General features: G+C 33.8%; 1 long non-coding RNA gene across 1 annotated transcript; it reads right to left on the bottom strand.

The window, feature by feature from the left end:
• Window positions 1–68165: 68165 nt before the first annotated feature.
• On the bottom strand, window positions 68166–139742 carry LOC104910151 (uncharacterized). The gene is made up of 10 exons (XR_014882415.1): window positions 138049–139742; window positions 137042–137128; window positions 136137–136250; window positions 133020–133104; window positions 131055–131259; window positions 126189–126257; window positions 125003–125184; window positions 91681–91736; window positions 71730–71915; window positions 68166–68484 (listed from the first exon to the last, which is right to left on the bottom strand). It is a non-coding gene; the product is annotated as an uncharacterized LOC104910151 (long non-coding RNA).
• Window positions 139743–144179: the final 4437 nt, after the last annotated feature.

Here is a 144179-nt window from a genome sequence, read left to right as displayed (position 1 = left end):
GAACTTTGCCCTCTATACTGCTTAGTCACATTTCCTTCAAAGGAAAAAAACATTAACCGGGATACACAAAGCTGTAACAATGTGGACTCACTATTTCGGTTTTGGAGTACATTACAATAGCCATCAGTGGTAAAAGAATTGCTACTAGTATTTCTTAAAAAAAAAAAAAAAAGTAATTTAAAACTTTTGTTTTCCTCTGACATCTCTGGTATTAGGAAATCACAATACAGAAGTGTTAATAGTCAAAAATATCCAATATGCTTTCTTAAAATAAGAAATGAATTAGATCATTCCTTCACTTGCTGCCATAAATGATTGGAGGGTATTGATAAAAAGTCTCTTTAATATCAGTCCTGACTGGATCATTTTATTAGCACCTCAATAAAATGCATTGTTTTTCTGTGTAGGCAAGTAAAAAACTGCAGGACATTATGACTTTCACTCATTATTGAGTTGGGTTGTCTTTGAACATCATATCCCATTTATCCCTCCTAAAGCTCTCCAGCTGTAATGTCAGCAGTTTTCCCTTCAACTTGCATTCAACTGAATGAACAATGATTTGTTAAATATGTCCTATAAGCAGACATTACAATGCCATCATTGTGTGCGCACTCCACATAACTCACGCACAATGTTTATAAATTACATTGTCATCATCAACTTCTTCTATGCACTTTGTTTGTCCTTGCTGTCTTAAAGTACATACTGGTTATTACTCAAAGCTATATGAAATATCCTACAATGTCATTCAGTGCAAAACAGATGTTCATATAATTTATGGCTATAGCACAGGCTTGTGCTTTATTAGACTAAATTTTAGGCAATAAATTAAAGGGAATATTATCTTACAGGAAGTTAATCAATCTGATTGTATGCTGTGCCATTTATTTTACTGTTCAAGGTTTTAAAAGTTTTTGTTTGGAGAAGTTATTCTTTTAACACACACATACAATATAAGTGTTGCTACAACAGCACTTTATAGTTACATTTATGTACAGGTATATCTGTAATAAATGAAAAAGCTTACAGTAACAGTAATTGTCCATCAGGACATTAACATGAACAAATTACTGATAATCATTTTGTGTTGCATTAGAAAAAAAATTGTTTTAATTGACAATTTCTACCCTACAATTCACGGAAAAAAATCTTTCTGAATAAATAGCAAAAACATAATAATATTGAGAATAGACTTTACCTCTTAATGCATTGAGGAATTCCTTATGAAGAACTATATTATTTAATAATTTCTAATAATGCTACAGAAACATTCTCTTAGAGTACACAAAATCCCAATAGCTAATAAAAAACAATGTGTAGTGTTAAACCCCGGATGTTACTAAGTTAATATAAACATCATGGTAATACTTAGTAGAGCTTTACCATAAGCATAGTTTTTGCTTCTGCTTTTGCTGTCATCAGATCCTGTTGCATACTCCTTCTACATATGCAGTCTCATGGAATATGTAGACCTGTGCTGACCTGGAGCTGTTTCCCTCACTTTACTCACTCCTCTCTCTGTGTTGCTGTTCTGTAGTAGATTTTTATGTTTTTAAAGGTGCTCTCCCAGAGGCACACATCCAGCATTGCTCATGGCTCCCTTTTGAAGGAGATGGAACTCCAATCTGATATGGGGCAGTGCTGGGGTCTGTTCACAGAGGGCACAATGGCAGCTCTTTGCTAACAAAAACTTCCCACATCAACACAATATGTACTTGCAGGTTGAAAGAGTTGATCAGGTAACAAAAGACAGAATAAGATTTTCAGTATCTGGCTTAAATCCCATCAATTGATCTTAAAGAACAGTACAAAATTTCATATTAATTGGATTACTGGAATTAGTGGAATAATAATTAAAAAAAAAAGTAGTCATTTCTACTTATTTTTTTTCCTTCTAATAAAAAGAGGTGAAAGTTTATCTATGAAAAAAAAAAAAAAACCACAGCAATTTTTTTAAAGCAACAAAAACAGCTTAAATTTCCTACTATAGATGAATAGTATTTGGAACTGGGACGATAATAGTAGCTACATCCTGTCAACCCTGTATTGGTATTTTCTGAAAAATGATGGAAAAATATAGACCCCAGGCTATGACAAGATTTTTTCTTTTAGTAGATTTAAGTACATTTTGAGTTCTGTTGTGGCTGAGCAATATAAAATTTAGCATTCTAACGTATAGTGCTTCTGGTTTGGTCTAGTTCTCAATGAGTAAAAAATTCATAATTTCACATGAATTAGAGAGTTAAATCATCAACCCACCAGCTTCAAAAGCAACAAAGCTGAATATACTAATTTCTGAATACTACTAAACTTTGAAAAAATGGAGTCATTAATGTAAATTTCCTTTGATGTCAATGTTAGAAATGTTAGAGTTGAAAAATGCTAATATAACTGATTATACCTTAGTTGAACCTACTCAGGTCAAGGATTAAAACCCAAAGGAAAATACTGTATTCTTCTCTGTCTCTTCCACACTAGAGCAGTGAAAAAAACTATATGAACTGACTGAAATGTCTGTATTACTTAATATCCTTATAAAAGAAGCTGAATACACCGTTTCTAAAGAACTGTTTCAATTTTTAATTGTAATCTAATGCTCCTTCTGGGCAAAGAACATAAAATACTCTGAGTAAACACAGTATACTACTATGTAATGTCCCATGAATGGCAACTGTTGCTGGGAAAGTTTCTTTTATTCTATGTCAAATGAGATAAAATATTTGTTAATGCAATCCAGACTTCTATTTTTAATACTTTTTGTCATAAGTGGAGAGTGTCAATATGGTTGATTCACAAGAATATCGGAGGCATGTGATTTTCCATTACAGCATAATAGAACAATTATTGTTATAGTTGTTCTATTAGTCCACCTAGTAATATGGGTTTTCAAAATTTTCTTTTGTAGAACATTAAAACGTAGGTCAGTCATCACTATCCTCATGTCCCTGTTTTTGCTAAAATTTTTAGCTGTGTTGAGTGAACCTATTATATTCACAAAGAGTTTTATGGAAAATAAGAATATTAGAAATATTATCTATAGTTCTCATAATTGAGTAGATATATCCTTTCCAAACCTCTATATCTCTTATCTTATCAGTGGACAGTACAATCTGTGAAAGACAAGCCACCTTTTGGATGAAGATGCAGATTTTTATGAGGGTGGTATGCAGGCTTTTATTCACTGTCAGTAAAATTCATAGCTAATGGTGGTGACTATGCTGAAAAAACATGTTTTGTAGCTGAAAATCTGTTCTATCAAATAGTGTTATTGTGCTCTTTGCATCTGTTGTATTTTCTATGGAAAGAAATAGGAGGCATTACTTTTGGAGGAACATATACATATATATGTTGAAATATTCAACTGCATTTTACCATGAGTCTAACAGAAAATATTTATTTTAATATTAATATGTTGCATGCAACATATAACATATTTTGTTTATGCACAAAATATGAATACATAAATATGTATTCTTATCAGCAAGTAAATATAACTGCCAAATAACAGGAAGCCTGAAAAGGTCATTATTTATGCAAATCTGCAATGAGAATATAAAGAAAGAAAATATAGCCTTTGTTATGGTTTCACTATTTTAAGAATATTTTAAAGTACATTACTTACAAATAAATTCAAATACAATTAAATTACAATAAAATTCTTACATAGTCAATTCAGAATAATGCATTTTAAGCTACTACTGTGCATACTAGTTTTTGGTGTACATTTTAACATGCAATCTTGTAAGCTAATCATCAGCAATGCAGACAGAACTGGTTTTCCCCTGGGAGTGTTAAGATTCCAAACAATATCTTCAGCCTTGTTTAGACCCCCTTTTGATGAGATGTATATTTTTCCAAATCTGTTTGCCATAACCTCTTATGACAGCCTAGATACTGGCACTGTTTCTGTAGAATGATCTCTATTGCTGCTGTGGGAATTTATTGGCAGAGTATCATATGAGAAAAGCCTGGCACTAAAGTCCTGCTCAGCACTAAGCCCAACACAGCTGGCCCAAGCTTGGTAGATGAGAAGTGCTGAAAAGTTGAGTTGCTGGACTATGGAAAAATAACAATCATAGACACAATTACTACGCAATCTGTGAAGTAATTCTTTTCATCTGTATATTAATATTATACTGAGTATCATTCTGAACTCTTACCAAGGACCCTTACACTTCAAAGAAACTTCTAACATACAGTGACATCTAATTCTTAATAGTTTTGACAAAATAAACTCATTAAATTAATAATGAGTTAATAAGTTCATAATAACAGTTTTCAATGTTTTTTTTCTTCAAGATTTCTGACACTAAATATTTCTAGCTAGCAATAACATCAAGACAATGCTTTTAAGTACCCTTTATGAAGGAGAAAATTGCTTGCAACATTTCACTGATGATATTAAATCTAATTTGTTTATCAAATATGCAGAAGACCTTCAGGATTTGGCAGTCATATGTAAGGATTAACATTCTAGAATGGCTGCTGGATTGGCTGAGGAAATAAGAAGAAAAAACCCTCTAATAATTAGACGTCTAAGTGAAAAAGATTCCTTGGCAGAAATCCAGTTCCCATATATTAATTCAAATAGTCATTACAGCAACTTTCTTTATTGCTGTTCTCATGAGATCCAGCAATACAAACAACAAAATGTGCCAACAGTTCTGTATTGAGATAGTATGTTACACTGAGAAAAATAGGACATGAAATGCTATTGTTTCTACTTAAGCTCTTCTACATATATAAAAACAAAAGGTTTTTACTTTTAAATTCATAACAGTTTTCTGTGCCACTATTAACTTTTTCATTCTATGATTGACTGAACAGTTCCTTGCTTTTAGCAAATTGTACCGAACAGAACAGCAACAGAAACATCACTTGGAGTATGTCCTAGTGGAGAAAGACCAAGAAGAGGAAATAGAGTTTAGTTTTGATCCCTTCTGAGGCACAAACATACATTAAGTGACTTACACAATTACATTTCAAGATATTTCCAAAATGATTACTAAAATGTATTTTTAGTAAACCAGAAAAAATACTGAGTTCTGAAGACTACTTCAGAAGAAGTTCTGAAATAAATGCTTGAAGATGATCTTCCATCTTTTGAATCCTTATGGTACTGGAAAAAGAAAGGAACGTGATTACATATCCATATTTCTGTCTTCACATTTCCTCTCTTTGTGTACCCTTCTGAGACTCTGGATTCTGGAAAGCATATCCATAGGTTTTAAGAAAAATATGTGCCCTCAGATAAGAACCGTAAAATGCTTGCTTTTTCTTTCTTTTTGCTAAAAGTTTATTAATAGTTAATGACTTGGAGCTATTAAGCCTATGACATAAATGTACTTACTACACTTCATAAGTAAGTCCATTAAGAAGTAACATAATGCATTTCTTATAAAGGTTTTTATAAAATCAAAAAATGAGCAGACCTATTCCACTTTATTTGACTGAGTTTCCCTTGGGAAAATGCTTGTATTATTCTTAACAAAACACACAGTATAAAAGACAATAGTTTACATTTTATTTATAAATAATGTGTTAGATTTCTGAAGCTAATCAACCACAATTAGCCAGAAAATATTTAGTTTATATTGGCTCCTGTTTTATGAATGAATTCTACTTTGGTTTGGGAGTATTATACAATATCATTCCTGTAGTATTCTGGTTAAAATTACTGAATGTGTATTTTACTTGCTAGTGCACATTTCTGTAAATATTTCACTGTAAAAACAAACAAATATCTTGCAAAATGTTATTTGAAAGTAGGGCAGTATGATTCTGGATTTAGGGAGATGGCCAAACAGCATATCATCATTCATGTGATGCTCTAAAGCAAAAATACTAATAATTTTTTAAAAAAATGTAATAATAAATGTAATAATAAATAATCTTCCAGGATTTATTTTTATTTCTTAAGCTTTAATGTAGCTAGATAACTATAAACCTATAGCTTGGAGATTTGTATCACCAGGCTTTTGGGTCAGAGCACACAGAAAGAAACTGAAGTCAGGCAGCAATAAGAAATGGGAATCTTAGGAAATGCTTACAAGGTCCACTATTTTGCTTCTCACTTCTCCAGGTATCTTAGCCATCATTTCCTCCATAGAAATGGACTACTGAGATAAGGAACAATTTATCTTAGCCTTTCTCCATTTATCTTGATACAGAAAGGGAACAGGTTACTGAATTCTACATAGCAGGTATTTGTTGTAAAGCTGACTTTTTAGTTTATCTTTGGAGACAACTCATACAACAAGAAGCAGGACAAGTCTAGGCATGTGGTGAGTGCAGAGGAGCAGATGGGCAAAGATTAGCGTTAGAAAATTTTAAAAAGATTTTTAATTTTCTATGCATTTATTTCAAATGCAGAAGCCAGAACTGTATAATAGTGAGATCTGGGAAGGGAAAGATGGGGTAGGAGGAAAAGTATGGTTGCCAAAACAACCATACAGCAGAGTAACTTTTAGAGAAACTGCTTAATGTAGAAAGTTATATGAGTATATAAATACGAAGTTTAAGTTTTGCATTGCTTAAATGTGCACTGTGCTCCTCCTGCCATTTAGACTGTGAAACACTCAGATTAAAAACTGTATGAGATTAAATCTCTTTTTTAAATCTCTCTTTTTAAATCAATGGGAGCTCTTGAATGGGCAGAAGTGTGTCTTATTCACTAGGAAAAAAATTCCTTGTACAAGCAGCGTTTAAGCAAACTTTCCAAAATCAAGAAATGTCAGCAAAGCTGAACAAGAGAATTTCATAAACTTTATGTTGTTCTATGTATTATTAAATAGTAGTTAGAGAAGTCTTCTAAAAATGAGGTATTTCCATTCAGGTAAACTTGGCTTCCACGTACTTCAATAATGTCTTAAATAAAGAGCTTCTAATTGAAATGTGATACACTCATTCTGCAAACTGGTAAATATAAGCAAAAAAAGTAATAATTTTCTGAACATGATCTGTCAGAGAACCCTCAGAGAAAGCATAGCAGTATAACAGTTGCAACATTTATTTCCAATTTTATTAAAAAAAACTAAGTTGGCTGAGCTTGGACAACTGAGCTCAAGGTAACCAAAATGCAATATCTTCCATAATTAATTAACACTGGAAATCCCACTGGAAGAGAACACAGTTTTTTTTCCAGGACAGGGCACCTCAAGAAGCACAGTACATAAAAAATTGACATAAATAAGCAGAGAGTTTGCATGTTAATATTTCTATGATACATAAACTTACAGTAGAGGATTGATTGGGATCACTGGTATATAGATGCCGTGATTTTTCTGTGTTATATGCATAACTCCATTTTGCGTAAACTAATCAGCACTCTACAAGGACAAGCCATTAGAGTAATGCACTAAGATTACCAGGGTTTCAGTTACTACAGCCACGGGAATCCTTGGGATTGTACTACTGAGTTTGTGCTAAGGTAAAAACTACACAATTCATGCACATCATCATCTGTCTCTGGTTTCCATTCCCAAAATTTATATATAATACAAATACTATTGTAATAACAGGAATTATGTTAGTCATCCACAAGTATTTTTAATGGTATGCTTCAAGAAGCCTTTTTCTTGTTAAATACTTACAGCAGAAGTATTTTTGCAGGCATCAGAGAAAACACGAAGATTACATTGCTGCAACAAAAGACTAAGCCATTCTATGGAGCAGCACATCTGCAGACTGACATTGAAAAGCTATTTAGAAACTGCACTCATTTACAAGTGCACTCACTTACAACTGCACTCACAGCAATTATTTTGCATATTAAGATATTTTAATAGCTGAATAAAATTAAACTGAAAACAGTTCACAAAAACATAAGGTGTCAGAATAGACCGGGTCTCTTGCATTAAAAACATATTTCAGTGTGTTTGCTTTCAGATGATTTGGAAACTAAAAGTAAGTACTTAAGAAAATTTAATTTTGAATGACTGATGTTAGAAACTGCATAGACATGCATATCTCAACACTTGTGTTCAGTTGCATTTGATATTTATGAAGGAATTTATTTTTGTATTGCACTATAACTTCTGAAGCTAAGCCAATTAATTAATATATTTATATATTTTAATACTGTTCACCAGCTTGTTAATAAGTTAACAGCTTATATTTTCTTTTAGGCTTCTTTTCCTATAATCTTTACCTAGGTGATTTAAAGGTCAATATTTAGTTAGATAAAACAAATACTTAAAATTTCAGTTTATCAGAAAACCTCTTTTCTTCTATCGGAAGTCCATCCCAGATGAGACAAATACAAATTACATTTTTAATGACTATTTTACATAAATATTTTATGAAGATAAGAAACATCATAAAATTAACAGAGTTAAAATATGAATACACTTCTCCTGAATCTAAGCATTTTGAAATTTTGTAAGTTGAACATGTTAGTTTTTGCTCGTGTTTTATTTTTCTGAGATGAAAACATCTGTTAATGACATCAAAATTATCATGTCACTTGACATTTCGTGCAGTCTGAGAAGTGTTCAGTTAGGAAGAATTTGAATCATCAGTTTAACTGTTAGAATATACATGCATTCTGCATAGCTTTACGGAGCTTCACATTGACATGTACTGGAAATAAGCATTCTAAGGCATTTCAGTTGATCATTTTGCTTACATGAATTAATTGGTTGAATGAACTGGAAATTAGTACTTCATTTTAATTTTCTCAGTTGAAGTTCTTCATGAAAATAAATGACTTTCAAGTGAAAATATTAAAGGATAAACACTACATTTTTTTAGAAGAGTTTTCAATGGAAAATTATTCAACTTTTAAAAGATTCAACCTTAAATGATTTTCATTTTTTGGAGAATGATTTTACAGAATTTTGCACTACTGCTATTTGGGTTTGGAGTATTCTTGTCAGAGATCCAAGTTGAGAAAGACACTGACCTTCTACGATGTTGATCAGATTGGTTGTGCATAGACAACCAACACCTTTGAAACAGTTAGTGAAGTCTTAAAAAACACCTTGCAAAACATTTAGTAGAAAGAGACTGAAACGTAGATGCAGTTTTTAGTGTAGAGGGACAAAAATTTAAGATCATGCAGTCTAGTTATCTGGTTTCATCTTACTATCATAGCCTACGGATAAAAACAATCAGTAGATGTCTAAAGTATACTACAGGATACAGTCAGTGGTACAGACAAATTAAACGAGTTCCTGAATTATGGAAACACCAGTGTTGCGGAGCATCTATCATATTTAATCTCTTCTGCAACTGATTTTTATATCTTATGAAGTCCAACATTGATCAAATCCATTAAGACAGGGAGAAAGTGCAAAAGGGGAATGACAGCAAATATGTCAAAGTTCACTTCTCTACTATACATTTGGACTACATTTCAGATATTTTTCAAGTTGTTTAACAGAATGAAAAATGTCTCGAGAAATCTTTCCCTCTTCCCTCTTTATTCGCTAAGATCTCCAGTGTAAACTGGTATCATTCTTTCTATGATTTTTTTCTACTGGGAAGAGTCTTCATTTAATAAATATTCACATTATGAAATAATTTACAAATTCTATAACTATTGAGGATGGTGAGGATGCTCAATGACAGCCTAAAAGAAATCAAATGTCATGTGCAGCAGAACCTCTTCAACTGTCTCATAACATTATGCCTCTCATCTTTATATTACTTATGTTTATGTTATAGTCTATGAGAAATGTCTTTTCTTAGGCTTCGCTGCTGGATCAAAAATGGTTTTATCTGCAGCTGTAAGTTTTGTGGAGCTCCATACTTGTTCTGGGAATCACAGATGGGCAGAAATTTTAGAATCTTTGCATACTCCATTACATCTAACAAGAGCAAAGCAGTGGATAACACACATGAAAATCATACTGAAGAAGTTCATATGAGAGAGTGCAAGCAACAGGCTAATTTTAGATGCCAAAGGCATAAGGCATTTCCATCTTGACACAAATACAAGACCACATGAAGTTGGAATGAAAAATAGTTGCATACTGAGTAGCACACTGTGAAATGATTCACACACTGAGAAGTAAACCTTTTTTTCCTTTTCATCTGCCAAGGGGAAAAGAAATCCTATTTTTTTCTGGTAAGAATATTTTTACATTGATCCATGAATACTTTTTTAAGCCCCATGAGCTGAATTTTTCCTCCTTTTCAGTTGAACAAGTAATTTAGCAGCTCAGCCATTGCTCTGCAGAAACAATTCTCCCACTTCCCATTTTTGCAGGGGCTTTGAATATGGTACATTTTGTGGCTACCATTAAGAAGTCAGTAACTGCTGAGCTATGACACATACATCTATGAAAAATTCAGAAAATCTGATACAAATAGAAATAAAAGATTTTTTTTTTCTGAGATGTTTTTTAAAATGTTTTTTTTTTAAAGGTAATTGATTTATTTTTGAATTCAGTCAGTGGCTCATATAAATGTTTTACAACAGTAACAATTGATGATAACAATCAGAATATGTTTTAACAATTTTTTTTTGGTTTCATTTTCTATTTCAATAAGGTAGACATTCTTCTTGATAATGCTTCATTTCTTCCTTTGTCAAATTATAATTTCTCTTCTCTCTCTTTTTTCTCTCTCGTGAATTTTGTCAATTACCCCTATTATTGTCACTTGTGAAAAACAAGCATTGAAAGCAATGCAACATAAAGTGATTATCTGATGTTCTGAATATAGGCAGTTCTTTAGTTGATGATCAACCAAGTTCATAGGATGAATCACAGGAAAAAAGAAGATTCAAGTGTTTTAAACATCTGATTTTTTTAATTTTTTTTTTTTTTTTATGTCCTGAAAAAATTCTGTGCAAGTGAAACTTAATAGCTTTCTCTACTCTTCCTATGTTGTCAATTTTTTTGTAAGCATATGCATAATTTGACATATTTCCTTGCAGATTTGGGGAATAGGTCAAGATGAGAGCCTCTTTCTGAAACAATTTTCATGACAAAACTCTAACCTACATAAAAATCTACTCCTGATTTTTTTTATCACAAATTAATATATATATATATGTGTATATATATTTCTGTTTTGTGCACATTTAACCTGAAGTATGAGACTCAAAAAGAAAAGGACCTTCTCATATGAAATAACCACACCAAAAAGGCATTTGAGTACCGTAGCTTGAATTAGACAACAAACCACACAACGTTTCCTCAGGTACTGCTTATATTCCTTTCATTTCTTCTTCACCCCAAGGTTGGCTGAGCCAACTACCAAAGGATGAGGTCTAATGAAGATAGTTTATAACCCTAACTTCAAGAACTAGGAAAAAAAAAAAAAAAAAAAGGGAGACATGAAAAAGAAAACATCTTCCTGAACTGTTATAAATGGTAATGCAAAAATATAGGCACAATTAGGGAGACATGTACTAAACAACACTGTTAAAAGTTGTACTAAAGATTGTTTAGTTTGAATCAAGGAGATTCAAACTACTAAACTACTGTGTATTCCAGAACAAAAAATTTAAAAAGAGCAAAAATCTGTACTGAAAACTAAAGAATCTTAAAAAATCAATGGTTAACATTTAGCCTTCAAACAGTGATATAAAGGATCCTTTTCAAGGATTTTATTCAGTTTGAGAATCTGCCTGTTTCTTATTTTATTTGTAAAGGGAAAAGAGTTTTCAAGAATTCATAGCTTTGCCATTTTCACATGTATGCGAGCTGCTTTGATTCCTCAGATAGAAAATAAAAGACATGCTGTCTTCTTTTATCTTCACCAGTATCTAAATTGGCAGGAAAATATTCTCTATGAAAAAATGTTTTTTGCCTAGGGATCTACTGGTCATTATCAGATGCTGGATTATTAAAATTGGTGTATAATTGCCCTCATTTACTAATCAACTAGTTGCCCCCCTGTCTGTGCATTTGACCTGAGACACCCACCAAGAAGGTGATAACATGAAGGTAACAAGAGAGAAGAAAATGTAGAAAACATTTCCATCAACATCCCTTCAATGAGGATTTATTACTTCCAGTATTGTTTCATTGGATCATGGGTATACTTGACCCATATTCATCAGAAGTGCTAGATTTCAGGATATACTGTTTCTGTGAGTAGTTCTCTGGATGAGTTATTTCTTTAAATTAGGGAATCCTGTGTTATTTAAAAGATTGTTCTTGCTTTCATTTCATTTCTGTAGTATGTGTAGACTTCTTCTAGACAATTTGTAGAAAGATACTGATATAAACAAATAACAAGGATAGATGGTTTGTTCCAGCAAAAAGTTATTGATAGATATACAAGATATTAATAGACATAAATTCATTAAGAAAGAATCAAATGATATCAGCATCAAACTTTCTTGTTCAAGAAACATTTGGACAATGCTCTCAGACATATAATTTGAATTTGGGGTTGTCCAGTGTGGAGCCAGGAATTGGAATTTATCCTTAAGGATCCTTCGTAACTTAAGATATTCTGTGATTCTATGATTCATAGAAATTTGAGTATTTAAGGTTTTATTTTCAGGGCTGAATGTATTACCATTAGCTCAATATGAAAGAGATTTAAAAGGGTAAAAGCTCTTATACTCTGTGGACAGGTTCAACTTAAATTTTATGTTTATGTATTTATAGTGACTCATATCCTCCTATTTTCTTCCATTTGGTAAGCTGAAGAAATATCTAGTTTACAAATAAATAAATTAAAAAAAAAAAACAAAAAAACAAAAACAAAAACCCACCAAGGAACCACAAATTTGTTGGATCATACAGCTTAGGCTTGAAAGAACAAGACCAATTTCAATTCAGATGTTTATTCATCCTACTATGAAACATAAAAATAATGAAAGATATTTACATGAATTCTAGTAATTGCACAATAAAGTTTTATGCAACACTGTAATTAATCATATTACTTAAGCTGATTTATTCTTGTAATTTTAAAATATATGGCTCTGCAAGTATGATTTCTCTTAAATATAACACTTGAAAAATATTTACTTTTTTTTTTTAAATGCAATATAAGGAAAAGGATAAGCAGTGAAACACGCATAAGCACCACACAAATTTCCTCCTAACACTATTCTACTAGCAATTTTTTTTATGTCCTCTTGAAAGAACATATGACCTACTCTTGAACTTCAGTCTATCAAAAGTGATGATATATTGCAATAATCTGGAAGCATGCTGTGGAAAAAAATCAAAAGCAGAAGGCAAAATTTTTTTTGCCTTCCTGTGAAGACAGAAATAAGAAAGGATTTATCTTTTAAAGCTTAGAGTGAGAAAAAGAGTTTTTGAAAGCTATAAAATGCAGCAACTCTGAAATCTTACCTTCTCCAACCTTTAGTCTTGTCAGAAAGACAGTCAGAAAAGACCCTATAAATATGCAGCATCTATTTCATAAGGCAAGTTTCTCTTAAAATATTTACTGGTTAGAAGAGAAAAATAATTTTCATTTCAAATCAAGTTTAGTGGATCTCACTGTTTTAGGTATGCAGTGATGTTTACTACATATAACTCTGCTGCTATTCCAGTACCTTAGGATTCAGTCCCTTCTCCCATAGTGTCTCATTTCAGGTTTGAAGAACATAGTACAAAGATCATTCATCTTTAAAAGATAAAAAAACATATATTTTTTTAAACATCTGGCTATAGCGGAAATTAGATGATGACAGAAAACTAGTCCTAGAAAATAGGAAGAGACCAAAAAAAGAAAACAGCTCCTTGAATGTAGCTGAACTATTGAACTATTAAGTTCCTCATATGAGCTACCGAGAGGCTATAAGAAATCAACACAGAGTTTTTTCTCTCAAATTTTTATATGCAGGTTTGTCAAATATTTTAGCAACAGAAGATCTAAAACTACATTGAAAGTAGTAAAAAATTGTCACTTCAATGACCACTGCAGATTTCAAGAAAATATTTTGTGCTCGTTAATGATGTACAGTGTGTACTCTACAGCACAGAAGTTCTACTCTCTAAATTGACTCACCCAATGGCTCCTTCAATACAAACATAGTGGAGGCTGTAGAGGAAATTTGATGGAAGAGCACACTAAACTTTAGGATATTTGTTCCAGGGAGAACTTTAGGAATGATCTAATGCAAAGGCATTTAAGCAAGTGACACTAATTCTTCCCTTATCTCCAACCAAGATTGATATTTTCCTTCCTTTAGCACTTTAAAACCTATGTCTAAGTAGAGCTATTATCATGTGTCCATGTGCATTTAGTCACATACATAAAGTGCTAACTTATCTCCAAATTTTCTCAGTGTCAGTATAGAGAGAACTACTTTTATTTTAATTTGCCATTATTTGTTTTTTTTTTAAGGAAAAAAAAAAGATATTAAATTCTTTCACTTTTTCTCGTTTTATGAGATTGTGATGACCCCTATATGTTGATATCATTTATCCTCCATATTACTGCTAACCTTATCTAGCTAAACATGAAAGAAAACATGCAGTAATCAGGTATCTATGGAAACAAAACTAAGTACAACAGAACTATCACTATAATGCATTCAGTAACTCTATTCATTTCAGTCTTTCCATGTAGGACTCAACAACAGATTCAGAAATCACTTTTTCTTGGATTGATTTTAGTCATGTGTCTTTTGTCATCTTCACCTGTACTCCAGCAATTTTGATCAAAGCATCAGAAAGTTAATTTACATATCATGCACTCAGGAAATGCATTCCCCACTATAGCAAGGATATATCCTGGAGAAAAATCTAATTAAAAGTTTAACTGTGGAAAATAGGAAGCAGAATACATTATTTAGGATGAATAAATCACATGTTAGACCCCCAAAAAAATCATTTCAGGCCTCAAATTGTCACTTATCAAGGCTTTTGCTAATGTGATGGATGGTGAAATATGGATGGTGATTTGAAGTTGGATGCAACAGAGTTAATAGCAAAATTGGAAGAGTGGGGCAAATTAGATGAAAATTAGATATTAACCTCACTACTATTCATCACAGCAGAATATTATACTTTCACTATTTTCAGGGACTAGAAAGGCAGACTATGCTTCCCACTTGTTATTACTTCTGCATTATTCCCAAAAAGACTTCAGATATATCACTTCTGCTAATGTAGAGATTAGACTAGACTTTGAATTCAGTTTAACGTTTCTCATACTTAGCTTTGTCTGATGGCCAGGCAACAAAGCCTATCTTTCAAAGTAGAGGTCAATTGAGAATAAAGAGCACAAAGCCATCTCATTGTATATTTTGGCTGTACAGACAATCCCTTTATTTATTTTCTTCACAGGAAAAGATATCTATATCTCTGTAGTGAGGAATACAAACTAAAAGGTTATGAAAACCTCATCTCAAGATTGATGGTGCTGTTTTATGCATTAAATAAGCCTGAATTATCCATTATTTTTGCTAAACATATTTGGGAGGGCGAGGAGATTGTAATTAAATATCTCAGATACTATCATATTATTAAAAGAAAAACAAAACAAAATAAAACAAAATCATATCTAAAAAAAATAAGAGAAAACAATCTTTTCTTATCATTTAATCTCCAGAGAAACAGCAGAATACACTTTAAGTGCTTTCTTTTCCTCTTTTTTTCCTCTTTTTTTTTTTTTTTTTTATTTTTGTTATTCATAAAAAGAACAGGTAAAAAATCTGAATGGTTGTTATGGTCCATAAGGATCATAATGCAAATTAACCAAAGGAGATTAAGTTCTTTGAGCTTATATTAATCAAGTTGAAGCTGCATTACTGGTATTTCACTGTGTGAGAAATTATTAAAAAAAAAAAAAAAGACAATCTGCTTTCCAGTCTGTTTAGGACTCCTCTCCTTCACAGCAACCAGTTGACTGAAATAGCAAAAAACTCAGCCCTTCCCTTCTTTTTCTGTAACAAATAAGCAGAGGAGACCTAATCCTAAAAAAAAAGAACAGTTTTTAATGGCCTTGAAAATTAAAAAAAAGAATTGCTTTTGCTTAGTTCAACATATTTTTTTTTTCAGCATGAGCTACAATCAAAGTTTCAAACTAAGTGTGAAGGGATGGATTAGGATTAATGTTTCCAGATATATGAACTCCTTTGGAGGAAAAAAAATAAAAAAAGCATGAATTCTAGAACAGTTATTTAGTTTTTAAGGAGTGAATTGTGAATTTCAAAAGATACATTGTGAATTGGAATGGTTACTAAACAAGCTTGAAGAAATGTTCATTTTTCAAATGAACAAAAAGGGATTCATGAACAAATTATTACAACTTTTTAAAGCAATCCAAGGTTTAAGTTTCCATTTGCATAGTATTACTCAACCCATTTGAACTAAAAGCCTGAATGCGTACCCATTTTTTTAGTAATCTGATATGTCAATACATTAAGCAAATGTTCCTTCAGACAAATGTTATGTAGGGAATAACGTATGTCCTCTCTCACTGTAAGATCTAATGTCACTTCTGAGGCATACTATCTAAAACTGAATGCAAGACTGCCAACCTGACCAGGTTGCAATTCTTTTTCATTACATCTCCTTTAAAGACATAAAAGCCTTGGAAATTGCCTATCAATTTGCATGACACTAAATAAATTCTTGGAACTGCTGCATTACTAAATATGCAGCTGCAGCATAACAATTAAGTATTTAAAAATAAGAATACTTATACTGAAAGTTCAGGCGTACCTAGGCTGGAGGGATTGCTGTTCCACTGTGAGTCTTCTGCGCGTAAGAAACTAAAGAGTAAGGAATACAATACAGAAGGGTGTATTGTATTATTCTTGCATTATCCACTTTATCTTCACACCAATTTTAAAAATCTCATGCCTGTAGAACTAGATGATACAGTGGCTGACTATTCTGATGATTGTTTACTTTTGAGACTATTCAGGATGATACCTGATGCTTCAGAAGTGAAAATGAATTTTGTTCCATTGGTATCTTTGCCCATGTCACAAACCCATGGCTTGCTTTATTACAACTATCTATCCTAATTCAAAATAAAACTAATATAGTGGTGGCAGGAGTGCTGGAAGTCAAGTTATTTCTGTGTAGGGAATACTGATGGGAAAATTTAGCTCTTATATTGGGCTACATATCATTTTTTTATCAATACATTGTTTTCAATACACCTCATTATGTACATCTAAGGTCCTCTATAGGAAAAACTTGTGGTGGGAAATTATGATTGATCAGAACAGAATTTTTGAAGTAGTTGATAAGTTTCTGTTACACATTTGTTAGGATGTCTTATAGATGCAGAAATAAATTTTAAGTGTGATAGTAAAAGAGTACACTTGAATGTGCTCAATAGCCACTGCTGGGAGTTTGGTATTTAGGGTATTGACCTAACTCTTGGGTAGTAGAATCAAGTCTATTTTTTATTCAGACTTGCTTTACATAAATATCTGACCAATCTTATCACTATAGTTAAGCAGTATCCTTATGTCATATGCAAGAAATTAAGAATTTGACTTTCTGAAGGCACTTCCAAAGATCATATAGGAAATCTATATGACAGAGATTAAAAGAAAAAAGGATTAATTTTCTTAAGCCTCCTGATATTGAAGCATCTATTTTCTCTACTAAATACAGTCTATTTTGTAGTAATCTCTCAACACAAATATTAGCTGATCTTTACGCTTAGGTGTATATGATGATTTCTGTTATCTCCGTTTATTCAAATAAGTACTTCATGATATGCTAATGTAAAGTAGATAATTTTTTAAGAAAACACTCATTGTTAGAGTATATGTACAGTCTTCTAGTGAGAATCACTTGCAGCAAAACTTCTCTTGTTTTTCTGGATATCTATTCATATAAATAATGTTAGGCCCCAGTTCCATTGAGACAGACAAGATTTTTACATAATTTTGTTCTGCTTTTTCCCCTATGAATTTATTTAAAGTTATATGAAATTATGAAGTTATTTGTTCTTTCTCTCACTTTAGCTGCTCCAGGCTTTAGAATAAATATAACATTTACTCCTATATTGTTCATATGACTTTGACCTGAAAGTACCACTAGACCACTCATAGTGATGGCAACATTTTCATCAGGGAAAACAATTTGCTGTCCAACCACATCTTCAGTACTATTTATAATCAATTTAAAAAATAAGCCTCATGCTTAAAAATAAAAGTTTTTAAAACCTTCTAACACAGCTTTCCAGCATTCTAATGCTGATTCTTGAAAGCAGTTTCAGAAAGAAAGAAGAACAATGTCCTTTCTGTTTAGTAGCTTCAGCGTGAAAGAAATAAATTTGAAATTAAATAATAATAAAATTCATTTTTACATAATTTTTACATAAATGTTTGAACTGTGAAATTCACTTCAATAAGATTCTAGTCAAACATTTCAAAATAGCTTAGATGTTATATGCACAGAAATCTAACATTCAGCAGCATTTTCCTTAACTAATCATTATAACATGAAAAATGATATTTGTTTGCAAAGATAAAGATGTAAATCTACCATGAATTAGAGTAAGGAAGAAGCATTCTGCTTAAAGTATAATATAGCTAAAATATACTTAGATTATACTATAATTTCAATTACACTGCGATATCAATTTTGTGTAAGAAAAACTGTAGAAGAAGCAAGAGAGAAAACAAAATGTTTCCTTTAAAGATAAGTGGTTCTACATACTACGAAAATACAAACGTATGAAAAATATGTAAATAAAAATTGTTGTGTTTCTTAAAGTAAGCCTATTCCAGTCAAATCATACAGTTAATTATTGCTCATTTAATAAATTGTATGGAAGACACTCATACTAATGATTCTCTACAATGCCTTATATGTCATCTCAACACAGCTAGTCATTCTGGAACATGGAATGTGGGATCTCCAAAATTTCACATTTAGTTTCTGAATAATACCGAAATCTACAAAGACATAGGCACATGCTCCAAAGATGACTTTCAGAGATCCTATAAACTGGAGTTTTAACATCTGTAGATTACTTGCAGGCAGCTCTCTTTATGACCTGATCCAGCCTTGCCTTGAAAGTCTCCAGGGATGGAGCATCAACCCATCTCTAGGCAATGTGTTCCAGTGCCTCACCAGAATGGTGATATGTAAGTGCTAGATACATTAAAAAAGTAAGTATTTTTAGTATAATCATCCCATCAAAAGAAAAATAAACAAACAAAACAAAACAAAAATGACAACAGCCCTGAAATCTACAATCCTCATTTTTTGTTGAAGAAAAAATGAATTACATCAAGACAAGGGATTTTTATTCAGTTTTAAACTGTTGTCAATTCATGGTTAGAAGACAATACAGAAAAGTTTCAAATTGCTTTTGCAGACAACTGAAATTGCAAAAAGGCTAACCTATTACTTGAATATAACGAGTCACAGTGATTCACAGCAGCCTTTTGGTGATTTCTTTATGAACCAATCAAATGAAAGGGCACAAAGATCATTCACAGTGAAGATGATTCTTAGTTCTGAGTAATATAAAATCTGATGTCATTAAAATGTGTAACAGTGAGAAAAAAGGAAATATAAAAGAGAAGGCCTCTGCTTCCCCCCCCCCTTGAAAATCCCAACATCACAATTATTAAAACTTTAAAGTCAACGCTAGAATAAAACTGCCAAAATATTGGATCTTAAAGTCCACATAAGTGAAAGTATGTAACCAAAATGAGAAGTTGTTTAACAATTCTGTTACACATAAACACTGAAGAAAAACAGATCATGTGAGTCAACAAAATCCCACACAGTCCATTCAGAATGACTAAAATCAATAGTGTTCATGCAGCATGAACTGTGGCATGAACAAGAAAATAAATATATCCAATAATATCTAATTACTTGTGATATTTATGTGTTGTCATGAATAAAGAATTAATACATTAAAAAAAAATCTTCACAGATTACCTTTGATGAAAGGATCTTACCTTTAAATACTCAGTTGTTAAACAAACATACACAAATATGCATATTTTTCACTTCAGTTTGAATTTTTATGTTATGTGTGTAGAATATTATGTGCTATTCAGATACAGTGTATAGAGTTTTTGCCAAAATTTAATCTGCAGAAGATCTTATTCCTCTAAGCTAAAGGTGCCAATGTTTAAGATGTATTGATAAAAATTCATATATGCTAACATGTCATTTGTATATAATCTTACCCAAAAGAAAACATGCAAAAAGGAACACTTTTTTACTTAGTTGTCAAAAGGCAGAGTCATCATGTCCAATTACTCAGACCAAGTCAATTAATTCAGATACTAGTGTGATACTGCTATTCCTTCTCTCTTTCTTCTTTAATTCATTTTCCCTCCATTTGCCTGTTTTTTTTCTCATGCCTTATTCATCACATTCCTCAGTTAACATCCTTTCTTGTGAAATATTTTTCTGTAGCACTTACTTTGCAGTAAATTTTAAGAATGCAATTTGGACAAATAACTCATTTCCTATCACGTGTTAGAAATCTGTTCTGACTCCCATCATCTCTTTTTGGTGCATTTTTAGTTCTCAGACAAATTCTTCCCTTAATTCTACCTGTCAATACCTCATTCATGGAGATTTCTACCAAGTAACCACTGAAGAGCAATGTACATCCAGCATTTTCAGCATCCAATTATACCATTTTGTCTCTTTTATCTTTTGGGTGACTTTCACTGCTGCCTTGGATTCTGTGAACATTTTCCCTTTCTAATTCTCATATTTAAAAAGAAAACCAATACTCCTGAATCCAGTCCTCCTAACATGATACTTCTCCCTTTTTTCTCAATGCAATTTTGTTTCAGGTACCAAGAAAAGAAACAAAGCTTTGCCCTTCAGCAATTAACAGTCTGTCTGGCTGTGGACTGAATAAATGTATTTGAAACATTTGGACAGATTTTCCTCAAATTATGTTAAGAGCAATAAAACTATCAATAGAGGAAAAGCACACAGTAAAAACAAGCAGTGCCGTATCCTCCACTTCTTTCATCATGACTGTCTTGGGTGTCACCATGGCGGCAGGCAAAGTGGGATGCATTTGGGGGTCAAAACTATTGGGCAGGCAAAACCCCTTCCCTGTCTCATACTGAATTATTTACTCTTTACAGTCTTTGGATGAAAATTGAAATTAAGATTAACAGTACCATTTGTAGGCATTCACTTCAATTTGTTGGTGCGCTTCTAAACAGATAATAAAGAACGGATGAACATTATGAAGTCACTTAATAAACGAGGGGAACAATATTGTTCCACTATCTTAACTCTTCAAGAATACTAAAATCCATTCGTATGAACAAGTATTTTAATAGGAATATTTTGCTAGATATTATACAAGAAAACTAAACATACTTATTTGTGTGATTATATCTTCCCTTATTAAATAAAGAAATGAACAACCACCTTTTCCTAATTTCATTAGAATTAGAAGGCAAAGTTATTTTTCAGGAATAAAGTTCACATTGCAGAATCAATTTTTTTCAGAGCCTGCTTTAACATAGCTCTAACTTGCTATAATATGCATAGGTTGTTCAAAAGCAATGCCTCCTATTAACATTCAACAGATAAGAAGAACAATAACACTGTTTGAGAGAGCAAATTCTCAGCTACTAAACACTGATTTTCAACATAGTCACCACCATCTACCAATTTGTATGGATGAGGTGATTGAGATGCTCTTCATTTTGAGGTGTGACAGCTGTGTACTGCCATTTGGAACACGGCTTGTCTTTCACTATGCTGTTACCACTGCTGAAATGCACCACCCACTGTCTCACTGTGGTGAGACATCCATTTTTTGGTCTGTATGAATGTTTAGCCAGTACTGCTGAATGTCCTTCAGCTTGGAGGAATTCAATGACACCCTTTTGCTTCCACATCAGCCATCATTGTGTCAGGCTGCTCCTCTGTTGCCATATGTCACTCAGAAAGAAAATGAAGAGAATACTGCTGGGAATGTTCAAACTCTACTGCCATACCACCAACATCTGCCTCTGATGTCATGGGCCAACATCATAAAACAGGAGGCAGTACTTTTGAAACAGTCCTCACAGATGAAATTCACAATTAACAGTGCTTTGGATAATCTCAGTGGTAAAATAAATAAATAAATAAATAAAAATATCTGCATACTGTTCTCTAATGTGATGAAGAGGGCCATAACAAAGGTCCCAACATAAGGAGACTAGACAGTTCTCGAGAAAAGTCATTCTGATGGGTTGAAAGACTTTAAATCTTCACATGCTTAACTTCAGGTTCATTAAGCATTCCACTGACTTATTGGATTTAGACGATCAGAAGTATATATGCTGATACATAATATTCCGGGTATTAAAATTTTGAATGCAAGATATTACTGGGATAAAAATTTTAGAAACATGTTTTATACAATTTTTCTTCAAGAAAGCTTCATTGTCTGCAAATTTTAATGAGAATATTAAAAGAAATTCCACAATAGTCTGTAGTTCAAAGAACATCAGTAATTGGTGCAAGATTATTAGCTGTAAAACCAATTAAAAAAAAAAAAAAAAAAAAAAGGAGAGAGAAAAATGCAGTGTCCACACATTTCCATGACTAACTACTCGGAAACAAAATGTTCTTAAATTTTTAAGCATGGCTTTTTAAACATTATACATTTTGATCTTTTCATCAGAAAGAGTTCATCATGAACCCAAACAGAATAAATTATATTTATCATGGGATATAGTCTAATATATGAAAACATAAATATTTATTAACACATTAATGCAAGAGCTGTAAGCTTTCTGGCATCAAGCCGTAATAAACTCTGTATCTGCATATGCAGAGGACAACACATTTGCATGTGTATACTATCTATTCTTCCTCTTTCTTTGTTCTCCGTGACAACCAATTATATTTTGAATTATTACACCTGTTCTGCACTTTGTTGAGTAATAAATGGATAGTTAGTCAAAACTAAAAAACTGTGACATTGCAAAGTGAGTGTCAATTAGACCATTTTGAAATTGCCCTTCAGCTTGCTGGATTAACTCTAATTGATGCCCCAATAATATTTAATGTGAAATAATTTGCAGTGTTTTTTGACTCCCCAAAGCATTACTTAATGCATTGCAGTTATTAAAGTAACATTCACTGTTAAACTGTCCAGATAAATTAGTTGGAAAAATACTAAGATTTCTCCTGTGCAAGATTGTGTGCCACAGACAGAGATTTTCCACTATAATAACCAGTTTAAAGCTTTTTAATGAATGTTAAATAAACAAAACCTACTAAGAAACTTTCTATCTCCCTTTACAATAACTTCTTTAATTAAAAAAAAAAAACAACCATCTGTAAAGCCCAAATAGTCTTACAAATATTGACTTCCTCTGTCACAAAAAGAATAAAGCTTAGAGTCACAGAGTGATTCTTTAGTAGTTAAAGGTCAGCCATGTAGTGTCCTTGGCTGGCTGCCAGGTGTTCACCAAGCCACTCCCTGCTCAACGGGACAGCATGAGATAATGTGATGAAAAATCTTGTTTACTGAGACAAGGGCAAGGAAATTACTTACCAATTACTGTTATGGGTAAAACAGATTCAGTCTGGAGAATGTTGATTCAATTCCTTGCCAATTATTAGCAGAAATCAGCACTGAGATCTAAAAGTAAATAAAATCCATTTTCTTCCTATTTCCTAGCACGACTTCATTCTCAGTTCTTTCACCTCCCCCTACTATTTGAATGGTACAAACGGATGAGGATTGTTGGTCAGTCAATAATATCTTGTGTCTATGGCTTCTTCCTCTTCACACTCTTTCTTAGCCCCCAGTACAGGTTCCCTTCCATTGGAGGCAGTACTTCACAAACTGCTCCAGTCCTTCCCAAAGGCTCAAGTTCTTCAAGAACTTCTCCAGAATGAGTCCATACAATGGGGTCCATCCTTCAGAAATGGACTACTGCTACAGGCCACAGCTCCTGCCAGATAACCTGCTCCTCTCCATGGGCTGCAGCTCCAGCCAGGGCTGCTCCTGCAGGGGTATCCATGGGTTGTGACTCCTTCAGACTTCGTTCACTATTGCCCTACTGGGGCCGAAGTTTTCTACTACCAAATGTACTCCAAGAGTAAAAGGAAGAATCTTCTTCTGATAAGTGGAAAGACTGCAGGAATAATCATTGAATAAGTCCATATGTGTAATGAAAGTTTCTGAGTAAATGTTAAGAACTAATTACATCAAATACAAATCATACATATAGGAATTTAGAAGGTCTTTTTGTTTTTAAATAATTGCTTCTGAATGCATAGAATGTAATCTCAGAGAGAACTGAGTAGAACTCTTCTCTTAGAAAAATAATTTATAATGTTTGACATAAAGTGCAATATGATATTGATGAGCAGTCTTAGAGAAAAGAAATGCACCAGACATTTTTCTAATGTAAAATACTATCAAAATGTACCACGAATATTTTAATAATTATGATTAAAAAAATATTTTATAAATCACGTTACCATTCTTCAATTAGAGCTGAACTATATAAATGAAGGTTGATTTTGTACTACTTATCAAATTACTCAAATTCAAATATTAAGGATTTATACCTTATCATCCGCCAGACAAATCGTAATAAGGATCATCTTTCATTGAGCCCAATCCTATTATGCTATAATTATATTAACCTTTCTTGTATTAAGCCTGATTTATACTGATATGAAAGGCAAAACACATTATTTATTTTGAAATGTTAACCTTCAAACTGATGTTAATTTTGCAAATGAATGAACTATATGCCCATCAAAAGTAACTGATGGATAACCCTCAAAAACTGAGATCACAGAAGTGATGGAGAGCATCAGCAGCTGGAGAACAGCTGTTTAATACTAGAAGGATTTCCACCGTTTCTTAATCATCTACGAGGTCTGACAATAGTTCCTTAAATCAGCCGGAACTGTGTGGTTTAGTAGAAGTCAATTTTCTTTTTAGAAAAACAAACAAAAAAAAAACAACCATATAAAAAACCCCTAAGTGAAAGTATATTCATTATCTTATGTTTCATTCTAAATGCAGCAATAACCATAGAAGACTATAACTTAAATTGCATCACTGTACCAACAGGTCAGCTGTCCTCCTGTTAACATACATTGGAAGAAAGATCAACCATTGAGCAGATCCCATGTGGTGTATAAATTCTTATATGTTAGTAAGCTGTTTAGAACAATTTACAAAAGTTTAACTGACTTCTGTAATTCATGTCATAATCACTGTCTAAAGACTCACTGCAGAATTGTTAAATTAAGAAGTCAATGAACTAATTTAGAAAAATGAAAATTAGAAAAATTGGAATAAAACAACTCCACTATAGAGGCTAAGTTATACATGACATGCCTATATTGAAAAAATAATGATTATATATATATATTCATATATGAAAGTATGTATCTCAACAACAGCATCAGAAGTTGCCCAGAAGTAGCAAAAAAGAACATACTTACAAACTGATGAAGGTAAATTCACACTTTCTTTATAACATGTTAGAGCCAATTTTGCCACTTATGAGCAAAATAAACTGCATACTAAAGCATGCAATAATTTGACCTCAGCATAAGTAAGAGAATGACTCATTATGGCCTTTTTCCTGTTTTGGCTTTCTATAGCTCCTTATGTGCATTTTATTAACTTAATTATTTATTAAGTTAGGATTAGATACTGTTCTCATATTTTGCTCTAGGGCTTCAAGAGAATAAAATACAATAACAAAACTGAAATGAAATTTTTACTCTGTCACAAGTTACCAGGAAAAATGTGGTGAATGTGATTTATAGGACTAAACCAGTTATAGAGGTTACTTTCATTTGACCAGTGAAAAAGTCAAACACCGAAAGAAGCAAAACCTGGTAACCTAAGTGTGACTTTAGCAACATCATATGCCAAGTATTTCAAGATACAATATGAGCAAATGATGTATGTGAAATGCTGATCTGTATAATCAGTGAATTCTGACAGTATTTTATCTTCATCCTCTGAAATTTACTTCTTGCCTTGGAAAAATATTCCTTTTAACAAGGCATTCATGTTCTTGTTTGGACAGTGTGTATATATATAGAGAGAGAGACATAAGTTATAACGTCAGACTTCTAATTTGCATTGATAACTATTCACTTTTACTAGCTTTTTCCAGTTCATTACATTATACTTCTTTGTTACAAATCGGTGCAAGATTTTTCAAGCTGTAAAGGACAACTGATCAGCAAGCTGTCTTTGTTATGACTAAACAAATCTGATTTTTTTTTCCCATTTGTATGGAGTAGGCTCCATACTTATTTGTCAGTGGAGTGACAAGTACTGGTACCAGAAATATTATATTTCAGTGGTGGCTGAAGTACTACTATTTCCTAGTAACTTTTTGATGCTTCCTGGTGTGAGATTTGAGGTTGGTTTCTTTTCTTTTTTCTTTTTTTTTTCCCCTAACAGTCATTAGAAGCAAACGACAAAAGAATGAGATCATACAGAAAACCTGATCTGAGAACTAGTAAGCTATTAATATTGCAGAAACACAAATGTTTATCTGAAGTCATTTCTGCCATTTTTCCTAAACATCTGGCACTCCCTGATACTCAATGACAAATAAAAATCCTGTTTTCTAAGATACAGTTACCCAACCACGTCACCTAATTTTCAGATTAACAAAGTAGTACTTCTTATTTGAAACATGATAGCTGAAACAGCTATGCCAGTCAGCTAGTATTTTATATTTGGCAATGAATAAAAATATGAGAGTCATTTCCTACAATTCAGCTAATGAAAAACTTTAAGCTTTGTTAAAGAAAATTTAAACACTTCCAGGAGATTGTTTTTTCAAAAACTTGCCAAATTTTTAGTAAAATTTGCTAAAAGACAAAATAACTGAAAAAGCTAAGAAAAAATTAGCAATCTTTCCCAATTAAAATGCATAAACCCACATTTTCCCAAAGTATTTTTGCTAATTGACTGTGAATTTATTTTCATTAGCTTTGGCACACTTAAAATACTAAAGAAAAAAAATTATTCCAAAGTTAAAAATGACAGTTGGAAACAACAAAACCAAAAACCTCCTTTATATCACAGCAGGAAATCTTGTACTCCTCACAACAAAATACCCAGTGCTATCACTTCTTTTTTTTTTTCAGACATTTTAATATTTGGAGATTGTAAGTAGAGAGTATTTCAGTTTTATCGCCTTGCCTCATGAGAAAAATAGGAAAATAGAGTTATGAAATATAGAAATTGTTTTGTATAATGAAAGCTTGGTAGGTGGCTATGCTGATTTGAAAATTTAATTTTATTTTTTTAAAGATAAAGTTGTTTCTCTTTTTCTGATCATACAGTTTTGCTAAAAAAAAACTAACATAAAAACAATACTAAAATAAAATAAAATAAAATAAAATAAAATAATAAAAAATCATTTCGTTGCTCCACTGAAAAAGATGATCAGATTCACTGGGAACACAACCCTGCATTTTGTCAAAGGGCTCTTTATCCAGTATATAATGCTGGATAGTTGTACAGAGGTTTTTAAGCTGGTTGTTGGTGGTATTTTTAATGCAATTAAAAAAAAAAAAACAAAACAAAAACAAAACAAAACAAAACACCAGTATGTTAGTAGTTGCAAGGTCAAAAAAATTCTGAATAAGTATGAAACACCTTGCTAGAGAAGGTTGTATCAATTGTTCAAGAAGAACCAACACTCTTCAAATCATGCCGTTCCTCTTAAGACAGTCCGTAGAACCCCTTGTAGCTAAGTACTGCAGGGGAGTTGGACTACATGACCCTTACAGGTCCCTTCCATCTCTTACTATTTCCATTACTAGATTTATTTATTTTTCAATTAAAAATTATTTTAGTTATATTACTCTCATGGAATACTTCTATACTTAGTAAGTAGCTACATGAAGTAACTTACAGATAGTCAAAACCGCTGTCTTTTCTACAAAGCAGATTAATTTTACTAAACTAATTAAGGTCTTCATTTATTACATTACACAGGTCAATTTGCTAGCTCCTGTCTCAGCAGACATGTTAGGTTGATGCGTTTGAATTAAAATTCAACAAATGTCGGATAGTATGTTAAATAGACATTAGACCTAGGTATACAGATGGATCTCATTCATTAATAATTTTTGATGAATCAATTAATGAAAGATAGCTATTTGCAAGCTCTAGATCTGGACTGAAAATCAATTCAAGCAATCTTTTTGAAACAAAGACGTGTTTCTGTGCTTTCTATCTATTGCTTTCTGTGAAGGAATGGAAGAGCAAAACAAATGTACATACAGCAGTCAGAGGCCTGCAGTAAGTCATGCCAGCTGAAATGAATACCTATAGGTTATTTGGTCAGAAAAATTTGCATATGCTATATTTCAGCTCAACTATCTATTCACTGCCTAACTGGCAGTTACTTCAATTTGAGTAATATCCTAAATATAATCAGTAGTTTTATGGAAGTTTTAAGACCATCCACCTGAGTTTAGAGGCAGGGGTAGTAAATGAACCAAAGCACCTTGTTCAAGATAAATTCAGGAATATTAATGCTTATGTAAAATGGATCCAAATGATAGAGATATTTTTAATGATTCTGACCTCGTATCTACTTTACTGTGAGGTGTGGTGAGACACTGGAACAGTTTGCTCAGTGATGTTGTGAATGCCCCCTTGTCACAGAATTATCTCTAGATCTATCTGTGTCCGTGACAGGGGACAGCAACCCCTCCCTGGAAGCATTCAAGGCCAGGATGGATGGGACTTTGAGAAACCTCATCTAGCTAGAGGTGTTCCTGCCTACAACATTGGTGTTGGAAATAGATTTTAAACATCCCTTCTAACCCAAATCATTCTATGATTTTATCCTTGGATTTCTTGACACGTGAAACATACGTAACTGTGGTGTGGAATACTTCTGGAATAATGTGGTGTGTAAAAGTAGTATCTGCTGTGACACACTGCAGAAATGCCTTTAAAAAAGACATTAACTGAAATCCTCAAGAAAGCAGAGAGTTAAAAACCTTGAAGAACAAAAAAAAGCTCATGAGAAGAAGAAACAGAGAAAAGAACATGGACCAACGCTGAAAAGAAAAAAAAATGCCTTCAGGTTTCAGGTTAACTCAAGCAGATAAGTACACTAATTCTCAATTAAAATTAATTTTTATTAATAGTGATTAGTGAGTTATTCATCCATGAAGAGAAAACAATTTTTCTAATATCAAAATATTCCACAAATTTATACTCAGCTATCAGCTTGAGAAAAGCTGAGAACTATTTAACATGTGAGCAGAACTCTGTTTTTCAGTTCCTGTTGTTACTGCTTCACTAGATAGGGAAATATTGGCATTTGCCACTCAAAAATGCAACAGTTCTGATGAAGACATGCTGTGCTACTGGCAAGATTTTTGTGCCCTCAGAGTCTACTGTTTATCCATGTTTACCAAAGCATTAGGAAAGTGAGGAAATGGGAGAGTCTTGGCAAAGCAGCAGTACTAGCAGACACTGTCTGCCAGGAAATGCAAACAATAAATGAGGGCCCTGAAAGATTCCCAGAGGACTTCTTTATATAACTTAAAAAAATGTGAAGCTCAGACTTCTCAAATTAAATTAATTTCAAGTGCAATAAAATGTTTCTAAAGCAAACCAAAAATGAGAAACATCTTGAGCTAGACACATAAACAAAGGGCCAGGGAGGAAGAGGCCCCTGCTGGGTAAGTAGAGATGAGGACTTCCTTTGACCTTTCATGCTGGCAAAGAGATAGGTCCTCTCCTGTGTGTAGATTGAGCAAGGTCATCCTGTTCAAAAAGGTTTTGGCAAGCAGAGGCACCTTTGCCAGGATGCTGGGAAGCATGCCAGGTGGCATTGTCACCTTTTACCTCTTGGCTCATAGTAATGTTCAGAGGCAATACAATGGGAAACATTAGCTTGAGAATTCATCTTACCGCAAATATGAAGAACAGTCTTTGAATTTCCAGTGTCTTTGCCAGATGGCAACTAATGGAATTCAAGATGCAAAATGTATTCTGGAAAGCAGCTAAAGTTTGGGGAAAAAAAAAAAAAAAAAAAAAAAAAAGGAAAAAAAAAAAAAAAGAGGATTTACTATTTTAAAAGGAGAAAAGTAAACTTCTATTTTGAGTTTTCAAGATAATTTATACTATTCCACTTTCAGATAAATATTAAATAAAGTAAGTCACCTGTTTTGCTTAACTACAAGGAAACTTGTAAAAATAACTCACTTTTTGTTTAAAAAGATTTGTAAAGAAAACCTGAAAAAGAGCAAGCAGAACAATTTAAGTAAGTGGGATTGTTTCTGCTAATACATTCAACTTGAATATGACAAAAATGTCAGCAGTGAGTAAACTTAAAGTTGGGGGCAGGGGCAACGGTTTTGCCTATTCCTTAATGTTTTTCATTAATTTTTCTTTGATTGCATTAACTGATTTATCTATTTCCCTTCACTATCTGTGTGAAAATCAAGTTATAGCCAAACCCTTTCACTACTCTTCTGATGGCATGTCTTACGCTGGGAAAAAAAAGAAAATAGAGGAAAAAGGTGGGAATCATTCTAAACTTAGACTGCCTTTTCAATACTGCTATAAAAAATATGAAAAAAAAAGTTCTTTCAGATGAGTATTCCACTACACTGAAATATGGAGACCGCTGCCAGTGGTGAATATCTCGCATAAATACCCAAAGACTAAAGTTGCCATAGGTTACATCTGCATCTTTCCTCCTTCCTTTTAAAACAACATCATTAGGAGGTTTTGAGTTAGCTTAGATGAAAAAATGCTATAAATACTAATATTTTAATACTAGGAAACTTTATGAGCTTTATGAATACTTTAATTTATGGGTTATTTTACTGAAGGGGATATAATGAATGAGTCAAGTGGTATTAAGACAAACTCTGGTCAGTAACAAGTCCATAACAATGCATCCATAAACTATAAAAAAAATACATATTTATAATAAATAAATAAACTCAAAATAATTATAATTACGTAGTCTTTTATAGGTCCTTGGGTCTTGGAATAAGTTCTTCTGTGTGCAGGCCACGTTGCAGAATCAGAGTTCATATTAAATTCTATGGTCACTTCAAAAATCTGATGTTGGACATCATTTCCATTTGGACATCTTAACTCTATTCTCTCCACTACTGCAGGCTAATTTGCTGCTCTTTGGTCACTGCCAGTTAGACCTTGATGTGTACAGGCATTTCCTGCTAACACCAACTCTTCCCAGCTGAAATAATTGAAAAGCCCCGTATATGAATTCCAAATTTTCTGAGCTTCCCTTCTATCAAAATTTTCACTTTTAATAGAAAAGCCAACTACAGTATGAATTGAAACATATGCTAGGTTAAAAAAAAAAAAAAAAAAGTAAAAATATCTAAGATGACAAAAAATAAAAGCTGATCTTTTCAGTCAACTTTAAATTCCAGTGGCTCCTTTGAATTATTAGAAAAAACACACTCCAGTATCTCATTCCAAAGAACATAATACACATAACAATGAAAATATAAAAAAAAAAAGAATCAAAATACATTGGGAAAAATAAAATGTACAGATATTGAATTGGTTTCAGTACACAACCGAGAATTTATTTAAAGTTATTAATGATTCACTGACATTGTTTTTTCTTAAACAATTGTTATCTTTTTCTCATTGATTTATCATAAGAAAAATAATCTGATATCAAAAGATACATCATAAAATTTTTCTGTAAAAGAGATGCATTCAAGTAGCTCAAATTCAAATGTATCATCCAAGAAGCATGAGAATGAATTTCATGCGAATATATGAAAGTGATCCATAAACATCTCCCACATCATCACATACTGAATACCACTAACCTTATATTTTGTAGACAAGAGGACAACCAAACACTACTCTTTTTAGTACAGGAGAAGACAATATTCTGTTAAAAGTTGTTAATATGGAAAAAAAAAAATACAAATTCCATGGCAACATGTTAATTAAAAAATCATTTTTCAAGGAAACCTTTATGATTTCTCATCAACAGATCTTTCTACCCACCATTCACATGGTAGGCTGATATCAGACTGGAAGTCTCGTCATGAAAACTTCAAACATTTTTAATGGGATCTTTGCCTGTCATTAGAGGACATTTTATAAGTGTGAAATTCATGGGAAGTAATAATCCAAGCGAAAGGCAGAAAGGTGAGAAAGGGAAAGCTCACCAAATCTACTTTTAAACAGGTAAAGTGTTTTTTCAATAGATATACTTTGGTACTACAAATTACATGAGGCCTCCTGGCAAAGACTTGACCTGTCACACTAGAAATAATAAGGTTATTCTCAGCTTTAAGAACTGTGAGACCGTGCTATACTGTGAGTTGTCAAAGGTACAAAAACACCAAATTGAAGAAATTAATAATTCTGATATCTTTGTTTTCCCATCACAAAAGTTTTGTTTGTTTTCTTTTCTGTGGAACAAAGAGAAGAAAGGAAGGAAGGAAAGGAAAGAAGGATAAAGCAAAGGAATAGGAAAAAACCACAATATTTTCAATGCTGAGACAAAAACATATTCCCTGCCCCTCCCCCCCCCAAATAATCTTTTTTCCTTAATCTTTATCTCCTTTTTATATACTTTTAAGCGTATATATATATACATATTCAAATACATCTATATACTTCTATATTCATATATTATTAAGATGTTCCTTATCTGCTCTGAGGCCAATAGACAAGAAGCTGAGCTGTCTCTGGAGCATCAGATTGGAATATGCATTTCATATAAGATTATTATTTTTTTTTAATCTTATTTTTCTTGCAGTTACGAAGGCAAAGTTTTATAACAAAGATTCAGTTCTAATTCTAATCTCACACATCAGAGAGAGTTTCTCAGTAGTAAGAGTATCAGTTCTTCTGTCTACCAAATGGCCAAGAAAATATCTGTGCCAACATATTTAATTTTTAATTGGGATAAATGCTATGTATCCAGCAAGAACAGACTCAAGCTGCAGACATTTAAGAAAGATAGATGAAGAAATATACTAGTAGAAGAGGGAGGGAGGAAGGGAAGGCTGTAGCTGTATCCTGTTAGTAGGGAACTCTGAGAAAATAGTGTAAGTGCAGATTTCCAACACTGCTGCCTCCTTAGCAAATGCAAGAGCATTTGCATTTAAAGAAAAGTAAACAGAGTAATGTGGACTTGTTGCTAGCACTGCCTGTTAACAGCAGGTAGACCAGTTTCACAGAATGGTATTCAAGGGATCTTCATTTTGATGAGATCTCCTAACTGTAGGAGAGAATTATAAGATGTGAAATGCTGTATCTCAGCAGATTTGCTCTACTTCTAATGAGATGGAAGGGTATGATAATGGATAATGGATGAAATCCTGTTCAAACTAATAATACTGTAGTGGAAGACTTTCAAAATAAAAATGATACCGAATGATACAGTGCTCTGCATGATAGGTTGACTGTAGGACATAATGCATGTTGAACTTTACATTTTTGTTACTTTCTGCATCACACCTTCCTCCCACCCCAGTCATAGTCTAGCTTACTTTGCAGAAAAGATACTAACAAATTAAAAAAAAAAAAAAAAAAAAGAGGAGATTAAGGACCATTTAAACTTCTGGACATTTTTAGATGTGAACTAAGAACATTCTTCTTTTATTGCCCCATACATCATGTAAACAAGCAATCCCTACAGCAGTGCTAGTTAATCCTAGCAAGCTCTGCCAGAAGTCACATGGAAAAGATTATCTCACACAACTTTCAAATGTTTGTAAATCCATGAATAAATATTTTGTCCCTTTCTGGGATGAATAAAGTTTGAATAGTATGGCTTCATGAAATAGAAATATATATGTAATTAAACTTCTAACGTTGTCAGCAGTTTTAATTCTAGTATGAAACAAGACTAATTTCAGTCTAACTAGAGCATATGTTTTCCCCATCATTTCAAGAAATTATTATTTAAACTGAAAAACCATACATTCAGCACTGTTCTGATTAAAATATTTTTAACTATTTAAACCATTGAAATCTAGTTTTTTTTGTTTATGGGGGGGAGCATTATGTAAGCATCGATCTGAAATATTATGCAGAATGGATGCAGCACCTTCAATCAAATGTATTTCTTTTAACAATTTCATGTCAGTTGCTTTTATACACAGATTCTATTTGCAATTAAAGAAGACAAAATCAAAACAAAACCCCAAGTAAAAGATAGAGTTCAGAATTGAGATACAGTTAAGAACATTGCATATCTGTATCTAAGCAAATGTAAAAAACTTTTGGTTAATTTCAGTGGCATTAAGCACTAAAATATGCAACTGAAGAAATACTGAGGAAAAAAAAAAAACTTCTACCAGTGGCCAACGAAACAAAACTGAAGAGGTTTTGTTGAAAAGGCATGCACCTTTTCCAAGAGGACACATGTGAAAGCCTAAAAAGAATCTGTAAAGAGATAAGATTTGCAGCTGATGATAGATTTTTCGTGTGTATTTGTATAGTGGTGTCATGAAACCATGACAGTTGGGCAGAAAGAAAGTCACAATTTTTAAGAGACAGCCTGAATATTATACATACCTCACATCTAGAAAATGATTTGTGCAAAGCTTTAGAAGATAACTATTCAAATATTGCCCTGTCCAGGAAAAAAAAAAAATACTCGGATTATATCTACTGTTGGAGATTAAGAATAGATAAGAAAATGATTTTTATGAAATTGATCTTTCTGAACTAATACTTTATCTATTCTTAAATCTCATTTTCAAATCTCTTAATAGGCTTAGAACTATCATACAAAACACAGCACTTTCTATTTATTACTTTGTAGCTTTTCCTAGCTTCAAAAGTGCAGGTTAATGAAGCTGTAATATTTAGATCCTCTGAGATCTTTATTTGTGGGGCTTTATTACATTTATAAATTACATGAAGAGAAAGGGAAGAAGCAGGAGTGCTTGATATGATATTTGAACAAAAGCAAAGCATTAAACAGATAAAAAAAAGCTGCACCTCTCAAAAATACTGTGGGGAGATAAATTAAAAAAGAAAGACACCTGTAAATCAATGTCAAAATGAAAGTCCTTGCAGAGGTCTGGTCAATATTGTTGTTGTCCACAGAAGTTGCTTTGCATGGCAGCCAGAGTGCTGCTGAACTGCAAATTCACATTCTAGTTACAATATGTTCTCTGCAGAAGAAAAACAAACAACAGCAAACAAGCAAACAAGCAAACAAACAAAAACACATACATGAAAGATGAATATATATCTCAGCTTCATTCCTATAATCTTCTGGGTACTATTCAGTGATATCAATCATGATGCAATATAATTAATTTGCATAGACTCAGGTAACATCTTAAAGGATGACAATCCTTTGTTACTTCTAGGTAGTGGGAAAAAAATCAGTAGTCATATAAAAACTGTTTCAGATAATAGCATCCAGAATTTTGGTGCAGATCCAAGTTGCTGTATATGGAAAGACTCCTGAATTTTATATGCAGAAGTGAAAAAATCCACAGTTTTCTTGAGCATGTTGCAGTTATATAGGAATCCTGAGAGAAAAAAAAACTTGCCTCTAATTAAATATAAGCAATTATCTTTTAAATGTCTAAAACAAAGAAAGCTACGCTTCTCAATCCACATTAGAGGATGAGTGAGTTAGATGGGATTTTGTGTAAAGGAAAGAGTACACTTGGATCTCCTATATATCATCTAATTCTTTGTCTTTCCATTTGATATCCTAATAAGTTGTGGTGTTAATTTAAATAAGCTCATTCTTTATTAAGTCACCTCCAGAACTGCTGTGGTTAATCCAAAGATTTTCTTAAATACCTGCTAGGAAAAAGCAGCACTGATAAGAAATCATTACTCATGCAATAACATTTTCCACATTTTCACATGAATTTTTATTTGTGGGAAGAGGGAGAATTGTGAGTGGGAAGAAAAATTATCTCTAAATTTACTTAGTCACTGTCATCTCTTATATAACAAATCTACCTAATTTTAAATGAATTTTCTGCAGAAGGATGCAATTATTTTTCCAGTCCTTCTTAAATATATACCGACATCTCAAAATTTCAGGTAACCTAGGATGGAATAACTGATAAACTGACCATCAAATAGAGACAAAATGAAGAACAGCAACAAAAATCTCTGAATAGATATAATGGGATAATCACTTTCTTTTATTTTTCACCCCACTTAAGATATAAATAGTCAGAAGTTATTTTGAGAATTAATTTGCAATGTTGAAGGGGCAAATTTAGCAGTAACTTAAAATATATTACTTTTTTAAAAGGATTTTTTTAGTAGTTTCTTTGCTTATTCAAGGAATAAACAAATCAACGGAATTAATTAACTCTCGGCATTCTGAAACAAACAACCATCAGTCTGATGGCTTCAACACTGAATGAGTCAAGGCCAGGATGCCAACATAATTTCATCTAATGTAAAGTAGAATCCTTCTGTCCAAACTGATCCATCACTAAAATGTGGTAGAATAATAACCAATTTTAAATGTGTGGGTTGTTTTATGAGAAGACCTAAAACAAGGTCATTTTAAATTCAATAGACAGTTAATTTAATAGTTTCTTATTCTGATGACATTTACAAAATTTCCAGTTTTAAAGCCAAGACACATAGAAAAGCTGTTAAGCCACAATATATTTTAAGCTCTTATAATGAAAGAATATCAGCCAAGGAAAACAGAAACCCTACGCATGACTTCTTCCAATAGTACTTCATTTGATGTCACTGAAATGAAAACAGAAAGAAGTAACAAGGAAACTTGTTACTGTGGTGAAATAAAAGGAAATCACAGTTGTTGTTTTTTTAATTAGTAATTGAAGAAGGTTTCCATATTGATTTTTTTTCTTTCCTCCAACACCATTTGTGTCATAAAGATTTTTTTTTTTTTATTCTTATATTAATTTTCTTTTGCTGTACTGGGAATCCAGATGAAAAATTATACTTTAGTAGTGACCTAGTAATAATGTAGTAATTTAAGATTTTATATAAGTTTAATAAACTTTAATATACATTTTTTTTTATTGTTGTTGTTAATTCTAAATGACCCAGAGTTGCTTTTAAAATCTCATTAATCACCTAATCCTAAGACAGATTTAGCAGTTAGTCATCAGCATACTTAAGGTCCATTGGTACTCGACTGATTTTGGCTAAGAAGGCATACTAAAATTACGGAAAAAAATACAGTCTCACCCTCTCACTTGCACTGGTGTACATCTGATTGCTGTTCAGGAAGCTAGCAGAGCAGAAAAATACCCACTTTTTAATTTTAGCTGCCTTAGCTGGTTCACAGTAGCTGAAATGGTCATGAAACAACACCATTCACAGGATTATTAAGTAGAAAACAAGGGGAAAAGAGTATTTTTTATTGTTGTTGTAACTGAAATATTCATTCAAAGCTAAAGCTTATTATGATTTTCATCAGCTCTCTTTCACTATAAATTAGCTTTGAAGAACAAGATGATTAAACTTATTTAAAAAAGTATACATTTTGAGAAAAGTTTTGAAACTATGTTATTCCACAATACAGCTGGAAGATCTAATTCAGTAACTTCTATGCTATCATCACAACCACATTTACATTATCACACCATCACAAGTACAGCTCAAGTATCTTACTTTAATCAGAGTAGCCTGAATCCAAAAACTATTTATCTTTCACCTATATTAATACATCAAGATGTAAGACATGTATGTCGCACCGATTATCAGTGTACTAAAAAACTTCTTAAGTTACTATTCAGTTAAAAAAAATTGTATATGGATTTTTTCGTGTGTGTGTGTGTCTTTTAAGCCAGCTAATATGGTTCTACCCAGCCACCCTGGCAGCCTGATTCCGTTCACTTTAAATAACCATAGTTCTGAGAAATGTTAATCTGTTCTCTACTTGCACCCTTTCCACCTTATGTTTATGCTACTGATTTTGAGAATAAGCATGAACAATTTTAATAATAAATGCACACTTAATAGAACTGATCTGAAAAGCAACTTTTCCAAGAACTGCCTACCTTGTGAAAACACAGCTCCATCACTGCAATAAAACTGAAATAAAAATTAATTTGGGTATGTCTAAAAAAGATGGTATAAGGAGAACTTTTTAATAAAATTGACCATACAATTTTAAATTTTGACAAAAAACACTTTGAAGAAGTTCCAGTTTTCAAATAAATTACTGTTTAAAAATACAGTAATTTTGTTTTATTGAAAACACTGCTGTTGGATTTGTCTTTTTGCATTTCTGTCTTTCAAACAATATGCCATTTAAGATATATCCACATATCAAATGGACATAAAATATTTACATCTATTCATACACATCTCATCTTTGCATTAACAATGTCCAATTACTTGTTCTTTTTAAAGCAGCTTCTTTTTTGGTATTTCCTTTTTGGTACTACTGAATATACCTAAGATTAGGGAGATCTGCTTGTCTGATGTTTTGCCTACAAGCATTCACTACATCTAGAAGCATATGAACACATAGAGCATATTAGGAGCAATATTTTGTATGTTTTTCTGCTTTCTTGAACACTAGACACTGAGCAAGGTCACTTCCAATATCAGAACAAACATTTAAAATGAATTCCGAATGATCCCAAGAAACAGATTTCTGTTTTCCATCACATTACTTGAAAAAAAGCCTGAGAAGTTCTAAGTGACAGCATCTCAGTACATCCAGAGGCAAAAAAATTTGGCCCCTACAAGCAGTTAGGTTCATATGTCCTTGGAGGAATAATAAACCAGGTGTTCTTCTGCCTAGAAAACCTGCAAGCTGATGCTTTCTTGTATGAAGCCTACTGAGTTGGACTCTGCACAGCATATTTGATTGCAGTTCTTTGGCATCAAAGATCTCAGCAACTGTCTCACTCATTTTTGAAATACTCACCTGGAGTTCTTTTTTTCTGTCTAAAAAAAAATATGTACCTTGTCGAATTAAACATTTTTGTGCAGAACCAGCATCTGCTCCTGGAAAGACGTGTCTCCCTTAGTATTTCATTAGCATTACACTATAGCAAATTGCACTGGAAGTAATTAACTCTTGTTCATTTCTTGCAGTCAGAGGAGAGATCCAAGTGGCCTGTCTGTTCAGGGGCCCGTGCTAAGATACACAGTCTTACTCCTGGTCTCCCTGAGGCCAAATCTACTTTATCAAAAATACTACAGTACTGCTCACGCCATTTGCTTTCCCAGACTACTTTACACTGTTGTCTCCTGACTCAGTAACTTCATAGAATCACAGAATAACTTCGGGTGAAAGGAACCTTAAAGGTCATGCAGTTCCAGCCAGCTGCCATGACAGGACAGGACCAGACCAAGCTGCCCAGGGCCCCATCCAACCTGGCCTTGAACATGTCCAGGGATGAAGCATCCACAGCATCTCTGGGCAAATTGTTACAGTGCCTCACCACCCTCTGAGTAAAAAATTTCTTCCTAATATCTAATTAACCCTCCCCTCTTCTCACTAAAAAACATTTCCCCTTGTCCTGTCACTATCTGCTAGTGCAAAAAATTGTTTTCCCTTCTGTTTATAAGCTCCCTTTAAGTATTGGAAGGTTGCAAAGAGGTCTCTTTGCAACCTTTTCCAGGCAAAACATGACTTGCTCCCTCAGCCTTTGTTCACAGGGGAGGTGCTCAAGCCCTCTAGACTCTTCTTATGGCCCTTGTCAGGACACCCACCAACAGCTACATATCTTGTGTTGGAAGTTCTCAAGCCTGGACACCATTTTCCATATGGGGCCTCACAAAGGCAGAGCAGAGAGGGACAATCACCACCCACTTGCGGCTGACCATCCCTCTTTTGACGCAGTCCAAGAAACGGTTGATCTTCTGGGTTACAAGTGTACACTGCTGGCTTATGTCCAGCTTTTTTTTCATCAGAACCCCCAGGTCTTTCTCCACAGGGAGTGGAGAACTCAGTGAGTTCTCCCATTCTGTATACATACCTGGGATTGCCCCCATCCAAGAGCATCACCTTGTATTTGGCCTTGTTTTACCTCATTAGGTTCACATGGGCCCACTTTTCAAGATTATCCAGGTCTCTCTGGAAGGTATCACTTTCTTTTAATGTATCAACTACTCAGTGTCATCAGCAAACTTGCTGAGGGTGCGATCAATCCCATCATCTATATCACTGATAAAGACATTAAAGAGTACTGGTCCCAAGAAAGATTTCTGGGGCACCACTTGACACCAGCCTCCATTTGAACATAGACCACAACCCTCTAACTGCAACCATCCCACCAACTCCTTATCCATTGAATAGTCAACCCTTCAAATCCTGATCTTTCCAATTTAGAGATGTGGTGTGAGACCATACCAAAGGCATCACAGAAGTCCAGATAGATAACATCATTAGCCATTCCTTTGTCTACAGATGCCATCATTCCATCATAGAAACCCACCAGAATGCTTATGCACAATCCACACTTGGTGAAGTCATGCTGGCTATCACTTGTTGCCTCTTCATTCTGAATATGCCTTATGCTTTCAGGAGGATCTGTTCCATGACCTTCGCAGGCACGGGCACAGGAACAGGCACAGAAGATGGACTGAAGAAGCTTTGATGGAAAGGACCAACCCTGAGAGGACACACTGTACAGGTAGTAGATAAGATTTTAAGTATTTTTATTTTTCTTTTACTTTTTTGACTTGTTGTGGCTTGTTTAAGAAACAATTCAATGATTATAGCATGCTTGCAACTTCCTTTTATTTTTGATTTTGTCTTTTTCCTTCATTTATTCTTCTTCCTTATTTAAGACTCTAAGTATGCTATCCTGTAAATTGGAATAAAATCATCCATAGACTTCAATAACTAAAAGCTTTGCTGGGTAATTAAGTATTTCACACTATTCACACTAAGACCGATTTATGATTAGCTCTAAATCAAGTTGACTGAAATCATATGATACGGGGTTAGGTGACAGTTACCACATTAGTCATCTGATGAAATGAACAACTTTGTCACAAGAACATACAGATTGGTTGGAAAAGATTGCAGGTTAACCAAATACAGAATCTTCTTACTGGCAGTGCTTGGTTTCATTTTTCTTTCTTCTTCTTCTTCTTCTTTTTTTTTTTTTTTTTAAATTAAAATTAAAGAAAGTTAAAGAAAAAGCTTTAAGAATTCTATAATAATATCACTGAACTATTTCCTTTCTCATCCATGAGCACATACACACATATATATGTTCCCAGAACTGGTCAGTAACTATTCTTTAGCTACCCTTCAATGCAAATAATAAAATTATCTTTCTCTCTAAATTTATTCTTATACTGAGTTCAGAGCATTATATTTCAAGATTTAAATATGTTTCTAAGCCTTAACATTTCCTTCTTATTATTAACTTTAAATTCTTGATGTTTCATAGATTTGTATAAATGTTGAATCTTTTTTAGTTTTAATCTAAACTCTTAGCCTCAATTGCTCCCTTTGGTATTTTTGTACAGATAAACGACAATAAGTGAACCTCACACCTTTGAAAATTTATTTCTTTGTTCATGAGCACAGATTGTAAAGCCAGAAGGGGCCATTATAATCATCTAGACTTTCTGCAGCTGTTAAACCCATAGTAATTTTGCAGTTTCTTTTTGAATAATAACATCTTTTAAATCAGTCTTAATTAAAATAATCTTCAGAGACAAAAAATCCACTTTAATACTGTTCCTTGAGTTACAGGCTTTTCAGTCTGGCTTTTCACTCAGTATTCTAAATGTAATCATTTTCCTCAACTTTGATTTGTCTTCTTTCTAGGTTTCTGTTTTCTTTCTTTGCTTTATACTGATGACATGGGGATTTTGGCCACAGAGCTCAAATAATTATATTTTTCCCCCTTCCAAAGTTAACCTTCCAATCCAATGAAATATTTACACATTTTTTCATTGAATCATGGTCTCTGAATACAGTTTTGCAGTTGATTATGTTATAATTTATCCATGAGTCATTCTCTATTTGACTTCTGATTTCTCCAAGTCAAATAGAAAATGATTCAAAAGCACTATTTTAGGGGCCAAGATATAACTTCAGAATTTTATGTGTAAAAACTATGAAGAAAGTTTCTGAGACATTAATTGGCAAGTGCATAATTGAAGAATCTCTAAACACCACAACTTGTCTGCCACTTTATAAAACTTTAGGAGAATATATCCATCTAAAAACAAGCATTTACATATTTAAATACATTTATTTTTTAATTTAAGATGGGATCTGATTGCATGCAAGAACCCATAAAATTTTGCTATTTTTAGAACAGATCTGGAGTTTTCAGTTCAGTTAATTACTAACTATAGCCTTTATCCGGCTTTATAAGCAAACAATAACCTAGCAACTAAAGCTGTTTTGGGATTTTAAAAATGTCTCCGTCAAGTACAATTGAATTTTCACTATCTCTTATGCTTAGAATATTTATACTATGGTACTATCTTTCCTTTATATCTTAATGACATAAAGTCATGTTTTAAAGTCCCAGAATAAAACATCTACCAAAGCTATATGGATGGTTTGGTGTGAAGTTACTAACAGGAATTATAAAATATAGCTTGCTCCTACCTGAACAGTACTGATCAGATGTGTTGAGCACTGTGCATTTTCCTCAATCACAACAAACCATAATCTATGCACTAAGTGTTACGACTCCAAAACATTTCTTTCTGCATTCCCTAAAAATATCATGCTGATTCCTGGTCACCTGGGACCAGTGAAAATAAACAAAACATGAATGAAATCACCACAGTTTTGAGCTCTGAAATCAAGGCACCCTCTTTTTTATTTTTTTAAGGAGAGAAGAATATCGCTCACTTGTTATAGGTTGCTAATATTAGTAATAAGGAATAATCAAAATTCAGGAAAAAAATAAAGTATCAAATGGTCTTGTTTTTTGTTTTTTTTTTTTGTTTTTTTTGTTTTTTTAGCTGAGATAGATTTTTTATGTGTAAATTGATGACAAATTGCTTATTACACTAATAGCACAGACACAGCTAAAACAAGAAACAATAAATGCTTCTCTAAGAAAGTGCTTTGTTGATTAATTTGAGAGTAGCTAGAATTAAGATGCCACATATACATGAAATATTTTCTTAATGTTTTAAATTGGAAAAAAAATAATGTAATTATTCTTGAAATTTAATACCTATTGGATCTGCATTCTGACTCCAAACGAGCAGCTTATTTTTAATTCATTGGATTCATCTGTGCTTTTGTATTTTTAATGTGGAGGACAGAATAGAACAAACCCAGTGTAGGCAGAAGCCAATTTTAATATAATGCTCTCCTACTTTAGGGACTTCACTAGCTGTATGGATTACCCAGGAATGCCACTCAGACTTTGTAACTGACATGAAATATTTCTCTCCCAGTCACCCACTGCTATTCAGTAAAAGTAGCCATATCAAAATAAATTGAATTTGAAAACAACTTAAGCACTTTAGGTATCTCAAATTTCTGTTTAAGAGCAAAACTCAATACCTCCTACTAAATACCAATGGGAGAAAGCTGATTTTCCAAGTTAATTTTTTTTAGAGTAGAAGGTCCAAATATTATTTATGACATGCGAAGTGACTCAGAGTCAGGGAAATATGAATAGCCATTAGAGATTAAGAAGGCAAATGCCATTCTGATTTAAACGTGCACATTTTTAACAAACTTATTTAGCCAGTAAATGGGCCAAGTATAAAACAAATGTCATCCTTATCAAGGACTGTCTATCAAAGACACATTGCACCTGACTTTTAGACTGGTTCTTGTCCAATTGGTGGTACATTTTTGGTTAGCCAGGCACACCTCTTTTCTGATGATGAAGGCACTCTTATTAATAATTTTATTTTCCAGAGATCCATAGTTAAATACCAGGTAGTCAAGTTTTGAAAAGTTTTATCAAAGACAATCAGTTTTACAAACATAGAAAATGTACGGTCCAGTTAAAGATTCCTCTCTATTCTTCTCTGTCTTTTGTATTATCAGGCTTGCTTTAGTCTATTTTATTATTTCTCTTAAATTTGTCTAAAATATTTGGCAAAGGTCCACTGTTATTGTAAACTGTCAGACTGTCTAGTAAACATTTACCCTGTGTTTCAAAACAAAATTTGGTTCATAGCTGAATTGAACAAATAGGAAAATTTTCATATCATTGACATTATATACTGTGTTTTCCACTATCAGTAAGAAAAAACAGTAGCCAAGAAAAGAACAAGATTGTATTTCATCTACTGCTGCATGATATAAGGCTATGCACAAATACAAATCTCATTCTGCTGACTCAGGTTTCATAAGGAATGCCAAAGGAGCAGAGGAGTGTAGCTCAGCTGAAGGAGGCGTCATCCACCACCCTTCAGACACTGTCAACACAGCACCGTGCACTGTGGCATAGAGGGCATGACTTCAGATTGGGCCTCAGGCAGTTCAACCAGTACTGCAAAAAGCACCACTCAGCATTGTAATAAAGGTTGGAAGTGGTACTGCATGAAGATCTGCATAAATCTGCTTTCAGAATTCAGAGGTGCATTTGGAAATTCTTAAATTGGACCTGCACAGCTACCTCACATTATTACAGAGAGTACAGACTTCTCAGATGTGAAAAAGAGGAGGAACCAATAGCAAATTTATTTATTTGTTTGTTTGTTTGTTTGTTTGGTCCAACATAAGGAACCTATATAGCTTATACATTCCCTTATAAATAGCTAATAAGGCATGTTTAGCTTTTGCATATCACAGAATCACAGAATCACAGAATTGTAGGGGTTGGAAGGGACCTCTAGAGATCATCGAGACCAACCCCCCTGCCAAAGCAGGTTCCCTACACCAGGTCTCACAGGTAGGCGTCCAGGCGAGACTTGAATATCTCCAGAGAAGGAGACTCCACAACCTCCCTGGGCAGCCTGTTCCAGTGCTCCGTCACCCTCACCGTGAAGAAGTTCTTATGCACATTCGTGCGAAACTTCCTATTCTGCATCTTATGTCCGTTTCCCCTCGTCCTGTCTCCACGTACCACTGAAAAGAGACTAGCCTCACCGCTATGGCCGCCACACCTCAGATATTTATAAACCTGGATCAGGTCCCCTCTCAGTCGTCTTTTCTCAAGGCTAAATAGACCCAGTTCACTTAGCCTTTCTTCATAGGGGAGATGCTCCAGGCCCTTCACCATCTTTGTGGCCCTCCGCTGGACTCTTTCCAAGAGATCCCTGTCTTTTTTGTACTGGGGAGCCCAGAACTGGACACAGTACTCCAGATGAGGCCTTACCAGGGCAGAGTAGAGGGGGAGGATCACTTCCCTCGACCTGCTGGACACGCTTTTTTTAATGCACCCCAGAATGCCATTGGCCTTTTTGGCCACAAGGGCACACTGCTGGATATAGATACAGCTGTGCTTAGTTTTTCTCATAATAATAATAATATTTCAGAGCCTCATGGTATTCCTCCTTCTTTCCATGAGAAAATGTTTCTTTTGTGTTTATTTTTTGGTTGATTGGCTTTGAGTTTTTATTAAGTGCCTTTAGAATTTTTTAGAATACTCACATAATTTTTCTTTTCTTGCTTGGCACACAATGTTACTAGTCACTGTAAATATACTCTGTGTTTTAAGCTTACAGCAAAAGTATATTTCATGAAACAGTGATGATATGTCTTCATAATTGTGTTTGTTTCATACAAGCACATTTGATAAATTTATAAGCAAAACAAACAAAAAAAACCCCAAATCTTAATTACATCAGGATGATTATCTCTTTAAAAATCCTCATTTTTTGCAGTTTTAAAGCTTCAGTGTGGTCATATTAGCATACTTTTGCTATAAAATCTCAAATTTGTCTGCAATAAAAGTTAGCAATAAGAGGAAAACAGTAAACTGAATTCATCAAATTCATCAATGTATATCCTTCAAAGAAGCTTACAGTTAATGAAATCACACTGATACCCTCACATACTGCCATATTATAGAGAAGATATTAAAAGTGAATGTAATGTCAGAAGGAGTAACAAAGCCAGAAGACAGTTGCCACATAATTACAGTGTCCTGGCAGAAGTTAGCTAGTAAAAATATCTAATGTGAAGAACAACAACAACAACAAACAATTAGTATGGATAAAAAAAATGCTCTGAAACACATCTTTCCTTCTTGCTGTAAGTTCTTTCCTGCTGAGAGCAAAACAACATGCCAGCAAGAAAGGCACGAAGAGCAGCTGGCAGCCCAATAACATACTAGAGTTGTCAGTGCTGTCCACATGGTTCTCCACATGAGGTTTTTAGAGAATCCCAGTACTATAATCTATAACACACTGGAAAAACGACATCCCTTTTCAAGGCCATCCTCTACAGAAGAGAAATATGTTAATGCAAAGAAAAAAAATTTCCCTTCATACTTTTGTAAACCAGAAACTAGGAAAAGAACATCCTAAAACGAGGAAAGGAATCAACTGGAAAGAAATGATAGCATAAAATTATCACAGAACATTATTTTGTAGCTGTTTCTACTTTATAATTTGCTTAAATAAGAAAAATAATGTAAGACATATATTCAGTAGACAACAGTACAATTAAGGTGCAATAAAGACTGAGGAAACTTGTGAAGAATAACTTATGATGTCATTCATTTCAAATTCTATAATTAATTACATAACAATTATACTTTTAATCCTGTTTTAAATAGAATAGCAGCATTTATTCAATGAGGAAGAGAATTGTGATTACCACAAAAACATTATTAATACTTTAGTAATACAATGCACAGCTTAATTTGGAATGTCAAAACATTAATTGAAAGCTTTTCAATTTGTTTTGTTAATAAGGTCCATTTTGGTCTAGAATTATAAAAATCATTTGTTCCATAATTACTATGACCAACAAATATTTATTAAAAATGCTTTTGTCCTCTGTCTGTTGCATGCAGTGTATTTGAATACTTCATGTAAGACTGTGTTTTTTTGGAGAATCACTTTTGAATTTTCTATATACTGACATTTAGGCTTTTCTTTGCTCCTCAGAGGACTTGAAAGCCATGCCTGACTAAAGAAAAAAGGCCTTAAATGTTTGCAAGTCTTGCTGCTTTTGTTTTTGTCTTTTACACTTTTTGTCTACTCTTTCTTACAACAAAAAAACTAATTCATCATTCTGTAGGGTAGATCGCTGATTAAAAAAAAAGGTCGTAATTTTTTTTTAGGGAGCCAGGATGGTAACAAACATCTGAAATAAGATAAAATTAGAAAAGATAAGTTCCCTCTCATTCATATCTAACAAACTCATTAAAAGTGTGTGTATATATATATATATATATCTGTTTGTTTGCTTGAAAATGTAGAGAACTAAATATTTTTAAGAGAATGCAAACATTTAAGAAAATGAGATTTTTTTTTCTGAGGAAAATAAATATTTTTTCATTAAAATATTTATGTATATTTATACAAAATCAAGGCTTCAACTTCTTGAGCACATGCTTTATGTACTTGCTCTTTTTTTTAACATGTGCATTCAATTTGTCCACTTGGCTTGTGCTTCAATAAGATATGTTCTACCTTCAGCATTGTTAGAGTAGGTGCAAAATAAGCAGTTTGATTCCTACTCACTGAGCTATCTTTCTATCCTATGTAGGGCATTGTCTGACTGAAGGAAGGAATCAGGCTCAAAAGAATAAAAATTCAAAACATAGAAATAAATAACATCTCTTCACATTCTACCTGCATTGTTTTTAACATTAAAGAGAGAATGAAAAATCTGTTGTCTCTAGTGTCAAGGATGTGTAAACGTGAATCGACTTTAGTCTGTTAGTTTCTCATTTTACTACCATAAAAAGCTATACTTTAAACCATGCTGTGAACATTCAAACTGAAATGAATCCAGTAGTTTCTACTAGAAATAGTAATTGAATAAAAATGTCGTCTCTCTTTAGAAGTGATAAGTAAAAAAGTAAATGTAAGGATTCCTGATCTTTTAAAAAATAATGAAAAAACAATTTATGAAAAATAAATAACAATTTCCTAATTTCCCACAACTTTTCTTTTACACTATAATCACACTTTCCTTTAACTTTTATTTTTCAAGCAATAGTAAACGATCACTGTCTGTCTCAATCTAGGATTGAAGAGAGAGTAACAATAGCAGTTAATTACCCATCAGTCCATAACAACATAGAGCCTCCTTAGGCTGGCATTTGACACAAGACGATTATAAACTCTTAGTATCTTAATACTTGTCTGCTACAAGCAGACTATCAGTTTATCCTGTACAGTTTTTTAAGTTGTCATCAGGTTACAACTAACTTCTGTTTGTCACTATTCCTGCTGGCCATCACTAAGTTGGATGAAACAACTTAGAGACTATAGCTTCTGTTATATCTGGAGCAATCTATTTTCATAGGTTTTACAATTTAGAAAATCTAACAGATGAAGAATGAATTAGCAGTAAAACAGGCAAAATAAATAATAAAGCAGCAAACAACACTGGCTTAGAGTATCAAAAATTAAAATTTTGTTTCTCTTGCTACAGCCTACTACCTCTTTTATATTCTGGATGAAATTACCTATTTTGCTGTTGTATACCATGTGGCAATACTTACTCTATTACAGTTCTTCCCTGGGCATTTGTGATATTATTTGTACTCTATCACTCACTTCACTTCAGAAGTGTGTTTGCTCTAACAACCATAAGAGGATGCAGGGAGAAATTCAGCTTCTTCAATAGTTAGGTTTCTTCAATCTCAGAATGCTACCAGACATCCATAGCTGCAAGAGAGAAATTGGACTTTAGTTCTCAAAACTTCTAAACAAAACATAACACAGGTACAACTGCAATATGAAGTCAACAGAACAAGCTAGAGAAAAAAAAAAAAAAAAAACTTTACTGAATAGGTAGAGAGAAACTATTCCATCTACTTCCATCTCAGAGTATATCCAAATTTCATAATAATGACACATTATAATGATATTGTTTCTGTAAGAGTAGTGAGTAAAACAATACGTGAAGAGGCTAAAAGATGGATAACACAATAGTCTCATCATTTTGGAAAATAGATTTAAACCATTTCCTATTTTTTAAAAAGAAAGTAAAAAACAAACTAATGAAAAAATGCCAAACAAGCTCTCTTTGCTTCCTCTACCCTTATAGAGTGGAAAAAAACAGAGACACAAGTCTCTCTGATTTGTAGTATTTATTTATATACAAAAGCATGTAAAAAACACACTTTAACTTTGTCACCGATTTCCAGCATATACAGAAGTTGAAATTCTGTAGTTTTAATGCTAAAAGCATTAAAAGAAAGAAAAATCACACCAAACTTGTTATTTGTATGCATATACATCTGTATACCTAAATTAAAGTTATAACTGTTATCCTAAACTGAAGATAAACTGTATCACGCTAAGTAAAACCTGTCTGAGAAGGAACAGCTTTGCATGCTACATTAATGTAGACTACTAAAATGGGCAGTGTAGGCAGCTCACAGCCACCTTTACAAATTGGACTTGGAAACAGTACTCTATCTCCATCACACAATGAGAAATCACAGAATCACAGAATTCCCATCTTCCTTGAACTGGGGAGCAAGTGATTGTATGCAGTACCCCAGATGCAGCCTCACCAGAGCACAGCAGAGTGGGAGGATGACTTCCCTCGACTTGCTGGCCACACTCTTTTTAACAAACTCCAGGATACCATTGACCAGTTGGCCACAAGGGCACACTGTTGGCTCGTGGTCAACCTGCTGTCCACCAGGACACTCAAGTTATTCTCTGCAAAGCTCCTCTTCAGCAGTTCAACCTCTAACTTGTATTGATTAATGCAAATATTCCTTCCCAGATGCAGGACTCTGCACTTGCCCTTGATGAATCTCATCAGGTTCCACCCTGCCCAGCTCTCCTACATAACTAGATCTTGCTGAATGGTAGCACAGCCTTCAGGTGCGTTAGCCGCTTCTCCCAGCTTTCTATCATCAGCAAACTTGCTGAGGGTACACTCTATCTCTTCATCCAGGTCACTGACGAAGATTTTGAACAAGACCAGACCCAGTACCAAACCCAGGGTAATACCACTAGCTACAGGCATCCAACTAGACTCGTCTCTGTCATGACCAAATACATGCTGTTCTGTATTGCAAGGAGTTATAAAGAAAAGAAATACTCCATCCAAAAGTGTGGTGCCAATGCCTCTGGAGGACTGCTACTTCTACAAAAGTATAGAACTTGTTAGAAAGTTTAGTTCAGTACAAGTGTCCTACATGTAAAAATAGCTGAGAACTGTTCTGAGAGTTTTCTTTAGAAATTGCACATATCACTACAAAAGAGTTTTCTCGAACTGTTTTAGTTGCAACTGCTGTTCAAGAAATGCTTATGCAAGAAATGTACATCACATAGTACCAAATCCTAGTCTTTATTCTATGTATTCTTCATAGAACTTCAGAGAAAATGTATATTTGATCTCTACACTTTTTCTGACATGTATTTTGCAAAGGTATTACAAGTTCAGAAACGGAGATATTAATCATCAAATATCCTGAATTGGAAAAGATCTATAAGGATCATTGAATCCAACTCACGGCTCCACACAGGATCACCCAGAAATCAGACAATATCTCTGAGAGCATTGTCCAGATCCATCTAGAACTTTGGCAAGCTTGATGTCATGATCGCTTCCCTGGAGAGACCTACTGCTATTCCCTCAGGTTCTATCACTGGTCAACAGAGAGAAGAAATGTTACTCAAAATGAGTTGTATTTTTATCTATTACTCATAAATACTTCTATTATTCTTGCTTGGTGATCTCTGTTTTTTGTTCACACAGCATATTTCTTGCAAGACAACTAGAACTTAGAATTTATCATTAAAATTAAAGCTTTTCCTGAATAAAATGTGCTTCATATTTCACGGTCAATCTTCAGTTGCAGTAACTTAAGGAGGAATAAAGATGATGGCACTAGAGTTCCATCCTCTACATGGAAGTTGTCACTTGTGTAATCACATAATTGCCTGTTTAAAACAAAATCTCTATGCAGCTGAATACATTTCTTCCTGAATAAGTAACTCCAGTTTTATGAGAATATATGCTAGGACACTACAGTGGATACGCATATCGTGCTGATGATCAAACTGTGGTATGCACAAGTGAAAATATAGTCATTCATTTATCTATTTTTTTAAACAGTTAAAACGTAACAGTTATTGTTCTTATAAATAAAGCTGATAATTTTTCATCTTAACTTAAAAATAAAACATAAGGAAACTTCCCACAGGTAAGATTTAACTACTGAGTCAGAAAACCTAACCAAGCAGTATCTTAAAGTCCCTCTTACTGATCATTCCATAAAGACAGGTATTTTTCACTAAAACTTATAAGTCTTCAATTATATTGTTAGCAAATATTATTATTACATTGCATTCTCATTACATTTAATTACTTATTTATATATTGCTTATCTTCAGAACGTTAGTAATGTTATTCTGCAATCAAATTTGTACTACTATAGCAAAGACAATCACTGTTCCAGTCCATATTCTCATTCTTAGACATAATATCTTTTCGTATAGCTGTACTATTTTCTCATAGTATATTAGATACGCTAAACAAAATAAGAACAAAACAAATGAACAAAAAAACCACCAGCAACAACCAAACAACAGTTGTACCAAGACTGCAAAAAACGTACAGCTCTATTACAAATTTAACCTAAAGGTGCAAAGGACATAATGAAAATAGAGAACAATCTACAAAATCAGCCAAAGTAACTATTACTCCTAAGCAGTTTGAATGCTAATGAACTCATCCAATTCACACAATCTACTAGCCTGACTTTATCTCATAGCAATTATCACAATCACATTGATGCTTTAGTGTACTATAGGAAATAACAGTCCTCAGCCTTCCCTTGAGTCTTGCTAAATAAGCAAATTATATTGGTTGTTGTCTTAATGGGTAACAATGAATTGAACTCCTTAATGTTTTTTATCTTGTGGAAAATAGGACAGAAATGCCCTATAAAGTCCTTTCAGTTTTGTTTGTTGACTGAGAAGGAATTTTTTATAATACACTTAAAAGAAAACATACTCTTCATTTGTGCAATTTCAATCCCCTTTCCAATACAAAGGAAAGTACCTTCTTTAGCTATTCTTTGGAAAGATGAATGCAGCAAATAAACAGTATTTTCTTGGTAATGGCAAGTTTAGCATCAGTTAATTTTACATTTTTTCCCCACCAAATGAATTGCTGCTTTCACTTTCCTGCCACACAAACAGATAGAAGCTAAGCAAGCAATCTTCACAAAGTTTTCCCAACTAAAGTAAAATGTTCCACATTTTGTGAGTTGTGGTAATCAGCATATGAGAACTCCAAATTTTTGCACATGCAATCCTGAACAAGCAATTGAAGGTAAAAGACTTAATATTGTATTGTAATAAGTAGGAAGCTCTGACAAGGAAATGAAAACTAGTGACAGGGTTTTGCAGGAGGTGTGTGACAGAACTGTCAGAGATGACATTCTGACTCTTTTTCCTTGAACTAAAAAATTAAATGTTCTTTATGTTCTTTTTCTTATTTTATTTCTGAACTCTTAGTTCCAAAAGATAAGCAAGGCATTTCAGCCAGCTTTGACATATCAGTTCAGACTTGACTACATACATTTTGCATAGGAATCTAGAAACTTAACTAGGCAAATTTTACAGTGCTACTTTGATAAATCATTAAGCTTCCACACTTCGATAACTTTACTCTTATAATACTATTAACACCATTTTCCATTACCAAGAATAATGTTTAAAAGATAAAAAGACTTTAATCCAGGCATAAAAAACTAATAAACAAAAAAGACAAAACAAAGCAAACACAAAACCAGAAAAATATCAGGCTAACACGCTTCTCTGCTACTGGTTTTTATTTTTAGCTAATTAGAACTGATAGGTAAAGTCATATACAGAATTTTGGGAGTGGAACACTGTGAGTAAAGGAATGCAGTGAAATGTGGACACAGAGGAGTTTTTAATTCAAATTTGCAGTAGAACTGAGAAAAATAAGTCTTTCTGCCTTTGTCATTTTGTTCCTAGGAATTTAAAACTGAATTCATTGACACATCTTTACACCAACTTAATGACCAATTCATCTAATTACTTCAGGTAAAACGTCTTATTCATAGGCATAACCAAAGGTAAACTGAAGATTTACACATTTGAGTTTTCATACTTGGATACACAGTTTAGAAATAGGCTTACTTTTAAGGACAAAGAGTATTCTAAGAAAAAAATTATTTGAGACAGACAAAACTGCATCGGATTTAGCCATTTGAGTTAAATATTTTCTTAGGGAATGATGTTTTTGTGGAGACACAAACAATTTGGCATATTTGCCACTGACCAAAGAGTAATCTTTTCACACAGTACTACATACACTTTAGATTAAATGAAAAGGTTTTCTGGGGAGGCTTTTTTTTTTTCAGAATAAGAGATCCCAAAACCCCTTATCAACATCAATAATTATATAACTTTATTCACAAAGTTTGTTTGTCACATTTGTGATATTCATTATACAAAAAATGTAAATCCGGGAAAAGCAATAGCTACAAAGTCGTTTGGATGGGATATTCATTTTTAACCTTATAAGGAGGTAGAACTTATCTAAAGGCCACAGACAAGTATAACAAAGCAAAGTCTAAAAGAAATCTATCTATCCTTCAAGATTAAGTATATCATCACTATGTGGAAATAATTTGTCTTTTTTGTTGTTGTTTACATTCTGAGAACGTTTAAAATTCTTCATCCATTTTAGAATACACATTTCCATTTTAGAATAGCCAACATTTTCAAGGAAAACTTTTGAAAGGCCTCTATTGACAAGAGGACTATAAAACTTAAAACTTCCAACATCCTTCTATTTCTCTCTTCCCTAAAAAGACTCATCTTTGCAACTCCTTATACTCTTATTAAAACAAAAGTCATAACACATAATATGAAGTCAGTGGGAAAAAGAACAACAAAGAAACAAACAAAACTTCTATGAATATACAACTCGCACATTCAATAACAGAAATCAGTGGAAGGCAATCTATAGCATAATTAAAAATAATGCTGTCCCAATTGTGTTTTGTATTTATCTTCACATCAATTATTTATTGATATTACAAAACAAAATTGTAATAAAATAGAAAGTTACTTTAATAAGAAAACTTTTTTTTTTTTTTTTTTTTTTTTTTTTAACATAGCTACAATCTTCATGACAACTAACAACTTGTTGTTTCTACCCAGGGCTGAGGCTGGTTCCAAATTTTCTCTCTGATAGCACTCATTTCTTTGTCTAGCATCCTTATATTTACATACTCTTTAAGGAGACAACTGACATGAAAGAAGCTCAGGGATAACATGTAATTTACCAGGCTTTGAAGCATCTCTTAACCCTGTAGCATTTGTTGAGAATTTCAAGTGGATACATATTTATGACAGTCTAGAAAGATGAGAAGTTCTTAAATCTTTGATGAATAGCATGGCAATGGGAATTTGATTTAATCTTCAATACTTTTAAGTGTTCTATTTTACTCAGAAGAATAAAAAGTCATGGAAAACCTACAATAGCTTGCATGAAATTGTATAGAAACTATGAAGCATCTACAAGTAGAAAGTAGATACCACATTTTAAATACTAAACCTCATGTTCAGTGTAAGAATGAAATGTGTGACATTAATGGCACTCTTGATACTGAAAATTACTGACAGTGAGCGTTTCCTGAATTTAAAACTGTAGTTATATACTTCAAGCCATAATTTAAGTGAGCTAAACCAGGAAAGACCTTGAATAAAATTAATACCAGCATCTAAATATAATATATATATTCATGCATTCATTTAAAATTTTCTCTTCCATTTTTCCTCTTTCTTCTTTTTCTTGATGTGAAAGTGACTTAATCGCCTTGAGATAAGAATGGTTACACTACAAAGGGAAGTTAAAACAGGTCAGAGAAACTGAAGGGACATATGGCTTTTTCTTGATGTGAGTAAAATACTTTACTTTCTGCTACATAATAACTGATACAATGTTCTACAGAGATTGGACTATAAATGTCCCAGAGACATCAGATGCAATAAAAAAAATGATACATGAAAATGATTAACATAGAAAAAGTTTACAAATTTGTTATCAAAGGCTGAGTCTCTTCGCTATCAATAACATATTGCATAAATATTCTTTGCTTATTTTAAATAGTACTTCCTCTTAGATGGTCAAATTATTGTATTTTAAGGTAAAGTACAAATAAAAATAGCTCAAATAGTTGAGTTCAAATTCTGATGAACTCCAAGTATTCTACCTGCTTCTGGAGAAGAGAGAAAATAAAAACAAGACTGTTTTCCCCATACTGTTTAAAGATTGGATTAAATACAGTGTTAAGTAAAAAATCTATCACTATCACTGGCAGTCTTTGAAAACATAGGTAAGGAGCAACATAAAAGATTAACTTTCATATGGGTTATCAATTGAATGGACATCAATATTATGTTTCTGAACAAGAGCAAAGATGTTTAGAGATATGTAACTATATATTTTTGTATATATATATATACGTATGTGCAGGTTGAGAAATAATTTTAGAAGGCATATAGCCAGGAAGAGCTGTGAAGAACATATGAAAGGAAGTATGGATTATCTCCAGCAATAACTCACATCTGATAATAACTATATACATCAAATTCTCGGGAAAACCTTGAAAGACAATTCCAGTGTGACAGAGCTGAAAAACTTCAGCAATGCTTCTCTGAGAAGACACAGACTCACGTAATTATGTTTGCATGAGATAAAATATCACTTGTAAAATGGGACCACAGTGAATTGGTTTCACTCTTTCTCCTGACAGTCCTGAGCTACTCTGGAAATCTCTAGACAGATATCTGAAGTTCTGCATTTTCAGCTGGCTTTCTGATGATGCTCTTGAGAGCACTGAAAAGAAGAGATGTTAATCTGTGGCTCAACAGAAGAGCACATTTCAATTCCAGAAAGACATAAGGATTTCTCTTTGCATTTTTCATGATCCGAAAAGAGAGGAGGCACTGAAGGAACTATGATTCTCTTTAACTTACCCCTATTCTAACATCTTTCTTTTAGGAAGTAAAAAATAATAGCTCATAAAACTAGAAAGATCTTTATCAATTACCGCCTCTCCATTACCTCACAAAGTCAACTGAATCTGTTACAGAAGGGATCTAATAAAAACACATTCAAACCATTTTCAGTACAGTTCAACATCAAACAAATTATGCCTTAATTTTCAGTAGAAATAAATTAATCATAAGGTAAAACTGATTTCAGTTTTGTAGGTTCTTATAGCAATTTCCAATTTTTAAACATTTCTTTTTATGAACATCTTTGTTACCAGGTACAGATACTATTCATACAGTAATATGATAATATTTTAGGTGATAAAATTGTTTAATAAACAACAAAACAACAACAACAACAAAATTAAAATATGAGCAAATATTCCATTAATTGAAGGCAAGTTCTTCCTTTTGGTATTTGTCTCTCTGGCATTTTAGACCACATTTTAAAGATCAGTCCATCAAATTAAATGTATATGAAGCATGTATGAGAATAGCTGCAACATATTGACAATTTACTTGGAGTCAATTTTCTTAGGGAAGATTCTTGTGCTTTATGGTAAACAGGAAACTTCATGCCAAAAACCTTCAAACAAAGTTTCCAGGTATTCACCTTGCTAAGACATTAGATTCAGTTTTGTGTAGATGTTTAAAGAAAAACAAACATCCTGCTACATTATTCATGACTAACCTGTTTCTAACAAGATAGAATTTTTGTACACCTGTAAAAGTGGAATACTTGGAGAAAGAAAAAAAAAAAATGGAATTGAGCTACAGATCTATGTAGTAGTTACAAAATGAGCATGGACAGTAGCAAGAAAAAAGTTCACTGGATATAAGACCAGAACTCTATTTTTTAATTTTTCTAGAAAATTTCACAATAAAAAGAGCTAGAACATCATCACTGTAAACGTTTCCTCTGCCAATTGTACTGTTTGCATTCCAGGTTCAGACCTGGATCTATTGATCCATCAGAGTGCATCCTAGCATTGGATTTGCTTTTATATCATAGAATCATAGAACAGTTTGAGTTGAAAGGGACATTAAAAATTGGTTAGTACCAATCCTCTGTCATGGGCAGGGACATCTTCCACTAAATCAAACTGCCCAAAGACCAAACCAACCTGCCCTTGAACACATTCAGGAATGGGCATTCAGTTTTCCTGTTCCACTGCCTCACCATCCTCATCGTAAAGAATTCCATCCCAGTGTCTAATCTAAATCTACATTTTTAAAGTTTCAAACCATCACCCCTTGACATATCATGGGATACTGCCAATATTACTGAGTCCTGTACAGTCCACAGACTACTGCCTGCTATTTCATTTGGGCTCCAAATGCGAAGAGAAAACTGAGGAGTTTCTCCTCATATCAAGGAGGACTACAGAGCCGTTGGAGCATCTGTAAGGATTCTGGAACACAACTGGTCTAATGAGGCTGATAGAACTCATCTGTCAGAGGAGAGGAAGAATATCTCTGATGGCAGGCTTGAAAAGCTGGTAACAAAAGTTGCCTGTAAGGGGAACCTCAATTCATCTGACTCATGTAGATGGCAGCACAAGCAATACATGTTCTGAGTCAGGAGAAGGATCAGAGGTAGCTGGAGAAGACTTGAATAGCAGCACAAAGAAATTCCATCTGTTTTATCTAATAAAACAGTTTAATCAGTTGCGTAACTTAAATGCCTCTACTCAAATGCACATAGCATGGAAATAAACAAGAAACATTAGGTATGTGTGCATGCCTGCAGGGAATTTTGGGTTTTGGGCCCCTCACTGCAAGAAACACATTGAGGCCCTGGAATGTGTTCAAAGGAGAGCAACAAAGCTGGTGAGGGGTCTGGAACACAGGCCATATGAGGAGAGGCTGAAGGAGCTGAGAATGTTCAGCCTGGAGAAGAGGAGGCTCAGGGGAGACCTCATTGTTCTCTATAACTTCCTGAAGGGAGGTTGTAGTGCGCTGGGGGTCGGCCTCTTCTCTCGTGTCATTAGTGATAGGACCAGAGGGAATGGTTTCAAGCTACGGCAGGGGAGATTCAAGCTGGACATTAGGAAGTATTACTTTTCAGAAAGGGTGGTCAGGCACTGGAATGGACTGCCCAGGGAGGTGGTGGAGTCGCCGACCCTGGGGGTGTTCAAGGAAAGACTGGATGTTGTGTTGAGGGACATGGTTTAATGGGAGCTATTGGTAATAGGTGAACGGTTGGACTGGATGATCTTTTAGGTTTTTTCCAACCTTGGTGATTCTATGATTCTATGATTCTATGATTCTATGAATTGAGCTCTTTATATCAATAAATGTTTTGCCCTTTATGTCAATGACTGGTTTGAGAGACTGGAGCTGTGCCATAGGAATGGATGAGGAGCTGTCTAAGACTTTAGGAGTTCAAAGGGGAACCAGGGGCATGTAACATTATAGTGGGGGTCTGCTACTAGCAATCCAACTAGGAAGAGTGGGCTGATGACTTCCTGCACATGTAAAGTTAAAAGAACCCAGAGTGCTAAACACCCTTCATTTATTCACATATTCTCAAAGCTTTTTGATAGAATTGCATAGTTAGAAAAAACCATCAACCTGACTAAATTAATTATCTCAAGACTTAATCTGAAAAATTATCTGATGAAATATTTGCTCTAAGGCTTAGGAGAGGAAAGTTTAAGATTTCAGAGCTAGCGTTATTAATATTACCTCTGTATTTTAATTGTATCACAAGACAAATACCATTTTAACCTTGAAATGATGATAATTCAATTTAGCTAAAATATAGTATGTCTTCAGATCACTGAAAAATGCATTTAAATTTATTTCACCTTAAAACAAAAAATTAGGTAGAGAGAATGAAACCATATTTCATAATTCTATTGTGAATTTGTAAAGAGTTGCGGTACTTTCTGGACATGGCTTATTTAAAACAAGAAATATTCACCTAGTTTTTGTATACTGAATTTTAACTCTTGTCAAAAATAAATGCTCTCTCACCTTTTAAAACAACAGTCAGATTATTGCCAGCTTCTACACCTCTACCAATGTTAGCTTCCTCCTGTTGCCAGTCAGGCATAATGATATTTTCATGAAGTTGCAGAGTTAACTGATTGATATTACATACAAAACTGTGGTAAGTTTCAATGGTAGAGTTTCAGAAGCAAGGATCTTTTACAGCCAGTGAGAAAAGGATCTTTTACATCCAGTGAAACCAAGCCTGTGTTATCTCCTGAAACAGAAAAGGTTATCTGTCAGTGACCAAAACATATTTTAGTGAGGAAATTATGCAAAATATGCTCACATTTTATTTCTTATAAATGATACAGATTAATTCTGCTACTGAGGATCAAGATTTTTCAAATAGTCAATCTTCCATTTTATCAGAGAGTCTCCCAAGTGATTTTTCCACAGCAAATTAAAACAACATTAAAAAAAAAAAGAAAAAGAAAAAAAAAGGGAAACAGAACATAAAATGAAGCAATATGGTGGAAAATAGTTACAGGAAAAGTTTATATCATTGCTTATGATGTAAAAATAAATAAATAGAAATTAAAATATGATTAAGCATGAATCTGCAATACTTCACCATCTTGCAAATAGTAAAAAAAGTAAAAAAAGACAATAACACAAAAAATGATCCTAAAAACTCCATGAAACTGCATGGACATAGCGTGTAAATTAGGCTTACAGTTGTTTTCTTTGCTAATGGTATAGATGAATCTGATAATGTACTTAAAATTAGTTTTTTTTATGTTTGTTTGCTTGTTTGTTTGTTTTTTTTTTCTTCCAGATTGCCCACAGATTTCTGTACTCACTGGAAAAGCTGATATCTTGACTAACATAATTTCAACAGTATCTTATTACAGACCATCAGAAGCATGAATATGGAGGAGACAGAGCAAAAAAAAAATAATTACAATTATGATTTATTGAAGTATTAAACAGACATCTAATGGACAACAGAACTAAATAAAGACAGTAATGGTAATTTATTAAAAGATTAATGGTAATGACAATGCTGTGAAAATCCACTTTTACAAAAAATATGAAGCCTTAAAAAAAAGAAAAAAAACTTAACACTTAAAAACTTAAAGCAGTCTAACCCTAATTTGTTAAATTCCAGGAAATGCTAGCATGATATAATGACTTGATCCTTAAAATGAAATGTCACATTTAAACTGGAAAGAAATGCTATTCAATTCTGTTCACTTTGATAATCAGAACACTGCATTTTCTGTTCGTCCATAGCAAAATGACAGATATTTATCCTAGAATTATTAATGTGAAACATTTGAGACATTAGAACATACTGCTCAAAATGTTCCTTTCAAATAATTTAAGAAGTGTTAAAAATAATCTGTTAAATCCTCCATAATAGAACTTTTAAATAATATCAAATGTTAAGCAACTGTCCTTGTTTTCAGTTATACAGAATTCTTCTCACGGTAGATAACAGTACATATGGCAAGTATTTTTTTTTAGTAATAAAGAAAAAGGACAACATTACAGTTCTTTTCAATAACTCAAGTAAATATGATATGTAAAACTAGGTTGTTAGGAAATGTTTGAAGAATAACTATTTTTTCTCCCAGCAATTCTCACTATGCCATTATCATTATTATCATTTTTCATGAAGAAGCTGGAAGGGAATGCCTGCACCACATGAACTGTGAAATAACACATCCAGGACAACACCTTTTACAAGTATTGTAACAGCCAGGAGCAGGAAGAACAGCTATTTGGATCATAAACCCAGTTTGAGAATGCCTACTTTATCAACAGTGTGATATATTTTAAATATGGTTGCTGCAATCAGGAAGAACATGGAAAAATGTATCACAACATGCCTCTAACTAATAGTTTCCCACGGTGACATAATAGAAAAAATTCATATGCAACATCTGCATCTGGCTGTTAAAACCCAAATCACTTATATTTAACAACTGGACAATGAGATAGATATTCAGAAATGAAAAAAAAAAAAAGAACTTTAAAAAATTAATAATTTATAGTGGACGTGGAAGGAGATTTGGCTTTTGCATAAAACTGAATGCCTACTGAGAAGTAGTAAACTTTTAAAAATTCTCTGGTACTATATATTTAGTAACTTCGGTAATGACACTATTTAATTAGTACTTAATCCTCATTTACCTTATCAAAAATACTCTTTAATGTGCTCCAGAGATTTATGGATTTTCAACAGCTTTTAACACTTGAACAAAATTATTTCTGAAAATTTGGGAGAACAATTGTACCTAGCTCAGCTTTTAGGCTCACATTTAAAATTCCGTGTATGAATTTACTTTGGGAAAATATACACAGAAGCATTTAAGAAATTTTCAGAGTTCTGAGTAATCCAGAAAGAATAACAATTTGACATTTTGTACAGATTAGACAACTAGAAAACAAATGAATATATATCTATATTTCTGCAGCTGTGCAAGTGAGCTTTTGGAAATTTCAAGGACTTTTATTTTTTTTAGCAGTTTTTTACTTACAGGGATCTTCTATGGTACTTATTTAGCTCCTTAATGTTAAGTGGGAACGAGTGTCTATACTGAATATTTGCTGGTGCAAATCATCCAGTAAATTAGATTCAACACAAAGTTCCCACCAGCTAAGCACCTGCTCCTGCCAAGTGCAGCTCTTTATTGATATGACAGGTTCAGCCTGGTGCCACCTGCACTGTTTGACAACACTGATGATCACTCTTCACTCAAAGTCATTCACTAGAAGCCCTTACCTATGGTAAATCAACAGAGTAGGATGTTAGACAGAGATGTACAAACAAACAGGAGTTGAGGCCAGCTTTCATGAAGACATAATATCCAGTGTCCATAGTGACATTGTGTTTCAGTCTGTGCTCACTGCTTCTTCTCTTGTGCCTGGGCAGCACTGAATCTGGCTCTATTCTCTTTTTCTACCCTCCCTTCAAGTACTAGTACCTAGTATTGACAGCTGAGCTCCACTAGTTTATTGGTCTCCAACAAGAATTTCCATCCTCTAGGCTTGGCCATTCCGTTTTTGCAACCCAGTGTACATCTAGCCCATGCATCAACAGCCTATAAGGATTTTATGGAACACAGTGTCAGCAACTTTCCTGAAGTCTAGGAAGGCACTGCTTTCCTCAGGATGGTCATTGTATCATAGTAGCATATCAAGTTGGTCAAGCAAGACTTCCCCTTAGTGAATTCAATCTGTTTACTGTTGATGATGTTCTTGTCCTCCATGTGTCTGGAAATATTTTTAAGAATTATCTGCTCCATCACTTTCCAAGGGATCACGGTGAAGCTGACTGGCCTTATAGTTCCCTGGATCTTTGTCCTTGTTCTTCTTGAAGATAGGAGTGATATTGGCTTTCCTCTAGTCGTCCAGAATCTCAGCCATTCACTATGATCAATCAAAGATTATCACGAGTGGGTGCATGTCATATTCCAGATCATTAGCACTGGTGGGTGCATTCTTTCAGACAGGACACATGTGAACCTGCATCCTCTAATTATTTCATGTGCAGCTGAAGCTGGGAAGGTTGAAACCATTAAAGATTATAAAGACTCCTAAAATGCTGTTATGTGGAAAGATTAGCTCTAGTTTAATGGTGGTTTTTAAGATCTATCTTTCCCTTTGAGGAAAGGAATTGCTGACAGCATGATATGTTCAGTCAGCTGTGCTCTGAAAAGGCAGGGACATACACATGCAGAGCAGGACTGAAGTTAAATCTGAGATGTCTTAACTGGTTGGAAGGCTGAGAAGACTTTTCTTCAAAAGTACCAAAAGTACCAGTCTGCCTTGTTACTGCTTGCACAGTGATACAAAATTCAAGTCAAGGAAAGGAATGTTTACATTTTAAACTGTACATTTTACTCAGATTACATTTGCTAACAGTTAGGAAATTGCACTCTCCAATGGACCATCCTAGGAAGCTCTCAAATCAGTGAGTATTTAATGAAATGTAAGGAGAAACTCAAATCCTAAGGGAAATTGTAGAGAGGTATAAATACTTATTTTAAATGTTATATAAAGAACAATATAGTTGATCAGTCTTACTAATTATAAAAGAAACATAACTGGCATACGTGAGTCCATTTTACCATTGGAGGTTTCCCGGTTTACTAGAAAACATACATCTTCTGAAAAAAAAAACAACAACAAAAAACATTTGCAGTGAACTCAGATTATTATTCTATCTTCTTCAGAGTTTCATGTGTTTTACTTTTTTACTAGAGGAAGCATAGGCAAAATTTTATATCCAATACTTCAAATAGGCTAGTATGAAGGAAATAAGACCTAGTCTTTAGACTACATTATTAAATGCACTTCCTCTCCTCTCCCTGCCAGCAGAGAGTTATTGCTTAAGTCATAAAATGGACTAAATTCACTTAATAAGCAGATATTTAAAATGTAGGAAAAGGTTTATTTATTCAAGGCACAGTAAACACTTTTCAGATTTTGTCCAGTATTTTTGCTTGCATTTATTATTATAGCAACAAAGTCATTGACAGTTACTGTTTTCCCTATTGCTCAGTAGTAACTATCTCTTAGTGAATGAGGAGATGCTTGTTAAAGGCAGTGAGGGCAAGTTCTCCTTTCCTTATCAGCCTCTATTCGCTTTCAGACTATTCCATTTTTGCTTTTATTATCTCTCCCTCCCCTCCATCCGTTTGCTTAAGATCTTATGTTTTCTAACAACACTTTTTTAACTGAACAATTTTTGCTCCTGTTACATTCAAACAATACGGGGAATAACATTACTAATGGCAAAGGAACATTCAAATTCCTCATATACAAGCCCAGAGATAACCGTTATGTGCAGTTATTTCATTTAGGCTAGAACATGCCCAGTGAAAGAGGTACAGTAGACAGAGATGTAATGAAGCAGGCTAGCTGATTTAAAGTGGAGGGTTCAGAATTTGATCTACACAGAATTTCATCTATTTAAGAAACAAATTCAAGGTGAAACTACAAGAAGTACATCTGCATAAAGCCAAATGTCTGACAAATTCCAGCTTTTCAGCCAAGAGTGAATCATTCTTCCCATTAGACTGTGATAAAATGTATGCCTAAGATTTAAGACTCTTAAGTAAATCCCATCAACAACAACAGATATTTTACAAGCAGTACATCATGAACAAATCTGGCATATCTCTATCTACTTGGCACTACTGATATCAACTTTTTCTGAACCCTATTCTATCAATAATTGGAGAATTATTGTTTTTCAAAAAGAGAGACACATTTCTCTTGGTCTATGGCAACATTAACATTTTCCTTAGCAAAGAATATATCACTTCACTGTTAACATTCAGTGTAATATGAAGACTTTTTCAGAAGACTTATTATTTAAATTCACTATTTCTTTTCCCTAGATGTTCTACTGCTAGAGGTAATGCACAGCATTTATGATTATTTTGCCTAAAGAGCAGAGACTTAATCACAAAGTTTCTAATTATCTGTCAAGCAGAGCTTCCTTGAATACTTGCAGAAAGACCATATGCTTAAGGGTAATTGTGTGCTCCAAAACAACAACTAGCTTTGTTATCTCCCACTAATACACAGTCTTTGCATATGATGGCAATAAAAGACATGTTACTCTGACCTAAATCGTGGTTTCAGCAGAAAAAAAGACATATGTTTGATGGCTAGGAGGTCTTCAATTCGGTTTCCACATATAATTACTTCAAAGGTTTCACATGCACTGGGATATTACTTTTTATAATGGATTTATGCACAGTTCCAATACAAAACAAAAACAAGCAAAAACTACAAAAACAAAACAAAACAAAAAACCCTCACAAACAAAAATGTATTAAGTGTTTTTCAAATGGAGCAAGACCACCATCCACCGTTTTGCTGGGAACAATATGCCCAGTTTGAGCAAGCTGTCCCCATCCAGACATTAAACAAGCAGCCTCAAGGCTGTTCATTCAGAGTAGTCCAAAAATGACTAACTGCTTGCTAGCCAATCCATGACATTGAACCCTGTTTTTAGACACTGCTGCTCTTTCTGTATTAAAGATACCCTAACCTCATGCATGGGTGTATCAGGAAAGCAGTGGGGTCAGTCTCCTGATCGTTGGTGTTGCTTGCATACTCCCAGATCATCTGACAAATCAATACCTTTGCTTTTGTTGATCCTGCTACCTGTCTCAACAACCTTTTAGATGGTCACTGCATATACTTCAGAGGGATTACAGAGAAAAATTCTCAATCACTTACTAGGAAAAACATTTGATGAATATATTTGTAGAAAAACACCTGATAACCATGAAGCTCAGTTTGCACAGTAAATAGAGGAAGGATGAAAACTACAGTATTTTTGTTTAATGAATGGATATAGTATGCAAATATGAATTATGTCTAATTATAAACATCAAATAATTCATTACAGCATGGTTGCTACAGTAAACACAAAAATCAATTCACAATAATATTTAGACAATTCGGTCAAAGTGAAACCACTCCAGAAATTTGATTTAATCGTCCATTAATTCATATTTGTTCCATGACAAAGCAAGACATATACATCAAAATTACACTCAGAGCTGAAATGGAAATGAAAACAAAACACCTCATCCACTCAATGGATAGAATAGAGGAAGTTTGAAATTTATGTTCTCAAATAATAAAAGCACAGGCAAATTAAGAAAGTCTTCCAAACATAGTGTAACCCACTATCAATCTGTTTCATTATAAAATTAACAAAAGATCATAAAGTTTTTCTGCCACTCTCCATTATTCAGGACTACTGCTACCTAAAAACTGTCCGATTATTTTTTCCATAGAGATGTTTGGATTTCTCTATGTGTTTTTGTTGTTATTTTTTTGTTTGTTTCACTTGTGCTGAAGGTAAACTGAAGCAGAATCATCCATAATAGCAACTAAGAAAACAAGAAATAGAGAAAAGTAATGTTAATAAAGCAAATACGCTATACATAGCATGCATACTGTACTTGGATGAAATTAAAAAAATAAGTAATATCTTTCTTTTCTAGAGGAGGCAGTACTGAGAATTAAAGATCTCTGGATGTTAGATAACAACTGTAAATAGAAATGGCTTCCTGAGCAGAACCCAGAAATGCACTTTATATCTACTGCGTATCTTTCTATAGTATTGTATTCTTACAATGCATCAGTTTTCCTTCATATTTATAATCACGGTTTAGCTACCAAAAATTACTTTGGATGAGGGAGTAGAAGAGCTGTCTTTCCCTGAATATTATTAGTTCAAGGTGGTCCTTGCAAGCAGACCAAAGCTAAGTATATTTCAAAAACTGTTGTCAAATTGGAGAATATTTGTGGAGTAAAGAAATTGATGCTGATGATGCTTGCACCATACACTTTTTGGAGAATGAGGTAGCATTAATTTGTTCCTGTAGACTAAATATCTGTTAGCTACTGCAATGCATTTTTCAGTTTAGCTTTATCTTGAAAAAATCCAAGACATGATATAAACCATAGAAGGGTAAATGGAATAATTAGGATATGTATTCCTTGCCAGAGTTTCTCAGTAATAATCATACCTTTTTTGGAAGGACAATAGCACAAAAGAAGAATTTTGAGGTGCATCTAGATAAGAATTATATTCAGCTGAGTAAATAAAGAGTGAGGCAAGGTTTTTGTTTGCAGATAAGAATGGAAGACAGGAATCACTGCTAACTACACACTAAACAAGTCATCTTTTGCATTAATCTACAGACAATATTGTTAGTACATTGACTTTCTTTATTGACTTTCTGCTTGTTGCCACAACTTATTAATTCTAAGCTGCTATTAATTCATATCACAGAATCACACGGGTTGGAAGGGACCTCTGAAGATCATCTTGCCCAATATCCATGCTAAGGTATGTTCCCTACAGTAGATTGTGTAGGAACTTGTGGACTTTACATTAATTAATCACATTAATTTATATCAGTCAGAGATAATGTCTTAAGAATTTCTTATGTACCTTAACTCATATCGCTTTTGCATCTTCATTACAGTTCCACTCTCATTATGTTGCTTTTGCAATGAAGTCTCTTGACTCCATCAGCATATTAAATATTCAATAATATTGTAATACTCTGGCATGTTGCTTTATGTAATAGATATCTTTCAGACCAAGTTCTAAACACAAATTATTATTTTCAGGTGATCTCACCACAGTTTGTCTATTATTTTTGAACACCACAAAGTGACTTACATGATTTCAAACTCAGATATAAGCTGTCTAAAAACCTGTTTGTTTCAGAAGTAGAAACCCAGTGAAATACATCAGCAACTCAATTGAGCAAAAGTAGATAATATGCCCACTTTTATATTAAAAAAACAAAGCTTGTTATGAGATACTGACACTCACAGGTCCTAAGAGATGCTCTGGCAAAATCCACCTATGACGTATCACATCAGTGATTTTTGTTACCCTGAGCATATCACTGCTTGGTATGAACTTCCATTTATTCATCTTCTTATCTTTCTGTATGTATGTGCCATCCTTCTGATTGCTTCCTCGAGGTATTTCCTTATTTGAGTCTTTCATATGTGTAGATAACACAACTGGACAACAAAATTGATGGTATATGTCATGCCTGAAAGACTGCTGTTTTTATTTAAGCTACATTTCTGCTGACTGTAAATATTTAAATGCCAGTGTAGCAAACAAGAACTTTCCTAGACTAAGAACATTTTCATTTGAAATACGTCACTATATTGCAACAAGTTAAACTTAAAAGAAAGAAAAAGTGCAAGCTTATTTTGAAATACTGTAGCATAAGGCACATAATCACCCATTTTTTTCTTCACCTGACACTTTATTGCCTGCTATCTGACCAGTTGAAAAAAAAAAAAAGTACATACAACAACATTTCATGGCAAATAATTTGCTTTACTACAGTCTATGTATTACATTCCTTTTTCATAATCTGAATATTCACATCTCAGTTTAGAATTTCTGAGGAGGGAGTAAAACAGAGGAAAAGCTGTTGCTCTGTGAAGAGCAACAAATCTATTAAAGATCAACATCACCCTCCATATAATGAAACTAACAGCACCAGTTTTCCCAGAGACTTTCATGGGACAGAAGGATATGCAGACAGAATTATTTATTTCTTCTTATTTAATAAGGCTCTATAACTTATCTTCATGAAAATAAATAGTGACAAGTTAAGCCTTACACAATAACATAAGATTCATGGGTTAAGTGACTTTTTAAGAAATAAAAGGCTTGGAAGATTTTCTGTCATTTTGCTTGTCCAGACTGATTGCTAATGAGTAACTATTGATTACTAGTCTTTGGAGCTGAAATGAGACATACGTGTGCATGCTGAGGTATTGTGTTCTGGTTAGTGAATGACTGATGAGTATCTTTGGATTTATGAAATGTTTTATCTAGAAATGTTTAATCTAGAAACACAAGTATGTGATCAAAGCAATAAGGTGTGGAAGACGTGTTTGAAGAAGTGCACTGTTAAGTTCCACAGATACTAATATAGAAACTATGACTGGATAATTTTGGTACCTTATTTATACTATATAATTCACTTTTGAGGGATTTGGGATTCCTTGAAGGTATCAAATTGAGATAAGAGCCTCTTTACTTCTGACGTGCTTTAAATGTCTCCTGGATTAGTTTTAAATGATATTAACCTATGTCAAGAAGAGAACACAATTAATAAAGGGCACTGTAATGGCGATATCTTAAAATACTTTAAACAATGCATAGATGAGATTCATTATATGTAGTGCATTATTAAGCAGAATTTTCTAGTGTAGCCTTGTTATTTGATGTATATTACACCATCTACAGTCAGAAAGGAAAAAAAAGAAAACCAACACCCTTACATTATCTAGTACCTGAGCAGATCAGATTAAATGACAGATCTTTTGCATACCACTTTATCTTTTGTTTCTAGACTTGCTGGATTTTCCTGACTTCAGGACAGCATAAAAAGAAAAGACAAAATGATAATAGCATACTATGTGGTACATCACATCTAGTGCCATCTTTTCACACTTCACTTGTGTTCTGCTTACATGACATTGCTGCTGATGATGTAGATATACGTGTCCGAAATGTAAGTACCCTTCTTCAGAGGCCTGTTGAATGTATTATTGGATAGAAGTAACATCAGACAGTGAAGATTAAAGGAGACTGATAAGTGCCTTAGGATTTTAGGAGGAAAAGATACATCTTGCAAGAGGATGCTGATCACTAGTAATCTGTGATGGTAGATCAAGTAGGGTGCAAAACAAAAAAGATACATATTAGGAGCTCAGGTTGACAAAGCACAGTTTCAAATAAGTGAAAACAGAAATGGGAGAATCTTTTGAAGAAAAGTTAGAGCACAGAGAAAAAATAAAGTAACTTTATGTACTGTCATAGACCAGAATTTTGTTACACTTGGCTTTGCATAGTGCACACAAAACATGCTGAGGGTACCAAATAATAGTAAGCTGGCTATGGCAAAACACACAATCTTACTGAGCTCAAACAATTAGTAAGTCCTCTTTTTGAAACAACCCCCTCAAATGTTGTGGTTTAACCCAGCAGGCAGCTAAGCTCCACACAGCCTACTTTTCATTCCCTCCCTCACCTCACAGTGGGCTCGGGAAGAGAATCAGGAAAAAAAAAAAAAAGTAGCAGAACTTGTGGGTTCAGGTGAAAAAGTAGGAGGGCTGCTCAGAAAGTAATGCCTCCTATTTTGTCATGTTGCCCATGACGTCAGAAGCAGGCAGCAGTATGGTAGTAGAGGTTGAACCTTCTGACCAATAAAAATAAAAAACTTTTGCATCCTCTTTGGTGAGGAAAACTTCATTGTCAGAAGTAAATATTTTTCTTCTTTTAAAGCTCCCAAATATGGAGTTTCCACTAGCAATGACTGCATCCAGTGATCATCTCACTAGTCCCATTTTATAACCATTTACTACGTATAGACTTTTGGTAAATAAATAAATACAAACCATTTTTGTAGCCATGGAATGGATAGAGAGGTGTTAGTTAGACACTACATCCTATTGTGCATTCTGTCTTGATTTAATTATATTAATAACAAAATTTTAATTTCAGCATTAACATCAGTTAGTGTGTAGTCTATCTTATGATTTAATCATGATTATGAAGCTGTGTTGTCCATCTCCACATTTAGAGGAGAGTTAGAATAATGAAGTGGCTGGAATTTAAAAACAGTTTGTATCTCCTTTGGGATAATTAACACTTTTTGCCTCTAAAAACAATGTTTCCTTTCACATACTCTCTCCTTCTCTCATTTGCATAGGTATAATATCTATGGGTCTGAAAAATACTTTTTCCTAAATCTCGTTCTGGAAGCCTTACACATTTTTAGTGCTGTAGAAGAATATCAGAAAGTATGTATTAAAAACACAATGGGGAAGAACTGCAAAATGAATTGGACCTTTCAAAAGAGTTGGATTAGACAAAGCTAGATTAGAAAGAATTCTTGACATTACTTTATAAAACTGAAGAATCACTATCTGTTTTTTTTAGATAGTCGCCCTCTTTTTGGAAGAACAATTGTATACAGCTCAGTAAGGCTTCTTAGGGCATTTCTTATTTTCTACTACTAAATTTATCTTTTCCTTACAGTTAGGGAGCTGAGAGAATTAGAAACCCTGCAATAAAGATGGAGAGATAGAAGTAGCTTTAAAGAAATAATTCAAACATGACTCAGCTCAAATGACCACATAAAAGAAAAATAAATTACACTTTGTTTCTTAATAAGAAATGAAGATTCAGCTAATACTCTTGAAAGTAATATCTCTATTCATCTTTCAGGCCAGAAAAGGAAAAGATATTGCTTGCTTAAATGCAGCAACTCAGACTTTATTGAATAAACCTGATGTAGAAAAATCTATACCCATAAGAATTGTTTCCATGGGTAGAAAACTACTGTAAATAAGGATGTACAGAAGTATAATCAACCTCAGACAGCTTCACCGATAGGCTTATAAATATCATTAAAAATCCATAATAGCTATTTGGTGCTTTTGTTTCTCATGACCTCTTTTTAAAAGGAAGGGGTTTGTTTTGATTTTTGTTTGTTTGTTTATTTGTTTTTTTTCCCTCAGAGATGAAGCTAACACAAGCTTAATGAGAAGGACTAATGCAAACACAGCAAGGACCAGATGAAGTCAGGAAGTAGAAAAGATTTATTCACAAACTCATGCCACATGAGTTATCAAGTGAGACATTGTATATAATAGTACAAATAACTGAAACTTTGTATGCATATTAAACTTGTCTGCTTAATACAACTCCAATTCACTCATAAATTTCCAGATTTCTCCATCACTCACTCAACTACACTAGCTCAGGGTGTGATTGGCCCTTTTGGCTCTCAGGGCACGCTGCCGATTCTTGTTCAACTTTCATCACCCAGAACCCCCAGATCTCTTCCCTTGGAGCTGCTCTCCACCCTCTCATACTACATTCTGTACACATACTCAGAGTCCAGGAGAGCCATTTTCATTGACAAGTTAGCAGTGCTGTGCCTAACACTACTGGTAAAAAGAAAAGCACTTGTTACTTTTAACTATATGGTTTGCATATCCAGCAGTAATGAAAAAGAAAAGAAGAGAAAGTGAGTCACAGTTAATATTGGACATAAAAGCTAAACTGATTATGTCAATAGTCATTCCTAAAGCATGCATAAGGTTTCAGAGAGCTGCAGGTAGAATCATATACAGACACAAATATTTTTACAAAAATTCCTTGGAATAATTCTGTTTCCAGTTTCTTAGCATCTTTTTGTAACTCTGAGAGCATGACAGTAACATTTCAACCACTGTGTAGACAATCACAGTTTTATCACAGCTTTAAGCTAATAGGGACTACTTCATCTCCCATGGAGATACGATACATCAGTAATACATACCTCACATTGGCATGATTTTTTGAATAAGAGTAATTTGAATAGTTTTTTCTTTTTCTTTTTCTTTTTTTTTTTTTTTTCTGTTCACAGTTTGTAAAAATGATCCACTTCAATATTTCTACAGGCTTCTAAAATCTAATACGCTTCATTGCTTGTTTACTTTCCCAAATGGCAGACCTTCATTCCTCCCTAAAAAAAAAAAAAGAAAAAAAGACAAGCTCAAGAAATCCACAATACATATCATCTTAATCATATGCATTACTTAGTCTTTGTTGGGGCATATGGTTAAACTGTCATAAGCAGAATACTAATAGCAGAGGAACCATTAACATCAATCTTTTGATAGTAGACATCTATTCAGTAACAGGTTTTAAAAAAAAAACAAACTATGGATTAAAAATTATGTACATGAAGAAATAGAATACCATATTTTGAGCTGAAATTAGGTAATTTTTAAGGTAAAAAGCACAACATTTTTCCATTGTGGAACAGCAATTTTTTATTTTTTAATTTTTGTATTTGACCTCCCTGATAACATTCAAGAGCACAAAAGTTGTGCAGGGCTTTAAAAAAGTGCCTATAGCTTTTAGTTTTAAAGGAAGTATGCTAGCTAATCATGCTAGTACATCTAGCTAAAATGATTAGTAAGAGGTGCTTTTCTTGCATTATTCTGTCACAGGATATGCTGCCTTTTGCTAGCAGTTAAAGCACGCAGATGTAGATAAACACCCTGTAACAGTACTAAAGTATTAAGTGCTTCTTTTCTTTCCTCTAAAGCCTTGAGATAACAGAAACTACAATAATCTACTTAAGAAAGACTTAATGCTCCCCTTGGGAAATGAGGTAAAGAGAAACCAATCTAAGTACAAAATAAAAATTACCTTTCAGAGTTCCCTGTATTCTCTAATTTGTTGTGAAATCTAATTTGTGACTATGGAAGAAAAATGTATTGCTAAGTATATTAATAAATAAACTTTGTTTTACCTGGCGTTACAGCTGCTCTCAACCAAAAGAACCTCCTAGATATTTCAGAAGGAAATGATATTACTATGTCTACAATTAAACAGAAATAAAATACATATTCAACATTTTGCATCTAAGCCCAGCAAAATCTGTTCCCAAGCCGTTCTTAGCTTCCAGTTAGTTTATACATAAGAAAGGAAAGTTGCAGATCTTCACTCCTTATAGCCCTAATAATGAAAAGCTAGGATGGAGGTTCTCTAAAAAAAATTAAATTAGGCCTAATGAATGTCTTGGTTACTTCTCTGCAAGTGAAACTGTGCACACATTAAAAGCAATTGCATTTCAGAGATTCAAAATAAGAAATATATGTTTGAATCCAGATTACATACAAGATTTCATAAGAAGATCTGTATATAGTTTAAAACAAGAAGACATACAAATTTAAAATATATATGCCAATATTGATACATATGCAAATAAGAAAACAGTATTTTTTACATCATATCTGAGTTCAAGGTAGGAATACATTTAAGGTTCTACAGTTTCCTATTTCATCTCTGCATTAATTCACTCATAGAAATAATGAGCAAATGATCAGTAATGGATGGAAAAGCTGGACACACATTACCAGCACTTTGAAAACTGCAGACCAAAATCTTGCTCACTTCTTTACTACAATGCCATCTCCAAATATCTAACATGAACATGAACCAAATATCTAACATGAATATTTTGTCACGCCCGTACATCTACTTAGATCAACAAAATCAAAACAAAAACAGATTCTGATATAGATTATTTGACTAAAGACACAAATCCACTGGAGGCCCAGTTTTATATAATAAAACAAATGTACTGTGGAACAACTCAATGATATACAGGAATTTGCAATACTGCTCCCTCTGGCAGTAAGCCTATTATGCCTATTTTTTATTTTTTTTTTAATTTTGCAATTGTGTTTTCCCCACACAGTACAAGATATAGAGGAAGAAAGCCCTAATGTGACAGTCATGTACTTTCATATTAGACAGAGAATACTAAAACATTCTTTTCTTTAATTATTATCAAAACATATGTCTAATGAGAATATTTTAAGGCAGAACAATGTGAGCAGAACAAATTATTTTTACAATAGCGTTAAAAAAAAAAGTACTGAAGGCAAATGAAAGCAAATGTGATGTACAAAAAGCTCTTTCAAGAAGGACAAATGCTGATTATTTCCATATGCAATAATGCCAAATCATGTAGTTTTTCTAATGACACTCCCTCCCTTCTCTTCATTTTATAATCTAACATGTGGAAAATATTCCCAGCCTCTAAGAGTTAGTTACAAAGACACATTTGGCAGACACACCATATTCGATAGCATAATTTTTAAACTGCTTCTGTAACCCAAGAGAATCTTTCAATAAAGAGATTAAAGTATTGAAATTTTATTCTCTACATTTGAGAGGACGGTGGCTGACTCTGATGACTAATTGAAAGCTAGATTTCATTGCATTATACTGGACACTAATTAGACCAGTTGGAACAATTTTCCAGCAATGTAACATTCAAAAAAAACAAAAACACTTCAATACATAGAAAAAAGATAGAAGGACAGAGAAAAGGACAAAGAAAGGGAAAAATAACTGCCAAATATAAACAGAAATGAAGAGGGAATTCATGAAAGAATTAGGTTAAAAAATAAAGAGGATTATAATTTAATTAAATTGGTTTGTGATGGAGTTATCAGATTATTTTTTTTTTGCTCTTTTGAGATAACAGGCTGTTTCATCAAGAACTAGAGTTGTTTACATAGATGCTGTAAAATTATATCTTCGTGCAGACAGTAATAATTGCTTTACTTGCAGTGTTAACTATCATCCTCACACCTGAAGTATGCTCTTCTAATAAGTGCCTTTCCACATAAACTGAAGATATCTCTCCCAAATTAGGTCAAATGTTTGCCCCACGAGGCTGTGTAAATAATTTATATTGCTTTCATGAGATCCTTGTAAGATCTGTGTGTGATAGCAGTACTGATATTTACCCAGAGTATGGTAAGAATTTTAGTCAGACATCTGTCCTACATCTCAAGTACTGCTTCAATGTGCATGAATGTGGGTTTCTTTTTTTTTTCTTTTTTTTTTTAATTGTCAGAGGACATCATCTAGCTCAAAAAAAAAAAAAAAAAAAAAATTAAAAAATCACACCTAAAGTTTCTGCATTAACCTTTTTTTTTTTTTTTTTTAATCACCCCTACTTATATCTTCATGCTTACAATAATTTGGTGGAACTTGTTCCTTTTAAGATTGCTCTCACTTAATTACTGAAGCAAGAGAGTCCAAATTGGATGCAAACCATGCTAAAACTACACTATAATACTCCCTGTGAAGCCCTAGCAGCACATGCCAGCAATGCGCACTTCACAACCCAGAAAGCCAATTGTATCCTAGGCTGCATCAAAAGCATAGCAAGCAGGTTGATGGAAGTGATCCTGCCCCTCTACACTGCACTGGTGAGGCCTCATCTGGAGTACTGCATTGAGATGTGTAGCTTTCAGGCAAAAAGGATTTTTTATGATGAAGGTGATGAGGCGCAGTTACAGGTTGCCCAGGGATGTGGTGGATCCTGTCCTTGGAGATACTCAAGGTCAGGCTGGATGGGGATCTGAGCAACCTGATCTAGCTGTGCATGACCCTGTTCACTGTGGGGGAGTTGAGCCAGACAATATTTTAGGATCCCTTCCAACTCAAACAATTATATGATTCTATGAATATTTGCTTCCATCAGATCAATAGGCTGACTTCTTTAGATAGCCATACAATTGCTAGAGATGACACAGGGAAGTGTGAACTCATACCTGAGCCAGAGATGGACACGAGACAGGAAAGGAGACAGAGAAACAAGGGAGCACACACAAGGCTGAGTGAGATTTTAAGCAGCAATCCATGAATATCTCATCATATGCCAATCATGAAACAGCAAAGTGAAGGGGCAAAGCTTCCTCTATGCATTACATGGCAGAAACATTCTGCTGCTATTTGTTTTAGGCTTTTTATTCTCTGGGAATGAGGAAAGGACTTCACAATCATCATTGTGCTGATGAATTCAGTACTTCTTTGATAAACTGACCTTTGAAAACGCTAACTGAAAATTTTAAATTACTTGAAAATCTTCAGTAAATACAAGCAATTCTATAATGCAAATCACCTAGTTGCATGATTTTGTTTCTTCAAGGGTGTATAATGGCTGTCTATCATAAACTGAAGCACCCACATACTTGAATCAAAATAGGTGAAGAGAGATGAGTGCCAAACATCTCATTAATTTTCAGCAGTAACCGAAGAGAGGCAAAAGAGAGTAGTACATCTATTTTACTTTTTGATTGATTTTAAGTGTGTGGGTACACCAATCCTAATAATACACTAATAGTTTTCCTTTTCAGCTTTTATTTTCGGGTGAAGTCATTAAGAACAATAGGAAAACCTGATAATATTAACTGATTTACTGGAGGGTATTGAAAAATACTCATCTCTCTAGGTTAAATCTGCTCCTTTAGAAGAAAATGAATCCATCGGAACAATTAATTTCTTTTATAACACCAATTACTCTAGTAAAACTTCGCTAATTTATCCTATGAGGTGTATTTAATGCCTCCACTGGAATTTTGAATATACAAAAAAATGAAGACAAAATGTGATATGTAAATTTGCATGAATACAAATGAATTTTTCTTTGTAAAGACTGCTTTTGCCCTCAGAAAGGCAGATCAACTTCCTTTATTGGATATTAGATGACAATGTTTCATCTGCATTATATTTCCAGGCCTCCAAAAGGTAAAGAACTCGTTCTGAGCTGTGATACAAGATCTGAGACAATTGATTCTGTAGCACTTGCAGGCAACATACTTAGGCCTAGAACTTACTTTAGACATAGAAAATTAGATTACTAACTAAATGCTATTGTTATCTTGCTCTGAAAGACATTCTGCTCTCTCAGTTTGGTAACATAAACAGAAAAATCAGTGAAAGAAAAGGGCAAGGGAAATATACTCAGGAAGCAAAGCTGTTAAGGTATAAGCAAGGAATTCCCATTAATGTCTCTTGTAGCAGTCAACACATGCTGCATTGTATACCTTAGGAAAACGTATCAGTAAGATGTTGAAATGATAGAAAAATGCACCTGAACAATGCTCACAATGAACACAGAAATGAACAAAGGTATGTGCAAAGTGTGACTACACAGAACTTTGGCAGGTATATGTGCATCTACATTTTCTGCCCTGAAAACAAGATTAAAGCTCAGTGAAAATTCAAATGAGAGCAGATAAAATCGTAAATAAGGAAAGTAATGATTTTACTTTTGACTTCTGAGGAAAATCATCAAAACTGCATTGTCACTCAACCTTTTTAGACTGAACTTCTCTTTGAAATTCTTCTAAAACTGGAATTAAATCTAGCATTATTAGCATGAGTGACCTGTTTATCTTCTCACACATGCTTCGTTCTTTTACCCTACAAATATTGATGTTGACAGTCTGCTACAGCATCTCTGTACGTTAGACTTGTAGTTTTTAATGTAACAGCTTTAAGCATGAAACTACAATTTATCTCTGTTCATTTTTTTAAAAACATATATTAATTCTAGCAAAATAATTCTTTATTTATGCTGTGATAGAAGAAAAAATATAAAAGAAAAACAGGCCAGTGTGTTCTGACATCTAAAATTAATTATTTTTCTATGTGTACTCTGACTGAATGTTTTGAACAAACCACATCTTAATAATCCAAAGGGATAACTGTTCAGGAATGATAGCCCCATCTCAATAAAAGCTTGCAGTAAATGGAAGATGTATCTAAAAAATCCTTTTCAAATTAATAACGCCCTGTAAGAATATACGGAAGAAGAGTGTCTGCTCCTTTAGGGATACGTGATGAAAGGAGCCATAAACTAAACATACAAAAGAGAGGTCATTGTTAGGTATATGAAGAGCATGGAAATGATTATTTTATTTTTATGAGGATTATATAAAAACTTCACTGAAATAGAGTAATAAGGAAAGGGAAGGAGTTAAATACGTAAAACCTGACCTGTTTTATTTAATCAAAAAACACCAAAGAGCAATGAACACTTGGAAAAAAAAATACACCTACTATGCATTTTAAATATGACATCACTTAATGCATTCATTCCTTAAATTTAATAGAAATGTTATGATTTCATAGAAAAATATGACAGCTACATCTCCTTGCATTGTATGATCAAAGGTAAGAAGTAAATAGGCTGCTTCGCTGATAAAATTAAGTCTTTCTGAACACTGACACTGAACAATATTCAACTGTCCCTCCTAAATAAAAGGAATGATTTTTCTCTAGGCATGGCCTCCAACACAAGCTTTTCTTGCAGATTCCTCAAACACAGAGGAATGCACTAGAGACAGCAAGATTTATCAAAGAATATCTCCAAGCACTGCAAGAAAAAGGTTTGTCACATCCAAGAAGAAACATTTAGTAACAGGGAAAAAAGAAAAAGAAAAAAGAAAAAAAAAAAAAAAAAGTAATATATATTATATAAAGGATACAAAATTTTAAGTTCATTACCTTAAAAATACATTTGGTACATTTTTTGGCATATGATCATAGGAAACCCCCGGAGAAATCACAATATTACCTGAATTTGCCATACTTGAAAGTATTTTCTTCTTATTCTGAGCTCTCTCACAAAGAAATTGTAGAAGTAATGAGACACAGTAGTCAGAGAAAAAAAACAAAAACACCATAAGCAAAATAGAAAAAAAAGCAAACAACAGAAATGAGTATGTTTTCAGTGCTACCAATATATCTACCACTTTCAGACTCTTCCTTCTCTCTCAGTTAATGTTTCCACTAACTCTGATCTCCTCCTCTGGATGACAGGAAGTAAAAGTGTCTGAGAACACTTATTTTTCATATTAATCACCATATTAACTGCATTCATCTAACACATAAGAATAAGAAGGAGGAGGTGGAAGAGAGAATGTTTTACAGCTAAGGAAACCTTGAAGTATTTTGTCCTCTGGCCTTACACTCCTCTGCCTCATCATCTGCTATCTGACAGCCTCTTTGAATAATCACTCTTAGCCTCCAATTTGAATGCCCTTCTCTCATTAGGCAGCAAACTGTTTCCGTGTTTTTCAAACTCTAACGGTAAAACAGCCCTTTTTCAGTCTCTTTTGCAATCAAATGGATTTAAATGACAAGGGAAATTTCTAGCCTTAGCTTTCTTTACATAAATATGATAAAAATAATTATTTTTTTTTTCCCTTCTCTTTGAGATCTCAAATATCTTTCCTTTACAATAAGAGAGTTATTGCAGAGTGTGTTCTTTGCCTTTGACATTTAGCAGAATGAATGACTGATAACAGCATTATTTAGGTAGCAGATTAATCTCTATGTAGATTCAAGAGTAGAAAGAAAGAGGCATTCAAACTCTGTCCTGATACATGAAGTACTATAAATTAGAAATCTCAAAAATGCAATTAATCAATCCACATGCATTGAAAAAATTATTTTTTTTTCTTAAAAGTATTACCAGAAAGGTAAAGAACTCTTCAACACCAAACCATATCCAATTATACCATTTGTATTTAAAAAAATATGTGAGATTCCTCATTATTTTTGATAAATATCCTACCATTTAAAGAAGAAATTATAAAGAATATGGGATTTGTCAAAAGCATCCCAGGTAACACAGGAAAGACAGGACATATAATGATCATAGTATCCAAAATGCGTGTGGCCAATTTAAAGCAATTCCAAATTCTAAGATTTTTAATTTGTCACAGGAAAAACCACATTTAACAACAAAACTTGTCAAATACTTATATACAGTTCTGCCTAATAAGTTCTCCATAAATGAGAAAAGGACAATAATCTTTCATATAAAATTGGTTATAAAGACTAGCCTGTTCTGGATAGAAAGCTGGGAAAATAGTTGACTATTATACCATTCTACACAATATAGTTGTCTAATTTTTATCACAGTGTAGTACTGTAGAAAACAAATTACTTCTAAGGAAAAATAACTAAAAATACGGAGAATTAACTGATTAAGTGAATTCAATTTTCTAATTAAGACTTTGGCTATAGGACATAACTAGAAACTAAATTCTTGTGTTTTCTGGAATGAAAAGCAGACAAAAAGTGAATGCGCTTATGTTCTTCAGATGCATCACTAAATACAATAGTATATTCCCATGCAAAATCAACTTTTTCCTCACAAAACTTGTCAAATATACAATTCTGCCTAATAAGTTATCCATAAATGAGCATGTGCTTGGTTTTGTTTAAAACAAAAATCTGAAAGAACAGATTTGAAAAGATGTGAAAGTAGTCTCTGAGAACATAGAATCATAGAACACTTATAATGATTCAGATTATCTAGATGGTTGATTTCATCTTCTTTATTATAGACCCATTTTCATAGTTTGACATAGCATAACTGTGATCTGTTAATAACATAGGGAATTATTTCTTTGGAGAACTGAAATAAGTTTGATTACTGCAAGTGGCGTGCTCTTATTCCCAAATATGTAATTGAATGTAAGTAGAATAAACTTTTTATATGTACAGGAAAACTTTGGTAAAACTCATAATTAGCTCCAAAATATTGAGAGATAAAAAAATGCCAGAATTGTATTCTACCATTTTAAATCTAGGCTTTATGATACAGATGCTGATTGTAAATTCAAAATTTGAATATTATGTCCTGGATTCAGCAAGGACAGAGCTTATGTTCTTCATAGTGCCTAGTAAGATGCTACGTTTTGGACTTAGGAAAAAAACAGCATTGATAGCACGATGTTTCTAACTGTTGCTGTACAGAGCCAAGGACGATTCCGTTTTTCAGCTTCTCATACTGCCCTGCCAGCAGGGGGAAGGACTCCAGGAGTTGGGAAGGGACTGATCAGGACAGCTGTCCTAAACCAGACAAAGGATTATTCCATACCATATGGCGTCATGTAAAAAAAAATGATAAAACTGAACGGAGTTGGGCAGGGCAGGTTGCCACTGTTTAGCGAATGGCTTGACATCAGTCAGTGAGTGGTGAGCAATTACTTTGAGCACCACTGAATCATTTCTGTATGTGTGTATATATAAAATCATCACTGTTATTTCTCTTTTTTTTTTTTTTTTTTTCTTAATAGGTAGTTTTTATCTTTTTGTTTGTCTGCTTTTTCCTTCTAATTCTCAACCCCATCCCACTGGGATGGAGACAGTGAGCTAACAATTGCATGGTGTTCAGCTGCTTAAACATCTTTAGAATCCACTTGAACATAACTTCCAATCATCCAGTTCTGTACTGTGTTTTTACAGAGCTGTTAATGATTCTCATTGATTGAACTTTTTTGCTGTGTGGACTTCAAACAGAATGGAAATTTGTACTTATATTTAACAGAACTATTTCTAACTGAAAACAATGCTCTTGAGCTTATATCAATGTCCTGCGGTAAATGAAACTAGAACTTATTAATATCACCTTAAATATCCCAAAAAATATGCAATATCCATGTAATATAATAAGGATTAAAACTACCCATGCTAATTTTATATTTACTGTTTTGTGTTTCTTTTAGAGTTCCAGTAAAAAAACATGAATTGAGAGGGTAATTTACATCAAGGGAAGTGTACCTAGTGATTTTCACAGCAGGCTACATGCTAAGATGTTAATAAAACAGTGACAGTTTTACTTAGATTTGCAGTGTATCTACCAGCAAAATACAACAGAAGCTCCTCTGGCCATAGCAGAATTGATATTTGTGAAGACTGCACAGTGCACAAATGTAAACAGGATATGGAATGAGTGCATAGAGATGTAAAGACCCTAAAAGATATATACAAATTGTTTTCTTTACTTCACATTTGTTGTACCTCTAGAGATGTGTAAAGTATAAAGATATTTGAACATACACAACAGGAATAAATATGTTAGCTTTTAGGTCACTGTATATTCTCTCATGTTTTTCTTTTTCTGTTCCAGAATCCCAAAAGGACATATCTCCCTTCCCTTCCCTTCCCTTCCCTTCCCTTCCCTTCCCTTCCCTTCCCTTCCCTTCCCTTCCCTTCCCTTCCCTTCCCTTCCCTTCCCTTCCTCCCTTCCCTTCCCTTCCCTTCCCTTCCCTTCCCTTCCCTTCCCTTCCCTTCCCTTCCCTTCCCTTCCCTTCCCTTCCCTTCCCTTCCCTTCCCTCCCTTTCCCTCCCCATCCCTCCCCTTCCATCCCCTTTCTTCCCCTTCCTTCCCCTTCCCCTTCCTTCCTTTTCCTTCCCTGTTTTCTGTAGATATGTTATGTGCTTGTCATGGATATTTCAGGTGGAAATCACTGTAAGATTGGTGCTTAGCTGAGTTTACCAACAACAAATATCTATTTGAAAAGCAAGCAGGAGGAGTTATTTCCTCCTGAGAGGAGGAAATAGTCTCTCATACTTTAACTTTGGAAGAGGCACCTTCATAAGTCACTCAAGACAAGGTTTTTATATTTCATCTCTATTATAATTCTTCTGAAGGGACAAAGGCAAACATATTCTGAAAGCACTGAGCATCTAAACAAAGTAAAGTGAATACTGGAATTGGTCTGCTATGTAAGAATATGCTTTCCTATATGCAATAGGACAACTTCTGAATTTTCACCTCTTCTAGGGCATACTATCTGTTGACGCAGAAAAAGGGTTTACAGTTCTATATCTCATGGTTCCAAACACATTCCTAATACTTCTGAGGAAAATAGGTTTTATACTCTCAGTTCATATCCAGTAGGCATTGTGCTACATCAATCTTACTCAAGTAAAACCAATCATACTAAATTAAACGTTCTTTTTTTTAGCTCAACCAAGTTTCTAGTGAGCAGTATTTCTTCCCAGAAAAGCACTACATATATGTCATCATAATTCTTCAGGAAAAAAGAACATTGTTATTGAATGAAGTGTTCTAAATTAACAGTGAATCTGAACTTCCTTTAACCTTCAGATTAAATGGGCATTTACTCTGTGTTCAGATTACTGTCTATACAATAGCAGAATCCGTTTAAAAGTAAATTAATTAAGTGCTGGAACCATTTAAAAGCAAAAGGTATCAAACAGATTTTGTAGGTAATTGTTATCTGTATTCCAATGAAAATATAAAAGCCAGTGTAATTTTTGGATGATTGGAATTCTTTGATATTATTATTATTAATATTAGCATTATGATTTTATTTATTTAGCTTCAACATTGGACTTATTTCCAGAAAATGAGCTTTCCCAGGAGAGCAGATAATCAAAGCTTTGAAATTCTGTTCACAAAAACAGAACAACAATAAAAAATGATCTGTATCTAGTCTATACAAACATGTCTTTTGTGATTATTTCTCGATCCAACAAAAATAGTCAAATGCAGTGCTTCTTTGCTTCAAGTATAAATAAAAAAATAAATAAATATAAATCGTTCAGACTATTATTGCAAAAGGCCATTGAATATCCAGTTAAAGGCAACAGATAGCACAACACAGAATTGCAAGAAAAGGCCAAGTGCTGTTAGCCTGACAAGTTGCCTCAATCTTTCTTGTCTTTTTGACTTCTGTGCATCTTGTTAACATGATGAGAGAATCACAGATGCTGTGATCACATGTAGGAATGTCAGCCTTATACTAAAGCCTAAGGGTAGAGTCCTTTATCTCATCTCTTTACAACTCTGACAGTACAGTGCTGCATGTGTTTTTCTGCCCAGCAGGACACTAACAACTTTAGATGACATAAATCTGAATTTATATAACAAGCGACAGTCTGAATCACTATAAAAGCACAAGCCCATGTTCAGGGCTAGCTGGAAACGCACACCTATTGGGAACTCCATAGGATTTTTCAGAAATTAGAGATATAGGAGAACTCTTGCTCAGTTCACCACTATCATCTCAGTTTACCAGTCTGGTGGTAAACTAGCGAAACAAGAATATGCTGATTCACCCAGTTCTCTCTCTGCTGGAGCTGACCTCTGATACTGACTGACTTGGATAGCTTTTGTCTGTTGGCAGAAAGTGCTAATCAAGTCAGTAGTCTTCTAATGCAGAATTTTAGCTTAAAAATCTTGGTCATCTTATTTCTTACACATTGCACTGATTAAGATGATTTGCGTAACAATATTGTGTTACATAATTTTTTAGAATTATAAGGAGCATAATTGATTTTTAAAACTTTTTTCTATCACAGAATGGATTAGGTGGTTGGAAGGGAACTTAAAGCCCAACCTCTTCCGACCCCCTCTTGTGGCAGGGTTGCTACCTACTAGATCAGGCTTCTCAGGGCCCCATCCGACCTGGCCTTAAGCACCTCCAAGGATAGGGCATCCACAGCTTCTCTGCACAGCTTGCTTCTGCACCACGTCACTCTGAGTAAAAAATTTCTGCCTAACATGAAACCTAAATCTCCTCTCTTATTTTAAAGCCATTCCCCCTTGTCCAATCACTATTAGACAATTCCCTCCTGCTTGTAAGTAGGTCTCCGTTCCAGTATTGGAAGGCTACAATGAGGTCTCCCAGACCCTTCTCTTCTCCAGGCTAAACAAGCCAAGCTCCCTCAGACTTTCTTCATAGAAGTTCTCCAGCTCCCTTTTTTTTTTTTTTTTTTTTCCTCCCTATATGCTCTTAATTATACAATGTGAACATACCATTTCAGTGTGGTACCCAAATAGTTTTGCTGCAAGCTACTACACTATTACTCAAATCTTCCAACTTTTTCTAATGCACTGCAGTACTTAGTAAGTTAGTTATTTTGACTGTTCAGTACAAGGATCACACCAGGAACAATGACAGTGAGGTAAGAGAATTCTTTCTCTTCTCCCTTTGGCCATGAACAACCTAGGTAATACCAAAAGTTATATATAAACAAGAAATGTGTATAAAACCAATTGGATAAGAGCAGAAAGAAAATCTCAAAGGACAGTCTTTTACAACAAGGAAAAGCATGTAAAAGGAAATCAAAGTTTCTTCCTAGAGAGGAGAAGAATTTTCTTGACTGCCTCAGCTGAGTGTTGGTATTAATCAGTTTGACTGATAACTTTTATATCCTTTTCCTCATATCTAGATGTGGATATGCTGTGCTATACTGTAAAAGCATCTGTCCTGTTCGAACAGGACAGATCAAGACATGCTGGACCTCATTTTTCTTGCATCTTCTATAACCCAGAATGTCTCCATACAGTGCACAATTTTCTAATTATTTTTCCACTGCCATGATTAATACCCCAGCTCTAGAAATGTAAATATTGATAATAGGTGAAGCTATGTGATACAAATGCATGTGTGCATGTATAGATGTGTATACATATATTTATAAATAACGCGATACATGGTTGTGAATATTCAGGCCTCTAAAATGCTAATGGGTGCTCCAAGGTCAGTGGTTAAAATGCTAATGGATACTTCAAGGTCAGTTGTTAATAAAGTTGGTCATTGGCAGATGTTTCTCTGCAAATGAAGAGAGATTTTTGGTATATCTTTACTATACCAAAATGCTCAATTAATTTCAGGGATGTTAGCAGGAAAACCCTCAGTGTGAAATTTGGGTTAAGAGCTCTCATTGCTGATGCTGAAGCAAGATTCATTTGGCACAAACACATCTGAAAATGTGCATGGATCCAAAAAAACATTAATTATATGGCAGGCTTCACAGAAGAAAAATTGAATTTAATTAAAATTTCCTCTCTAATCTGCATTCAATTTTGCACTGATAGTGATACCTATTGATACATTCAGGGCCTCCAAAAATTAATTCAAACACACCAGCAGAACTATTCACTTGGGAAAGGTTTTTGTTCATAAATAAGAAGGACATCTGCAGCCTAAAAAGCAGAGACTCAACAATCCAGCAGTTTTGAGGATGAAGTAAAGTGTCCCTCAGAGTCAAAGCAAATTTTCCAAATTGTTCCTTACAGAACTCAACAGAATTGTGCATCCTTTCAATGTGAAAAGCTCACTATATTTTGGGCAAATATTACATGGAGATGAAAATTATAACCAGTGTTGCATGACTTTGTATAAGAAGTGATTGATATGTGGAGATGCATGAGAGCATCTATGATGCTATCCTCTATTATGCAGCAATTGGACTTCAATAATATCCATATATATTGTAAAACATTTTTTAACAGAACAGTCTCTTTAAATTCCAAATACTACATGACTGACAGAAATTTTTTATTCAACACAAAACAACTCAGTTTCATTAATATAGTCAAATATTGAAAGAAATATTGCCAAATTATAATCTGTCTGAAAAGAACAAAGTGAAAAACAAGGACTCCCTGTGCCATTGGCCAAATTTAAGGGTGCAGGAAGAAATCTGTTTAGATGCTATGAATATATCTGTTCCAAACAGCTCAAGTTGGTGAGACGTGTTATATTTTCATGGGATATCATAGTTGGGGTGGTGTTTATGAGTGCTTCGGGAATTGTCTCCAAACATCTCTAAGTATTTCATGAAATAATAATAAATTAATCAGAGCACTGAATGGATTACATATGACAAAGGATCTGTTAGTCCGCTTGAGGCTTTTTAAGGAACATCCATTCAGTGAGTGATACTGAGAACTTGTTGCAGAAGGATATGAATAATTCAGAAAGCCAGTAAAACAAACAGGGCAATTTTGGTTAGAAGGAAAAAGTCTTTCACAATGACAGTGGTTAGGCACTGGAACAGGTTCTGCAGAGATGTGGTGGATGCCTAGTCCCTGGAGACTTTCAAGGCCATACTGGACCAGGCTCTGAGTAACCTGACCTAGCTGTGGATATTCCTGTTCATTAGAGGGGAGTTGGACTAGATGAACTTTAAAGGCTCCTTCCAATTCAAATAATTCTATGATTCTATAATTAAAAATATCAACGAGGAGACTGCCAATAACAAGAATAAAAGAAAGGTCACTACAGTAAAAGAAAATTATATACAGGTTGATTACTGACAAGCAGAGGTGATGCATAAATTAGAATTAGTAGCAATACTTCAGTTTTAGGATTACTGGTAATTGATAATTACCCAAGAAGAATTCTAGCAATTAGCATTTTTTTTTCATAAGACATTTTCAAGATTTCCTGTGAAGCACCACTTCAAAGTAACTAACAAGAAGAAAGGGTAAGCACTGAAAGTTTCAAAATAGGACATGCTCCTAGAATCCTGAACTCACTGAATTAAAAAGTATCATAAAAAGGGGATAACAGCAACCGAGAGTACTCCTGGCTTGAGCTACTAAGTACTTCTCAGTATTTTTCATAGCTTTGGACAAAACTGTTGTTTATTTACATCAAAGGCTGTTTTGTTTCTAGAACACTAATGTAATTTTCATCTTCGTTGTTCTACATTAGAAACAAAGTCCAGTTTGATTGCTGATGAAAATTAAGTCTGTGATCACAAGAGGCCATAAAGCACTACCCAGAGCTTTTCCTTGTGCTAAATTTTACAGAAAAAAAATCACCATAACTCAACGGCTAGAAAATGAGTCAGCAGCATACCCTTGAAATTAAGCAGGCTAACAACAGTATTCTTGGCTGCATTAGTCAGACAGTCAATAGAAGTGATCCTTTCACTTTGCTCAGCACTGGAGAGATTCACCAGGTGTACCACATCTGATTCCAGGACCCCCAGTACAAGAGACACACGGACTTAATGGAAAAAGTCGAGTGGAAAGCCACTAAGGTGATCAAAGAAGTGGAGACCCTCTCTTAGATGGAGAGAATGAAATTTGGGAATGCACAGTCTGGAAGAGAATATATTCATGGAGTATTAGATCTATGTCTATAAATACCTGAAGGAAGTGTGCAAAGAGAGAACAAAGAGGGCTGTCATGCTCACTGTCAGGAGAAGGGCAAAGGGAACAAACTGGAACATAGGAAGTTCCCTCTGAAAATCAGGAAGCATTTCTGTGCTGTATGGGTGACAGAGCACTGGCACAGGAGATGTTGTGGAGTCTCCTCCTTGGAGACCTTCAAACAAACCAAAAGAAAACCAGAACACTCCAAACTAGGAACAAAAAATTCAGAAAGAAATTCTTCTAATAGTGCCATTTTACTGTTTCCCTTTAATAATTTTATCCTTGTGTTTGATATTTTTAATGTTTTAATAAATGCATTTTTGAACAATGCATTTAAATAAATAATTTTTAAAAAGTTTTTATTTAGGAAATTTCTGAATCTACCATTAAAATCATTAGGTTTAGTGAATAAAATCATAGGTAGCAACCTGATACTAACTGCAATAAATAAAAATAAGCTCAGCCTGAAGAATTTTACAGGTTTATTAGGCTTAATCACCTATGCTTTATATTTATCAAAGTTATAAATAACAGAAAATACACAGTAGCAATGGAAACTATGTCATATACATAACAGTAACTAGTTATACTTGTGAGCATTTGTTTTTTTCTATCTGTGTGTTGCAGAAATCAAGACCTATATTTACACTTCAAATATATAATCTGCAGTCATTTACGCTATGTATCCTATCCCTCAATTTTTAAGTCAATGGGTATGCATATATGGTTGAAAATTCAATTTATGCTTCAAATAGTATATTATTTCTCAAATTATTTCAGGATTATTTAACTAAACACGAAAACAAAACAAAAGGAAATGGGGGAAAATTGCAATACTAGAAGTAGAAAATGATGGCTTCAATGAAAAAAAAATCCAAGTTGACTTCTAATCATGTAGAAAAAAAGACATTTTTAAGCAAACATTTAAATAAATTGGAGTTAAAATTTTAAAGATTTCTCACAGAAGCTTTGCTAATATTCCATTCCAGATGGCAGGTTCCTAATAAGCTTAAAAGATTAATGAATAAAACCCTGGACATCAGAACAGATAAATACACCATTTAAAAAAAAAAAAAAAAAAAAAAGCTTTAAAGTTGCTGAGTTCAGTCAGTACTCTGAGGTTTTAATCTATCTAAAATACAGAGATGAGCACCATCTGCAAGCTAATTCACTTTAGAGATGGCTGTGCAAAACTAATTCCTTGCATGAAGCAGGAAAAGATTTCAGTTTGCTATTGATGAAAATGTTTCCTTTGTTCTGGAAAACAATACAAACAGCAGAAACAAAAACTGTAGTAGTATTCTTGGAAAGAGTAAAGTAAAAATTCCCTTTTCAATTTCTAAAATAAATGTGTTTGACAGACATAATAAAAACAAGAAAATGAGTACCTTGAAGTGAAGAGCAATCTGAAACACTGATATATACAAAAAATGTAATACATTTGCATATAATTCTTGCATATAATATGCTAAGAGCTTGCTAGAATTAAAAGGAAGCCTTATTGAGAATGCTAATAACTGAAATCACTGTGTAGAGAACTCAAACTTTTATATGAAATATCAAACAGCAATATCTCTAAAACAGGCATGAAACTGAAGTAATGGCAGAGGGTCCTCTGAGTCATGTTTAAATGTAATTGCTAAAAATCCATGGTTTTCTCAAAAGCTTGCATGGAAAGTGACTGGAAACAACTGACAGCTTACACAGTTTGCAGTATTCTGTGGGAGTGAAAGCCCCCTGTATTCTTTTAAGATAGTAGTTCATTTCATCAGAGAGTATAACTATGAGACTTATATAAAAACCAATATTTCATATATTGATCATCTCTGAATATATGTATTCCATTGATTCCCCTAAAAAGCCCACTGGTAAACCACCAAAATAATAGATTTTGGCCTATGGTAGTTGTCAAATAACTGAAAAGCTGTGCTGTACCAAACCTACATCAGGAAAACTTCCAAAATGTAAAAAATTTTCTTTGACATCTTAAACTTTTCTCTAGGTCACACAAATCACATTTCAATTCATTAGTACTTATAATTAAGACTTCAAGAGTTTAAATTGCTATTTATTATCTCTCACGAGACTATGATTGTTTCCTTAATTATATGGTGATTAAAAACCATATATCCATTTATCATATAATCAAGATTAACGTATATGCCTACAAATGACGACTACAGCAATTTCACAGATTTAATGAAGACAGGTACGAGATTAGAAAGAGTGCAGATTTCCAAACGTATTTGTATATCACTGTTCTTACAACAAATAATATTTTTACAGCATAATTAACCTATCTGGGACTATAAACAATTCTGATGCACAAAATGCTGTAAAATGCAGCATACCAGATAGAATAAATAGGATGGAGAATGAACACTGAGGAATTGTGAGATTATTTTTATCTTTAGAATATTACAACGGACACTCAGATGAAGCTTGTCTAATTTATGACGGATTTTCCTTTAAAACAAATATGAAATAAACAAGTAAAAGCATTTGTTAACAGCCAAAATTACTCATAAATAATGACTAACAATGCAGAAATCTGCTTTCAAATACAAGATAAAAAAGCATAAAATTGCTTTTTGCAGTTAATCATGACAGAGATGAAACAAGATTTTCCACTTACAAAGAAGTCTTAAGATACTGAGAAATATCTAAGCTTTTTTCCCTTTGAAAACATAGTCTGGTCCCTATTTACTGCTAGCAGGGCAATAGATTGGGCTGACAATCCAAGCCTGACCCTACACAAGCAGCAGCATCCCTTTGACAGAGACTTGTAACTAGAAGAAAATGCACAGCTATATGAATAGCAGTGGATACAGCTCTGAGATGCAAAAGGTTCAATCCACTCATAGCTTACATTTAGATTATGAGGATGGAATACAAACGTCGTAAGGCACAGTTTGCTTCTCTCTTTTTACCCAAATTTTCAAATTGAAATTAACAAGAGTTTTTTTTTTTAAAAAAAAAGAACATTGAAGGAATTTTGCAGAAAATTTGTAATCTATTTCACTCCAATTTACACAATTTGAGATTATCTACCTATGCTTTTTTTCCTTTTACCACGATCATTGTCCTCAAGGAAAATTCTTTCAATGAATCAAATTTATGGTAAATCAAATAAATTATTCTCTATTTTAGGCTGTTTCTCTAAAGTGTTAACTACTATTAGACATTCCAGAATGTCCTCAAAAAATTTTTCCTGTATTGAAAAAAACTGAAGAGATCCATGCTGCAGAAATGGCAGGAAGCATCCAACTATTGTTAAACACTATGAAGGTCTTACTATTCAGGCAGGCAATTTTCTCTGCATGAATATAATGTGATTACAATGGGAACTGCTGTAGGCTAATGAGCTCCTATTCGCTGTTTTTATGGCATGGAACTCAGGGAAGTGTTCAGCATTTCACTCTGCACATTCGAGCAGATGGCACTGTAGCAAGGCTGTGCCCTTCCACAATAAGCCACAGAGCATGCACACTGAGGCAGCACTGAAAGCCCAGAGGTCTCTCCTCTGGGTTGATGACATTTAAGATAGACTAGCAGAAATTCCAACAGTGCAATTTGGTTTTGCTAAAGGCATTTAATTAATGGGATTTGAAATACATATTACAATAGTCAGCAGAGATTTAGAGCAACTTTGTTTTCTATTGTGAACAAAATTGTGTTTATTACTACTTTTTGTTGGTATACAGGGGTTGCCTTAAAAAGGTCATCAACAATGAAAAAAAAACACAATTGCATTAAGTGCATTCTGATTGGGAAAAAAAAAACACAATTGCATTAAGTGCATTCTGATTGGGAAAAAAAAAAAAGAAAAAAAAATGATTCATTAAGAGAAAAAGCTACTTAAATCTTTCAGATGCCATTAAATTAATTTCATACAGGAGTCTCCTTTTGCATTTAATTTTCAATATATCATTCCTTATTTTCCTCATCTAGTGCTGAGTGTTAGAGTTAGGACTAAATGTCATTAATACTGATAGCCTAGTTTTGTCATAACTTTCAAATTTAGACATAAGATTGACTAGGAAATTTTTTAATATTTTGACAAAATCACATCTTACCAATATAAATATTTATTAGGTGTCTAGGAAGGTCTTCTGTGATTCAAAACTAAGAGAGTCAAACTCACAAGCTATAATTATTCTGAAGAGAATTATACCACCACATATATCATCTCTTACCCCAAACTGAGAAGCACTCCCCAGCTCTGACTCACTGCTGTTTAAGGCCATCCACTCTGAAAAATAAAAAATATTCATTGTTTTAAAGTATTCATATGATTCAAACAAAAAACTGTACTGATTACAGGAACTGACAGTGCAAATAAAGCAGAGTCTCAGTACTGTGAATAGCATTGCTGTCTCAAAATCAGCAGAATCATTCAATTTTAGGTGCACAACCAGGCACAAGGTAAGCAGGTCATCCTGTCTGTACCAGCAATCCTTTTCTTGGACTTCAGATTGGGAGTTACCTGCTTTATAATACTGGCTATTGTCACTTCAGAGCTCAGAGATAAAGCCCAGATAAACTGCACAAGAGCTGAATATGAAGAGCACAGTGCAGTCTTTTTGCCAAATACACTCCTGAAAAATATTTTTCATTTGATCATTTTGCTGTGGTTGCTGTTCATTCTTGAATTAGATTTTCTTCTCCAGTTCCAGCAAAACAATACAAATCTTCCCTCATTTCTACTTTGGTCACAGAACTGAAGATCAATTGACTACCTTGAATACAGTGAGAAAGTCTTATTTAATATTGAAGAAACATGTTTTCTTCTATTTCTCAAGTCAACACTCAAGCTCACTGGAGATGCATTTATTTTCTATGTACGGAGATTTTATTCAGTTTTTATTACAAATGCTTTGGGTCATCATTAAAAACTATTTGAAGCAGGCTGCAGGAAAAAAATTACACAGGAGCAGAGCAGGTGTGCAGACTGACTGCTTAACTTTCAAGGCTGCTGTTCTCCCAAGAGATATCATTATAGTAGAAAAATGAAAGAAAGATTAGTATATCTTACAGTTCTAGCTTTTATTCTTGATTATATAGCTTATAAAGACAGTTCCGTTAGCTCTTTGAAAATTACAGACAGTTGTGGTTTAATTAACAGTATAACATGCAACACGTATACCCATCTCCCCATCAACAAGTAAGACATCTGCTGCCTAGCTTGTTTTCATTTCACACAGTGGTTGGGATGCAGACGCCTTTCTCACTTAAAGAGCATATTACTGTATAATTATTTGTTTACAGAGTTATTACAGCAAGTTACTCTTCAGACAGTGAAGAAAAAAAGACAAATCTACATTCTGGGTGGTTGGTGAAAGTTGTTCTTGACAGGCTATGTAACTCTGTTTTTGAACAAATCCAATAAGAGATTCCAGTGCCCTACACCACTCAACTCATTCCTAAAAAAAGGAAAATGCAAGACATCTGAACATGCTACGAATTAAATTTTCATTTGAACCTTTTGATTATGTTCAGAGCAAAAAGGAAGGCCAGGGCTTTTGTCAATAACAACATTTTTCCCCATTTTGTGCCAATAAGTTCCTGTCTTTTCCTCATTTAGAAAAATTAACTTCATTTTTCCTAATTTGCAGTCTGTTATTAATCTAAAATGAATTCAGAGTTGTAAGGCAAAATTTGGTTTCCAAGGTACTTTTTTCCTAACTCTGGAAAACATGGAAAACTACAGCTTTAAAGATTAAAAGTATTTCAGTCTCAAAGATCATTATTTCAATGCACAGATCCACATACCAAGTCTAGCATTTTCAGTTTACATGTATTGTCACAATTTGCATTGCATTTGAAAAAAAAAAACACATCTGTTTATGAACCCACAGCAATACTGCTAACCTGTTTTAAACAGTATTAATTTCATTAAATAATTCCATTATAAAGAACAATATTTGTCATTTCAAGCTCATAGCAACAGTAAAACTTTTGATTAGAAGACGCACTTTATGCACAATCTTCCCGCTTTTAAATATTTTTTAAATTACGAAAAACTTCATAAACATGACTTTTTGTTCCCAATAGCGTGGTTTTATTGCTATACTTCTTGAAGAAATCTCAATAATTTATCAAAAGTCCAAGTATTGATCTGGGGGAATAAACCATCACATTAGTCTATCTCGATCTGCAGAGCTGTAAGAGTTGTCTATGTGCTTCATACTGAATTAGTTAGTTCTCACTAGATTAGCAGTAACCATTGTAACAACCTGGTTGTTGCAATTTTTACACTAACTTGAAAAGCCCCAACAGTTTTGACAGAATTAAGAACTGAAATAGTATTATGCTAAGCAGCTGATTAGAATGCAAACATTTATTGAAATAGTCCAATTCTCTTGTAATCACTTAGAAAATTGTGTTAATCTAAGTAAATAAAACATTGCATTTGAAACCTCGTAATGTGGCAAATCGTAAGCAAGGACAAGTTTTCATTCAATGCCTCCTTGGATTCATTCATTCTAAAAGAATTTAGGCATGAGATATGATGTCCTCCTTCACTATCAGGGAGGACTGTTGCTTAGATACAAAGCGTGTATTTTGACTTGTGTTCTTCAGGGGAGCTGCAGCTCTGCAATTGCCCAGCATGATACAATCTGTACCTTAATGTGACAGTGCAAAAAAAGAAAGAAGAAAAAAAAAAAAAATGAAAACCCCAGGGAGAGAAGTGACTGTTCCCTCTCAAAACTGCCCCTGTGAGACCCCATCTGGAGTACTGTATACAGGCATGGGATTCCCAAACAAGAAAGCTGTTGGAGCTGATCCAGAGGAGGGCCACAAAGATGATCAGAGGGCCACAGCACCTCTCCTTTGAGGAAAGGTTGAGGAAGCTGGACTTGCTCAACCTGGAGAAGAGAAGGCTCTGGGGAGACCTCATTGCAGCCTTCTAGTAGTGGAAGGGAGGCTGACTTTTTACATGGTTTGATTGAGGTAGGACAAGAAGGGATTGTTTTAAACTAAAAGAGGGGAGATTTAGGTTAGGTGCTAGGAGAAAATTCTTGAATTAGAGGGTAATAAGGCACTGACATAGTTGGAAGATGATGATCAGTAAGGTCCCATCTAACCTCAGCCATTCTATGATTATTGTAAAATGAATGCATGTTCACTATTCTAGTAATGATAAGTAATTGCTCAAAAAACTATGATCTCGTTGCTATCAAGGAAATTTGGTGGGATGACTCCCATACGTAGAATACAACACTAGACGGATATCTCCTTTTTAGAAGGGATAGGCCAGGTAGGAAGAGTGAGGGAGTTGCCCTCTACGTTAAAGAGAGGATAGACTGAGAAAAACTCCCTCTGAGAAATGGTGAGGAGCAGGTTGAGAGCCTAGGGGTTAGAACTGGGGATAGATCTAATATAGGGCACCTGGTAGTAGGGGTCTACTACAGGCCACCTGATCAGGGAGAGCCTGCTGACGAGGCCTTCCTCCTTCAGCTGCAGGAGGCATCATGCTGGCAGGCACTTCTCCTGATGAGGGGTTTAACCCACCGAGATATCTGCTGGGAAAACCACACGGTGAGCTGCAAGAGATCCAGGAGGTTACTGAAGTCTATGGATGATAAGTTTCTGGTTTGAGTATTGGATAGACCAACCAGAGGTGAAGAACTGCTGGTCCTGTTGCTCACCAATGTGGAGAAGATAATTAAAGATGTTAAGACTGGCGGCAGCCTGGGCTGCAGTGACCATGCCCTGGTTGAGTTTGTGATCTCGAGGAATACGAGAGTGAACTTCAGGCTGTTTAAGAAACTGTTGGCCAAGATCTCCTGGGAAGCTATCCTTAGAGACGAAGGAGTGGAAGAAAGCTGTCTGCTCATTAGGATTTCTTTCTGAAAGCAAAGAGCACTCTTGTCCCTGAGAATAAGAAAGCAGGCAGGGGAGGCAGGAAACCGGCATGGCTTGGCAAGGACCTGCTGGTCAGACTGAGGGAAAAGAAAGGACTGTACCAGCTGTGGGAACAAGGGTGTGTCACCTGGGGAGACTGCAGGGGTATTGTCTGGAGTGCAGAGAGGGGATTAGGAAAGCCAAGTTGCAAGATGGAACTGAACTTAGCAAGGGATGTTAAAAACAAGAAGGGATTCTACAGGTACATTTTCCAGAATAGGCAGGCCAAAGAGAGCGTACCTCCTTTGGTAAATAAGGAGAACAGGCTAAGACAAACATGGAGAAAGCAAATGAGTTTTTTGCCTCAGTCTTCACTGGCAGCCAGGATTCTTCTATTTCTCCTTGAACCTCTTGGTGGAAAGTGGGGGAGTAAATTGAGCCCCACTGTAAGGGCAGAGCAAGTCCAAGACCACTTCATGAGACTGAATGTATACAAGTTTATGGGCCTGGGTGACATGCACCCCAGGGTCCTAAAGGAGCTGGCTGATGTGGACACTGAGCTGCTCTTAATCACATTTCAAAAGTCATGGCTGGCAGGCCAAATTCCCAGGGACTGGAAGAAAGGAAATGTCATTGCCATTTACTCCTCTGTGAGACCTCATTGCATCCTTCCAGTATTTAAAAGGGCATTATAAAAAGGAGGGGAATCAACTTTTTACAACGGTAGGCAGTGATAGGGCAAGGGAGAAGGTTTTAGGCTCAAGGATGGAAGGTTTAGATTGGATGTGAGGGGGAAGTTCTTTACAGAGACAGTGGTGAAGTGCTGAACAGGCTGCCCAGAAAGGCTGTGGGTGCTCCATCCCTGAAGGTGTTCAAGACCAGGTTGGATGGGGCAACCTGATCTAGTATCAAATCTGGAGGTTGGTGGCTCTGCCTGTGGCAGGGGAGTTGGAACTTGAAGATCACTGGGATCCGTTCCAACTCAGGCTATTCTATGATTCTATGATAATTACTTGTGTTATAATGGGAAAAGGAACCATCTTGTTATTGTTAAAATTGCATTATTGTAGCATGCTTGCCTTAGGTGTAACTGAAGAATATCTGAGATTATTGTTGTTAATAATAGTAATTATTATTATTGAAACTGTCACAATCAGTCGAATGAATTCAAGTTTCAAAACATAAAATTTCCAGATTCATAACCTTACCACCTGGATTGTTATGTCAGCAAATACTACCTACTGACTTGTTGTTGAGAGAGAAACCACACAGCAGCCAGAAGAAAATAATGAACAGCAAATATATAATCTTTTCCAAAGACAAATACATTCATGTATCAATGAAGGATGAATAATTTTTTCTGGCCTTATGCAAGCAAGGCTCTCACTGACATCTAGTTTAACTCCATCTTCTAAATTGTTATTCATTATTCTGCCTCAGTGATTCTAAAAATGACTCTGTCGAGTCCAGAAAAAAAAAAAAAAAACCAAAGGTAAATAAATCAAAACACTTAGTAAATACAGCCCATTCTTACAGTCTTGAAAAGGAACAAAATAATACAGACAAGAGTCCATTAAGACAGTGACTGAAACTACAATTAAGTGAATTTGTTTGTAGCAAGCTTCTTCTTGCACTCTACTTCTGTACAAGCAATCACATGCATTACCATTTACAGACAGACAGCATTCAAGACTGCAGACTAAAAGAGTGACTCACAGAGAGGACCTTCTCTTAGGATTAAATTTGGAGATTGGAGAAAAACAGCTTGAATCTGTATTGTAGCAGACAATAAAACTGTCGAAGACAGAAGATGTGCCTATCATTGCAGATGAAGTGCAAGCTGCAAAATACCTCTCTTCTTCCCTTGAGAAGTAGATTGATCAGTTGCTTCTATGTATTAAAATACATCTCACCTTTCACAATAACAAACTCTTAAAAGCTATGCTTTATCACTGGTGTGCACTAAAATACAAATACTGTTATAATTCTTCTACCTAAAGCATGATCTCAGAAATTTCTGATACATAGAGGAAGGATAAAAGAAGAGAGAGAACAATCTATATCACTTCTGATGAAGAATTATAAGCAGAATTACAAAGCTAGATATCAAATGAATCAAGTTCTAGGGGAAGAAGCATTGATCTGTTGTCTGTCCTATTACATCAAACTCAGCAACATCACCTTTTGGTTGGAGATGCAAAATATCTGAGGAAATTCATAAAGCTATTTTTTTCTTACATTATACAATTTCTAATTTGTTTAAACTGTTAGGTATACAAATTGTAATAGCCATCCAAATGTTGGGCTCATATCGACTCCTCCCTGTTAATGACACGTTACAGATCTTGAGAATTCTGTTAAGGCTATTAAGAATTGATGAAGAAGCTGTATTCGATTTAGAATTCGTGTCTCAAGACATGAACTTCTGGCAAGAGGATTTCAATCAAAATAATTACCCATTAATCAGGTCATTAATTATGTTTCTATAAAATAACATTTACCAAAAAAGTAAAAAAAAAATTGCTAAATTAAAAATGAGTAGTAGTTATGAATGGCTGTGGCTTAATTAGATTAATTACCATACTAAGTCCATCTGTCTTAAGCTGTGTATTCAGGCAGAAAAAGTATTCCTAATTAAAAAAAACAAACAAACAAACACAAAAAAAACCAGATTGCTTTCAGTTCTACTAACCCCTCCTCTCTGTGATTTAGAACAAAGTATTGATGAACAGTCCTCAAAACCAATGCTTCATTTCAATTTAAGTAATAACAAAAGCTATTAGTTTTATATAAGACACTTTGACAAGTAAATCAGCAGAGAAAACAAAACACAGACGTGAAGACAAGTATAAACAACATCGCATCTGTAGGATTTCCCACAGCAAACGAACATTCTGCTGACAGTCTTAGACAAAACAGCATCAACCAGGAAAATTCTAGCAGAAAAATATGTCACAAATATTTGTGTTACAGCTATATAGAATATATTCTTATCCTTCAGACTATCTCTGATATCTAATACTCAGAATCCTGCAGAATTTTTTACCTGAACTTATTTACTATGTGAAGGATCAATTAGTATTGATCCAATTATAGAAATTTGAATAAATGGGTATCCTTGTACTCACTAACCAGCAGAAGACTATTTCCAGAGTTGTTAAAAGCGAAACTGTAAGATCTGGATACTAGTTCAATTTCTACATGCTGTATCATACAATTAAATTATATGATCCCAAACTCTTTTCTTCTGAGAAGCTATGCAAAAAGCATGACAAAGATGTCTGCTGCTCATCTCTCTGCCAGTGAATTCCAACATTCATTAACACAGCCATTGATCATAGATCTCCACTGCCTGTAAAAGAGAGCAATTGGAGGGGAGGTAGGGCAAGAACACAACAAAGAAAAACCTAGAAATTGCATAATCTTAGAATTATCTACAGTCACCTGAAAAGCAGATGCTAAAATGATGAGCAGCCACCAGATCTTCCGCTACATTCTTGACAAGCGAACACTGTATGTCTCTACGGTAATGAAGCACACGCAGAAACTGAATACTGCTAGCAAAACGTGTCATAGGCGCTAAACTTGGCAAGAAAACTGAACTCCCCTTACAGAGTACATTTCATCAACAAACCTTCTTAGAAAAAAATGGCACTAATAGAAGCACAAGACTACAACTGCTACCTATAAAAATAAATGTCTGCCCCCTGACATCAAATTAAGTCTCACAGTTAGGAGTTTAAACTCTCAAAAAGTGGCAGGAATTGCGTGAAAAGAATTGTTCAAGGTTATTTATTGATTTTATATCTATCTACTTGCATTATTTCATAAAGTAGAAATGACAATCGAATACATTAGAAGTTCATGGATCTGGTACAAATTAGAAAAAGTAATACAGAGCTACAGAAAAATATATGTGGAGCATCATATTATGTACCATCTTCTAAGTTCTTTCCAAAAATATATTTATAATTCATTTTATATCATTAAGAGACAACAAAATTGGTGAAAAAAATTGCATATCATTCTGTCTTTCATCATGTTAATACTTTGTTAACAATATGTGGAGAGTATATGTATTTCTTTTCCTTTCACTTATCTTACCACTATATAATCCATAAAGTTAAATGAAAACTTTGGATATATCACAGCAGTTACTATTCTTAAACTACACGTGCTGATTTACAGTGTTTGCTTCTTAGTTACTAAATATAATCTTGGATATATATTGCATATGAATCCAACCTTAAGCAGTTTATTTGTACCACATGCTATCAGCAATAAGTTCTTTTTCAAAATCAATTTCTAATGCAATGGAAATCGAGTATTAGATGGCAGAAGTGACTAGATTCTGTTATAGAGAGAGGATCTACTCAGTTTACTTCCAACTCTTACTACTGAGACTTAAGGTTTAGCTAGTTTTCCCTCACTTTCCAAAAAATCTCTATTATATTTAATAGCAAAGATTTTTTGCAGACATAAAAGCAATTTAGTTTTTGTTTGGTTGTTGCTATTGTCCTGCTTTCCCTCCCCAATCCCACATCACATTTCAGTTTAGAATTAAACTTTTATTCAGTATAGAAATATTACACGCTCAACATCAATATGATAATTCAGTAATACTGACTTTTAGTTATAGAATCAATAATAAAAGCACTATGGCCTTTCAAGATAGCTTTAATCTTCAGAGGAATGGGACAAAATTAGACACCACAAAACAAATAATAATAGCAAATAATATTTAAAAATGTTCTAGCACAGTTAAAAATATTTTATCAGCAGCCAAAACTGCTGACAAGTTCTACTGTTTCTATTGTCTGAGTCAAGCTTTTCCAAACTATCACAACTTTCCTCAGTTTCCTTACTGTTTCGCCATTTTTCCAGTCTGATACATCTTGAATCTACAATTCAGTGTATCTTTTTCTTTCATCATTTCTGAAATCCCTTACCATAAGACCCCCCTCCTTCCCTCTTGCCATTATTATTTTTTTTTTTTTTATGGACAACACTAAATTCAGGTCAGGCATACACTTAAAGAAAAAAAAAAAGTGGGAAGAAAATCCTGGAAAGAAGGGATCATCCTCTAATTCAGTAAGATCTATTTGCAAAGGCCTCTCTATCCTCAAGTCAGAGGCTCCTGTAAATTTAGTTTTATTTGCAAATGTGTTTAGTATATCTTGTATGTCTTGTATTCTAGTCATTGAAGAAAACATGAAAGAGAACAGGGCCTAAAATAGTGTCCTGCAGAATTCCACTAAGTGACTGATCATCAGCCATTGTCACAGGACTCTTCCCACAGGTCTTGCTAATGCTAATGATCACATAGCTCTGGGAGAGACTAAACCAAGACTGAGACAGGACTTGTAGCTCCTCTTACTTCTAACAAGAAAACGAACAAACAAACAAACAAACAAAAAACCTTCACATACACCACACCACACCACACACAGCTTTGCTACATTATGTTAATAGTAGTACTAAAAGATAGCAATGCATATTACTTCTCATGATACATATGTAGTCGGAGGTTATACAAAATGCAATAATCACATGATTGAATTGAATCACAAATGGATAAGTAGGTTTGTAATATTGTACTTAAATGGTGGCAAAAAAAAAAAAATCAACTGAAAAAGAAAGCCCTTTTTTATTTTTCATATAGTTTAAGATTAAGTAAGGATGTAAATTGCTCTAAACTCTATACTACTCCTTTGGTGAATCAAGTCTGATATATAATCCAAAAAACATCCCTTGGTAAAGAAAAGGACTGAAGAAATTTGCACTTCTGAAATCCCATTGTTATGCTTTCTCACAGTTCTGAAATGCAAATCAGGAGCACTTTACAGCTTTTATAATGCTTACTAAATTTAAACAAATCCAAGGACTGAATCTGGACTTGCAGAAATCACCTTTGTTATTGTACTGCATAATTAACATATAACCACAGTACACTATATTAATCTCTTTTATTACAAGAGTGCCTTCAGACAAGACTGAGGTCCCATTATGCAAACAAAGTAGTAAATCATACCTTCTGCAAAGAGTTTAGTACAAGGTGAAGGATGAAACATTACACATAACACTGTCAGAACACCAAATATCATGTTACCTCATGTTTATTCATATTCTCGAGGTGCTTCAGAGATATAGCAAAATACTTGATAGACAAGGTACATGAAAAGGGAGTGGGGCAAGACATACAGGATGAGAAGCGAAGAGAGAAGAAACGTAAAAGAAAAAATGTAACAAGAGAAAAATATATGCAGGAGAAAGATGTAGGCAGAAATAAAAACAACTAAATAATTCAGCCAGTGGAACACATCAGCTTCTAAACAAGACTAAACAACTGCCTGGAAAACTTCAAGTTCTCCATACTTGAAACAAGAGTTTAACATATGAGTAAAAATGACAGACCAAGCAGGTTTCCGACAACTTGGGAATTTATTCATGCAGTAGCTTGAACGCATATAGCTGTGCAGTTCAGCAACTTTCACTCCACTGCTTGCTCTCTTCAGATTTCACCCTGGCCACTAGGCAGTAAGGGAGAAAGACTCTTTCATCATCTGAACTGCCCTGTATCTCATGGATCCCCACCTCCTGGGCCCAGGATGACTGCATAAATATCTCATTAGGTCTACTCTGTTTTATGCAACAGCTTCTATTCTGTTTCCTCCTACACATGCTCCTGCTGACATTTATACAGCAGAAGGTGGTAACCGACTTAATGAATTTAACATCGCTAGCCAAGAGCCACAAGAATAACCCATTGGTACAGAGAGAATGTGCATAAAAATCAAATCTGAAGGACTACCATTTTGGAGAGACCAAATGCAGAACAGACATGAATTAAAAAAAAAAAAAAGTACCTAATAAGTTTTTAAAAGAGCACTTTTCCATCTTGTATTTCAAATCCAGAGAGAGAGGACACCTCTCTCATGTTTTCAAAATGATTACAGAATTGAAATGATTACAGAATTGAAATGATTCTTCCATTCTTGAAGAAACATGCAGGTCTCAGACAGCTACTCCTAAAATACATTTTTGGAAATGTCATTTGGTTTTAGAGTTTATAAAGGAAGATTTTTTTAGAAGTGATTTATAACACTTATTCTGATTATGTGCAAATTTCATTAGCTGTCTCCATCAAACCACTGCAGTTCAATACTTGTCACAATATCTGCATTCTACATTGAAGATATAGGTTTTATGGTTGTTTTTTTCTAGTCTTGGAGCAGTTTTCCTACTAGCCCTTATAAACACAGAGCCATTTGTGTTACTAAGAAAATTTCTATTTACAATCTATGGCTGGAGTACCACAGAGAAACAAGCAATAATTCTTTGAAATCTCCCAATAATCCATGATTTTCTGCAAAAGTTTTCCGAAGAGACACAGTTCTCCATCTTTCTAGAATGCTTACATATACCAATTGATATTCACAGAATCTGCCTTCAATCTTTTTTTTCTCCTTATTTTTCATGCCAAGAGACAGGTATATGGCCTTCTTAATTCAACTATAATTAACATTTCACATCACAAACTACTCTTTTTATCACATAGATTTATAGACTTCCAGTTCACATCTTTGATAAAAAGTCAGTCATCAGAGCCATTCAAGAGTATGCAAGAGAAAGAGATCCAACTTGAAAAATATCTTCACAGAGAAGAGAATCAAAGTAAACTTTAGAGAGCATGTAGAATTAAGAATTATGTTTTATTGAAAAATAATAAACACTGCTATTTATATACACAATTACGATCCCTACAATAGGCAACTTGAAATCACAGAATTAAAAAATGGTGGACATAAATGGCTTAAAAAAAACATTAAATAAAACAGCTTATTTACTGAAGACAATTTGATCATGATGCCACTATCTTTTGTGAGAAAAAAAGCAGAGAAATTACCCTTCTGAAGTTCTAAGATGCTACAGCAATGCAGAGGTGGGCATTTGGACAATCTGAGCCAAAGTACATACATTTTGATACTTGTCCAGAATGAACATCCTACTGTAAACACAGCAAACTGCCAAACAACACAAAAGGCTGATTTAGCAGAATGACTGGATTTGTTTTGATGCACTATAACAATTCCAGATATTGTATTCTTAATATTTCACTAATATCAGGATTGGTAATATTCAAATTTCGAACCACTATTTTCATCCATATGTTGAACAGAACACAAATTATTATTCAATATCCATATGCTGAGTATTAACCAGGTAATACTGTAAAATATCAGTCATGCCAGCATAATTCTATGTAATCTTACTTTGGTGTCCTACTTTTAATGATGAAGTGGTTAATCCACTCAATTTCAAATAAAGAAAGTAAAATATACGTTCTATTTCAAAAATAAAAATGATAATGACCAGTTCATTATAACAATTAAAACACTGCAGAAAAGTCCTACCTGAACATGGATTTAGCAGCAAGAAAGAAGTTATTTTAAGAAATATGTTGGCTTAAATATCAAAGATTTATTTGAATGAAGGTTCTGGCAAATGATCTGAGAAACTAGTAACAAAAGAACATTATACGGAAATGTAAAGACAGTAACATAACATTGCAGCCTCAGAGAATCCAAGGATGAACAAAACAAGAATGCAGTGTTTGGCAGCAGCAAACTCAGCAAGTCAGCCCAGAAAACAAATTTGGTTTGAAATAAATATCTATTAAAAAAAAAAGCTTAGAAATGAAGCAGCAGAGATAGAGTACAACATGCTTCGTAAAATGCAGCCAATAAACACATCTATCCAGAGAATACAAAACTCATTCAACCAGAAGAGTCATGCCAGCAAAATTACAGATATATAGTAAATCTAAAATGCAACAGAAAGCTAACGGAAAAAAAAAAATTCATGTCAAGAATACAGTTAAGTGGGAAGGGGAAAAAAAAATGTCTCAAATCATGCAAATCGGATCAAAGTCTTGGGGGAAAAAGGGAGTATACAAGCTATTACCATAAACATACAACCATTTTCAGAAAGTAATGAACCTGCAACAACTGACTTAGATTTCACAGCATCCAAGTGGAAAAAATGAAATAACAGACAGAGACATACCAATGCAGATTTTTCATTTTTAAAAAATCCACAATTTTTGCATTTGGATTATTTGTATTCTCATAATTAAAATTATTTCATGAATTTCTGTGTTTTAATGCCTCTTTCACTTAGAATGTTTTATAGATAAGACAACACTGTATTGCATTTACCATTAGAATATACCATTGTAGATGTATGTGTATTAGATTCTAATATTTCTATTTCTTGTTACTATTAATTTACTAGTAATGTACTAATTTGAAATAGTGGTTTAACATATCAAACATAAATCATGCTTTATAAAACAGTATTATAATGCAGTATTTATAAATGGCACTAATTCAGCTCTGCTTGCCTCCAACAGATTTGATCCAAGAAGATGATCACAAGCCACCAATGCACCCTCATGGCAAAGGCAACCAACAAACTCCTGAGCTATATTAGCAGGTTGCGGGAGAACCTGGAGTTTTGGGTACTGTTCTGGGCTTCTCAGCACAAGATTATGAAATAAATGCGCAAACTAAAAATTAGATGAGCTCTAGATGAATGTCTTGAACAAAGCATTTGGAGACAGATCTAGAAAAGACCTTGGCTAATCAACAAAACAGTTATAATTTTGTATGTTACACACTCACAAAAAAAGTCTATATAGCACTCTTAGATTGGAAGAACTAAAAGTACTGTTGAAGAGGGGCTGTACACCCAAACAGGAAAGCACAGACTGAATGAAAAAAACTTCTAGTGTTGGGGAAAAAGATTCAAAAACTAAAAAAAATTACATTTATTTCAAGAATGCCAGCATAATGTTTAAAGAAAAAAAAAAAAAAAGAAGAGGATAACAATGGTTATCACTTGTGAAGACCAGTGGTAAGGCATTACTCAGTATAGGGTGCATTCATAGCAGCGGTACAGAAATAAAGTCACACTGAAAAGTATAGAAACAATTTTATTAAGCTAGACCACAGGCCAGTAAGTTAAGAAACAATCATATTTACATGAAAAGAGAAGAAAGGGGAAGAAGGCAGAAAGGAGAAAGTAGAGAGTAAATAAGCCAAGTTCAGATATTTCTGCATACTGCTGCTAGAGGAATGTGTAAATAACTGCATAAAGATCAAGTTCAGTTAAATACATATATCACTTCCTTTACAGTGATACAAATCACAGGTGAATTCTATTTTTTATTCCCTCCACAAACTGGAATTATCCTAAATATGGAGTCAAGTTTCCTTGAATTTGTTTTATTGTATTCAGAAGTTCTGTAAAAGATTTTTAAAAACAGTGCTGGGACATTGTTGTCCCGATTTTCGAGGTCCGGTCCACCGGGGGCTAGCGATCTCCCCTCGCTAGGGCCATTACAACACAGACACCAATATGAGGATGTAGCAGATGGCATTTATTGCAACTAAACAGCGACTTATATATCCTACCTGCCTCGTCTTCGCCCCTTCTATGTCCTTCAAGCGTGCGTCATGATTTACATAACAGAGGTCCTATCGTGTCACATCTCGATACCTCGTTATCACCTACAGAGCAGGGGAGGTCCTAACGTGTCACATCCCGATGACTCGTTAACGCCTACTACAACAGAACATCTCTTCTATAAAGATAGGTTGAAGGAACTAGACTTGTTCAGCCTGGAAAAGAGAATGCTGTGGGGAGACCTCATTTTGACCTTCCAATATTTAAAGAGCATTTACAAACATGAAGAAAATCAACTTTTTACTAGGGAAGATAGTGCCAGGAGAAGGGGGAATAGTTTTAAACTAAAGGAGGGAAGATTTAGATGTCAGGAGGAAATTTTTTACTGAGTGGTGAGGTGTTGGAACAGCTTGCCTGGAAAGGCTGTGGATAACCAGGTCCCTGGAATTGTTTAAGGTCAGGTTGGATGGGGCCCTGGGCAATCTGATCTAGTACTTGATCTAGTGGTTGGTTCCTACTGCCTGTAGCAGGGATTAAAACTTGATGATTCCTGAGGTCCTCTCCAACCCAAGTCATTCTATGATTTCTATTTGATATTTTCTAGGACATTCATGTTCCTGAAAGGAAAGGATTTTTTTTTTTTTTAACCACCACTTGAAGCACTACCAGTTACACACCACTACTATGCACACTTATTAGACTCACGTAATGCTGAGAACTTTAAATAAGCAAACTGCAGCAGTATAATGTGACATAAACCTTTTGTCGGCATCCATTTCATTGTCTTGATATCTATAACTTACTTATGAACTTATGAGTTATATCAAAGACATAATTAGACCATATTCACTGTAAAAGTGTTTGTTTTAAAATAATATCTTATTATTTGTAAATTTGTAAATAAAGCATCAGTTATTTGTGAATAAACTATTATATTACATTAAAAGGCCTACTTTTTTGCCTTACTGAAAACTTTTAAGACAAATAGCAGATGAAAAATAAAAATAAAATAAATAAAAAGTAAATAAAAGTTTTTTCTCTCCACCAACATAGTACATTTGTTGGATTGTAGTGATAAAAGAGGAAATAATGAAGAAATGGTCATGAGGCCATACACTCAGCTTGCTTTCTGGTAGAATATCCGTAGGATAAATGAATAAACACAGTGAGTCAATTTGAGAATCAGATTGTTACACTCACAATTTAAACAGTAATGATTAGCTCCAATTAACATAACTATAGAATCAGGAGATTTAATATAGTGATAGAATTAAGATTCAAAAAATTAAAATTCTCAGATTAGAGAGTTTGAGAAGAAAACAAAAACCTTTCAGTATCACTATTTTTACTTTTGAACTTTCCATTTGGTTTATGGAAAAGTATTTCTCAATTTAAATGATTGATCTGTATAGATTTTGAGCCCTGATCCTCTTTGTGTGACTAATCATATATAATATCTAGATTTTAAAGAATGAAAGAATTTAAGACAAAATACATTCAAATGTAATCCCAACTGAACAGAAGTGGAATAAATGTAATGAGCAAAAATATACCTTTTTAAATAAAGGAAACAGAAATACAAAGCAGTTTAGAAAGGATGCTTTATCTATAGCAGATATTATAAAAATTGCTGATAATAAAATGAGTAATGAACACAGTTATAGGTAAGTAAGAGTTGACACTAGGCTTGGAACATTCACTTGAAAAAACATTATAGAGTTTACTGAACTGATTAAAATTTTGGAAAGATAAGTTTTTTAGACAGTAAAAGGAAAAAACAAATTTATCAGCTCTACACACAATCAGCTTTGGTGCCTTAATCCTAAGTGCTCTTATTAAACATAGATAAGAAATGCATGCAAGTTATTCTAGGAATCCAGAGATTTTTAGGCTTCTACACCTAGATTTTAAGCCCTTAAATTAAAAAATAAATAAATAAATAAATAAATTGAAATTGGTTTGCAGGAAGCCACTATAAAACAAATTTGCACCAATTCCTAGAATTATTCATTCACAACAGTCACTGTTCACCTTGCTTAGCTCTCAGATATATGACAGAAACTAGGCAACATAGCATCCAGAATTATTACTTTGAAATTATGATGAGTTATGCCAACAGAACTCAAGAAAAAAAACCTTTAACTTACCTGGCCTGTCCCAACTTATGCCTATTAGTCATTTAGAACCTGAAAAACCATATATTCCACATCTTAATCTACCTCCTCTAGTGTTAGAAGCTTTTTTCTACATGGAAAAATTCATTGTCCTTCATCAACATTTAAACCCTGTGCTTAGTTCAACACAAAGTGTAGATTCATTCCTGTGTTCCTATAGATTGTACTAATCAGGTAGTTTTTTGTTTCTTTGTTTGTTTGTTTTTATTGTTGTTGGTACCTCTCCTCCAGATGTCCTAAGTTACTTTAGTCTCTCTTGGATAATTTCTTCCAAATTTTCATTCATTTTTTATTGATCTACTTAGGACTTCAATTGAGACACATCTTTAAGGAAGAGGTCACCAGTAATTATGACCAGCAAATCAGATGTAATACAGTTCCTTACATCATGAGAAATACAATATTTTACACAGTCCAAAAGAATATTTTTCTTATTTAGCAACAGCATCATTATTGCTTTGTACCAGTGAAAAAAATAAAATTTATGAGTAACTTTACCCCCTCTAGTCTTTTTCAAAGGTTGTATCTCAGCCAACTATAACACCCTTTTTTTTTCTATTAGGTTATTCTTATACATATGTATCCCTGTAATCAGTCTAATCCAGTACTCAACTATTCAACATTTGTTATTAGCTAGAATGCTTGCTGCCTTTTTTCACCCATATCAACAACTTAGTCATAGTGTTTTGCTAGTTATCCATAAAACATATCATCCGCGAAGATACCAACAATTAAAACAAAAAAAAATCAGGTCAGATCCCTGCAGAATCATGGATATTAATAAGTTTTCAGTTTTCATTTTGACAGCAAATCAATAATTATTTCTCTTCTGGTGCTATTTCATAGAGTTTTGAATTTACTTTGTGCAATCTTTTTCTATTTTTTTTTTTTTTTTCCCCAGACTACATTTCCTCTAAGTGGTTCATGAGAAAATCATGAACGGGTACCTGGCGGCTAAGTCAAATCATTCAGTATCTTCTGTCAGTCTATAATTCATAAACCCTTCGCCTTTTCATGGGAGGAAATTAGATTCATTTTTCATCGTTTGCTTTCCTCCTCCATTTCTATCACAGAAGTGCATTCTGTATTTTACTTCCGTTCCTATAGCTGGACTTGCTGTAACAGAATTTCTTTTTGTTGTTGTTGTTGTTTTTATTATCTTGCTTTTTTTTTTTTTTTTTTTTTTAACAGCACATAGCATAGCACGGTCTAGGTTTCAGTTACAAGCCTACAATAAAAGTTACAAAACAAATCATATATATCATCAGTCAAAAAACATTGCTATAGAGTCAGAATGGATAGACCCCTTAAGATATTCAAAATTATATGTAGTACATAAGGAAAATATATCGAGAAGTTATCAGAAATTTAAAATTGAAAGTTTACTATTGGGAACTAAATGATTCTTCAAGTTCTTTGATAGGATTTACAATAAAGGAGAAAAAAAATCATATTTTGCCACATGAATCCAGAGGAGGACCACAAAAATGATCCAAGGGATAGAATGCTGATAATTCTTTATGAAATGGCATTAACACTTTTCTTGTTTATTATTATAATGATTCAGTAGGAGAAAACTTGGCAAACAGCATGGTAGACAGAGAATCAGGTAAATGTTTATCTATTATAACCACTGTCTCCCTTCCCGTATACTCTTCCTCTAAAAAATACTTGTTCATTGGCAACACTTATTGCTTGTCTAACCACCAAACATTTAAAAAATTAAGTCTGCTTAGTCATCTGTACTTCTTTTGAAGGAAAAAAAAAAAAAAACAGTAATGAAGATAAGACTTCATTTCAGGAAGATTTCATTTCAGAATTCTCTTATTCAGTGCTATGAATAAAGGTGGATAACATGCCTCTTACCAACTATTCTTCAAGTCAAAGAGTTCACCAGTGCTTGTTTAGAAAGAGAGTGAGAATACACAAAATAAATAAAATGATGTCACAGTTTTCTTAGTAATGATAAGAATTGAACTAAAACTCTCGGAGAATTGATCAATTTATCTCAGTTTCTCTTCCCCTTGACCCATAAGACCAGTGTACCTGAATTTTGCTGTTGGAATCTCAATCTCATGTTTCAAAGATTAGAAGTTTTCCTTGCTGTTTTACATGTATTTACATAGGTTGCTCCAAAATTAATGCTTCCTATTTATTTCCTTGGAAACTAGAACAGATACAGAGAGCACAATAACATTATTTGATAAAGCAAATTATCATCTACAAAACACTTTTTTCAACATAGTCACCATCATTAGCTATCCACTTTCACCAGTGACAAATAAGAGCCTGCATTCCACACTGCTAAAGTTCTGCCCTAGCAGAACAATCAGCAATGGTGACAGCAATCCCCGTCACCATTGCTGAAATGCATCACCCACCACCTCACTGTGCTCACGTGCACTGTTTGGTCTCCATAAGAGCTCAGCAAGTGTTGATGAATGTCAGTGGATACCATTTTTTCCCACATGAAGGAATTCAATTACACATTTTCTTCATACTTACATGTCAGACGTCATTTTGTAAGATGGCCCCTCTGCTGCCACCTGTTGCACAGCAACTAAATGTAACAGAATACTAGTGGGAAGGTTCAACCTCTACTGCTTTACCACCAAAGCTTGCCTCTGATGTTGTGGGCCAAAAATAATAAAATCAGAAGAATTACATTCAGAGCAACATTCAAAGATTTATTTAAAGTATGAATTAAAAGAAAAAATATTCTTCACTGTTTCTTCCATGAATAACTCAATTCACTTTTACATCTTTTCAGTCTTCCAAGATCAGATCCAGTCAGTAACAAGAGACTTTTTTCCATTACTCTAACTATAAATGATCATAAATTTTCTCAGAACTCTATAGAGGAAAAGTCCCGATTAACTATTATGATTCAACAGGCTGAAAGTTACACATTGACTAAGCAAAGCCAAAGTCAATATCTACTGTGAGGTCCAATATATCTTGATATTGACTGAAGCACTGCAATCAATGCAATTATAATGGGACAGAACTTTTAGTTAACTAGGAAACCTACTGAAAACTTTAGAAATAATTCAAGGGGTTATCCTTGAAATTTCCATGTCTAAAAGTATGTTGTCAGTGATTGATGTCACAGACTGTAGGGGATTTTTGAAGTTTTGAATAACACAATGCCTGTCTTACACTAATTAGACATTTTAGTAAATGGTTTAGGAGAAAACAGTTTATTGTAGCAAAGAATTGCTCATGACTCTGTTAATGTACAGTCCTCAAAGGATTCAACACAAACAAAAACCTCTTTCACAAATCTGATTCCTTATGCACACTAACACTCCACCGACAGGTCTCATACAAATGTTTTTCAGCTAATGTAGGCAAGCATGTCCAGGCTGTCCTTCAGCCACTTCCTGCCCTGTGCCATCGTGGCAGCAACTCTTCTGCACTGAGCAGCCTAGCGTGTCAATTTTTTTGGATGTTTGCAACTCCATTTTCAGTCAACATTACTTCCATTTTCAGTCGTACGTTAGAATTTTCAAATAGAATGCAGGGAGTTGCAATCAGACATTCAACTCAATTTGATCACATCTCTTCACAAGACTTTTATGAGACCTATCTTACCAGATAAAAATATCCTTTCTTCAGAATCATGCCTTATTCATGTCATCATTTTTGAGCAGCATGTATATTAGTGAACAACTATTTCCAAAGGCGAAGAACAGGAAGAGTAACATTACATCAAAGATCTGACAGACACCTTGTGAATTCACTGAAAACTGCAACCATTAACATCAAACCTAATTGATGCATCAATTTCACAAAAACAAGATATAACATCCCACCATCCGACTAGTTTGAAGGTTTTAGTTGCTTTTTTTTTTTTTTATGTCCTACTAAAAATATTTAAAAATAGTGTTTTTGGTTTTGTTTTGCCCTTTAAAAAAAAAAAAATATATATATATATATATATAATACATTTTAACTATATTATATGTTTTATATGTGACCCAACACAATTCCTCCTTCACCCATTGTGGCCTAGGCAAGTCAAAAGGTTGGACAACCATGAGGTAATGCACTTCAGGATGGTTAATCGTTATTTCAGCCTCTGTATAACTGTAATTGAATACCAGCAGCTGTCATGGCTGAAAGCAAAAACAATGATGCTAACATTATGAAGATGACTTTTCTTTTCTTTTCTTTTCTTTTCTTTTCTTTTCTTTTCTTTTCTTTTCTTTTCTTTTCTTTTCTTTTCTTTTCTTTTATTTTCTTTTTTCTTTTCTGTCATATTTAAAGGATCATTTAAAGAAAGACTTCCATTTTGTCTTATTCTCATGCAGCCAAATACGTTTTCAAGTACAGTGAAAAAACACCCACACATGTGTAACCTCATATCAACCTGCACTCTCATACATTAAACCATTTTATTTATAAACATTAAAAAAGCCCACAAAATACTTTCAAGGTAAATGAAATCAAGGACAAAGTAACCAGGTTCTCAGCACATATAAATCATCTAGTACTACCAACGTCAGAAGAGCTATCTGATCTACTGGGCTGTGAATACAGCCCTAGACTTAGTGTACAGTATTATTTTTTCCTGTAGTGATAACTTCAAATAAAGCCTAGATATCCAGGATTCTTACTGATTCTAAATTTTATACAATATACCAAAAAATAAAAAATAAAAGCATAATAAATCCACAAAATAAAGACATGATAACCTCCCAGCCATTATAGAACAGGCAGTAAATGTTACTGCTCTCATACTGAAAACGTAGCATTAATTCCAAGAGAAAAAGGGCAGCTATATGGAATGTATTGACAAACACACACACAGTCTTTCAGAAGAGCTTCACAATTAAGGAATAACAGTGCTGAACAAGGGAATATTTTTTTCTTCTTGAAAAGGAAATAACATTAAAGATTTACAACACCATAATATATTCTCTAAAGCAAATCATAGCAGAATACAAATTATACACAATTTCAATATGTCTTATGAGGCAGGAGATGCACTCCATATTCCATATTAGCAGAACTAAGCACGTGTCTCACACTGGGTTATGTAGATGGAGTATGGACATGAACTCAAGAAGGGAATCATCACTTCAATATCTACTTTTTTTAATTGAAAGCAACATAACGCAATTCCCTGCAAAAATAAATGAAGTCTTGTAGACAGATGTCACTTATAAAGAATGCATGCTGACCTGAAAGAGCTTAAGCAGGTTGAGAAGAAACCAAGTAATGTGAAGATAACATTGAGCTAAGTAATGAGAATATAAGGAATGAGGAGGCAAAACTGATTGAAAAAAATAAAACTGTGAAAAAAAACAAGGCTTTAGGATAACAATTTATTTCTTCATCTCTGAAACTTGCATCTTGATAGTAGTTAGAATCAGAAGTCCATAGTTCCTTTTTCATCTTCCCTGCTTAAATCTGTAGTGCAGCAGACTCACTTTTCACATTAGTGATATTATCCTGCACACTGCTTTCAGTCATCTGAGGTTTCCCTTACATTCTTCACAGTAGAAAAAAGGTAGCGTAGAACTCAGACGATGTTTAACAAAGACAGTTTAGTACACAATTGCGCCAATGATCTTTCCACCAGCCTAAGCTGGCACTAGCCTAGTGATCTGATTCAATAATGTGATCTCTGCACTATCTGAAAAAGGATAAGCAGTCAGCATGAATAGCATTTTTATCAAGACAAAACTTGTAGGTCAAGAGTTTACATTTGTCATTCATGATAAGAAATATATTTTCTCTGTCAGGCTATGTTTATTCTTTCACTGTAGAAAAAAATGTAAGAAACAGAAGCAGATCTCCCAATGTATGTTGTCCTCTGTAGTTCTATAGATATTTTTATGCTTCATATCATATTACTTATTGTATCATAGATAGTAAACTGATAAAATTGTTTCAAAGCCTTTGTTTGCTCCACAGTTTACTGTGAGTAGTTTTATAAAAATTGTTTTACAGCCATCTAATAAAATTCTGTTAAATATTTTCGTCAGTCAATGGCAAAAACTTCCTTTTTGCTACAGAAATTGTAATACCTCATTTCACTATTTTACTGCACTGTAAGTTTCCTGTTTGTTTTTAGATCAGAGTGGAAAGCGAGGCCTGCAAAACTAATAGCATAAACACTTGATCATTCTGTAGTTAGAGTGATTCAATGAGATCAAAGGTCATTAATCTCTTTCAGGCAATGCAAATTCAAACATTATTTCACCTGAAGAGAAAGTCTAATTACTAATGCTATTATATCTTGAAGTTAAAACATGCAATTTAGATAGTATGAGAGATAACTAGACTTCTAGAAAGTAAAAAAAAAAAAAAAAAAAAAAAACTTACAAGTTGAAATCAATTCAAAGATTATTTGAAATGAACATGAACCATGGAGATTTTTAAATTTATCTATATATATCCTTTAACTCACAAGAATCACTCTGAGAACTGCTTTAATCTCCGTAAGTGCACTATGTGCTCTCAGAAGTCCTCCTTAATTTGCACTCCAAATGCCTCAGAATTCTGGCTTCAAGTTACTTTTAATTCACACTACAATTATCAACTGTAATGAGAAATATATACAGAGAGAACTTTTGAAAGGCAACTAGGACAACAAATGTTATACGTTCAATCAGCACACAGAATTAACTGTTGATGGCTTATAGCACAAAACCTATATAGGTCAATATTTTTGTAAGTTCCAAATATAGTTAAAATTATTCTAAATTTTACCCAGATATTCATATTGTTCTCTATTGGTATCATCACTAATAAGTAATTATATCCACAATATCTGGTCTAAATTCCATTTCATATAATGCACTCTAAATGCAAAACACTATACCACTCTCTGTATCACTGTAAGTATAATGATTTTGACTGTGGCTACATAAACCATATATGTACCAACATATACCATCTTTGCTACCAACAGGAGGAGAAAATTGCAAAATATTTTTCTGTTATTTTAATAGTGATATTTTACACTGAGTTTATTAGCTGCTTCACTGATCATGCCAGTTTGCTTCAGATCTTTTGGTGAATGCATATTAGCCTTTACAAAATGTATCAGAAATATACAGCACAAAACTAAGCATAAAGAAAATCTTCAGGTGAATACAGTTTCATTTTAAAGCTAATCTGTTGTTGCCCCAAAATTAAAGTCAGGATTCTTCATGCTAATAAGTAACCTAAAAGCAACTATTAAAGTGGAAGCTACATTAAACTATTAATTGGAAACTACATCATCTACAATTGAATTTATAGAATGAGGAGTATTTTAGAAAACAAACTTTTAGAGGAGCAATATTGTTATAGTAATTCCAAGCTGAAATCATAATTAAGCTAAATTAAAGGGATTTTAATTAAAACCCAGATTTACTATATGGTAATAATTTAGTACATGTGTTTGACTGAATGTTGCTTGTTTAGCATGAAGCTTCACTTATTATTGGATTTGTAAGTTCCAGAAATTTCACAGTTAGTGCTTTCACGCAGTTCCCATTGGAAATAAACTTGATGCTAACTTTATAAATGACTGCATATACAATTGTGTTATGCACCTTTTTAATTATGTCTTATCACATCTAGGATTAAAGCAATTTGTGGTAAAGCCTTATCTTTCAGATTATGTCAAAAGTATACAAATGTAAACTGCATGACTAACACCTAAGTAGAGAATATTTCACACTCCAATGGAAGTAGGGCAAGGTACCTAACATACAGAAGGAAAATAAGAACAAAATTATCTTCCAGAATCTACAATGATCAAAAATAACTCCAAATCATCAGCCTGCCATCCTTACTTGGATTTCTTTCCAGTTCTGCCTCTAGCTAGTTATGATTTTGAAAGTTCTCTAGCAAGCATTTCATTTCATAGCTTTAGTGCATCAATGAAACAATTTTAACCACTTGAAAAAAAGTTTCTTAGTTTCAGGAGAAAAATTTGGAAAAGAGTATATTTTTCTTCTCAATGTTTATACCTGAGCGTTTACAGACATTTCAAGTTCAGTTTGATACCACAGTCACTGACAAGATCACAATGGAACAATAAGGTATACCAGACAAAATAAGGATACTTATTTTATAAATGATTTTTTAAAGCTTTCTTCTGCTTTAAGGAATTATAAAACAAAGAGGAAAAAAAGACAATGGAAAAAAGCTTTTATTATTTACACGGAGACAGGCTGACTTGCTTATGTTTAACATATTGAGCTTTAAGTCTTCCTTAGCAAACTTTTCAAGTTTTCCACTTCTTCTTATAACTCATAAAAGCATGCAAGACTGGATCTACATGTTGGAATGATCATCCCCTCCATTTCAAATGCTTTTCACCTAAGATTGCTCATGCCTATCAAAGCAGCTCTGTAATTCTCAAGCCTAATTTAAGAGTCATTCTCCATTTCCCAGGGGAAACCAAACAACTGTGCAGAAAAGAGCAAAAGTTTCACTGACTCAAGGAAGTAGGATAGGTGTGAACATGTCTGATTCTGTGATGCAGTCAAGTAGTAAATTCTGATACCCCATTTACCCAGGAGTAGAATCACTGATTTCAGAATATTTATTAAAATCTCAAGTATTTCACCTGATATAGTAGGCTAAACAATGAGCACCGGCTCCTTTCAAAACAGCAAAGCAAAGCTTTTAATACATTGTGTGACCTTCTGGGACTGTAGGAGTTTGGAAGAAAGGGATTCTTTTTGTTATTTTCTGCTTTAATCAAAAGGATCTCCCCATCATTCTTTTGGTTTTTGCACAGAGAAGCACACAAGACCAGAACAAACCAGACAAGACAAGAGATGATTCAAGGATGAGGCCAAGGACTGTAGCTTCTCACATGAAACAATCAGGAAAAATAATTTCAGAATTGTTCAGCTGATAGGTCTACAGCTTGCAGATAAGCAGTCATTGACTCCTGCAGAGTCAGTCCAATGGATTGAATTGTGTCTGACTGTGACTGAAGCACCTGAGTTATACAATAGTACAATTAAGCAGGAAAAAATAATGACAAATCTCATGTAAAGTTGACATTTGAAACATTCACTGTTGAGTGAGTCTCTCATATGGCCACCATCAATAATGTTTTCATTAATTTGAACCATTCTGATTATCAAAAGTAATACATTTGATCAAAGTAGAAGATTAAAGCTGAAAAGTAAGAATATTTTAATTAAACTGAAGAGCATGGTTCTCACAGTGTCTATATACGATACATCAATAATAGCACTGCTCATGCAGATTTCTTATAGTTCATTCCTGTCTAGTCATCCCTCTCCATTGTAATAGTTTGCTGTATAGTTTTTCTGGAGGGAAAAAAATAAAAGACAACACTTCTGTTGTAAAGACCACATGCAATGTAGTCTTCTATATTGGGTCAATAAACATCAATTATTAGGTACAAGCCAGGAAAATTTCATTCTTCTTGTTAAGGGAAGTAAAAACCCACTATTCATCATCATGGCTATATGTTCAGCTGTGTACTAGCATATTATATATCTAGTCCTTGACTGTGGTAACTGAACTTCAGTGCAATCAACATGACATATGGAGGAAAGAGTGGACAGTGCTTCAGCCATCCATCATGATACTGCAGATTTTACTGAATCACAAAGAGCAAAAAGCTGAGGATCCTGAACACCAAATGCTGTTAGAGGGCAAGAGTGATATTCACTTTTGTTGAAAGTGGAATTTCCTATATAAAAAGAGAAGTGAGCTCACAGGAATTTGTATTTCTTTCAGACAACATAACAGAGGATTCTAAAATACAGTTTGATACTTCATTTCAAATTTCTGTCGGTCAGTAAGAAGCAGTAAGACATTTTTACTGCTAATTATGAACAAGAAATTCCACAATATATGCTCACATGTTGAACACATGCAAAATATCCAAAAATTATAGCTGAATGTAATGTATACATATCTGTCATTTGTTCTGCCTACCCAACCTTTTGGGAAAAAGACTAATCACTTAGAAGAATGATAAAGAATGATAAAATAACCTATCCTGATGTTCTTTTCTCCCAGGTATTTGCATCAGTTATGGTACATAAATCTGTTGATCTGTCTGGCAGCAACTACACTGTTGATAGATACTAATATCCTAAGAGATATGTGTAGAACTGAAAAAACTAAGAAACAAAATGATAACACCTTGAATTTTGTAGCAGGTAGTTCACCTGTAATTGTACTGCAGGAAGCTTTTGTAACTGTTTCTTGCAGGAAAATGTAGGGAAAATGATAACCCAATAAAAAACATGGTTGTCATCATAAACTGTAAGGTTCATTATCTAGAAACGCATTTTCTGACAACGTATCTAAAAATTTTCTTCATGACAAAAAGTGCTTCTAAAGATAGATAGATCTGCAGGATACTGAATATCTAACCATCTGCATAGTAAGGAGCAGAATTTCATCAGCGAAGGGCTTTTCTGGCTGTTGCTGTTTAGGTTTGGATTAGTATTTGTGTGGTTTCAGTTTTTTTTTTAACAGTTACAGTTGCCGTCTAGAAAACTTTTGTGGAGAAAAAGGAAGTTTCCACAGCCCTGTACATCCCCAAGAATCCAGTAAGTCAAATAAATAAAATTCAGATAAAGGAATTGAACTAGTACTCCTGCGTTACAGTGATTATTAGTCCATCATCAAATACTTGCTTTTTTCCTTTCAAAGACTGTGCTGGACAAAAAAAAAAAAAAAAAAAAAAAAAAAAAAAAAAGTATGCACACATGCACTTTGACATCTGAGCAAGAACTTAAGACAAACAGTTTTGACTTGTGGAAGTGAGAAAACCTCAAGAAGATGTTAACAAAGCTTTGTTTCACCATCTTTTACATCAGTTTGATCAAATGTACTTATGAGAAAAAACAATGCTTGAGAACTCACCCAAACTGAGAATACATCACTCTCTACAGAATCACTAAGACAGAAAAGACTCATGTACTTAACTTTAAAATCATTTAAGTGTCATTGGCATTTTAGCTTTTACTCCTAGCACTATCAGTTTATGGAGTGCTTTTCGACTCACTCACAAACTTCAGAAAAGTTTTTCTTTGCATTAACATCTGGGTATCAATACTACAATGAAGCATACTGGGTCAAGAGTTAAACTTCTTCCAGAAATGCACAGTTCAGAAAAAGAAGTGCATTCAACATACTATTTCATGCATTTGTTATCCTTTGGGAATTAAAAATTTCTTTTGCAATCTGAAAATTTTTAACTAAAACAATCCATCATCTTCTGCTACCTTTGTCATTGATGTTATTTCACAAATGAAGCAAATGGAAAGTTCTTGTTAAACAAATTTAATGAGGCACAGGTAGCATAAATGAGTACTGCCTCACTGATTTCCATAACAATTCTTGCCATCAGCGGATAATAATACTGCCAGACTATTTTCAAGTGGTTTTTAAAACAAAGATATTAGCCAGAAATAACAAAAACGGAAAAACTGATCGAATTACTTCTTCCAAAATAAATGTTTTGTTACAATAGGAGTAATGAGAAGAGTGGGAAGAAAAAAAACCAAAAACACATTACTTGAAATGATCAGAAATTGTTGACTGAATAGATTATAGAAAGCTTTTGATTCTAAACAGCTTATGTATAAATTAGAAGTTTATTTGATGACCCCATAAGATTTGTGCATTCAATGAGCTATGCTAGAAACTGCTAAATCTGCACCTTTCTCTTTATTTCTTTTTCAGATGCAAATAGTTGTCACGTCCAGTGAAGCAAGAAGAAACTAAAGAGTAAAACTGATAGGAGGATAAGCAAGCACCTAAAGGAAACCACAGTCAGACCAGAATAAAGTCTTTCTAAAATAATTAGAAGACATACAGTTTATCAGATGACTTCAGATAACTTTCAGAAGCTTATTTATGCTCAGAGTTAGAGAAAGCCTGATTAAGACATTGTTTTCAAACTGTGACATGCTGCACTGGAATCATTACACTCCAGTATAGATCAAACTCCATCACAGTTAAATTAATAATGGTTTGTTCTGCTTACGAAGATGCAAATTTCTTCTTGGTGACACCAGGTAAAGTATTGACAGGTTCTTGGTGACACCAGGTAAAGTATCGACAGGTAGACCAATAGTCATATAAAGAAAGAAGAATGGAACTCACTCCATCAGCGAAGGGACTCCAACCATACAGCAGTCCTTCTCAGGAGGCAGCCTAGGCCCAAAAGCTGCTCTCCCATTCAGTGGCTGCCCTTATCTGAGCACAGCATGGTTATATACCCAGGGTCCACCCCTTCTTGTGACCTGTAACTATTGAGAGGGATTCTTAGGTATTACAACATTGATCATTGTTTTGTTTTTTAAAGTACATATTCATTTTCTATGCAATCTGTAGTTAAGAAGAAACTTTCCACAAAAGTTGTGTTGAGTGGTCCTATGTGGAGCCAGCAGTTGGATTTGACGGTCCTTATGCGTCCCTTCCAACTGAAAATATTCTCTGATTCTATCCTCTCAGTTCCCAGGATCTGTGATGAATGCATGCAGCATGTTTGACAACCAAAAAGACTGACTTTTAAACAGCACTCAAAGGCAAATAGCCAGAACAGATCAGACAAAGAGGACTCTACTTACTAGGTTACCTCTCGGCTAGCCCAAAACCACATCAGGAGTTTTCCTTTAGCTGTATTTTACTTTATTGTCACAGATAAATCTGTTTATCAGATTTGTGCATTATTTATCCTTTTTTTTCCCCTCCCTCACATTTCTAAAAAGGAAGTGGAAGTTGAGGATGCTGCACACAGAAAGAGAAAGAGATTGGGATACTACAAGCAAGCTTTTTGTGTCTGGACCTTGCAAGATAATGGTAAATTGCAGGTACTCTCAATGATAGAAGCTGAAAATTGAGCAAATTCAACTTCCTATGGGATATCCAGGCTGAGTGAGAACATTACGAGAGGTTCAATTTTATGATATAAATCATTTAATTGAAGCTACCCCCACATAAGAAATGGCACAGAACATGTTCAGTGCCATCCATAATCCTGCATTTTTGGAGATGCTTAAAGTGATTTTGCATACTGAAAATAATGTAGTCATATTGGTATGGTGTTCTACCTGAATAACATACTTAAATACTCAGCAGTCTAATAAAGTCAAGCAGAAACCCCAATTAGAACAGCTAGACTACTTGTAAAACTGATATAACTTTGCTCAGTGCTTGCTCTGACAGAGCATCTCCAGATGGCACAGTCACATAATGTGTATTTGGACTTCAGCTGCATGAAGGATTAAAGTGAAATAAAATTTACAAAACATTCTAGTTGTTTATTTTTCAGGCAGCAGAACTAGGTAGACACTGCCTGTTAAACCATACAGAAATATTTTTTTTTAATGAAAGCATAAATGCAAATATGAGATTAAAAATACATAAAACATCTGTAGTAAATATATGTAAATAGTATTGCTGACAATAAAAATCATTTCTAGGAGAAATATAGATAAAAAAATCCCTTTTATTCTACCTCTCTTAACAACCCTTCTTCTACTCCCTGCCCTCCAAATGAGATCCAGGTTTTTTTATTAGTATAATTGAAGGAATGGGAAAATGCTTATCCATTTTGGTGTTGCAATCATTCACTGAAATACTTATTGACTGAAAAAGCCCCATGAAAATTTTGATTGTTTTAACATTTTTTCCTGGGAATGAAAGGGACAGGCTTTCTTGTTTCATTTTATGTAAAATTACAGTAATTGGTATCTGACCTTTCTGGAATAGACTGCTAAGCATTACACTGCTGGATTATTTTTTTTCGTTGAATCAATTATTTAAATTACGGCTATCTCAAAAAGAGCAACAAGGTGCAAATAGGAATAGAATATTTAAATGAAAGTGAAAAGTGATTCTCCACTACTATTCCATTAACATAAAACATATTATCAGCTGAAAATCTAACCAATAGAGGCTTCTAACACTTGGATTAAAATTTAGCTTCTAAATAATCAAAGTAAACCAGCACAAATAAAGAAAAATGTATTTTCTAAATGAAAACACAAATGAATTTCTAAATGAAAATACAAAGAAAAAAAAGAAAAGGAAATGGCTTATTATAAGTGAAAAAACAGCTCAGGAAAATACATTTTTTTAAAAGGTGTAAAATAAGTTACTCTGTTCAAGCAACCATCAGTTTTTAAAACAGAAAAAGAGAGGGCAGTTTAGCAAATCAAAACCTAACTGAAATGTTTTCTGGGACCGTCACCAGTAAACTCATTCCCAACTACTATCACAGAAGCAGTATTCTTGTTTCTGAATCCAGATTATCAAAACAGGAGAAAGGCAACAAAATTGTATTTTATATGATAAAGTCTTCAGAAACCAACTTGCGCACAATTTTGTAGAAACTGCTTTTCCGATAAACTGAATAAACCACAGTTGATAAACTGACCTTAAACCATTACTGAAACCTATTCAAGTCCATTAGTTTGACTTGAAATAGTTTAAAACCAATAGCAGCAGAATATACCATCTTTTTTTCTCATAGATAAGGATTGATACTCAGGACAGGATAGTTTCAAAGTTGTCTAATGAAAGATCAGATAGTCATCATAAATTAGTATTTTCAGTCTCTTAAAAAAATTGCAGAAGAGAACTATTAAAACATTTATCTGGATGCACATTATCAATGAAAGCATTCAATCCTTCCAATGGATTGACCTTCCAATACTTGAAGGGAGCTTGTAAACAGGAAAGGGGGGCTATTCACAAGAGTGGATAGTGATAGGACAAGGAGAATGGTTTTAAACTGAGACAAGGGAGATTTAGGTTAGATATTAGCAGGAATTTTTTCACACAGAGGGTGGTGAAACACTGGAACAAGTTGCCCAGGGAGGTTGTGGATAACTCATCCATGGCGGCATTCAAGGCCAGGCTGGATGTGGCTCTGGGCAGCCTGTTCTGGTGGTTGGCAACCCTGCACATATCAGGGGGGTTGAAACTCGATGATCATTGTGGTCCTTTTCAACCTAGGTCATTCTATGATTCTATGAATCCAACCAATTTATATGACATTTCCTATTGATTACAAAAGCCGGTTGGTAACCTTTATCCCTATGAATGAATTGGCACAAAGTATAGTTACGGAATCTGGGCTTCAGGCCTAAGTGAAGGTACCTGGGAAGTCTTATACAAGTTCTGCTGTACAGGGTAAGCTAGTAAGTACTTAAGTTAGGTGAGAATAGGTGACTTGTTTTCAGTTCACTTTAGTGAAGACAAACCTTAAAATAAAATGAAAGCTATTCATAAACCCCCATCATCAAATACTTCCTAGCAAACACAATTGGTAGCTTACAGTAATTTCATCAGCTCTATTTTCAGTTAACTACAACTCAATCTCATGCAGTTTGGGTTAAGCAAGTACTTAACTGCTTAGTTTGATCCGGCATGGACTAGAAATGCTTACTACCTCTGTGTCACATCCTAGTAGCAGTATAGTCACTATTATTGTCACTCAGCTTACATATGCTGGTTTGGTTATAGGACAATAGCTATTCACTCCAACAGCCTGCTCATGCTGGATAAACTTTGTATATACTTAATTACAGACTAGTAACATGCTTTACATGAAGTTTGCACAAGTTGCAATATTTTAGACCTTAAAGCCATACAAAAATGATGTAGAAGCAGTCTTGGGAGTCTTAAAATAGTTTTTTGGGTTCTTTTTTTCTTGAACAGGCTAAAAAGTTAGGGGGTGGTGGGGATTATTCTAAATATTATATTAATATATATTATATTATTATAAAATATATTAATTTTTATTCCAATAAGGCCTCCCATAAGGAAGTGGCAGCAGCTCCAGATGATCTTTTTCTGCCACACTAATATGAACCCAAGGAAAGGAGATCAGAGACAGTTTAGTAGCGTCCCCTGCCCAATGGCATCCTGCTTTAGAAATAGTATGTCTCAAAACAAAGAGATGCAAGTAGGAGCAAGCATTTTGTTCTGAGTAATAGCTACAGTTTGTACTGCATCCATACTAAGACCATGACTGTTAGATGCAATCAAACATGCACAGTAAGACAGCGACACAAGGGCTGGAGAGGTAGAAATTCCTTCTGGAGAGAATCACACCTCTCATCTGCCAATCCCTCTAGATTAACCATAATCAAGTGTAGTCTCCAGCAACTGCAATCCTTTGCGTGCAAAGAAACAAGAACCTGTGGGCCAGACAAAGTGCAGCACTATAGGAAGCACTAATTTTGCAATGAGTCTTGGTCCTTTACAGCCAAAATCTGCATTCACGAGTAAGAAGAAGCAGTGAGGCACTACTGTTCCTACTGAAATGTATTTCTTAGTGTTGGACATTCATGAAGGCTACTGTTGCACACACCTCCATCTGTTTGAACCCTGCTGACATTTACTGGTTCTCCTCTTTTTTACTTACAGTCCATTATGTTGGCCTGGCTCAGTTTAGAAAAGAAAAGCAGATGTCCACTGTAGATAACCCAACTATTCACACCACTCTCAACAAAAGCCTCAATCTCTCCTGGTTTGATGTAGTGTCACTGAGCATGCAAGTCTTTCACTTCCTCAGCTGAGCCCTTCAGCCACAGCATGCAAGCCACCACTTGTTCAGGAGGCATTGAAAAGGCAGCTCTCCTCAGGAAACAACAGGGAAATAGTGTCCCCTTCCTGAAAGAAAAGTACTTAGAAACACTACATTTAATGAAAACTTTTCTTAAAATAGCATTCATTTTGCTTATCAGCCTTCATTAGCATTCATCACAAATATCTTCCTTAAGTCAGAAATTGTTTTCCTCCCCAGCTCCAGGGAGAGTTTCTCATTTCTTTTAGAATCCAATATCCAAATTAACACTCTCCCAAAGCAAATCCATGCTTTCCTCTATTTTCTTCACAACCTTTGGAAGTCAAATTAATGTACTAGTTTTACATTTCAGATGCTTTGTTTAGAATAACCAAAAGTCAATCATTATTTGAAAAATATTTTCTACTCTTTTCTTTAAAGCTGACTGTAAATGGAACTCTTCCACTAAACATATTTAAAAATTTATGTTCTTGGAGTACTTACCAAGTATGGCTGCAAGGAACTTTCCTCATAGCAGATAGTATGGTCCTGTGTTTTGGATTTGTGGCTCAAGCAGTATTGACAAGTCACAGACGTTCTGGCCTCTCCTGAACAGTACTTTCACAGAATCAAGATGTTACTTTCCTTGCACTTTCTCCCTCTCCAGCAAGTAGGTCAGGAATAGGCTAAAAGCAAGAAACACAGCGAGGAAAGCCAGCCTAAACTGACCAGGTCGATATTCCATACCATAAAACATCTTGCTCAGTAATTAAACAGGTATTTTTAAAAATAAAATTTAAAGAGAATTGATCAGAGACTAGCTAAGCATCAGTTTGTTTGCCAGAAGTGATGCACGATTGCCTTTGCGTCAGTTTTTGTTTATTTTCCTCTTTTTAAAAAGTATTTATCCTGACACATGACTCTTTATTTTGCTAATCCCACTCGTGGATCTTATCTGGGGACAGTTCACACCAAACTGGAAGCACTTCATTAGAGTATATACTTGCTCAATTTGACTGTACTGAGAATGACAACAAAACTACGACAGCACTGGGAGATGCATACACTGTAATCTTGTCACTATCAGGAAAAATATTTTTAATCTTTGCTACAATACTGCTTTTGCTACTCTTACTGATGAATCTAACTATAGTAATCAAGCTGTTATAAGAAGCTCTGTCAGTGATTTCAGATGAAGTTATCTTTCTGTTTAACAGCCTTTACAGTCAACAAGAAGTTTTCATAGCACTCATATAGTGCAATGTCAGCAACTCACGGCTTACATATGAAATGCCATTTCCCAGCATTACTCTATTCAGCATTTTATCTGTTAGGGCACAATCTCCAAACGACTGAATAATGAAATCATTTAATTACTTAAAGTTACTACGTTATCACATACTGAAACATCTAAGAAAGAAATATTTCAAGTTATCCATGCCACTTATTGACACTACAGCAATGGAGGAAAAAAAAAAAGAAAAAAAAAAAACAAACACAAAAATAAGAGACTGCCCCAGCATCACACTAGAAAAGATAAGTAGCTTTTTCACAATCACTTCCATTCTATCTTTTAAGAGCTCGCTATCAGTCTGTATACAGGCATTCATCAAATACAAAGACTCCCAAAAGAGCTTAAGTTCTGTCACAGAGCATTATAAATGGTGCATGAAAAACAAATGAAACCTACCAAGAAAAACACGTTTCAGTCTCCAGTCGAGTAGAGCTGGTACATTACGACTTCCCATTCAGCACATAGCTAATTTAACAATAAAATATCTGAGTTAAGCACATTTTCAGCTTATATCAAAAAGATGATTTCCTGCTATGAGTTATTCTAAACATCTTGTCTATATTCATCTTGCTCTATTCAAGGAGCATGGATGTGTATCCAACTGACACTTTGGCTTTTTATCCTATACAGTATAAAGGCACTGTATTAGGAATGAATGAATAAATAAATAAATAAATAAAAGAGTTATAGATGTATTTAGCAAATGAAAAGAAATTGTCAACTTCAGATGAACTTCGAACATAAACTCAATTTGTTATTTTCCTTATGACTTTCTGATACAGATCTTTGGAATAGAATAAATAATTTCTTCTGAAGTAGAGAAAACTATTTTTTGTGAGTGTAGTTGCAAATGGTCTCTGAAACACAGAAATTACACCAGACCTTATAATTTATTTCAGTCCTAAAATTGCAATAGCTTGCAATAGAGTTTTTTTACTGTTGAAATTTTAACTTACAAAAGAATTCTGAAAAAATATCTTTAAGATAACTAATTAAAAACATGTCAAAATCTAGTCTCTCATATTGATGTTACATTACTTCATGTAATTTTTGATTTATAGTTGGTTTTACTTGAACCCATTTCATTGTTCTGGCATTGGAAGAGTTCTGAGACTACTAAGTTAATGGAAATTACTTATTTCTTAAGAATGAGTTATTGTTTGCTTAGAAACTCAACTTTACACATAAAACTGCTTTCTTATTTTCCATTGACTGCTATCATGTATTATTGTTTTTTAAAAAAAACTTTTTTTTTATGCTATTGCAGTATCTTGTCAAAATATTAAGAACTGTGGAATTGCACGACTGTAAATGCATATGAGCCAAGTCCTCAATTTATTACTTTCCTGAAATATTTTTTCTTACAACTGCTAGTTGAGTAAAAACTTTATCTCAAAAGAGAATTATAATGAAGTTGAAATAAAATATTATAATATTAATTGCATTTACACTGTTTACATTTTTTACTATTGCTTTGTATATTGCTACTACATCATGTTAAAGAAGCTCAACTAGCATAACAAAAAAATTCTATTCTTATAAGAAGATTGTAATTGTTTAGGTAATTTAATACCATCCTGCTGATTCTCATTACTTATTGAAGATGATCATTTCCATTATCTTACATCTTTAAACACAGTAAATCAATTCTAGTTGTAATTATGTTTTATGCTCAAGAATTTCATGGTTAATTGCTCTTTTGAACATTGTGATTCATTATTCCCTTGTTATTCCTGTTATACAATGAACCTAACTTGCCATCTTTTTGAGAGTTTTAGATTTTTCTGTTTTATTTGATCAACTACTAAACTTCAGCGTAGTTGATAACATCCTGTAAGTTCAATTTCTCACTTTTTAATAAAATTAACCTCTCATTATACATCTCAATACTTACCAAAGAGATGTCTATAATATCACTTTTGATTGTCAGGATTATCACCAAAACAAATAGTAAATAGTAATTTATTTTTGAATATTTTAGAATCAGTAGTGTGAAAATCAGCTAATCACTAACAATCACATGCAAACATCTTTAACTTAAATACCGTTTTCTATCTAAATCTATGGTTACTTGGTATGCAGTACCTTAGAACTTGAAATCCCCAAACCAGATTGATCCAGATAAACAAGCAAGTAAAAGAAAAATGAGTCTGCATATTAAATGACAGGCTGCAACTGAACTGCAATATTTAGATTGTGGGGGGGAAATAAATAAAATAAAACCTTAAAATCACCTTCACTTTTTAAAGAGTTGGTGCTTTTCACCATATTTGGTGATCACATACTGATTACAACTACTGATTACAATTAACAGAGAGAATAAGCAATCTCAAAAGAAGAGGTGCTTCTACATTTCTTTTGCTTCAGCAGGCTGCTCTTCATTTGAAAGCATATCTAGATTTTCACTCAGATATACATATTCAGCTGATTATTTTGCATTTACTGACATGAATTTCATACTGGTGTAATTGTAATCTTTAGTCAAGTTGGTTTTAAATCCAAGAGTATAAATAAGGGTAGGATAGATTCAGCTGCTATCACCTGTGGAGTATTCATTTTTATCTTAAGCTTGACTCATTTACTTTTGTTTGTAGAAGTCTGGAATATTGAATGACAATAAATTAAAACCATCTTTTGCTGTGCACATCCAGCTGCGTGTATAAGAACATCCATATACAACTCAAGCATAATAGCAGTTCTATTGCACTAGCTTATTTTGAGCAAATGGCATAGGAGCTTTAAGATTTCATGCTGGAAGACTTGATATAGATGTACCAGTCTATGCAAAAAGCATCCTTCACATTAATTCAAATAATTCTCAGAAGCAGTGCAGAATAGGATAACAGTAAGTTCTACATCATAAAATAAAAACTCTGATAGATGGTATAACATCAGCTTTATTTACTTTTTCTCTTGGAAATGCTGTTATATTCATCTCACAAATAAGACCTGAGAAACCAAGAAACAGATATCCAAAGTCAGTCAAACACTAACCATTTAATTACTTAGTTCCAGGAGGCATTTTTTCTTAAAAGGGCCTGAGTCAGTTGCTCAATTCATTATAAATGCTTAAGCACATTTCAAAATTATGCCATAAGATGCTCATGACAGAATTACAGATTTTATTTCCCATAAACAGTGCTAACTTCCCCCTCTAAGAGAAAGAAATTTGAGGAAAAGGAAATAACAAACACAAAATAACTAATTGTGTGGCAAGTAGAATTACCATTTTTAGGTCTTATTAATGTTGTGTTTCAACATGCAACAAGACAAGTAGCAGGGAAAATGTGAAATAAGTAATAGCTGTGTGTCAAACATAGTACCCTCTGTATTTTATGTCTAGACGGAGAAACCTCCAATTACTGGACAGATTAAACATTATAACATATTCTTCCTTAACACTAAGCTCCATCCAACACTTCTATCTCCCTTTTTATGACAGGTAATAGTGAAGTACATAAACAAGTGGCAACATAAAAATAAACAATAAAATCCAACTATGAAAGTAGATACAAGGTAGGTACCTAGCCAATGAATAACTATTGGTCTCATTTTTACCTTATTTTTTTCTTTTGCAGGTTAAATCTATTTTACTGTTAAATTGAAGTTGTGCACTACTCACCTAAGAGTCTGTCTTTACTTGCTTCCTGTTTTACCAGTACATGCAATAAAAAAATGCGACACCAAGAATTCAAAAAGAAAAATAGAAAAAAGTTTTGAGCTATACCATTACAGAACTGGTTTGTTTGTTCATACATAGCAACGTAGAAAAACAGAAATTGGGAGGAAAAAATAATTCCCTCTTTCATAGCCTTCCTTTTTGGTCATATCTGCATACACCATGCCTGTTGATTTAGGACTGATCCAATATGTTGGTGTGCAAGATGAAGCTATGTTGTTACTTTTTGATGCCTCCAATATCACGCTGATCATTCCAAAGTCATTTGCTTCCTTTACCATAACCCTATCTTTCACATAAATAACTTGCTTTGCATTATGTTTCTACTAGACTGTGTTACACAAATTACAGAAACTGATGAAGCATAAATTCTTCTAATACAAAACCTGTATCAGTAGAAATATATTATCTCAGTTATGCCCAGACACTAGGAACTGTTCTGAGGTTAAGATGTTTTTCTTTACTGTCAAAAAATTAAAATACATAGAATCAAATTTCTGACCTGGACAGTCTAAGACTTTTGTTATCATACTTTAAAATACTTTTGTTCAATTAGTGTATGAGGGTTCGATAAAAGCAGTATAAAATATATAAATCAGAACAAATTAAAAGAAGCACTGCTAAACATCACCATGAAAACACCATGCAGTTCACGTCTGCTGGAAACCACATTACTACTCAATTTAATTTCACACATGAAAAATACATAATTATATTGAAACTGATTCTATGTACTACTACTTAAAGCTTTTCCACTAAAATTAAATGAAACATTTTATCCCTTATGAGCCAAGCCCTGAGTTCCTAAACTTTCAGTGACTGGTTCCGCTGCAAGCAGTGCTAAGCAGGCACTGCAGTATGGCTATTTTGAGTTATCCGTGTTATCACTGACTGCAGCAACCAATCACCACATTAAAACAAAGGCACAGTTATGCGCTGCTTAATTCCCTGTTCTAAAAGCTTACTGAAAAAGAGCTGGAGGTTGGGGGGTGGAAATGATGGGGAAAAAAAGAAAAAAGCAGTGCACAATCTGCGGTCATTTCAGAGTGACAGGTATTTGCAGTATCCATAGTACACAACACTAGTAAAAAAAATTCCCTAAAAATACTATCCTATTTCTCTTCCCATCCTAAGTTCCTTCTCTTGTTTCCTGTCATATTTAGCTGGATTTATTGTTCAGTATTAATCCATCTTTGTTTTTATATATATATATATATATATATATATATATATATGTATGTATAAAAATAAATTTGAGTAGACAGCAATATGAACCCTAGAATCCATATACTTTGCAGTCTTCATGTTTCAGAAAAATAAAAAAAAATATATTAGTACTGGATGATTTTCCATCATTCAATGGTAAATAAGCCAAAGCATCTCAGTTCAATATCTTCATTAGTGCTTAACTCTGATGTAAAATAAACATTTTAAAAAATTAAAAGAAATAAAACAAGACTTTGTTTTTCCCTAGCAGCAAACAATCTACATTGTATTACAAAAAACCTAGTTCGTATGTCATTACTATGTAAGGAACTTCATCCCTGTTCAGTACAACAGAAGATCAGAACTGATGACATTACCTGGTATTATTATTATATTCATTTTCTACCCTTCTGAGCCTGTGCTCCACATGAATCATCATTATCTTCACAAGCTGGTATGAGCAGTTTTGTTCCAGAAGATAACTCGATGTCTTCACTAAACGTGGAAGACTTTGCTTACATAGCAAATACAAACAATGAAGTGACCACTGGAAGAACTACTTCTGAAATGCGGGTTTTCAATCTTGAAAGAGAAGAAAAAATTCTCAGCAATAACTTTTACCTGCTACAGTTTGAGACAAACCATTCAAAGATGAAATACCACAGTCAATTTTTGGAGTCACACACCAAAAATTCCAATATAATTATACATACATATATATATATATTCTCTCTCTCTCTATATATATATATATCTATAATATCTATATATATGGGTATCTATCTATATCTATATATATCTATAATATAATATCTATATATAATATATTCCAATATAATTCCAAAATAAATATTGATATCTGCTTTTCCTTTTCACTTCTTTATTTCCATAATGGATAACGACTGAAGAATTTTAGAATGACTAAAACTATGAAAATCTTCTTTAAAAATTAAGTGGAATGAGAATATAGTATTTGGTGTCATTCTCATTACATGCCTGTCATTTGAGTAAAGGTGAACAGCCACCAGTGGGTAAATTCAGGACTATTTCCCTACAGAACATTGAGATCATTTTGAAGATATTACTGCATGGGCAGTAACTGGATTTTCAAATAGCATTCAGACAGTTGGGGGGGGGATGAATCTGTTCTCATTTGTCCAACCAAGATGAAACGCTAATTTCTAAGTTAACAAAGTAATATTTAGAAAATTCTGAAGAAATTTAACTTTTTTTTTTTTTAAGACCAACAAAACAAATTGTCCATTCATGCTGGAAGAGTGCACAGGGACGTTGACTCCTCTTTCTGCTGCCATCACACCCCTCATTTATTTATTGATTAAAAATAATAACAAAAAAAAATGTATCCTGGTTTGATTTTGTTAAGAAGCTAACCAACCTAATTTAAAAGATGCATTTGAGATTACCTTGGCGACTTGAATATTCAAATGTATTACTTTTAAAATAAATGAAGGAAATGAAAGCTAAAAATGAAGCTATTAAAAATTTTAAGATAAAAGTGAGAAAGAGAATATTAAAATAGAAATAAAAGCTTACACTAAGTGTATCAGAGGAAACAAAAATATAGTGATTTATGAAATTTGTTTCAAAGCAGTTGAATTTGGTAACACATCTACAGAAGTATGGTTTATGTTTTTATTAAATTCATGAAGGTTTTGCATAATTTATTAGGAATTTAGTCATGAATACAGATTTTTTGGCAGTGGGAAAAATATCTTTATGATGAATATTTTGCAGCTTAACTTCCTTCTTCCCTTGTTAAAATGTGCTAGTATAGCACTTTTGTACATTAACTTCTGACTTTATAAATTATAAACCAGCAGAGACTATTAAAGAAAATCTCACAAGGTGCATGCTGGAGGTACATATGGATAGGGACATTTTATTCATAACCAATAAAATACTGTGCTAAATTATAACATTTTCCTTAAGGTTCTTTCACTATATATAATTCTTTTATTCATCAAGATGTAGCTTTACAGCTTTTGGTGAGAACTAGAAAGACTTTTTCAAGAAACAAAAGCTCACATTAATTGTGATTATAGTTCACAGAATTTCTTTAGAATTCCATTATTATACACTAGGGGAATGAAAGAACTGTCTTCTTTACTAACAGCTCTCAACTTCCCTCCTCCCCCCTTTTTTCTTTTTAAGTCTGAATAAAATAGTGAGTTGGCAGTATGAGCATTATTATTTTGGCAACAACATGCATCATTAACAGCTTTCAGCATCCTTTAGAAGCAAAAAAAAAAAAAGGAAACATTCCACTAGTGTTGATTAGCACTCCACTTGTAATCATATTCCTAAAAACAGAAGAAAGTTACCATTTGGAGAGCAGGGGGTCAAAATCACATAAGCAGTGTCACGATGCCATTCAAAGGTTTCATTTGATCTCTGTGGTCCAAGCAGCTACAAAAACAAGGTAAATAGAGAGAGGAGAAACATGTAGAGCAGCGTCTTCTTCTCAAACACTCAGATGAAAATCTGTGGATAATGATTAATCCAAACGCATAATTCACTTTCTAGTTCTGTCCTGTGCAATGTTAGTTCCTCTAAAACATTATTTTAAAAAATCCTTTCAGTAATAACATATTTTTTAAAAGCATCCCAGAAGGGCTAACAATGATCAGGTGAAATAGGCATCTCTCAGCGTACTAAAAGCTTTCTTTGCTTAATCCAGCAATAAGATGAATTAAGAAGGAGCACAATTACTTCTTGTAATTGCATTAGGTGAGATGGGCTTCAAAGGAGAACTATTTGGCTGAAGAACAACACTAGCACAAATAAAAATAAACTTGTATAGATTGACCATGCACAAATTTAGGCTGACAACAAAGCTATTACAGGCTTACAAAAGCTGGCAAGTATGGTAAAAGTGCAATGAAAACTGCACTTAAGTGAGCTTAAAGTGGTATAGCTTGATTGCATAAAGGTAGTTCTTTTGACAGCTCATGACTGGACTTCATCACATGGTAAATGAGGAGTACATAATTTATGCAAATTATTTTACTCAAAGCACATCAGAGCACCAATCCTGAAATAAGTGGCATGCCAAATCTCGAAGGGCTCTTATTTACAACAACAGAAATCTGCTAAAATTACTTTAAAACATCACACACTTAAGGTGGAAGTCTAAGTGACATAAGAAACTGAGTTAAGCTTCACTATTTTAAACACAGAAAAAAAAGCTTGTCTTCTGTTTTACATACATGCTACTTTAAAATGTTCAAGTTAAGAACAAAATATATGCTGTTCTAAAAACTAAACCCAGGAAAACCCAAGGCAGAAAAAGAAGGTCAGATTTGTGATGAGTATGAAAGCAAAACAAAGGCTTATTTTGTACCACAACACAAAGCCCAGTCATTCCAATGCTCAATTTTTCAATTCCCTTCAGCCTTCTACTCCTTTTTGCATAAAGCAAGGGAATATTAGACTTTGCTCCTACTTTGATTGAAGTATTTGATCCTTTTAAAATCAGAGATAGAGACACTAGCACAAATGCCAATCATTATGGAAATAACCACACATGCTGTCAGACAAATATTCCTTTGCTCATAGGTTCTGTGTGCTGTTACTAAAAGCTGTCACTGGAAAACTGATCAGTATCAATAGGTCAATCTCTACACTTTCATAAATTCTGCATTTCCAGCATCATGCAAGTTGCATGGAAAGAAAAAAATACAAAAAAAAGCCCTCAGAAATACTGTCTGAGGTATTCAGAAATACAGTTTTTCTATGTAAATCTAGGTCACATTTAAAATAAGATTTTATTTGCATACAGATATCATTGTTTCACATGGCTTAAAATATTAATAAGCTTAGGCATATTCAAGGGCATTGACAGGGCACTGTAACCACAGAAGCACATTACTTTGTAGCAATTCAATTTTTATATATGCAATTTACCTTTTATATACTAATACATTGCACATATTTTAGTCATTTAACTGAGTAAACTAACCTGTCACTCATAAGTAGAGTCCACAAAAGTTCATATTTTATATAAGGCTCTAGCCATTAAGCAAACACTACAGAAGATATAAACAGAATAATCTGTTGAGACAGTAGATCTAAGCTTGTTGTTAGCTGACTCCATGTTTGAGTAGACAAATTATATATTTGAACACTGTCAACTACATGAATATCACAATGAAAAATATTGGTTAAAAATACTATACAGAAGCTTTCCATTATAAGATATTATAGAAAAATCCATAACGATCTGTACTATTCAGAAATGCATGAACAATATTTACATTTGGAAAAATATATGTATACCTTCTTATCCTTCAAAGACTTCAAATGTTGGTGCAGCAATAAGATGCAAGAAAGTGGACATCAGGAACATCAGTTAAGAAAGCCTCCATGCTCAATTCCACCAAGAAATCAAGTAGCTTTCTCTCACACTAGTAAAGATATCTGTCTTTAACTAAGTATGAATAAATGAAACTCCTACTAGGAGTTTCTCCTAGTAGGGAAGGCATGCCAGCAAGAGACAGGATAGAGATACTTAAGTGAGAATGTAACTAATACAGTACATATTTTATGGAATAACATTGTGCTCCTCTTAATAGGTATGGGGGTTCCTTTTTTGTTTCTTTTTTTTTTTTTTTTCCCCACATTTTAATAAGAGAGAAGGTAAATACTTAATGAAGTCTTATGAATGCTGTTGAATAACGATAGTCCCGTGTTCAGAATAGCTTTGAGGTTTTTGGAAGCTGGAGTTCCATACAGAAAGTACATTCAGACTAAGCCAGTGCTAGTGCTAGCATGAAGAATTAGGAAAATATACTACATCAGAATTTACCACTAAATTAAATCTAGTCTTTGGTCAAGCCACCATGTTACAGCTCTGTCTGATTACAAAAATCCTGGATCCAATCTCCATGATTGAAAATGAAATGATAATAAAAACAGAGATGGGAAACATAACATATTCAATTCATAGAGCTAAGGCAAAACAATGCAAAGTAAGCAGTTAATTTAAATATAGTATTCTATAGTGATTAAGAACACTTTCTACAAAAATACTGCATGAAAGGACAAAGAATTTTAAATGTCTAAGAAAAGGACCTCATGCAGATTATGAAACACAAACATCAAGCTGAAAGAATCAGAGACACAGCAGAACTTGCTTTCATAGTCCTTAGGTATTGAATTATCAGAGAGACAAAAAATGAAAAACAGTCAAAATCAATCAATGAGTAAATATGCAAATAGAATCAAATGATTAAGATGATCAATTCTCATGAGAGTAATAAGCTGAATGAGCTTAAAGAGGAAGAATGACTGAGAATATCTATACTGCCTCTGTGAGGCTGCAAAAGAGTTGAGTTGTGTGCATAATACCTACAGATAATCACTTTGTCAGCCTCAGGCTGCCAAAACCAATTGGGTGAATTCTATCTGAAGGAACAGACACATAAATGAACAGATCCTACCTTCAGGTGGACATATGTTGATTGAAAGTCTTACTCCAGGCATTTTTCCTCCAGATTCAAGCTATCACTCCAGTAATATAATCAGGGGATGGATAGAATCCTTCAGGTAGTAAGCTGAAGACACAAGTAGTGTAATAATAGAGGAATAATCCAAGTGCAATTTTGCACACACTAGAATTCACTCCCTTTCAGAATGTTAATACCTGCACCGGCAGAGACCCAATCATAGAGTTGAAGAGAGGGGCAGGATCAGCAAAAGAACTGAGTAATATTTTGTTAAAAAAATATATTACAATAAAAGTATTCATCGATCACCTTTCTAGGTAATAAAAGATGAAATCTTAAAAATCTTCAAGCTTTTAAACTAAAAATGTTTATTCTTTTCTTACGTTTATTATTTTTTAATTTTTCTGCAGAGAACATAAAACCAATGTCTTTCTACTCAAATAAATGAGGAATTATTCAATGCAGCTGGCAATATCCTGATTACCTTCAGCACACAGCAGTATTAAAATCAGATTAGCTTTATAATGTACTGTCATTTGGATTTATTCAAACTTAGTCAAGAGAATAATACTCAGCCACTATGCTGTGCTACCTTTTAATGTGAAACTTGTGGAAACATGTCAAACAACTGTTTCTTTTTTCCTTTAAAATTTGTTCTCAAAAAAAAAAAAGGTTTTTTTGGTCTTCAATGTTCATGCAATGTTTTAGCTGTAATATTCATACTATATATTTGAGAATGATGGACAAATGGAAAGGACTGTGAAATAAACAGAACTATTTATTAGCTGACAAATGGTACCCCCTAAGCAAGGCACATGCAGGGACAGCAAAACCACAACTAGAAAATGTGGCTGGAGCATTGGCTGCTCTGTGTTCTGCTGGGTCAAATTTTTCCTTACCATAAGATATAGATGATTTTATTATCAGTGAGGTTACCCTCAAACACGGAAAAAGAACTCTCAGAGGTAGTAGCTTGCAGACAAGTCCTAAGGAGAAAAGAAAAAAAAAAAAAAAAAAAAAATCTCAGCATAATCCAAGCAATGTTATCTAAATATCTTAATATTTTGTTTCAAGCTTTTGCAAAACGGGGTCCTTGGTCTGAAACAGTAGTTTTACTAGCACACCCTGCTCTGAAGCAATGTAGATGAGCAAAGTAAAATCTGCACCTTTGTCAGAAAACTGGTTTCAGTTGAGATCAGCACTGACACTTGAAGACAGCATATGTGAGCTGCCAGGACTTTATTGCTTTCTAAGTCTTAATTTTGAGGGTAATAGGCACCTTCCTCACTTTTACAGGGCATCTTTTCCAGTTGAGTGAATGCTTGGCGTGCCTGCCTCAGCAGGTACTTTAGCTGCTAACTGCACCAAACTCAACTCAGAGGGAGATGAAACTTCCAATTTGATCACAAGAAATTCTGCCCTTGCTGGGCTTTATTTACTATTACTGGGATATTTACTATTTGATTTGAAAAAGATTAAGAGAGCCATGTGGGGTCATAGGAAAAGAAAAATATCTATAGCATAAAAACCATCTCAGATATTGACACGGATAAGTTGTGGCTGTCTGATCAGCACTGATTGTGAATGAGTCCTGCCACACAATGCACCTGTTGAAAGAAATTCATAGTCTGCAAAAATGTGTGACAAATTGAAAAGCAACTGTTGCCTTGACGCTGACAGGGAACGTAACTCCAAGACAACTAGTCTTACTTCAAATTACTTTTATTTTTCCTAGGACATTCTAGGTACATTTTTAATCCTCATGGAAATTAAACAACTTTGTGGACATTTCACTAATACATCATCTCTAACTTGTATAACAGAAAGAAATTCTAATTAAAAGAGCTTATATGTATAGAAAAACAAAACAGGAAAAAAAATACAAAACAAAACAAAAAAAACCCACCTCCTACAACTGCCTTGAAAATACTGCAGCAGGATTACTTTCAGCTGTCATTCCTTGCCACCACTACAGTAACAGGGATCCTTTCCCTGTTCATCAAATTCTTTGAGGTTATTCAAATTGCTCAGGGGCACTGCGGATGTTTTCTAAACCACTTGCTTTACTCGTACTGCTGTGTGCATAAGAAACAAAAAAAATACTCTTAGTTTCATCAGTGAGTGACAGGGAGGGACGGAAGCAAATACAAGCTTCTCACAAATTCATGGAAAACTCTTCCTACATGAAATTAGCTCAAGATACCTGCCTGCAAAAGCTCACAGTCATTTGCATCTTTAATATGTTTATTGAGAGAATGAAATATTTCCTATAGCTGACAATACACTTTTTCTGTGTAAAGAGATAAAACCTGCTTGTTTATTATCTAATTTATGGAATTTCAGCCTGCAGCTTAAAAAACTTAGTGCATCTCTTTTGATGATTACTGAGTTCTTCATATTTGATCATGTACTAATGGAAAAACAATCAACGGCCTTACTTATTGAATTTGTAGCAAATTCAGTATTTTTCAATTGTGAGATTTGAAGGCTATAGGAAATGAAAGAATATAAATCAGGAAAAGAAAGGGAAAGACCTTGAAAATACAATACAAAAAAAATAAAAAGTTGAAATTAACCCAAATTAAATAAATAGAATCCTAGAATCCTTAGAGTTGGAAGAGACCTTCAAAGGTCATCTTGTCCAACTCCCCTGCAATGAAAAAAGACATCCACAGCTAGACCAGGCTGCCCAGGGCTTGATCCAGTCTTATCCTGAAAGTCTCCAGGGACAGAGCATCAACCACATCTCTGGTCAATCTGCTCCAGTGCCTCATCTACTCACTGCAAAAGACCTTTTGTTATATATTGCCATCCATTGCTGATTAAAGTGCATGTGAAGGAAGAGAGCTTAATTAGGCTTTTCAAAAGCCTGATTTTATTTCACTGCTCAATAAGTACTGGCAATTGCTAACTAGCCTGATTTGAATTAAAGGTGGTTTATTCCAAAGGCTACTGAAATATGAAATTTTTAAAGATTATTACTCAAATTTAAAATTTGTCTTTAAAAATAACAGTAATACGAGTCAGAATATTTCATAATAAATAACATAACATTTGTACTGCCTGCAGAATTTTAATTGCAATTAGTCCCTAATGAAGCAAATCTCTGATAATAGATTAGAAAAGTAAAAAAAAAAAAAAAAAAAAAAAAAAAAGTGTAATTCTATTTACGGAAACTGGGAGTGCCCAGCCAAAGAATAAAGAAATTTATAACTATTTATAACTATTTAAATTAATACCAAGCAGACAACATTTAGGAAAATACTAAAGATTAGGCCAATATGGAATACTGTTGGTAAATTTCCTAAGTATTATGAAAAAAAAAATTGCAAGTCTTCTAAATTGATCAGTCTCTCTCTGCTTTTATTCAGCTTTAAATTTCATTTTATTTATCCATATCGCTAGCATCTAAATGTGTAAAAATACTGAGAACACCATAAGTCAGAGAACAAGTGAGCCTTCAGGGCTCTTTCTACACAGTCTGCTTCCAACAAAGAATCAGGAAAATGAACTTGCTATACACAAGACACGTGCAGATGCACACAGCTTTCTCTTATAATTTTATAAATAGGATTGTAAAATATGATTGTAATTTACAGTGCAAACAGCTTCCATCATTAAATGCAATCTAGATCTCAAATGAGACAAACATACATTTAACTTAGATTTCCCAATATTTGCAGAATGTTATCTCTTGAAAAGATATATTGAATATATTTGTCCAAATAAATACGGTTTTAAAGGACTTGGTTGAAGATATTTAAATTTGCTCATATATACATATCATTCATTAAAATTGGATTACTCATCTATAACATATTTTACTTAATACTATAAATAAACTGTAGACATACTTAAATTTTGTCACAATTTTTGTCTTTTGCTGATGAGATAAAGAAGCTCACAGGACTAAAATATTTCATAAGAAAATTAAATCATGGTTTCACCAGCCAACAAAAGATTTGAAGGAACAGAATGGAAGAAGCTGGAAGAAGCTAATACTAGGATAGGAAAATGACTGTATTTAGTATGAGGTTTCCTCCTCCTGCTACCCCTCACTGCTCCTAATAGACTTTGTAAGCTGAGCATACTCATCTGATTTTCTGGAGAGAACATTCAAAGAGATTTCCCACCTTCATTTTTCAATTTCTTGTCCAGCTACAAGCGCAAAAAATATGCCAAGTCCTGTACTATTTTTATTTATTTTTTACTATACCAATTGCAAAAATGCAATACATAAATAACAATAAAGAGAGAATAAATCAACTGTACTATTCATCTCATTTCTTGACAACAGAAATATTCACCTTCATGAAGTCTGTTGCAACGGACACTAAGCACAGACAACAGTTTACAACTCAGATACAAACCAAATGGGAACACACAGAGACTTTCAGGCGGGGGACATCACATAAAAAGCATTTTATTTAGCTGTCCTTATCAACTTGTACAAGTAGTAAATGTTTTTCACTTGTATTTAGCTTATGCATATTATAAAACTAATATTTGTAGAGTTTAGGAAAAAAGAAAAAGAAGAAAAATCCACCAACTTTTTACATGTAAGTGACTCAATATTAAAGAAAATATATATGTATTTATATTGAAAGTCAAACAATGTTTAGTCCAATCTGTTGAATAAGCACATACTGAGCCAGTTAAGCCCCATAAATATATGAATAAAATATGGTACCTGACAATATGTATATAACTGTAACATATGGCTAGCCATTCTAAAATTGGTTCCAAATTATCTCTCAAAATTATTTGTCAAAAATGCATTTGTGACTCTTTATTAGACGTAAATTCATGACCTATATTCCATGGATATGTCTGTAATACTGAAGCTACTGCTGCATATAATTCCCTGGACGGAGTGCTTGAATCCCTGTCAGTGTTCAGGACTGCAAACCTTACCAGACCTGTCCAACAACATTGTATAATCAGATGTCCTTGCTAGACTTACAATGATCTTCAGTTTCAAGGTGATTTGAAAGGAATATTTCATCCTCTAGTAGTATGTCTCCCATTAAGAGTCTCAGAACACAGATGGGATCGTTGTGTGCTGTCTTGTACTTGGAATACATGTTTTTAGGATTCATCATAAACTCTGTATCATAGACAAGAAGTAGTATCTTTTAAGCAGCAGAAACAAGGAGAGAGAAACAGTTTTAGCAAAGAATTTCTATTACAACATAATGTGCAGGTCAAGCATGACTATGAACTTTAACAAATTCCCCTATCGTCAGTACCTTCTCTCAATTTCCTACTGAAATTAAAATAGATGATAATTTAGATCCTTGATTGAGAAAACAAAAGATAATGCAATCCTTATGCTTTCATATACCGCAAAACAAATGCTACTATATGCAATATATAATCAACTTTCTAATTAGAAGTGGAATGTTTAAAATATGTTAAAATTTAAGTAAAAATCTAAATTCATAAACTGATAATTTTAGCATTTTTTTCTGGAATTACAGAACGAGGCAAATTGCATGCAAGAAAATGACTTTTTTCAATCATATTATGTTTTCAGTTATAATCTAGAAATATCACTTGGACAAAATTTCAAGTCACAAAGTTTGTGACATATATGGCCTAATTCATTCTACTGCTGCTGCAGCTGCTAAAATCTGGCTAACTTTGCACTGAGCTCATAGAATCATAGAATCACAAGGTTGGAAAAGATCTGTAAGATCATCTAGTCCAACTGTCTTCTCACTACCACTGCTACCACAAGCACTAAACCATATCTCGCAGCTCCTCATCCAGATGCCTCTTGAACACTGCCAGGGACGGTGACTCCACAACCTTCCTGGGCAGGCCATTCCAGTGCCTGACCACTCTTCTGAGATAAAAAGTTTTTCCTCGTGTCTAACCTAAACCTCTTCAGATACAACTTGCAGCCATTTCCCTGGGTCCTGTTCATTGCCAGGGAAAAGAAGCCAAACCCCTCCTCACCCCAACCTCCCTTCAGGAAGCTGTAGAGTGCAATGAGGTCTCCCCTGAGCCTCCTCTTCTCCAGACTAAACAATCCCAACTCCTCAGCCGCTCCTCATAAGACTTGTGCTCTAGACCCCTCACCAGTTTTATTGCCCTTCTCTGGATACATTCCAGGGCCTCAACGTCTTTCCTGTAGTGAGGGGCCCAAAACTGAACACAATACTCGAGGTGCGGCCTCACCAGTGTTGAGTAGAGGGGGATGATCACCTCTCTGCTCCTGCTGGCCACACTATTTCTAATGCAGGCCAGGATGCCGTTGGCCCTCTTGGCCACCCGGGCACACCACTGGCTCATGTTCAGCCAAGCATTAACCAGCACCCCTAGGTCTCTTCTTCACAATCATCTAGCCACTCAACCTCCAATATACCACAGTAACATGAAAAGCTGCTTACAATATCTGCTCTAGCATGTTTATGGCAGAAATGTACAACAGAACAGCATACCAGCAAATTAGCATGCTTACAGTAAAAATAAGAACTTAGTAGCAGTGATATTACATCAAGTTCTTTACAGCTAACAAAGAAGCTTTAAAAGCCATAATCCGTAGATGCAGAAAAAAAATATACATCTCCTTTCACAGAATCACAGAATCATTTGAGTTAGAAGGGACCTTTAAGGGTCATCTAGTACAGCTCCCTGCCTCCACTAATTCATAAAAGAAATTTTGCATGACCAGCTCCAGACATGTACAAGTTAAATAACTTAATGTAAATGTGTGTTTTATCCCATATACATAGATAGCATAACATATAAACAGTTATTTTTTTTACAGGGTTTCACTCTTCAAGCAAGAAAAAGTTAAAGAAACAGAATGAAATTCTACTACAGCTATTAGCATAGAAAAATTCAGTTCAGCTAGATTCAGTGCACATCATTTCCTGTATTTTTAAAATTAAACTTCACTTTGCACTGAGAACTGCTTCGACATGCCACCCATCTATTCAGAGTTTTGTCAATTGCATAGGCTCCCGAGGAGCACAGAGATCTTGCTTTTAGCCAGTTTTATCTAGAACAAAGATTTAAAACACTTTATCAGCATCCTTCTTCTAACACAGAATTTATAGCACTGAGCATTTATGGCTATAAGACAGTTCGACTTGATTTTCCAACTGATATCCAACACAAAGATATGTAAAATATGCATTTAAATATATAAAAATGTTTTAAAAGTATAAAAGTCTCTTCAGTGAGCTAAACTTGTCTCCTTGATAAACACGTGAAAGGAGGTAGCAGCATCCCTGTCTAGGAGAAACAAACCACTTCTTTCTTCCACCTAAAGATGAGGACCAAACTTGAGACTTAGAAACTTCACAACACAAATAGTACAAAACTGGAAGTGGGATGTTTCTTTCACCCTCAGAAATATATTCCCATTTTAAGTCATGTAGAAAAACTGTTTTGAAACAAAGCAAATGGCATAAAGAATAGAAGAAATTAAAAGAAATCAGGAGACAATTAAAAATATATTTCCCACTGAATCATCTTCCTATTTTTAAATTATTTCATAAAATGCTGCTGAGGCTAATACTAAAATTAAAGTAACTATCAAATATTCGCAGCTTGATAATGAATTCCTGTTATAATCTTAGATAATTCTCATTTCCTCAGAGGGAAAAGCACATGTCACTAAAATATTTTTACGTAAACATAAATATTTTAATATTAAGTAAATTACTGCCTTTTCTGTTTTTAAATTAATATTAATCAGGAGGTTATATTCTCCTGATGTTTCTCATCACACTGTAACAGTGAGAATGTTAACACGTAGTCATATGTGTGATAACATCCCAGAGATTTCAGGATTCAGTTGCTTTCTACCAGAGAAGAACTTGTTACTTTAAGCTTGTTGCTCAGGGGAAGAAATTGCAGCTTATTAATAATTAGAACATTAGCAAAAACAATGCAGACCTATTGCAACCTCAGAAGATGTTTCAAAACCCACTCATATTAAGTTGTGCTTCAGAAACTAAATGACTGGAGAGAAAGGTGGGGGGTGGGGGGGGTGTCAATATACTGCTGAGATGTTTCTGGGTG

This window comes from Meleagris gallopavo, chromosome 3 (genome assembly GCF_905368555.1).
Source record: "Meleagris gallopavo chromosome 3, MGAL_WU_HG_1.1, whole genome shotgun sequence".
NCBI lineage: Eukaryota > Metazoa > Chordata > Aves > Galliformes > Phasianidae > Meleagris > Meleagris gallopavo.
The sequence above is the reverse complement of the archived record's forward strand: the minus strand, read 5'-3'. Positions and strand labels throughout refer to the sequence as shown.